At 48.5% G+C, this 142,172-nt stretch overlaps 1 pseudogene; it reads left to right on the forward strand.

Moving 5' to 3' along the window:
• The first annotated feature begins 37,057 nt into the window (after positions 1-37,057).
• Positions 37,058-99,122, forward strand: LOC142076128 (adenylate cyclase type 10-like; annotated as a pseudogene).
• Positions 99,123-142,172: the final 43,050 nt, after the last annotated feature.

Below are 142,172 nucleotides of genomic sequence, written 5' to 3' on the forward strand. Positions count from 1 at the left end.
GGGGCTCAAAGCTTCATTTTTAAGGTCCACAGCTTTGATTCTAGACTTCAGGATTGCCTTTTTAAGGCCCAAACCCTCATTTTGATGGTCCAAACCCCTCTTTTGGGGCTCAAAGCTTCATTTTTAGGGTCCACAGCTTTGAGTCCAGAGTTCAGAATTGCCTTTTTATGGCCCAAACCCTCATTTTTAGGGTCCAAACCCATCTTTTGGGGCTCAAAGCTTCATTTTTAGGGTCCACAGCTTTCAGTCTAGACTTCAGAATTGCCTTTTTATGGCCCAAACCCTCATTTTTAGGGTCCAAACCCCTCTTTTGGGGCTCAAAGCTTCATTTTTAGGGTCCACAGCTTTGAGTCTAGAGTTCAGAATTGCCTTTTTATGGCCCAAACCCTCATTTTGAGGGTGTAAATCCCTCTTTTGCGGGTCAAAGCTTCATTTTTAGGGTCCACAGCTTTCAGTCTAGAGTTCAAAACTGCCTTTTCATGGCCCAAACCCTCATTTTTAGTGTCCAAACCCCTCTTTTGGGGCTCCAAGCTTCATTTTTAGGGTCCACAGCTTTGATTCTAGACTTCAGAATTGCCTTTTTTATGGCCCAAACCCTCATTTTTAGGGTCCAAACCCCTCTTTTGGGGCTCAAAGCTTCATTTTTAGGGTCCACAGCTTTTTATTCTAGAGTTCAGAATTGCCTTTTTAAGGACAAACCCTCATTTTTAGGGTGTAAACCCCTCTTTTGGGGCTCAAAGCTTCATTTTTAGCATACACACCTTTGATTTTAGAGTTCAAAACTGCCTTTTTACGGCCAAAACCCTCATTTTTGTGGTGTAAACCCCTCTTTTGGGGCTCAAAGCTCCACTTGTAGGGTCCACAGCTTTGAGTCTGGAGTTCAGAATTGCATTTTTTGGCCCAAACCCTCATTTTTAGGGTCCAAACCCCTCTTTTGGGGCTCAAAGCTTCATTTTTACGGTCCACAGCTTGGATTCTAGACTTCAGAATTGCCTTTTTATGGCCCAAACCCTCATTTTTAGGGTCCAAAGCCTCCGCTTCAGTTTACAAAATCTCATTTTTAGAGTCCAAAGCTGCATTTTTAGTTTTTGAAGTCCGATTTTCAGGCTCCAAAGGCTCGGTTTTAGGATCCAGCCAGTTCTTTTTAGGGTCCAAGCCATATACTGAGTTTCTAAACCCTCATTTTTAGGGTCCAAACCCCTCTTTTGGGGCTCAAAGCTTCATTTTTAGGCTCCATAGCTTTGATTCTAGACTTCAGAATTGCCTTTTTATGGCCCAAACGCTCATTTTTAGGGTCCAAACCGCTCTTTTGGGGCCCCAAGCTTCATTTTTAGGCTCCACAGCTTTGATTCTAGAGTTCAGAACTGCCTTTTTATGGCCCAAACCCTCATTTTTAGGGTCCAAACCCCTCTTTTGCGGCTCAAAGCTTCATTTTTAGGGTACACAGCTTTGATTTTAATGTTCAAAACTGCCTTTTTAAGGCCCAAACCCTCATTTTGATGGTCCAAACTCCTCTTTTGTGGCTCCAAGCTTCATTTTTAGGGTCCACAGCTTTGAGTCTCCAGTTCAGAATTGCCTTTTTATGGCCCAAACCCTCATTTTTAGGGTCCAAAGGCTCTATTTCAGTTTACAAAATCTCATTTTTAGAGTCCAAAGCTGCATTTTTAGTTTTTGAAGTCCGATTTTCAGGCTCCAAAGGCTCGGTTTTAGGATCCAGCCAGTTCTTTTTAGGGTCCAAGCCATATACTGAGTTTCTAAACCCTCATTTTTAGGGTCCAAACCCCGCTTTTGGGGCTCAAAGCTTCATTTTTAGGCTCCACAGCTTTGATTCTAGACTTCAAAGTTGCCTTTTTATGGCCCAAACCCTCATTTTTAGGGTCCAAACCAGTCTTTTGGGGCTCCAAGCTTCATATTTAGGGTCCACAGCTTTGAGTCCAGAGTTCAGAATTGCCTTTTTATGGCCCAAAACCTCATTTTTAGGGTCCAAACCCCTCTTTTGGGGCTCAAAGCTTCGTTTTTAGGGTGTACAACTTTGATTCTAGAGTTCAAAATTGCCTTTTTATGGCCCAAACGCTCATTTTTAGGGTCCAAACCACTCTTTTGGGGCTCCAAGCTTCATTTTTAGGGTCCACAGCTTTGAGTCTGGAGTTCAGAATTGCCTTTTTTTGGCCCAAACCCTCACTTTTAGGGTCCAAACCCCTCTTTTGGGGCTCAAAGCTTCATTTTTAGGCTCCACAGCTTTGAGTCCAGAGCTCAGAATTGCCTTTTTATGGCCCAAACATTCATTTTTAGGGTCCAAAGCCTCCGCTTCAGTTTACAAAATCTCATTTTTAGAGTCCAAAGCTGCATTTTTAGTTTTTGAAGTCCGATTTTCAGGCTCCAAAGGCTCGGTTTTAGGATCCAGCCAGTTCTTTTTAGGGTCCAAGCCATATACTGAGTTTCTAAACGCACAATTTTATGGTGTAAACGCCACTTTTGGGGCTCAAAGCTTCATTTTTAGGGTCCACAGCTTGGATTCTAGACTTCAGAATTGCCTTTTTATGGCCCAAACCCTCATTTTTAGGGTCCAAAGCCTCCGCTTCAGTTTACAAAATCTCATTTTTAGAGTCCAAAGCTGCATTTTTAGTTTCTAAAGTCCGATTTTCAGGCTCCAAAGGCTCGGTTTTAGGATCCAGCCAGGTGTTTTTAGGGTCCAAGCCATATACTGAGTTTCTAAACCCTCATTTTTATGGTGTAAACGCCACTTTTGGGGCTCAAAGCTTCATTTTTAGGGTCCACAGCTTTGAGTCTAGAGTTCAAAACTGCCTTTTCATGGCCCAAACCCTCATTTTGAGGGTGTAAATCCCTCTTTTGCGGCTCAAAGCTTCATTTTTAGGGTCCACAGCTTTCAGTCTAGAGTTCAAAACTGCCTTTTCATGGCCCAAACCCTCATTTTTAAGGTCCAAAGGCTCCATTTCAGTTTACAAAATCTCATTTTTAGAGTCCAAAGCTGCATTTTTAGTTTCTAAAGTCTGATTTTCAGGCTCCAAAGGCTCGGTTTTAGGATCCAGCCAGTTCTTTTTAGGGTCCAAGCCATATACTGAGTTTCTAAACCCTCATTTTTATGGTGTAAACCCACTTTTGGGGCTCAAAGCTTCATTTTTAGGGTCCACAGCTTTGATTCTAGAGTTCCGAATTGCCTTTTTATGGCCCAAACCCTCATTTTTAGGGTCCAAACCCCTCTTCTGGGGCTCAAAGCTTCATTTTTAGCATACACAGCTTTGATTTTAGAGTTCAAAACTGCCTTTTTACGGCCAAAACCTTCATTTTTGTGGTGTAAACCCCTCTTTTGGGGCTCAAAGCTCCACTTGTAGGGTCCACAGCTTGAGTCTGGAGTTCAGAATTGCCTTTTTTTGGCCCAAACCCTCACTTTTAGGGTCCAAACCCCTCTTTTGGGGCTCAAAGCTTCATTTTTAGGCTCCACAGCTTTGAGTCCAGAGCTCAGAATTGCCTTTTTATGGCCCAAACATTCATTTTTAGGGTCCAAAGCCTCCGCTTCAGTTTACAAAATCTCATTTTTAGAGTCCAAAGCTGCATTTTTAGTTTTTGAAGTCCGATTTTCAGGCTCCAAAGGCTCGGTTTTAGGATCCAGCCAGTTCTTTTTAGGGTCCAAGCCATATACTGAGTTTCTAAACGCACAATTTTATGGTGTAAACGCCACTTTTGGGGCTCAAAGCTTCATTTTTAGGGTCCACAGCTTTGATTCTAGACTTCAGAATTGCCTTTTTATGGCCCAAACCCTCATTTTTAGGGTCCAAAGCCTCCGCTTCAGTTTACAAAATCTCATTTTTAGAGTCCAAAGCTGCATTTTTAGTTTTTGAAGTCCGATTTTCAGGCTCCAAAGGCTCGGTTTTAGGATCCAGCCAGTTCTTTTTAGGGTCCAAGCCATATACTGAGTTTCTAAACCCTCATTTTTATGGTGTAAACGCCACTTTTGGGGCTCAAAGCTTCATTTTTAGGGTCCACAGCTTTGAGTCTAGAGTTCAAAACTGCCTTTTCATGGCCCAAACCCTCATTTTGAGGGTGTAAATCCCTCTTTTGCGGCTCAAAGCTTCATTTTTAGGGTCCACAGCTTTCAGTCTAGAGTTCAAAACTGCCTTTTCATGGCCCAAACCCTCATTTTTAAGGTCCAAAGGCTCCATTTCAGTTTACAAAATCTCATTTTTAGAGTCCAAAGCTGCACTTTTAGTTTCTAAAGTCCGATTTTCAGGCTCCAAAGGCTCGGTTTTAGGATCCAGCCAGTTCTTTTTAGGGTCCAAGCCATATACTGAGTTTCTAAACCCTCATTTTTATGGTGTAAACCCACTTTTGGGGCTCAAAGCTTCATTTTTAGCGTACACAGCTTTGATTTTAGAGTTCAAAACTGCCTTTTTACGGCCAAACCCCTCATTTTTGTGGTGTAAACCCCTCTTTTGGGGCTCAAAGCTCCACTTGTAGGCTCCACAGCTTTGAGTCTGGAGTTCAGAATTGCCTTTTTTTGGCCCAAACCCTCACTTTTAGGGTCCAAACCCCTCTTTTGGGGCTCAAAGCTTCATTTTTAGGCTCCACAGCTTTGAGTCCAGAGTTCAGAATTGCCTTTTTATGGCCCAAACATTCATTTTTAGGGTCCAAAGCCTCCGCTTCAGTTTACAAAATCTCATTTTTAGAGTCCAAAGCTGCATTTTTAGTTTCTAAAGTCCGATTTTCAGGCTCCAAAGGCTCGGTTTTAGGTTCCAGCCAGGTGTTTTTAGGGTCCAAGCCATATACTGAGTTTCTAAACCCTCAATTTTATGGTCCATAAAATTTGGGGTTCAAAGCTCTATGTTTAGGGTCCACAGCTTTGATTCTAGAGTTCAGAATTGCCTTTTTATGGCCCAAAAGCTCATTTTTAAGGTCCAAAAGCTGCATTTCAGTTTGCAAAATCTCATTTTTAGAGTCCAAAGCTGCACTTTTAGTTTCTAAAGTCCGATTTTCAGGCTCCAAAGGCTCGGTTTTAGGATCCAGCCAGTTCTTTTTAGGGTCCAAGCCATATACTGAGTTTCTAAACGCACAATTTTATGGTGTAAACGCCACTTTTGGGGCTCAAAGCTTCAATTTTAGGGTCCACAGCTTTGATTTTAAAGTTCAAAACTGCCTTTTTACAGCCAAAACCCTCATTTTTGTGGTGTAAACCCCTCTTTTGGGGCTCAAAGCTCCACTTGTAGGGTCCACAGCTTTGAGTCCAGAGTTCAGAATTGCCTTTTTATGGCCCAAACCCTCATTTTTAGGGTCCAAACCCCTCTTTTGGGGTCCAAAGCTTCATTTTTAGGGTCCACAGCATTGAGTCTAGAGTTCAGAATTGCCTTTTTATGGCCCAAACCCTCATTTTTAGGGTCCAAACCCCTCTTTTGGGGCTCCAAGCTTCATTTTTAGGCTCCACAGCTTTGATTCTAGACTTCAAAATTGCCTTTTTATGGCCCAAACGCTCATTTTTAGGGTCCAAACCACTCTTTTGGGGCTCCAAGCTTCATTTTTAGGGTCCACAGCTTTGAGTCTGGAATTCAGAATTGCCTTTTTAAGGCCCAAACCCGCATTTTTAGGGTGTAAACCCCTCTTTTGGGGCTCAAAGCTTCATTTTTAGGGTCCACAGCTTTGAGTCTAGAGTTCAAAACTGCCTTTTCATGGCCAAAACCCTCATTTTCAGGGTCCAAACACCTCTTTTGGGGCTCATAGCTTCATTTTTAGCGTACACAGCTTTGATTTTAGAGTTCAAAACTGTCTTTTTACGGCCAAAACCCTCATTTTTGTGGTGTAAACCCCTCTTTTGGGGCTCAAAGCTCCACTTTTAGGGTCCACAGCTTTGAGTCTGGAGTTCAGAATTGCCTTTTTTTGGCCCAAACCCTCATTTTTAGGGTCCAAAGCCTCTGCTTCAGTTTACAAAATCTCATTTTTAGAGTCCAAAGCTGCATTTTTACTTTTTGAAGTCCGATTTTCAGGCTCCAAAGGCTCGGTTTTAGGATCCAGCCAGTTCTTTTTAGGGTCCAAGCCATATACTGAGTTTCTAAACCCTCAATTTTATGGTCCATACCGCTCTTTTGGGGTTCACAGCTCCACTTTTAGGGTCCACAGCTTTGATTCTAGAGTTCAGAATTGCCTTTTTATGGCCCAAACCCTCATTTTTAGGGTCCAAACCCCTCTTTTGGGGCTCAAAGCTTCATTTTTAAGGTCCACAGCTTTGATTCTAGACTTCAGGATTGCCTTTTTAAGGCCCAAACCCTCATTTTGATGGTCCAAACCCCTCTTTTGTGGCTCCAAGCTTCATTTTTAGGGTCCACAGCTTTGAGTCTAGAGTTCCGAATTGCCTTTTTATGGCCCAAACCCTCATTTTTAGGGTCCAAAGGCTCTATTTCAGTTTACAAAATCTCATTTTTAGAGTCCAAAGCTGCATTTTTAGTTTCTAAAGTCCGATTTTCAGGCTCCAAAGGCTCGGTTTTAGGATCCAGCCAGTTCTTTTTAGGGTCCAAGCCATATACTGAGTTTCTAAATCCTCAATTTTAGGGTCCAAACCCCTCTTTTGGGGCTCCAAGCTTCATTTTTAGGGTCCACAGCTTTCAGTCTAGAGTTCAAAACTGCCTTTTCATGGCCCAAACCCTCATTTTTAAGGTCCAAAGGCTCCATTTCAGTTTACAAAATCTCATTTTTAGAGTCCAAAGCTGCACTTTTAGTTTCTAAAGTCCGATTTTCAGGCTCCAAAGGCTCGGTTTTAGGATCCAGCCAGTTCTTTTTAGGGTCCAAGCCATATACTGAGTTTCTAAACCCTCATTTTTATGGTGTAAACCCACTTTTGGGGCTCAAAGCTTCATTTTTAGCGTACACAGCTTTGATTTTAGAGTTCAAAACTGCCTTTTTACGGCCAAACCCCTCATTTTTGTGGTGTAAACCCCTCTTTTGGGGCTCAAAGCTCCACTTGTAGGCTCCACAGCTTTGAGTCTGGAGTTCAGAATTGCCTTTTTTTGGCCCAAACCCTCACTTTTAGGGTCCAAACCCCTCTTTTGGGGCTCAAAGCTTCATTTTTAGGCTCCACAGCTTTGAGTCCAGAGTTCAGAATTGCCTTTTTATGGCCCAAACATTCATTTTTAGGGTCCAAAGCCTCCGCTTCAGTTTACAAAATCTCATTTTTAGAGTCCAAAGCTGCATTTTTAGTTTCTAAAGTCCGATTTTCAGGCTCCAAAGGCTCGGTTTTAGGTTCCAGCCAGGTGTTTTTAGGGTCCAAGCCATATACTGAGTTTCTAAACCCTCAATTTTATGGTCCATAAAATTTGGGGTTCAAAGCTCTATGTTTAGGGTCCACAGCTTTGATTCTAGAGTTCAGAATTGCCTTTTTATGGCCCAAAAGCTCATTTTTAAGGTCCAAAAGCTGCATTTCAGTTTGCAAAATCTCATTTTTAGAGTCCAAAGCTGCACTTTTAGTTTCTAAAGTCCGATTTTCAGGCTCCAAAGGCTCGGTTTTAGGATCCAGCCAGTTCTTTTTAGGGTCCAAGCCATATACTGAGTTTCTAAACGCACAATTTTATGGTGTAAACGCCACTTTTGGGGCTCAAAGCTTCAATTTTAGGGTCCACAGCTTTGATTTTAAAGTTCAAAACTGCCTTTTTACAGCCAAAACCCTCATTTTTGTGGTGTAAACCCCTCTTTTGGGGCTCAAAGCTCCACTTGTAGGGTCCACAGCTTTGAGTCCAGAGTTCAGAATTGCCTTTTTATGGCCCAAACCCTCATTTTTAGGGTCCAAACCCCTCTTTTGGGGTCCAAAGCTTCATTTTTAGGGTCCACAGCATTGAGTCTAGAGTTCAGAATTGCCTTTTTATGGCCCAAACCCTCATTTTTAGGGTCCAAACCCCTCTTTTGGGGCTCCAAGCTTCATTTTTAGGCTCCACAGCTTTGATTCTAGACTTCAAAATTGCCTTTTTATGGCCCAAACGCTCATTTTTAGGGTCCAAACCACTCTTTTGGGGCTCCAAGCTTCATTTTTAGGGTCCACAGCTTTGAGTCTGGAATTCAGAATTGCCTTTTTAAGGCCCAAACCCGCATTTTTAGGGTGTAAACCCCTCTTTTGGGGCTCAAAGCTTCATTTTTAGGGTCCACAGCTTTGAGTCTAGAGTTCAAAACTGCCTTTTCATGGCCAAAACCCTCATTTTCAGGGTCCAAACACCTCTTTTGGGGCTCATAGCTTCATTTTTAGCGTACACAGCTTTGATTTTAGAGTTCAAAACTGTCTTTTTACGGCCAAAACCCTCATTTTTGTGGTGTAAACCCCTCTTTTGGGGCTCAAAGCTCCACTTTTAGGGTCCACAGCTTTGAGTCTGGAGTTCAGAATTGCCTTTTTTTGGCCCAAACCCTCATTTTTAGGGTCCAAAGCCTCTGCTTCAGTTTACAAAATCTCATTTTTAGAGTCCAAAGCTGCATTTTTACTTTTTGAAGTCCGATTTTCAGGCTCCAAAGGCTCGGTTTTAGGATCCAGCCAGTTCTTTTTAGGGTCCAAGCCATATACTGAGTTTCTAAACCCTCAATTTTATGGTCCATACCGCTCTTTTGGGGTTCACAGCTCCACTTTTAGGGTCCACAGCTTTGATTCTAGAGTTCAGAATTGCCTTTTTATGGCCCAAACCCTCATTTTTAGGGTCCAAACCCCTCTTTTGGGGCTCAAAGCTTCATTTTTAAGGTCCACAGCTTTGATTCTAGACTTCAGGATTGCCTTTTTAAGGCCCAAACCCTCATTTTGATGGTCCAAACCCCTCTTTTGTGGCTCCAAGCTTCATTTTTAGGGTCCACAGCTTTGAGTCTAGAGTTCCGAATTGCCTTTTTATGGCCCAAACCCTCATTTTTAGGGTCCAAAGGCTCTATTTCAGTTTACAAAATCTCATTTTTAGAGTCCAAAGCTGCATTTTTAGTTTCTAAAGTCCGATTTTCAGGCTCCAAAGGCTCGGTTTTAGGATCCAGCCAGTTCTTTTTAGGGTCCAAGCCATATACTGAGTTTCTAAATCCTCAATTTTAGGGTCCAAACCCCTCTTTTGGGGCTCCAAGCTTCATTTTTAGGGTCCACAGCTTTCAGTCTAGAGTTCAAAACTGCCTTTTCATGGCCCAAACCCTCATTTTTAAGGTCCAAAGGCTCCATTTCAGTTTACAAAATCTCATTTTTAGAGTCCAAAGCTGCATTTTTAGTTTCTAAAGTCTGATTTTCAGGGTCCAAAGGCTCGGTTTTAGGATCCAGCCAGTTCTTTTTAGGGTCCAAGCCATATACTGAGTTTCTAAACCCTCATTTTTAGGGTCCAAACCCCTCTTTTGGGGCTCAAAGCTTCATTTTTAGGGTCCACAGGTTTGATTCTAGAGTTCAGAATTGCCTTTTTATGGCCCAAACCCTCATTTTTAGGGTCCAAACCCCTCTTTTGGGGCTCAAAGCTTAATTTTTAGGGTCCACAGTTTTCATTCTAGACTTCAGAATTGCCTTTTTATGGCCCAAACCCTCATTTTTAGGGTCCAAACCCCTCTTTTGGGGCTCCAAGCTTCATTTTTAGGCTCCACAGCTTTGATTCTAGACTTCAGAATTACCTTTTTATGGCCCAAAACCTCATTTTTAGGGTCCAAACCCCTCTTTTGGGGCTCAAAGCTTCATTTTTAGGGTCCACAGCTTTGAGTCTAGAGTTCAGAATTGCCTTTTTAAGGCCCAAACCCGCATTTTTAGGGTGTAAACCCCTCTTTTGGGGCTCAAAGCTTCATTTTTAGGGTCCACAGCTTTGAGTCTAGAGTTCAATACTGCCTTTTCATGGCCCAAACCCTCATTTTTAGTGTCCAAACCCCTCTTTTGGGGCTCATAGCTTCATTTTTAGCGTACACAGCTTTGATTTTAGAGTTCAAAACTGCCTTTTTACGGCCAAAACCCTCATTTTTGTGGTGTAAACCCCTCTTTTGGGGCTCAAAGCTCCACTTTTAGGGTCCACAGCTTTGAGTCTCCAGTTCAGAATTGCCTTTTTTTGGCCCAAACCCTCATTTTTAGGGTCCAAAGCCTCCGCTTCAGTTTACAAAATCTCATTTTTAGAGTCCAAAGCTGCATTTTTAGTTTTTGAAGTCCGATTTTCAGGCTCCAAAGGCTCGGTTTTAGGATCCAGCCAGTTCTTTTTAGGGTCCAAGCCATATACTGAGTTTCTAAACCCTCATTTTTAGGGTCCAAACCCCTCTTTTGGGGCTCAAAGCTTCATTTTTAGGCTCCACAGCTTTGATTCTAGACTTCAGAATTGCCTTTTTATGGCCCAAACGCTCATTTTTAGGGTCCAAACCGCTCTTTTGGGGCCCCAAGCTTCATTTTTAGGCTCCACAGCTTTGATTCTACAGTTCAGAACTGCCTTTTTATGGCCCAAACCCGCATTTTTAGGGTCCAAACCCCTCTTTTGCGGCTCAAAGCTTCATTTTTAGGGTACACAGCTTTGATTTTAATGTTCAAAACTGCCTTTTTAAGGCCCAAACCCTCATTTTGATGGTCCAAACTCCTCTTTTGTGGCTCCAAGCTTCATTTTTAGGGTCCACAGCTTTGAGTCTAGAGTTCCGAATTGCCTTTTTATGGCCCAAACCCGCATTTTTAGGTTCCAAAGCCTCCGCTTCAGTTTACAAAATCTCATTTTTAGAGTCCAAAGCTGCATTTTTAGTTTCTAAAGTCCGATTTTCAGGCTCCAAAGGCTCGGTTTTAGGATCCAGCCAGTTCTTTTTAGGGTCCAAGCCATATACTGAGTTTTTAAATCCTCAATTTTAGGCTCCAAACCCCACTTTTGGGGCTCAAAGCTTCATTTTTAGGGTCCACAGCTTTGATTCTAGAGTTCCGAATTGCCTTTTTATGGCCCAAACCCTCATTTTTGTGGAGTAAACCCGTCTTTTGGGGCTCAAAGCTCCACTCTTAGGATCCACAGCTTTGATTCCAGACTTCAGAATTGCCTTTTCATGGCCCAAACCCTCATTTTTAAGGTCCAAAGCCTCCATTTCAGTTTACAAAATCTCATTTTTAGAGTCCAAAGCTGCATTTTTAGTTTCTAAAGTCTGATTTTCAGGGTCCAAAGGCTCGGTTTTAGGATCCAGCCAGTTCTTTTTAGGGTCCAAGCCATATACTGAGTTTCTAAACCCTCACTTTTAGGGTCCGAAGCCCTCTTTTGGGGCTCAAAGCTTCATTTTTAAGGTCCACAGCTTTGATTCTAGACTTCAGGATTGCCTTTTTAAGGCCCAAACCCTCATTTTGATGGTCCAAACCCCTCTTTTGGGGCTCAAAGCTTCATTTTTAGGGTCCACAGCTTTGAGTCCAGAGTTCAGAATTGCCTTTTTATGGCCCAAACCCTCATTTTTAGGGTCCAAACCCATCTTTTGGGGCTCAAAGCTTCATTTTTAGGGTCCACAGCTTTGAGTCTAGACTTCAGAATTGCCTTTTTATGGCCCAAACCCTCATTTTGAGGGTGTAAATCCCTCTTTTGCGGGTCAAAGCTTCATTTTTAGGGTCCACAGCTTTCAGTCTAGAGTTCAAAACTGCCTTTTCATGGCCCAAACCCTCATTTTTAGTGTCCAAACCCCTCTTTTGGGGCTCCAAGCTTCATTTTTAGGGTCCACAGCTTTGATTCTAGACTTCAGAATTGCCTTTTTTATGGCCCAAACCCTCATTTTTAGGGTCCAAACCCCTCTTTTGGGGCTCAAAGCTTCATTTTTAGGGTCCACAGCTTTTTATTCTAGAGTTCAGAATTGCCTTTTTAAGGACAAACCCTCATTTTTAGGGTGTAAACCCCTCTTTTGGGGCTCAAAGCTTCATTTTTAGCATACACACCTTTGATTTTAGAGTTCAAAACTGCCTTTTTACGGCCAAAACCCTCATTTTTGTGGTGTAAACCCCTCTTTTGGGGCTCAAAGCTCCACTTGTAGGGTCCACAGCTTTGAGTCTGGAGTTCAGAATTGCATTTTTTGGCCCAAACCCTCATTTTTAGGGTCCAAACCCCTCTTTTGGGGCTCAAAGCTTCATTTTTACGGTCCACAGCTTGGATTCTAGACTTCAGAATTGCCTTTTTATGGCCCAAACCCTCATTTTTAGGGTCCAAAGCCTCCGCTTCAGTTTACAAAATCTCATTTTTAGAGTCCAAAGCTGCATTTTTAGTTTCTAAAGTCCGATTTTCAGGCTCCAAAGGCTCGGTTTTAGGATCCAGCCAGTTCTTTTTAGGGTCCAAGCCATATACTGAGTTTCTAAATCCTCAATTTTAGGCTCCAAACCCCACTTTTGGGGCTCAAAGCTTCATTTTTAGGGTCCACAGCTTTGAGTCTAGAGTTCAGAATTGCCTTTTTTGCCCCAAACCCTCATTTTTAGTGTCCAAACCCCTCTTTTGGGGCTCAAAGCTTCATTTTTAGCATACACAGCTGTGATTTTAGAGTTCAAAACTGCCTTTTTACAGCCAAAACCCTCATTTTTGTGGAGTAAACCCGTCTTTTGGGGCTCAAAGCTCCACTCTTAGGATCCACAGCTTTGATTCCAGACTTCAGAATTGCCTTTTCATGGCCCAAACCCTCATTTTTAAGGTCCAAAGCCTCCATTTCAGTTTACAAAATCTCATTTTTAGAGTCCAAAGCTGCATTTTTAGTTTCTAAAGTCTGATTTTCAGGGTCCAAAGGCTCGGTTTTAGGATCCAGCCAGTTCTTTTTAGGGTCCAAGCCATATACTGAGTTTCTAAACCCTCACTTTTAGGGTCCGAAGCCCTCTTTTGGGGCTCAAAGCTTCATTTTTAAGGTCCACAGCTTTGATTCTAGACTTCAGGATTGCCTTTTTAAGGCCCAAACCCTCATTTTGATGGTCCAAACCCCTCTTTTGGGGCTCAAAGCTTCATTTTTAGGGTCCACAGCTTTGAGTCCAGAGTTCAGAATTGCCTTTTTATGGCCCAAACCCTCATTTTTAGGGTCCAAACCCATCTTTTGGGGCTCAAAGCTTCATTTTTAGGGTCCACAGCTTTCAGTCTAGACTTCAGAATTGCCTTTTTATGGCCCAAACCCTCATTTTTAGGGTCCAAACCCCTCTTTTGGGGCTCAAAGCTTCATTTTTAGGGTCCACAGCTTTGAGTCTAGAGTTCAGAATTGCCTTTTTATGGCCCAAACCCTCATTTTGAGGGTGTAAATCCCTCTTTTGCGGGTCAAAGCTTCATTTTTAGGGTCCACAGCTTTCAGTCTAGAGTTCAAAACTGCCTTTTCATGGCCCAAACCCTCATTTTTAGTGTCCAAACCCCTCTTTTGGGGCTCCAAGCTTCATTTTTAGGGTCCACAGCTTTGATTCTAGACTTCAGAATTGCCTTTTTTATGGCCCAAACCCTCATTTTTAGGGTCCAAACCCCTCTTTTGGGGCTCAAAGCTTCATTTTTAGGGTCCACAGCTTTTTATTCTAGAGTTCAGAATTGCCTTTTTAAGGACAAACCCTCATTTTTAGGGTGTAAACCCCTCTTTTGGGGCTCAAAGCTTCATTTTTAGCATACACACCTTTGATTTTAGAGTTCAAAACTACCTTTTTACGGCCAAAACCCTCATTTTTGTGGTGTAAACCCCTCTTTTGGGGCTCAAAGCTCCACTTGTAGGGTCCACAGCTTTGAGTCTGGAGTTCAGAATTGCATTTTTTGGCCCAAACCCTCATTTTTAGGGTCCAAACCCCTCTTTTGGGGCTCAAAGCTTCATTTTTACGGTCCACAGCTTGGATTCTAGACTTCAGAATTGCCTTTTTATGGCCCAAACCCTCATTTTTAGGGTCCAAAGCCTCCGCTTCAGTTTACAAAATCTCATTTTTAGAGTCCAAAGCTGCATTTTTAGTTTTTGAAGTCCGATTTTCAGGCTCCAAAGGCTCGGTTTTAGGATCCAGCCAGTTCTTTTTAGGGTCCAAGCCATATACTGAGTTTCTAAACCCTCATTTTTAGGGTCCAAACCCCTCTTTTGGGGCTCCAAGCTTCATTTTTAGGCTCCATAGCTTTGATTCTAGACTTCAGAATTGCCTTTTTATGGCCCAAACGCTCATTTTTAGGGTCCAAACCGCTCTTTTGGGGCCCCAAGCTTCATTTTTAGGCTCCACAGCTTTGATTCTAGAGTTCAGAACTGCCTTTTTATGGCCCAAACCCTCATTTTTAGGGTCCAAACCCCTCTTTTGCGGCTCAAAGCTTCATTTTTAGGGTACACAGCTTTGATTTTAATGTTCAAAACTGCCTTTTTAAGGCCCAAACCCTCATTTTGATGGTCCAAACTCCTCTTTTGTGGCTCCAAGCTTCATTTTTAGGGTCCACAGCTTTGAGTCTCCAGTTCAGAATTGCCTTTTTATGGCCCAAACCCTCATTTTTAGGGTCCAAAGGCTCTATTTCAGTTTACAAAATCTCATTTTTAGAGTCCAAAGCTGCATTTTTAGTTTTTGAAGTCCGATTTTCAGGCTCCAAAGGCTCGGTTTTAGGATCCAGCCAGTTCTTTTTAGGGTCCAAGCCATATACTGAGTTTCTAAACCCTCATTTTTAGGGTCCAAACCCCGCTTTTGGGGCTCAAAGCTTCATTTTTAGGCTCCACAGCTTTGATTCTAGACTTCAAAGTTGCCTTTTTATGGCCCAAACCCTCATTTTTAGGGTCCAAACCAGTCTTTTGGGGCTCCAAGCTTCATATTTAGGGTCCACAGCTTTGAGTCCAGAGTTCAGAATTGCCTTTTTATGGCCCAAAACCTCATTTTTAGGGTCCAAACCCCTCTTTTGGGGCTCAAAGCTTCGTTTTTAGGGTGTACAACTTTGATTCTAGAGTTCAAAATTGCCTTTTCATGGCCCAAACCCTCATTTTTATGGCCAGCGGGTCACAAGCCCAGCTCCCTGCCTGCTACCACCGCAGGCATCCACATCCCTCTGTGCCCCGATACGAAGTTGAGCCCAGAGTTGGTGAATCCCTGGGTTTGCTGCCGTTACGACCCAGACGATTGTGCTGCTGCTCTCTCTTTACTGCTGTGCTGTTACTCAGCAAGAAAGGGTCGACCCCTGAAGCTGTCCCTGGGGCGTCTCTCATCGCACCCCCAAGCTGTCCCCTGGCGGGGCCGCCCCAAGGCCTTGCAGGAGGATCAGGGCACTGGGCTCGGGGGGCGGGGGGCGGTTTCAGTTCCTCCGGGGGCTGGAGGGCGCGGGGCCGTTCCGCGACAGCCGGCTGGCGGAGTGGGACAGCCATGGGGGCCGGGCTGGGGGCGGGCGGGCCGGGCGGCTGTCCGGGCTGGCGGGGGCCGGTCCTCCAGGGCTCCGTGGCAGGCGGGCCGCTGTTCCAGCCACGGACGGGGGCTGCTGGTGCCGCGTCTGGCTCTCGGGGGCGCTGGGACGCGCGGGACGGCTGCCAGGCCGCGCTCCCGAAGCTGCGGAGAGGCGCCTGCGGCGAGAAGAGGCTGCTGAGGCCCTGCCGTGGCTGCGGTGCCGGGCGGGTGGGAGGGTGCGGGGCAGCGCTCGGGGAGCCGCTGGGGGAGCCGCTCCGGGAGCCATGGCCCTTCCTGAGGGCCGTCTCTGCGCAGGCCCAGTGTCCCGGCTGGCTGGGGAGCAGTTGCGGGGGGGGTGCGCGCAGGGCAGCTCTGTGAGGAGAGGCCCGGGCTGCCCCTGCCGCCCGGCAACAGCCACGCCATTGGCCACGGCTGAGCCAATCAGCGGAGCCGGAGGAGGCCTGTCAGTCACAGCTGGCCTGGGGCGGGGCCGGAGGGGGCAGAGGCCGAGGGGCCTGAGGAGAAATGGGTGAGAGACGGGCGGGGGGCAGCCGGGGCTGGGGGCCAGGGCCAGGGCCAGGGCCAGGGCCAGGCCAATCCAATCCAATCCAATCCAATCCAGTCCAGTCCAGTCCAGTCCAATCCAGTCACCATGCCAGGACCACGGGTAGGAGAGCTGCAGGCGCTGGAGCAGGTATCTCCCAGCGAGGACAGGCCTGGGGGGAGGGAGCTGGAGACCTCACCACCCATGGGCCCCGCCTTGGCCCAGTTCAGCAGCCCTGGGCCCGAGTGCTCAGCCCCAGGGACAGCCCGACAACCAGGGTCAGAGCGGCTCCCGCTGCTGTCCCGAGAGTCACCAGCCCAAGCCCTGACAGCTGGTGTTTCATGTCCGCAGGCCAGGGGAAGGTAGAGTGGCCTCCTCTCCGACGGGAGGCTCCAAGCTTTGGAGCAGGCATGCTCTGGTGGGACAGACCAGGTGCCTTTGCTGTCCCCAGGCCTTCCTGTGGGTCTCGTGCTCATGGACGACCCCATCTCTGTTGAGAGCCTTTCATAAATGGGGATTTCCAGACGTGTGAGGTGTTTCTCTGTCCTGGTAGAGCACGCACCAGGGCTTTGTTGTCAGAGAAGCAAGTGGGGAGCGCTCCTGGTAGGATGCAGATCCCTTGGCAGGTGCTTATTCTCCTCTCTCGGCCCCAGGGTCTGGTACGTGCCTCTCCCCCCACCCAAACTGTGCTGCCGGCTCTTGGGAAATGAGGGTGCGGAGGGTGGATGGTTTTACCACAGCTGGGAGGTTCCAGTCAACCTGTCAGGGATTTTTTTCTTCCTGGTTCTTGCAGTAACAAGTTTTTTCTAAAAAAATACGTATGTTCTCCAAGGAAAGCTCTGATTGGTGTCTGTGTGGATTGTGTCTGTCCTCCGCCAGGCGCACAGTAGCTTTCAGAGGAGGAATGGGACTATTCCAGGGCAAAGTGAGCAATGGGGATCCCAAGCCTGTTTTGTTTAAGGCAGTCGGGTGCAAATGTGCACTTAGAGCTGTCTGCATTGCTTACCCTTTTGATTGCAGTGCTCCCTCTCATTCTCCCTAATACTCACTTCTACTACTCGGCTCCATCAGGTTTAAATTTCTGTAAATTGATGCTACACTTTGCACCTGTTTCTACCTGATTCTTCACAAATTTGAAAATTCCCTGTTCAGGTCTGTCTACTTTCTTCTCCCCCCTGTCCCGCAGAACCGTATTTGACGGCAGGGGCTGCAGAGTCTGTGTTTCCTCCCTGTGGTGAGGAAAATATGGACATGAAAAAGAAGTAGATACTGATTCTGAAAAGACCCCTTTCATAGAACCATACAATCATAGAATAGTTTGGGTTGGAAGGGACCTTTAAAGGTCATCAAGTCCTTCCCCCCTGCTGTGGGCAGGGACATCTTCAACCAGATCAGGTTGCTCAGAGCCCCGTCCAACCTGACCTTGAACGCCCCCAGGGCTGGGGCATCTACCACCTCTCTGGGCAACCTGTGCCAGTGTGTCACCACTTTGCAACTTTCTTTGGGCTCATTTTCACTTTCAGTTGCTTGTTGTGGGTTCTTACATGATGTGAGTTACTCTGAGTCTTAGCAATCCCTTGTTTGCATCCCTGTGCATCAGAAACTCTCTTTGGGCATTGCTTATGTCAGACAAGTGACGGTAGCCCTTTCTGAAGAACAGCTCATGGGTGAGTTAGTTCCTAGGCCGTAACAGAAAGGCTTCTGTTTGCATCTCCAAGAACTCAGGAGCATGCATACGGGGGCTGAGCACTGTCCTTTGCTTCTGTCCTGGGGCTCCCCAGTGCTGGCAGGCCCCACAGGGCTCCAGGGCCAAGCAAATGCCGGGTTACCAGGGGCTCCTGGGGCTCTGGGCAGCTTCGGGCATCTCCGAAGCTGAGGGGCAGCTCTCCCTTTGCTTCTGCAGATGCAGTTGTTTGCTACCCCCTTCGTAGTCAAAACTGTTTCTCTTCATGGCACACGAACTGGACAGAGGCCACTTTCCTGTTAGTCTGGGAGGACTGCAGGCAGACGAGGAAGTCACAGCATGCACACAGGTACGAGGAAAGTGAAAAGCAGCCCCGTCGAGGTTTTTCTGCTGTTTCAGATCTGAACTCAGACATTTGCGTGCATCCCAGCACCAAAGTGAGGTTTTTTTCCCTCCAGGCCGCACAGCTTTTCACCAGCAAAAGTGAGTTGGGCTGAGCTGGCCTTCGGGATAACTCGGCTCCTTTCTTTTTTAATTTTGTGCCTACACGTTCCCTTTTTCCCATCAATTTCTTTCTTTCTCCCCACCCCCACCCCCCAGTTCCGTCCTCTTTCCAAGGTAATTATGATTTGACTTTCTGGACAGATCATCGAGTAGGTAGACACAGCATGTCAGTATAGGCTGGTTTATAGCTCCAGAGCTGTGGGCTAAGGTATTCTACCTTGAAAGGCTAGATGGAGATGGGCTATGGGTAGAGTTACTGTTTGCCAGTTATTATTTCTTTTGGGGTCCTGTGACAGGATGGTAAGGTCGTCAGCCTGCAGCTCTGCAGCAGTTCAAACTGCCGCTGAGGGAGTTTTGATGGCGGATGCTGTTCTGTGTGTTTCATGTTCAAGAATCATTTCACTGAGCTGGAATTATTTCTATGGGATTAGGTGATGGAGATCTTCTTGCACCGGTCTTCCGTTTCTGGAGCGTGTCCTGACAGCCTTTGTCCTCCAGAGCTTTCCCGTCTGTTCCCGAGAGGAGTGACGGCCACGACATGGAACGACTCCTGTGAGTAATGGCTTCACCAGTAGGCTTGGATTTAGTGAATCCCCATGGACAAAGAGATGTAGCAGGTGCTCCATCCACAAATTTTGATGTGCTGACACTCTAGAGTGAATCTGGAGGTGTTTCCTCCTCCTCCTCCTTCTCCTCCTCCTTCTCCTCCTCTTCCTGCTTCTCCTCCTCCTCCTCTGGTTCTTCATCATCGTCGTCCTCCTCCTGTTCTTCCTCCTCCTCCTTCTCCGTTCTTCTTTGTCTTATTCTTCCTCCTCCTCCTCCTCCCGTTCCTCCTACTCTTGTTTTTCCCTCCTCCTCCTGTTCCCGTTCCTCCTCCTCCTGCTCTTCTTCATCCTCCTTTTCCCCCTCATCCTCCTTCTCTTCCTTCTCCTCCTCCTCCCCTTGTTCTCCCTCTGCCTCCTGTGCTTCTGCCTCCTTCTTCTTCCTCCTGCTGTTTTTCCTCTTCGTTTCTCCTCGTCCTCCTCCTCCTTTTTTCTCCTCCTTTTTTCTTCCTCCTCATCCTTTTCTTTATTCTCCTCCTCGTCCTTATCCCGTTCTTCCTCCACCTCCTCCACTTTCTCTCTTCCTACTCCTTTTCCTCCTCCTGTTCTTCCTGTTCTTCCTCCTCTTCCTTCTCTTCCTGTTACTCTGTTACTCTCTTTACCCTCCTGTTCTTTATCCTCATCTTCCTCTTCCTTCTGCTCTTTTTCCACCTTCTCCTCTTCTTCTACTTCCTCCTCTTCCTTCCCCTTCTCCTTCCTTCTCCTCTGCCTCCTGTTCTTCACCCTCTTCCTCCCCCTCTTCCTCCTCCTCTTCATCTTCTCCTACCTCATATTCCTTTTTTCTTTCTTCTCCTCCTCATCCTGTTCTTCCTCCTGTTCTTCCTTCTCCTCCTCCTCCTATTCTTCTTCATTTTCTTCCTCTTATTCCTCCTCCTCCTCTTCTTCTTTCTCTTCCTCCTCATCCTCCTGTCCCCCCTCCTCCTTTTTTCCTTCTCTTTCTTCTCCTCCTCTTCCTCTTCCTCGTCTTATTCCTGTTCCTTTTCCTGTTTCTTCTCCTCCTGTCCCTCCTCCACCTCCTCTTCTTCCTCCTCTTGCTCATTTCTCGTCTTTCTCCTCCTCCTCGTCCTGTTTTTTCTTCCTCCTTATCCTCGTCTTCCTTCTCGTGTTCCTCCTTCTCCTCCTGCTCCTCCTTCACTTTTTCCTCCAGCTTCTCCTCATCCATTTCTTTTTGTTTCTCCTCATCATAAATACCATACCATACGATACCATACCATGCAATACATACCATACAATACAATACATACAATAAATATATACTATACAAAATATACAATACGTACAATAAAATACGTAAAAAACATACCACACCATGCACTACAGACAATAGAATAAATACAATACATACAGAACAATAGACACAATGCAGTACAAGACAATCTATACAATACATAAAATACAATACAAACCAAAATAAAATACCGTCGTGGTTTAACCCCAGCCGGCAACTAAGCACCACACATCTGCTCGCTCGCTCCCCCTCGGTGGGATGGGGGAGAGAATCAGAAGGGTAAAAGTGAGAAAACTCCGGGGCTGAGATAAAGACAGTTTAACAGGGAGAGCAAAAACCGCGCACAAGCAAAGCAAATCAAGGAATTCATTCCCTACTTCCCACCGGCAGGCAGGTGCTCAGCCATCCCCAGGAAAGCAGGGCTCCGTCACGCCTAACGGTGACTTGGGAAGACAAACGCCATCACTCCGAACGCCCCCCCCTCCTTCTTCTTCCCCCAGCCTTATATGCTGAGCGTGACGTCATGTGGTGCGGAACATCCCTGTGGCCAGCTGGGGTCAGCTGTCCCGGCTGTGTCCCCTCCCAGCTCCTGGGGCACCCCCAGCCTGCTCGCTGGTGGGGCGGGGGGAGGAGCAGAAGAGGCTGTGGCCGTGTGTAAGCCCTGCTCAGCAGGGACGAAACAGCGCTGTGTTATCCACACCGTTTCCAGCACAACTCCAAAACACAGCCCCGTACAGGCTACTGTGGAGAAAATTAACTCTATCCAGGCCAAACCAGCACAAATACAAACCAAACCAAAATACAATACATACAACACAAAACCTACAATACACTAAATACCGTACCATACAATATCATACATACAATCCAGTAAATACCTTGCAATACAATACATGCCGTACAATACAACAGCATGCCATGCAATACCATACAATACCATGCCATACATTACAGTACTGTACAGTACAATGCCATACAATACAATACTATTTAATACCATACCCCACCATAGCTACCATACCTGCAATACAATACATACCATACAATACATGCCATACAATAAATACCATACAATACACTCATACACTGTATACAACACAGTACAAAACAAAATACAGACTGTCCTGGCTTCAGCTGGGATAGAGTTAAATTTCTTCCTAGGGCTGTGTTTTGGAAGGATGAGAAGGATGTTGAGAACACTGATGAGTTCAGTTGTTGCTAAGTACCCTGCCCAGGACAGCTCTCCTACCACCACGCAGAGGATGGGAGGGAGCATCATCAGGACAGCTGGCCAGCTGGCCAACGAGGTATTCCATACCATTCCATGACGTCATGCTCAGTATAGGAACGGTAGGCGTGATCCAGGAAGTAGCGATCGCTACTTGGCTGTCGGTCAGCGCGGGTGGTGAGCAATTGCGTTGTGCATCACTCATTTTGTATATTCTATCATTATCATTCTTATTTTCCCTTTTCTGTTCCATTAAACTGTCTTTACCTCAACCCACGAGTTTTTCTCACTCTTGCCCTTCCGATTCTCTCCCGTCCCACTGCGGGGGGGGAGTGAGCGAGCGGCTGCGCGGTATTTGGCTGCCTGCCAGGTTAAACCACGACAAGTACAAACCAAAACCCAATCCAAACCAAAATCCAATCCAATACGTGCCATACAACACGTACCATACAACGCATACCATACCATATTATACAGAATACTACACGTACAATACAGCACCTAAAATACAACACAAGGCAGCACAATACAATTCATAAAATACAATAAATCACATACCATACACTGCATGCAAGAAATTCAAGACATGCATTGGAAACACCATACAATTCAATACATACAATATATACAATACAATACATACAATACAATATGATACATACGATGCAATACGATACGATACGTTAGATACGATACAATATGATACATGCAATACCATACAACGCATACATACCTTCCCATACAATACATACCATACATAAAATACAAGACATACAAGACATACAATATATACAATATACACAATACAAAAAATACCATACAACACAGTAAAACACAACGCACACAATACATACAAAACAATGCAAGACACAATACATAAAGTACAATACATACCACATCATACATACAAAACCATACAATACAAACCATACAATACAATCCATACAATACAAACAATACATAAACTACAATATAAAATACATTACAATACAAAATACATTACAAACCATACAATACATACAATAAAATAAACACAATATATACAATACAATACAAACTACATTGGAATGCATACAATACTATAAATACCATACCATACAATACATAAAATACAGGACATAAAAGACTGCATATGAAACACAATACAAAATACAATACATGCAATGCAAAGCAGAGAATGCAATAGAAAATACAATACATAAAATACAATACAAAATGCAATACAAAATCCCAAATACAATTCAAAATACAATACAAAAAACAATACAATAAAAAGAATACAATATATACAATACAAACAATGCGATATATACAATACGATACATACAAGACGATAAATAACGCACCAGACAATACATACAATACACAATACAATACCAACTACGGTACGATACAAAACAAGCTACAAAACAAGTATAATACAATCCATCCAATACAATGCGTATCATACAGAATTGAATGCAAAATACAATGTAAAATACAATCCATCCAATAAATACATAAAATACAATGCAAACAATACAAAATAAAAAAAACAAGTCAAAATACAAAATAAAATACAATGCGATACATACAATACAATACATACAATTTCATAAGTACCATCACCTACAACACGATATAAAAGGACAATAAATAGCAGACAACGGAATAACAAATACAATAAAAAAAACCTGCAATACATACCACACCATACATATCATACCATACAATACAAAATGCAATACAGTGCAAAATACAAAAGAAAAATACTATATGATACACACAATACAATACAAAATACAGGACCTTGCAAAATACATTACAATACTGACAATAAAATACATACAATACAATACATTCCATAAAATACATACAATACACAATACATTACAACACCAACTACATTAATATACAGATAATAAAATATAATACAAGACATAAAATATAATACAATACCTACAATACAATACTACATTACAATAGAAAATATAATACACACAATACAATACATATACTACGATACGATACATAAAATAAATACCAGACCGTACAATAAAATACAAACAATCCACAATACAAAAGAAACCGTAGTACAACAGAATAAATACATTACATTTATAAAACCACAATACATACAATACAATAAATAAATAAATACCGTACATTACAATTCCACACAGACAATAGAACACAGAGAATACCTAACAAACAATACCATGCAATACCATACCATCCCATCCCATACCATCCCATACCATGCCATGCCATGCCATGCCATGCCATGCCATACAATATACCATGCAATACCATACAATACCACACCCTACCACAGCTACAATACAACACATACCGTACAACACATACCATACAACACAATACAAAGTACAACACGTATAATACAACACATAGAATACAACACAATACAATACGACAAAATATAATACAAGATAATACATAAATACATAAAATACAATAAATACCATACCATACACTACACACATTAAAGCAAAACTATACGTACAATACATACAATACAATACATACCATACAATGACACAATGCCATACATACAATACCATACAAAACATACCTTACGCTACAATACTTACCATACATGAAATACAATACATACAATGCATAAAATATAACAAATACATTCCCATACAATTCAACACATACGATACAATACATACAATAAATACCATACCATACAATAAAGCACAACACATACAATACATACAAGAAAACACAAGACAAAATAGAATATATACAATAGGATACATACCACACAATACTAGGAAAGCATACAGTACGGACCATAAAATACAATACAAAAACCATTACAATACCAAATACATTACAAACCGTACAAGACGATACATCACGATACATACAATACAATAAATACCATACTAGACAATACGTAAAACCCATACATAAAACAAACTACATACAATACAAAGTACAATGGAAAAAAAAACCAATATCAAATACCGAATACAGAACACTCCAAAAAATGCAATAAATACAATAAAATGCAAACAATACAATACCTACAGTACAATACAATACAAAGTACAATATAATACAAAATACAGTACAAAATCCAAAATACAGTGTGATACGTACAGTACGATACATAAGATACATATATGATAAATACAATCCCGTACAATACCATACATCCAATACAATAAATACCATGCCATACAAGACATACAATACACAATGCAATACAAAATACAATACACAATGCAAAATACAAGACCTAAAATACAATACAAAATACAGTAGCATACCTACAATACAAAATAAATAGGATACAATAGGATACAATAGAATACGATACAATAAAATAGGATAGGATACATACAATACGATACACACAATAAAATAAGTACCATTCCATACCATACCATACAGACAATACACAATACAATACAAAATACAATACACAATACAAAAGAAACTACAGTACAGGAGAAAATACAGTACGATACAATACATACAGAACAATACATACAATACAATACTATACCCTACCATACCCACCATACCCACAATACCTACCATACAATACATACCATGCAATACACTACATACTCTATAGTAAAAAACCAAAATACCATACAAACCAAAATACAAGAGAATTCATACAATACAATAAATACCATACCATACAATGGAACAAAACCCATACGATACATACAATACAATACATACAATACAATACAAAATAAATAGAATACATACCACACGTTACAATACGTAAAATGCAATACAAAGTACATTACAATACAAAATATATGACAGTACATACAGTACATAATACATACAATACATAAACCACAATACAATGCAATACAATGCAATAGAAAATACAATACATACCATACAGTACAAAATACAGTACACTGCATACCATACAGACAATCGAGACACAATGCACAATAAATTGCAATACAAGACACAACAGGACACAAAATACAAGAGACAATTACTTCTCTGGGATTAGGTGATGGGATCTTCTTGCACTGGTCTTCTGTTTCTAGAGCGCGTCCTGACAGCCTTTGTCCTCCAGAGCTTTCCCGTCTGTTCCCGAGAGGAGTGACGGCCACGACGTGGAACGACTCCTGTGAGTAATGGCTTCACCAGTGTCGCGAATGAGTGGTGTAGGGGCCGCTTAAAGAATCACCATCAAAGGTATTAGCAAAAAGTGGTTTTAATAGGAATTTATTATTAGTGTGACTTAACAGAGGTCGATGGCAAGTTTCACTTTATCACTTACTGCATGGATGAAACATACAAAGGAAAAGCTGAGTTAGAATCGAGCTAGAATGATTTATAGAGAGACCGAAGACATAAAAGAGTACGGGAGACCCTCCCGTTGAGTCACGAGGTTCAGAGAACAACCCCTTGCTTTCTAAACTCCTGGTGGAGCTTAGGTACGGCTGGATCCACTCCTGGTCCCAGACTTGGTCAACGGATTATGTCTAAGGGATTAGATGTGTCTAGCAGCAGTCTAAGGCTCATTCACAGTTTTAAGGTGGATCACAAGGTTTTACCAACACTTAATCATTGACTAATTTAACATTTACAAAGCGATTTAATAGAATTTACTACAATCACAACAGTGACTTAATTACAGATTATACTTACTATTGGTTACCTAAATCAATTCACACACACACACAGAGACACAAATATATATCAATGTACAAAAGGTATACCTGTTAAAAATTCCCCTCGACTCCAGTGAAATATTCATGTCAAACGTCTCGGCATTTCTCAACAGGCGAGGGGTTGAGCCTCGAGGAGTGTTTCAGCCCAGGTCCCGTCGTCAGCTTTTGGCGACGGTCCTCCGAATATCGCAAACTCAAGAGTTCGCGAGCTCTGAGAGGCTCCCACTCAGAGGGCGATGCTGGTCACAGCCCGCTGCGGTCCAGGAGAGCTCGAAGGGTCTCACGTAGGACTGCTGTTTATAGGTTCGCAAGATGATTGGCTTTAGTCATCCGTAAACTTCCATCCTGGCCACAATCCAAGGTGGTGGTTACTAGAATTCTCAAGATTCCAGTACCGATGGTACCGTTCCACTCGAGCTACGATTCAGATAAGGATGTCCGGGGATGATGAATTATCCCCACTTTCGTTCCCCACCTTGGCCAGGCAGCAGGAGTTCCTGGTGCGGTCAGTGCTGTTCCCCACCTCAGCCATGCAAGAGTTCCAGGTACGGTCAAGGGACGCTTCACCGCCCAACTCATTACCCAAAGGCCAAGGCCTAACGGGAGTTCCTGAGGTCACAGAGCGGCCCAGGAGAGGTGGGGGGAATGCACCGCCACAGCTGGCTGGGCATCAGTTGGTCGGTGGTGAGCGGTTTAGGCTTTTTGCATCATGTACTTTTCTTGGTTCTGCTTTTCTTTGTTGTTTTTTTTTCCCCCTTTTTATTCAACTGTCTTTATCTCAACTTATAAGTTTTTGCACTTTTACCGTTCCGATTCTCTCCCCAACCCACTGCGGGTTGGGAAGCGATTGAGCGGCTGTGTGGTGCTTAGCTGCCTACCACAGTTAAACCCAACATGGGGCTCAAAGGGTTTGGAGTAACAAAAGATTTGACCGGAGCATATTAGAGCATATAATTCTTACATCTGTTTAACAGTTGCTGGTTGTGTGGTTGCCTTATCTGTTCCCGACATTGGTTTATCTGATCCATGCCATGCTCCCTTTTTTGCTGTGCTGTGTAGCACTTGGTGGTTTTCTACCTGGGAGAATTATGATAGAAGCAGTGGCCTTGACCCTAACTTGGTTGTGGGCCCTGCATTGATGCCTTTCCTGTATTTTGGGAACCATCGCATGGAGACAATTAACAATTACACTTTTTCCTTTTTCTCCCCCGAGAGCCAATCGGTGGAAGAAACACAGAATGGCACCTTCCCCTTTTTCTCCTGTGGGGTAGATGTTTTCTCTCTTGTTACAAGAACTCTTCAGGATCTTGAACGTCCTTGGGTAACCAAAATACCCCTATTGGTACTTCTCAAGAATACTGTTTCTGCTTTTTCAAAGGTTAGCCAACTATTTAGAAATAGCAAAACAGGGATTTGACCCAAGGCAGTGTGGTTATGGGTGGCAAGGCATCTGGGGCCCTTCCTGCCACCCTTGCCTGTTTAAACAGGTTTCTCCTCCCCTTTAGCTGGGGAAGGATAGGGAGCAGCAGTACGGCTGACCGTACGTGGGGGGTGAGGAACAAGGGCAAGAGAGAGGGCCAGGGTTTTAGAGGGTCTCTGGTTTTAATGTGACCTAAACTCAGAAGCGTCTTCAATCATGAGTCTGCACCAGGGCCTGCGAGAGAGCTGCAGCCATCGCTGAGGGAGCAACAGGTAGCCCTCGGTGCAAGCCGGTGGCCAGAGCACTGCCTGCGCTGGGCAACTCCGCGCTCACCTTCCCTTAAGGAGCAGCCAGCCCTTGCTGCTCCTCACAGGAGAGACTCTTCCCAAGGCAGAGGCCAAGTCAGAGGGGCACTGAGGGGGCTGTGCAGACCACCGTCCCCCCAGCGTCACCGTCTCCCTGGCACCCCAACTCATCCAGCCCTTCCTTTGACTGGACAGGGAGAAGAAGAGCTTTGGCCTCTGCAGGACCTGGTGGCGCTGGCTGGTAGCTCTCCTCCCCTTCACAGTCCTGCTCTTGGCAGTGCTCGCGCTTCTCTGGTAGCGCGCTGCCTGGCCCACGGCGACAGCTGATGGGAGCGCGGAGCCCGGTGGAGGAGGGTTCCCAGGGTTCCCAGCCCGGGGAGGCTTCCTTGCCCCGTGAGAGGTTGCACAGCTCTCGTGCCAGTCCCAGGAGGCCCAGCACCTCCTGCTGACTCGCTGCAAATGGCCCCTGCTCCTCTGCATCGCCCTGGGAGAGTGGCGGCACTTGGGCACAGCGCTTCGGCACAACCGAGAACGCGGTCGTGCAGCTGCGGGAGGCTTGATTGCTGCTCCGCTGCGGCCTCTCTGATGGCCTCCGCTCTGCCACGCTGGATATTCCCACTCGGAATATCTCTGTTCTGTCTCTTTAAATGCAGTCGAACTGAACATCAAAGGTCTTTTCGGTCCGCCAGGGCCCGTTTGGAACAGGCTACAATAAGCACCGTGTTCAGCAAAGCCCCATTCTGCTGTAAGAGGGTCGTGGGGGTGCACTGGTCCCAATGATTGATATGCTTTTAATTCCTGAATTAGAGTTTTGACTGCCTCTTCATGCTCTGAATTCCATTCCCATGGTTTTCCCTTTCATAAAAGTGAGTATAGCGGGTGAGCAATGATAGAAAATCCAGGTACGTGTTTTCTCCACCATCCTAAAGTACCCACAAGCTGTTGTAATTCTTCCCTAGATTGGGGCATCTGTAATTGTTCTGTTTTACTTCACGTGTCTGGTGGAATTGTTGCAGTACCTGCAATCCACCAAGTACCTAAAAATTTTACTTCTCTACTTGGTCCCTGACATTTCTCGGCGGGGGGTTTCAATTTCTGCTTTATGTAGCGCTTGCCGTACTGCTGTTGCTGCTTCCCCTACCTCTTCAGAGGAATCTCCGCCGATTAGGATATCATCTATAGATGGGTACAGTTTCACATTCTGGGGGAGCGAGGCTGTTTGTAAAAGCTCAGCAAGCGCAGCGTGAGCGATTGTGGGTGAACGTTTATAGCCCTGTGGGAGTCTGTTAAAGGTGTATTGTATCCCCTCCCCAGTAAAAGCAAATTTCTCTTTATCCTTTTCCTGCAAGGGGACCACGAAGAACATATCCTTTACATCTAATGCTGCCATCCATGGGTGTGCGGCCGCTTGCAGCGTGGCTGTTAAAGTTGCAATATTAGGTACGGCAGCCGTTAGCGGAGCTGTGTTGGCATTTAAGCGCCGATAACCAATTGTTAGTCGCCACCTCCCGTCTGCTTTTCGGATGGGCCAAACCGGTGAATTATATGGGGAGTGGGTTCTGGAGATAATGTGCCGTTTTTCCAAATCTGCTGTTACTTCAGAGATTCCAGCTCGTGCTGCAGCAGAGATCGGATACTGCGGGACGTTGGTGATTTTTGAATCAGGGAATGCAGGAGCTGCGCGGAGTACGCGCACTGTCATTTCCCGATTTTTATCAGGGTTTGGGTCGACATTTGAACCGAAGGACCACACGCTGCCGTCCGGCAGACACCAGGTTCGACCGTTCAAAACATCGAATCCTAAAATATTTTCATTGTGATCTTCAACTGCAAAGCCAGTAGATGAGATACGCTTCTCGCCCGGGAGCCGTAAATTAACTTTTGCAGTTGGCACATAACACTTGCTCCGTTCACTCCAGTGATTTTAACTCTTTGCCGTCCGGGTCGTACATCCAGCTTCTCGGCATCTTGTTGTGTTAATATTGAAATTTGTGCTCCTGTATCTATTAAAAATTTTACTAATTGTTGCCGAGGACCAACTGGAATTAAAATATACTTTGCTTTAATGATGGGTCTAGCCTCATATTCAGAGGAATCTGAGGGGAACAAGGGGTCATCATTGCCCTCATCATAGTCATCAGGATCACCACAAATATGACCATCCCATTCCTCAGGGGATACATTTAATTTCCTAATCTGTACAATGTCAGGGGGATTGGGAGCCCGCAGAAGCATCCTCTCGATCTTTTCTTCCAGCTTTTGTGATTTCTCCTTTTCTTCCTGTAACTGTTTTTGCAGCTGCTCCATTTTCAAGGACAGTATTAATTCAGCTTCCTTTCTGCCTTCTATTTCTTCTTTCAGGTCCTGCTCCCTTCTATTGTTATTCTTTCTGTATTGATAAGCAGCTTCCAAACAGGTGCCTAACATTTTGCAAATAATTCCTTTTCCATCTTTTATATAGCCCCTAGCTACTTTTAGTTGTTTTTCCACAGCTTCCCAATCATGCCAATTATTACGAGCCCATTCTGAGAATTTGGGACTTGGATTTATTCCATGTTTTTGTAAGTAATCAGTGAGGCTACTTGCCATCCTGCCGACTACGCCAATTAGTCGTGAATGAGTGGTTTAGAGGCCGCTTAAAGAATCACCAGCAAAGATATTGGCAGAAAGTGATTTTAATAGAGATTTATAAAGGTGCGACCTAACAGAATTCGATGGCAAGGGTCACTCTATTACTTATTACAACGATGAAACATATAAAGGAAAATCATCTAAGGGTTTATATCTCAGGGACTATATGTATTCGGCAGCACAGTTTAGCAACACTTAATTAGCAACTAATCATTTACAAACTTTAGTAACGCTTAATCATTAACTAATTCAATATTTGCAAAGTGTGTTAGTAAGTCTACTACAATCACAACTTAATTACAGATTATGCTTACTACCAGTTCACACACACAGGGAAATATATATCTATCTTAAAAAAAATATATATATACAGAAGGTATACCTGTTAAAAATTCCCCTCGATGTCAGTGAAGAAATATTCACGTCGAATGTCTAGGCATTCCCTCTCAACGGGCGGAAGGGTTGAGCTTCGAAGGGGACTCAGCCCAGGACCCAGCGGTCCTCCGAATATCGCAGGCCCGAAAGGTCGCGAGCTCTGAGAGGCTCCCACTCCGAGGGAGATGCTGGGTGCAGCCGCTGCGGTGCAGGAGAGCTCAAAGGGCCTCACTTAGGACCACCCTTTATAGGTTCACAAGATGGTTGGCTTCAGTCCTCCGTAAATTTCCATCCTGGCCGCAGTCCCAGGTGGTAATTACTAAAAAATTCTCCAGGTTTTGGTGTTGTTCCACTGGACACCTGGGCCAGGCAGTGGGAGGACGTTCCCAGCCTCAGCTACGCAGAGTTTCTGATGCGGTCAAGGAGCGCTCAGCCGCCAGACTTCAATACACCAAGGCCGAGGTTTCATGGGAATTTCTGAGATCAACAAGCGGCCCAGGGAAGAAAAGGGGGGGTGTGAATGCACCACCACAATCCACCCCGTGACTAAAGTCAATCCATCTTGATGACAGAGTGGCGGTGTGGTCGCCTCTTGCCTCTGTGCCTATAAACAGATCAATGCCATATTCCAATTGTAGTTTGAGGGAAATTTTTCGTTGGTATACTTAATTATTAACATACTTAACTCTTAAGGTTTTATTAAGTACAATTAAGCAATGTTATATATGCGAGGAGGTTTTGGTATTGGTGCCATTTGTTTAGTTATTTTCCACACTTTAACACATAGAAGAATGTTCAACAATAAGCACAGCACAATAGAAATTAGTAAAATTGTCATGGGATGTAAAACCCAATTCAAAGTTCCCGTTACTGTTGGTGACCATCCAAATAAAACATCCCACCAGTGATGTTCTCCATCCTTCTTCACCTTTTCTAGGACATGATGTATCCTCTCTGCATCATGATGGACGATAATCAGAGCTCTTTGTCCGTGCTGTTTCGAATCTGGTTTAGCAATTGATTCAAGTCATCGTGTTGTCACAGTTTTCGTACTAATGTAAGATTCATTCCAATGCGGGTAGGCAGTAGATCTTGATAAGACGCATAGCTTGATTGTAGCAACTGATGGGTTGTAACAGGAGCTGAATAGTTGAAGTCGCATCCCACAATCTTAGTAAAATTACAAATACAGATATTTGAGTGGTTAGATGTTTCCCCAGGGGTGTTGTCTGTAAATATAGAATCACAAAGCGTTCTCATGCAAACACATCCATTTCCAACATATATAAGTACAGTTTCAGGAGTTTCATCAGGATGTATTTCAAAATGACAAACATTTTGTCTAGCGTCAAGACAAATGTCTTGAGCCTTCATTGTCTTGCTTGCACAAAAAAATCCCTGTTGTTCTTGCACAACACGTGCATCAACATCAATAATTTGCCATTTATTCCCATTTTGTTGGGCCCATTCTCCATGTTCTAACGGGTAGAGTCCCGTTCCATTGTGATTTAATCCCAGCGCAATGATTGGGTATATGATATATACCGAAGCATTGCGTATTGTCAAAACAAAAGCTGTGACTTTGCTGTCAGTGGGGTCATAAGTCAAATGGACTAGACGCCACCAAGATTGAAATTCTTTTTCAAATTTAGTTGCATTATCCCAAACTACCTTTTGGATTTCAGTGGGCAAGGTGCCCTCGTCACCTTCCCTTATAATTGCTGCCACGGGAGATTGTATCCATAATTGAGCCTGGATGCAGCTAAGAGCTAGAGAAACGTTATTTTGAATTATGCCAAATGCGTTTGTGATTAGTTGGTGGTCCTCTTCATTAATTCTTTCCCATTTAAGCAATATATTAGCTAAAAGCCATTGACTAATTCCTAATGCTGTCAAAGAAGATCGTAATGGGTGTTCCAATTTATGTAAATCACTTGTTGCCGAATTATTTTGTTTGCTAAAACTTCAGCATCCACGCTGTTCAATATTCCTAGTCCCGTTCCCAGAATGCCAGTCACATCTCTCCTTGATCGTTTTGGAGAGGTGAGGGTTCGCCCATGCACCCACGCTAACCATCCTGTTATTCAGGAATGGTGAGCAAGCAGGTTAATTGTAGAGATATCAACTTGCGTTGATAGCTCCACTCGTTTGAGAGACCACGAGGGATTAAATAGCACTTGCTGTTGTCCTATGTTCTTGATTATCTAGGGACCAATGTTATAAATGTGAGGAGACAGTTTGGTAGGAGGCTGAGTTGGTGAATGTGGTTGTGCGGTATCAATCCTGAATTGAAAACCTAAGCTGGAATGAGAGTTAGGGTTTGTCCAAAGACACATTACGAGTACTGAATGGGATATAGTAAAAGTATACCAGCGTTCGTGTTTAGAAGGACAGGTATGTATGTTGTCTTTTCCTTCAACGTTGCTTACAACAACGTGTAAGGTTGCTGTCATACATTTAGTGTGATTTTCAATTCGGCATCCTATCGAAATGGTGTCTCCTTTGGTTCCCTTTAAGGATGGAATGTGTTGATTTTCATTTTCAGCTGTAATAATCCATTCCTGCCTATGAAAGGTGATGTTATTGTGTAGTGCTGTTGCAGATAAATTTAGATCAGGTGTAGGTATGTTAAAAAGTATGTATGCATCAACCCACGGCCACCCCGTCGTACACAAATTCCAAATTTTGCGCTCGCTAATCATAAAATCAAACAATAGTTCTACACCACGATTACTCCAGAAGCAAAATGTGAGTACAGGTTGCGTGAAAGTGAAATTGTACCAACAATTTGGTTCTGGTGGTTTACAGCAAGATTTCTCATTGTCTTTACGCTTAGAAAAATCAGTGTAATCTATTTTTATTTCAGTGGGGTTTTTTGTGGGTAGATCCATGGATTGCACGGCACCCTCTTTTTATTTCTTCCCCTGGTGTGCTTGAAGTGATGATATTTGATGAACGTTGTTATTTTTGTGAGATATCTTAACTTCTTTCCAGTGTAGTGTCTCCCATCTCCATTCATCTTTTGGATCTGCCTCGTTCCCATGTACAACTAAAAGAGCAAGGCTCAGGTTTGTCTTGTCTGTCGGTAGGGTTCCCACACGTCCAGTGTAATTTAGTGGTGCATGGTCCCAGGGATCTTGTGTCTCAACTAGAAGGGTTATCCTTATCTCAACTAAAAGGAAAAACAAAATTGGGTTGGGGAGATGCTGCTGCTGTTGTTGTTGCCATCGGTATAGGTTCATCTTCTCCTGTTGAAGAAGAAGAAAGACGACGTTTCGGTGGGGAAGGCCGAACAGGTTACCCCTTTTAGAAAGAAGGAAAAATCCATCTAGTACCAATTCTGTGTTTTGCACCACTGCTATCAGTAGCTTCCCAAGCAAGTGGGCCACGGGGTTTAGTTAAAGTCACAGGCACAGTTCCAATTTGTGGTAAATTTACCATAACAGGTTGCCCTGGCTGTAATGTTAGCAGACGGCTTCTTTCATCAGCAGGGGGAATATTAGGCTCAGCTTTTACAAAGAATGCTCAGTTTGTTGCCCCCCTGGAATGCACCACCCCCACGGCATCGGAGTCGACACAGAGAACTTTTGCTCTATTTTGTGCTGCTAGAACAACTGCCCTTAATTCTCCTACTTGTGCACTACCTTCACCTTCTTCGATAATTTGTTGATGTTTAATGCAGCAGCCTTGGGTTGCCATTTGCCATCTATTCTCCTTGCTGAGGCATCAGTAAGCCAAATATCTTCTGCTGGTGTTCCCTCGGTAAAGGGAGGCGCATTTAAAATAGGTGAGGGTTTAAAAGGTTGTTGTAATGCTAATGGGTCTGCATTTATAGGCATCTGTAATTTGGAAAGTTTAGTGTGTCCTTCAGTTAATCTTATTTCCTCTGCAATTCCTGTCAAGTATGCATACCATTTCCTAACTGTAGGCTTTTGTGCAAGTCCTTCTGGGGGTGCAGTCCCCTTCAGAACTGCTTCTAATAATTAATGGACCTCGCTGCACGAGCCTCCCTTCGGCACTGGGCGCCTCCGGGTCAGTGGCTCAGCGGCAAGGAGGGGACCTGGGTCACGGTGGCGGGCGATGACATAGGGAGGATGTCACTGTGAGCTGATTGTGTCGCTTGAGGACAGCTGACGGGCGATTGTGACCACCCCGCGAGGGCAGAGGGCCAGTCGTCCCGCGCAGAGGCCCCGGGCTCACTGCAACTCGCGCTGTGCGGCGAGGTCCTCGTCCTCCTCCCAGCTGGGCACGGCCATCTTCTCCTGAGGCACCCCACGTGCCACAGGGCGCTGGCGATGGCTTCCATCTGGGAGAGGCAATATTACTACTCCGACCTGGAGAAAGCAGCAGCTTTCCTCCCCACCCTCCTTGCTGAGGACTGCCCCAAGACCGACATTCAGTCTGTCCACGGAGTGCTGCTCTTCGCGGATATTTCAGGTGGGGCGAGCAGGGAGGAGCAACCACGGGCAGGAGCCATTTTGGGGCACACCGGGCCCTTTGGAGCCCTGTCCCTACCCCTCAGCCAGAGTGGCCATCTTGTCACTGCTGAGGTCTTTTGCTGGGATGCCCAAAGAGAGCGGGATGGCTTATCTTGGGCAGTCAACCGCTGCTGCCACCGGCGCTGAGCCGGGGCACGGGAAGGTGTGACCTACAGGCTCTCGCGCCGGGCAGCGTGGAACTGGCTGCCGGGTCCTTTGGCCCACACGGGCATCTCCTGATTTCTGGGTGTCCCTGTTCCAGGTTTCACTGCTTTGACAGAGAAGTTCATCCAGATGAGCGGCCTGGACAGAGGCACTGATGAGCTGGCGCAAACCCTCAACTCCTACTTGGGTGACATTTTGGAGGGTAAGAGCCTCCCTGGCATCGGGCCGTGAGGCTGCTCGTGGAGGGTGGAGGCAGACATGCCAGGCAGCCTGCTCCTGCCTCCTTGGAAGGGCTGGGGCTTTCTGTGGCCCGGAGGAACAGCGAGAGCAGCCAGGGTCTCCTGGCGAGCCAGGACCAGCGCAGGTCCTTTCTGTGGCCAAGGAGGCACCCGCTTTCTCAGCAGGCACCTCTGTGCCGCTGGCGCGAACAGCAGGCGCGGTGACGCCTTGGGGCCCGGAGCAGGCTGAGGGCACCCAGCAAGTGCCAGCGTGCGAGTGACCTGAGGGTGCTGGCACTGACGTGTGGGCGTGCGTGTGACCCCCACGAGCCCCCTTTCACAGGGGATGTCTTGACCCTTCCGAGCTGACCGCCAGCACATTGTGGCCACCCCTTTGGCAGCACTTGTGGAGCAAAGCAAGAGAGTCCTCAAAGATGATGAAGGGTCTGGAGCATCTCTCCTATGAGGACAGGCTGGGAGAGCTGGGACTCTTTGCTCCAGAGAAGAGACGGCTCAGGGGGGATCTTCGTAATGTGTCTAAAACCTGAAGGGAGGGTGCAAAGAGCCACTCTTGCCAGTGGTGCCCAGCGTCAGGACCAGAGGCCACGCCACGGGCAGGCACTGAAACACGGGAGGTTCCCTCTGTATGTCAGGAAGCACTTTTTGACCGCGAGGGTGACTGAGCCCTGGCACAGGTTGTGGAGTCTCCCTCCTTAGAGCTATTCAAAAACGATCTCGCCACCGTCCTGGGCAGCTGGCTCTGTGCGGCCCTGCTTAAGCAGCGGGGTTGGACCAGATGGACCCCAGAGGTCCCTTCCAGCTTCCACTTTTCCGAGCTTTGGTGGCGTCTCGAGGCCCCGCGACCCTGCCTGCTGTGCGGGTACCAGGGCTGTGGCCACTGTGAGCCTGGGAGACAGGCCGGAGTGGGGCTTTCCTGAGCTGTGCCCCAGAGCGCACCCTCGCCCGGGTGCTCCTCTCCGGGCAGAGGGGCTTGCTCTGTGGCTTCTGGAAGAAGGTGTCCACATGACTCTTCTTTTCCTTCCCTCTGTCCACAGAGATACTGGTGTTTGGAGGAGACATCTTGAAGTTTGCCGGTATGTACTTAGGACGACGATGCCCACGGGTCCTGATCTGCAGCACTGAACTGTTGTGGCGGCCATTTGCTCTGCTCTCCTTCCCAAGGGGCTCCGTGCAGCACCTTCAGCCAGCTTTCTGGCCAGGCACGCACCCCCCCCCGCAGCGCCCATTCTCCAGACTTCTCTTCCCCCCCGGGCCTGCCTGCGGTTTGGCTTTGGCTCCCCTCGCTCTGCCCCCGCTCGTAGGGCCCTGGGCTGGGGGTGGGGGCAAGGAAGCACCGAGAGGAAGAGACCCCCTCGGGAGCGCCGCCGAAGGTGTGTGTCGGGGTGGTGGTGAGGGGCAGGGAGGTCCTGGTGATGGCGGAGCTCGGGCTGCCAGGCTGCGAGGGGAGGGGTCGTCCCTGGTGCGCTGCAGCTGCAGAGGAGCGCTCGGGGCGGGGGGTGCCACCGCTGCCGGCTGGCTGCTGCTGCGGCTGGCCCGGGAGAGGAGAGGTGTCCCGGTGCCCAGGGTGTGGTGCTCCAGCAGGATGCCCTCCCACAAGCCCATCTTCCTCAGCACGGCGGCCGGTTTCTGCTGCCCCTGCCACTGAGCATAGGTCGGGGAGAGTCAGGGCTCAGCAGAGCCTGTACCTTCCCCTCGCTTTCCCCAGGGGATGCTGTGCTGGTGCTGTGGAGAGCCCCCCCCCAGGAGATGGCTAAGACCATCCGCCTGGTGCTGCAATGTAGCCGGCAGATCCAGAAGAAACACGGGAGTCATGAGACGAACGTGCGTCAGAACATCCAGCTGAAGATAGGTACGGGTGCTGTGCCAGGCGCAGAGCCGTGGCACTCTCCCGTGCCACAGGGTGCTTCTCACCGGCAGGGAATGCGGGGATCCCTACTGGGGCTGGTGCCAAAGGAAAGCATCTCCTGCAAGCATTCAGGGGGCCAGCTGTGGTCGGAGCGGGGATGGGAGACCAGGACTGCTGGGTTTGCACGCGTTTGCAGATGCAGAGGAAGCTTCAAGGCAGAGCGGGTGTCAGATCAAGTATTAGGGTCTTGGAATGTCCGTTTTAGCAGAGACCTCTGCAGGAGGGAGCTACCCTTTCATTTTTTTCAGGTCGGGGCAGCTTTGCCCCCTTTCCCCTGCTGGATTCTCCCCTCCTTGCACAAAGAGCAAAGGGGAACGGCTTTGCAGACGGCTGTGGGAAGGGCTTTGGCAGGCTGTTGTGTTTTCTCAAGCAGAGAGCTACAACCTGCCTGCACGTAAACGGAGCAGGCGGTGATCAAGCCTGCTGGTTTGCTGGGCTTCTGGGGCAGGCAGGGCTTCTGACGCCCGGCACTCTCAACACATTCTATTTCTAGACACCCGTTTCAGGGACCCGTGTCAGTGCGCTCCCGAGTCGGACGGAGGGTGCCCTCCCCCTCCATAACGCCCATCTCCCCGCTGGGCTTCAGATTAGCTTCTGAACAGCTGAGATGCCAGGGGCTGCGGAGCTCAAAACGTTCCCTGTGTCAGTTCTGCTTCTCCCTCTCTCACCAGGGATCTCTGCAGGGCCCATGGACCTCCTGATTGTCAGACAGAGGACGTGGCAGTACTTCTTGATCTCTGGCCCGGCCCTGGATGAAGTTTGTGAGGCCCAAGAGCTTGCAACGGCAGGCGAAGTTATCCTCTCGGCCGCCGCCTGGGAGCAATGTGAGCAGCAGAGTCTCAGGACCAGGAGATGTGAAGGCAAAAGAGCTAGGAAGGTGGGTGGATGGGATGGCGTCTAGAGCCATTCTGAAGACCCCGACCTGGGCATGAAGGAGGGAGGTGTCAGAAGGCTGAGGAGCTGAATGTGGAGGGAGTTGTAGCTGTGAAAGCGGGCAGGCAGCTGAAGCTCTTGTCCTTCCACCTCAGGGGTACCTGTGGGCTGGGCTTGCTGGGTTTGAGGGGTCGGGAGGCACTGGAAGGGTTCTGGCCCCACCAGCAATGTCCTCTGTGGGTCCCGGAGCTGTTGTTGACAGCTGGGGGATGCTTGGGGGATGCCTGCCCAGCTCCGGTGCTTCTGAGGAAGCACTGCTGTCCCATCCAGCCAGGAGGGCTTGTTCTCCCCTCTTCTGGGCAGTGACAGTGGGGGGCAGGCTCTGTCCCCTGGGGCTCCTGGGGAGGCCAGTGGCAGCGCTTTCATTCCCTGTGTCTTCAGGTTACGGACATGGATTGGATGCCTTGGTCAGAATCCCAAGACGTTTTACGCAGGCTTGTCCAATACCCAATGGAGCACCGCTTGGAAGGGGAAGGTGAGTGCCAGCTTCACCTTCTTCTGTGACTGCCTGGGAAGGTGCGGCCCGGCTGCTTCAGGGGCCAGAGAGGAACCACTTCTGCCCTCTTCCCCCTTTCCGTCAGCGCTCACGCTTTTGGCCCTCCTGTGCATCGGCTGGGGCAGTCACTGCTGCTGCCTCCTCCTGCAGGGGACAGTTCTGCCCCGAGCATCTGGAGGTGGCAACGTGAGCAAACGAGAAGGCTCTTTCTCCTCCCTGCTTTCCACCGCCTCGTAGTCCCATCCTCCCAGCGACCACCTGCACTTTCTCTCCTCAGGTGCCATGAGGCCTCCTCTTATGCCCCATGACCCTGATGCGGAGGAGGAGATTAGGAAGTACATACCAGAAGCTGCTCTCAGGAAGGTATGGCCAGGCCACCGCTGCCGGGGGCTGCGTTTTTGGAGGGCAGCAGCGGTGCACTGCAGAGATGGAGTTCTCACGAGAACAGACAAACAAAAGAAAATGCACCCTGAGACGACAACGCGGGGAAACTGAGCCAAGGGGCACCGGTGCTGCACCATTGCGTGCGTTGTCCTCAGAGAGAGGCGGGTGGCGGGAGGCGGGCGTCTGTCTCTCTGTCTTTGCCGTGGCTACGGTTCTGGATGTGCTGCGGACATGACGGTGGGATAAAGGGGAGATTCCAGTGAAGTCCCTAGGGCGCTCCTGAGGGTCGCCCCTCATGTCCGTACCTGTATCTGCCTGCCGCAGGCCGGGCAGCCTGCCGGCCATCTGCACCCAGAGGAGGATTTACCCCTTCCTCCTCGTACCTGCTATTGCCGGTACGCCTGCTCTCCCTCGGGATGGGGGGTGGGCAGTAAGCCCCCGGGAGAGCTGGGCGGTGAAGCCGTCCTGCTCTTGTCTTCCAGCTTGATGACAGAGTGCCGCTGGACTTCTTCTCTGAGCTACGGCCGGTCACCAGCCTCTTCGTCCAACTGCGGCTGGCTGCAGGAAGCAGCAAAGAGGATTTCTGCGTAATCCTCCGCAATGCCAGCAGGATGATGCTAGAAATCCTCCGTCCGCACAACGGCGAAATCAACAAAGTCCTCCTGTTTGATAAAGTGAGTGTGAGGGAGCAATCGTCTCCCCCTACCCCGAGAGGGTGGGCGGTGAGCAAGAGGGAGAGACCCTACTTAGGCGTCGTAGCAAGATGTGCTGCATCTGTCCTTGGCAGGGCTGCACGTTCCTCTGCGTGTTTGGGCTCACCGGAGAAAAGCTGCCCTACGAGAGCGTTCACGCCTTGCAGTGCGCTAGTCAGATCTCCTACGCGTGCCCCATGATGCTCAGGGAAATACAGTGAGTGTGTGGTGGGGGGGCGGGTGCACGCTGCCTGGGACGGTGCAAGGGGGCTTACCAGAAAGAGACGTGCCTTCTAGCTTGCCCGCCCTCGTCCCTGGCAGGAAGGAGGCAGTGCCCTGAGAAGTGGCAGGTGACCCCTGGGCTTAGCCCACGGCAGCCAGGCGGACTCCCTCCAAGCACACCCTGCTAGCCACCGTGCTGGAGCGAGCCCTCGCAAGGGCAAGAGGCTCCTTGGTGCCAGAGGGAAAAGGCCCTTCTGGGCGACTGGCCCATGAACTGAAGCCACCTCATCTCAAGTTGCTGTCATCGCAGGCGGTGACATCATGGGGGCCTTCTTCCCTCTCTCTTTTCTCACAAGAAGGCTGGGGCCTTCTGCAGGTCGCAGCTCAGGGAACGTGGCCTCAGGGGAAGAGTCCAAAACTTCCTGCACGCGCTCTACCCCTGTCCTTTGTCCTTTGCAACCCGGGCATGTCGCACCCCTGAGCTCTCCACGTCCCCGAGGCCCGCGCTGGCGGGGCAGGACGGCAGGCGGCCCAGGCTAGCGCCGCGGGGAGGGGCAGGAAGGGATGGAGCCGGGCGGGCAGGACTGTGCCTGGGACGCTGCTGAAGCCACACCGTTTCCCTGTGTGCCAGGGCAGTGTCTGTTGCCGTTACCAGCGGGACGGTGTTCTGCGGAGTCCTTGGCCACCCTTTGCGGCACGAATACACAGGTAGGAGGCACACGTCTGCGGCGCGGGAGGCTGGCGTGGGCCCGCTTACGCACAGCAGCCTGGAAGAGGAAGGCGGGCTGGGAGAGGGCTTGCCCAGCAGCCGGTCGGGAATGGCCCAGGCGGCGCCGGTCCTGGCCCAGGGCGGGAGAATGGGCTCCGCGGCCGGTTGTTCCCCTGGGTTCTGCTGACCCCGCCGTGGCGTTGGCCTGTGCCGGAGGCGAGGCGGCCGTTGGCTGGGAAGGGCGTCGCGGGGCGGGTGGCACAGGTACATCAACGCGTGCTCTCTCTCTCTCCCTGGCAGTCATTGGCCAGAAGGTGAATTTGGCAGCCCGGATGATGGTGAACTACCCTGGGCTGGTGTCCTGTGATGCAGTGACGTACGCCGCCTCTCGGCTGCCCCCTCACTACTTCAAGAAGCTGGAGGACAAGGAGATGAAAGGCCTTGAACACCCTGGCACTGTCTATGAATACCTGGGGATCACCAAGGAGGAGTGAGTGTCCTCTGAGAGGGCTGGATGAGGAGACGGTGGCACCAAGGGTGCAGCCTTGGCCAGCAAAGAGGAGTTCTGCAGAGAGAGACCGGGCTGGTCTCCCTTCCGTGGGGCTGAGAGGGTCAGAAGCCCTGGCGTGGGAGGCTTTTTGCCTCTCTCCCCTGCTGTCTTCTGCTGCTGAGGGAGCGGGAGCAGCCACAGGGATGGGGAAGGTTTGTCTGTCTTGGCAGACACAACCTGGCCTTGCAGGCTCTGTCCAAATGGCTTTCAACTGGGCTTTCCGTGCCGTGCTTGCTCCACCACGTGCCCTGGTAATGCTGACCTAAGGAGGTTTTTGTCCCAGCGGCTTCCGAGCAGGAAGCTTTGGGCCAGTCCGGTCCCCATGGGGAATGTGGACCATCGGGACACTCTTCCTCGTGTCTTCCTGCTGAAATCTCAGCTCTTCCTCTGGGCCAGGATTTAACCTTCTCTTTGGATGACGGTTTGAATGTTAACATCGCCGTCTCTTTGAAACTACAGGAAGACTTGAGCCACAGGTGTCAGGTGCTTGGCATCCCAACTCGTTCAGTGACACAAGCCCTCCTTTCCAAGGCACTTGCTTTTCTTGGCCAGCGTGGTGAAGCTGTCTGCTAGCCAAGAGCACACCCTGCCTTCTTTCATGTCTCCAATTTCTCTGGGTTTGGCCTCTGGGGATGGATTCTTGATACGTCCTCCTGTCCCACCATGGCCGTTGGGCTTCTCTATGCTGTCCTAATGTGCAGCTTGAACTTTGGCTGGGGGAGCGTGCAGGGGATAAGATGCTGCTCGAAAGAAAAGCAGGTACCCGAGGAGCACATCCTGCCCCTCCACGTCAGGCTGCTTCTCTGTGTCCCCTGGCTTCTCACCAGCTAATTGACTTGTGTTTTCTTTTCCCCTGCTTCTAGCATATTTGGCATGGCTCTTACCACGGAGAGGTCAGAGGAACTCCCCTTGCTGGGTAGGTGGAGAACGCCTTGCTCTTCTGAACCCCAGTTTCTTCCCCGTGGTAACTTTTAGTGCCACGCTGGGAAGGGAGAAGCTTTTGCCAGGGATGGTGTTGCCTGCAGCGGCCCTAAGGAAGTGCCGCCTGTCTTGGCCTCTACTTGGTTGGTATCTGTGGAGTGGAAAGCAGGGTGAGGCGCCTGGTGCTCCCTGCCGTGCTCCAGACCTCGTACAAAGGTTCCTTTCAACTATGGAGCTGCTCACACCCCGGGGGCTAAGCTGATCCCCGTCTTTGGGGTCAGGAAAGAGATTTCCTTCTGCCAGACTGACGGAGAGTTTTGGTGGTGGGTTCTCCCCCTCGTACTCCTCGGAGTTCCTTTCTTGGCAGCGTCTGCGAGTAGACATGGAAATGTCAGGACACACGGGATGCCTTTAATCGCTCGGTGTCTTGCCGGATGTTTTGGGCCCTGCTATGGCTTAAGCCCAGTAGGCAGCTCAGCCCCACAGAGCCGCTCGCTCCCCACAGTGGGATGGGGAAGAGAATTGGAAGGGCAAAAGGGAGAACACTGGTGGGCTGCGATACAGACAGCTTAATAGGGAAAGCAAAAGCTGCGCACGCGCGCAAGGCAAAATCAGGCATTCATTCACTGCTTCCCTTCGGCAGGAAGGTGTCTAGCCACTTCCAGGAAAGCAGGGCTTCATCGTGCGTAACGGTGACTTGGGAAGACAAGCTCCATAACTCCGAATGTCCCCCTTCCTCCTCCTTTCCCCCAGCTTTTCTTGCTGAGCACAGCATCACATGGCATGGAATAGGCCTTTGGGCAGTTGGGTCAGCTGTCGCGGCTGCGCCGCCTCCAAGCTTCTTACGCACCCCCAGCCTGCTCGCTGGCGGGGCGGCGTGAGGAATGGAAAAGGCCTTGACGCCGTGCGAGCACTCTTCAGCAACAACTCGAACATCGTTGTGTTATCAACGCCGATGTTGGGTCACAAATCCAAAACACAGCACCGTAGGAGCTGTTACTGAAGAAGGTTAACTTTAGCCCAGCCAAAACCAGTACAGGTTTGAAGATGCCGCCTTAGCTACTGGGAAGTGCTCTGCGGCTCACGGTACAGCGAGGGGTCTGTTTGGGACATAGCTGCCTGCAGCGACTCAAATCACCCCTTCCAGTCTCGCGCCGGATCGGCGCGGGGAGTCGCGTGGGGCCGGCTGAATCTCTGTGCTTACGGGAGGGGAGCGGGGCAGGGAAGAGGGCACGGGAGCGGCGCTGTGGGGCAGGCGGGCAGGCGGGTCTGCTGCCGCGCTGAGGAAGGCAGAGGGGCAAAAGCCGGGATGAGAGGGCGGGAAGGAGGCCTGGGTGTAGGCAGGCTGGCGGGTGCGGTGGCGGGGAGGGAAGCTGCGGTGGAGGGTGCCAGCTGAAGGGACGGCTCTTTGCTTTTCAGCACACCCCAGCAGCTCCTTTTCTTGTTTGTCTTCCCAGGTCGGGAGAAGGAGATTGACCTCTTTCGCAGCTGCTTGGAAGCCTATAAGGAGTTAGGACAAAGGCACATCCTGGCATTTGAGGGCAGGCTGGGCTCCGGCAGGAGCCACTTACTTACTGAACTGGCCCATTTAGGCCAGGAAGCTGGCTACAGGTACAGGTTTTTGACCCGTAGCTTTGGGACACTGCCCCTGCCCATCCCCTGACAGCCATGGAACACTCCAGCCCCTCTGCCAGTGCGCCCGGCCCTTGGACTGCAGCCTCCCGAAAAAGCCTCCTGGAGACACTCCCTAGGAGCTCCTGTGTGCTCGGCTCCCGCCTCTGCCTCTTCGGGGAGTTGGAAGTGGCTTCTTGAGCCATGGCCTTTCCTCCTTCACCTCTGGGCCAGGCACAGATAGAAGGAAAGAGCCCAAGCTCAGTGCTTTTCAGCTGGCTCCAGACCCAACAGACAGCAGGGTGGCCCGTCCCAGAAGCCCTGCTTGCCCTCTGCCTGTGTCCCAGCGGGAGGACTGGGGCAGAAAAGCCTTCCTGTGGCCTGGGAGGCAGACTGCTGAGGTCTGGAGCCCAAAGGCAAGCTCACCCCTTGCTCCACCCTTGCCTCTTAGCCCCGTGAGTTCCTCTGCAGGGGGCACGTAGCGAGACCTGGGGCCGACAGGGGGTCTGGGCCCAGCTCTCCCAGTGGCTTGGCAGCAACTGCCCCTCTGTGCCCTTTCTCGTACGGGGAGTGAAAAGCTTGGGCTTCTCTGGGAAGCACTTTGGGATGGGTGGCTGAAGAGCCCCGCGCAAGGGCACCTCCACCCTTTGGTCTTAGAAGGCATGGGCCGTTGGGGAGCTCAGTCCCTTTTGCTTTTGCACGGCAGGGTGGTTGCCATGAAACTGGTCGAGGTCAACATGAGGCAGTCCTTCTCTGCCCTCCGTACCCTGATGGCCAGGGCTCTGGGCCTCCACGACTGTGAATCGAGCAGCGCCAGGCAGAGCGTGCTGCAGGAAAAGCTCCAAGGGACCATCGAAGAGAGCAGCTATTGCCACCTCAATGACATTTTCCTCGTCGAGGTAAGAGAGAGGCCTCTCTGGCCCTGGAGGAGGCCGCCTCCTGAGCTCTTCGGGGTCCGACGTTGTGTGGGCGCGCTGCTGGGCGTGCCTTAGCTCAGGGGGGGAATCGCAGGGGTCACGGCACACGTTTCCCACTCCCGGGCCCGGTGGTGAGATCATGTCCCGCACTTCAGCCGGCAGCGCCCGGTGCCTTGCTCAGCACCCTGGCAGTGCGTTGGAGAGAGGCTGGTGCTGCCCTGGTGCTGGGGTCACTGCTGCGTGAGTGGTCTGCTCCAGCCAGCCCGAGATGCCCACAGCCGGAGAACCAGCTCTTCAGCCCACCCCAAAGCCCCAGCTCTGCCAAAGACCCTCAGCAGAGGGCCTCTGCTTGAGGCTCCGGGCGAAGTCCCCACTGGGGCTCCCCGTGTTGGGGAGAGGTGGGGTGCTGAGGCCAGCAGCGGCGGTTTGCTCTGCACTCTTGCTTGGTGGGTAAGCGTGCCTAGCCCCGGAGTGACGTTTCTCCCTGACTCTGCTTTTCTGGCCAGTTTCCCGTTTCGGACAAGGTTCGCAAGATGCATGAAACGGAAAGAAAAAATGAATTGCACGCGACTTGGACGAAAGTGCTAGAGAAGGTGAGCATTTCTCCTTCCTTCCTCCTGGGTCGCAGAAGGACAACAACCCTGCCGGCTGCGGGCTCTGCGCCACAGCAGTGTGAGCGGGTGGGAGGACCACGTGCCTGGGTCATCGCGCTTCAGGGCCCGAGAAACCCCCCACCTCCCCCCGCAGCCCCACAAACACACCCCGTAACTTTCCTCCTGTAAAGCCTGCCCTGCAGGAGAAACAGTCTTCTGCATTCCCTCGGCCAAGCTCCCTCCTCCTGCAGGGCAAGCGATGTTAGGTGCGACCTGAAAGTCTCAAGGGAATTAAGTGTCAGTAAGCTGCTGAGCAGGGAAGTGGTTGAGGAGAGACTTCAGAGAATCCTCTGGAGAGAGAGGCTAAACCTCCCCTGGAAGACGCTTGAGAATCCACCGGATTCCCCTCAGAACAACCTGCTTTTTTCAGACCATTGGAGGAGAATTTGGCATAGTTGTCATCGGCAATGCCCATTTCATCGACCTTGCCTCCTGGAGTATCATGTCACCCGTGCTCCGAAACATCTCCCTCTTCATGGTCATAAGCTTAGCTCCGGGCTACGCGAGAACAGAGAACTTCCGCAAAGCTGCAGCAGACAACACAACACCCCAGAAAATCACCTATCTTCGTCTGGCTGAGCTGAAACCCTCAGCCGTGGTGCAGAAAGTCTGCAAGAACCTCGGAGTGGTCAGCATCTCCAGGGATCTGGCGAGGTAAGTTGGAGCCAGGGGAGCTCTTCCTGAGGGCTCGAACCTCTGCAGACCGTGGAAGGGAATCAACCCCCCAGGAGAGGGAGCGCAGGGCCTCCAGAAGCAGCACTGACTCTAGCGAGTGCCTGACGGGGGTTGCTTGTTGTGCCTGGCCCTGGCAGGCGGGAGCTGAGAGCGGGCGACTCCCCAGACACAGAGCGCGGGGCTGTTGCAGAGGGAGGAAGGGAGGCAGGGAGGAAGAGTCCCGAGCCCCAGCGTGGCCGGGCTGTGAAAAGGCCTCGGTCTAGGTGGCCAGGCTGTGGGGGAGATTCCCTGGGGCAGAGGTCCGCCCTGCTGCCAGAGAGGATCTAAGCTCCTGCAGAGAGGAAAGGCCGGGCTCGCTGCTCGGTGCTTTGGGCGTTGTCCGCAATTCTTTTCCCATGGACTTCAGCGAAGGCTGGAGGTGCAGGGGGGCCCAAAAGCCCAAGCCAGCGGGAGGACCGTCCCTTTCAAAAGTGAGGTGTAGCTGGCTGCTGGCTCCCCTGTTAGGCGCGAGTGACTCACCACCCACCCGAACTGTGTTTCACCTTACTTCCCTTCTGCTGGTCACTGCTGGGTCTGCTCCTGTCCAGGTTCCTGATCCAAAGGAGCTCGGGGAACCCATATTACTGCGAGGAGCTGCTGCGCTGCCTTCGCAGCAACGACATGCTCCTGTTCCGCACCCGGAGGCAGGGTGAAAAAGCAGAGGACAACTGGGAGAGCCTGATCAGTAAGCACCTTTACGGATGACGAGCGAGTTGTTGTGGCGCATTCTCCGCAGCACAGTCTTGCCCCGTCGTTCCCCCACGGATCTGGGCAGAGTCAGATCCTGCAGCAGGGCAGAACTTGGTCTGGCGGAGGTGTGGGCTCCTGCGTGCCTTGCTGTTGGGACAGCCAAAGCAGGGGCTAGTGAGTTCTGGTGGCTTGGAGGGGCCTAAATTCTTGGGGCAGGGGCTGGGGGGCTAAGACAGGGGAAATTGTTCTGGAGCACATGTTTCTGCTGTTTCTTAGGCGTCCTAGTGGGCATGTAATTTGCCTTGGCCAAATGCCAGCTCGCTTGAGAACAAACCCCAGCTTGAGGTGGGGGACAGGCCCGGGAAACTTGAATCCAAACCCATAAATCCCCACAAGGATGCTGGTAATAGAAGAAAACGGTGGTAATGCCGCCGAGAGGGCAATGCCAGCCAGAGTGCTGTGGCCTTGGGAACAGCCAGGACTGACGCTCCGTTTTGCATCATCGCCGGCAATTTCCCTGGCTGCGAGGCAGCGCTGTTGAAGGCAGCGATGCTGCTGCTTTCTGTCCCGGGGCGTTCAGTCGCGGAAGCTTTGACTGAGGGACTGTTTGGGAAAGCTGGTCTGAAGGCAGAACATCTTTGGGAGGGCTATGCAAAGAAACTGTTTTGCTCTGCTTCATGACCACGTTCAGCACAGGCAGGTCAGCGCGCCCGCACTGGGCCACGTAAGGTGGGACTTGTCCCATCTCAGGTGAATTTTGAGATGTTTGCAAGCTGCAAGTCCCTTTGCAAATTGCCTTATTCGTGCTCTCCTGCTCCACCCAGCTTCTGCAGTCGAGGCGTCGTCCCTCCCAGCACCCTCGAGCTCCAGCGCGGGGACCGACGGCAGGGTCTGCATCATCAGACCAGACGTGAACCTGGAGAACACCGTGCTGCCCGGCACCTTGAAAGGTGAGGGGCCGAGCGCCGCTCTGCCCGCTCTGCCCGGGGGGCTGCAGAGTCGCCCTCTCAGCCCGGGGGCTCTGCTGGAAACCAGAAACAGGCCTGGGGTTGCGGGCAGCCGTTTTCCCCTCCTGGGTGTGCACCAGCTGTGAGCCTGCTGGCTGCTTTCCAGCAGCAGGTAGGAGAGAAAAGGTTATTGGTGCAAGACTAACACGGCTCCCTTTTCTCACAGAAACAAATCCTTTGCTGGGAAAAATCTTTGACTTGCCTCTGACTCAGCTTTGAATGTGGCTTCTACCTCGCTATTCTCTTTTTAAGTTCCCCAGCTAACGCTGGTCTCAAGGCACTTGACCCAAATCAAATCCATTTTTTTTCTGTGGATTGGCACAGAAATCCCCCCGTAGCCAGGGGAGCTGGGTGGGGAGCTGTCAAGGAGCGTCCCTCCTCTCTAGCCGTAGCCATTTGTATGAACCTTGGAGAAACGTCACGCTAAAGCATTCCCGCTATTAAGTTGCTTTGTCCAAAAACAAGCCCAGAGGAAAACCAAAAGAAAGGAATAGTATCGTCTGGGCAAGTTAAGACAACCGTTGTGGGGAGCTCCCAGTCCACCTCTGAGGTGGGGAAAGTTCTCTGTTCTCTGCGTGCACTGTTGGGCAGAAACCTACTCCAGGTCTGGCCGGGTGCAGCACGGGATGCCTGTACCTGCTGGATCCTGCCCTCCTCTGCCTCGGTGGGGGAGCATTTGTTTGAGCATCTCGCTTTTCCCCAGGCCTCGTGGCCTGCGATTCCAACAGGAGCGGAGCCGTTTTGAAGACGCCTACCCTGGGCTGCGATTGCCCAGCAGGCGCAGTCCCGAGGAGAGGAGGCCAAAGTCTACCCCGTTTCACGTGTTGAAACTTTGCAGCCTCAGCCTGGGGAACAGGCAAGAGGGAGACGTGTTGCTTCTTTTTGACAGAGGTTGTGCTGGCTCAGCTCGACCGGACAAAGCCACTGAAGCAGATGATTTTGAAGTTCGCAGCTGTCATCGGGCCGGTGTTTACCACCCAGATGCTGTCGCACATCCTTCCTGCTGACGTCAGGCACAAGATGAATTGCTTGTTGGACATGCTGGTGAGCGACAACATCCTTAAGTGGCTGAAAAACACAGAGCTGCCAGAAGATGCCCAAGAGGGGCCAGCCATCTGCCCGCAGGCAGAGCACGGTAAGGGGTAGCAGTGAGGTGAGCCAGGGAGCTCCCGGCTGTGTCCCGGCGGGGCTCCCCGGGGCATGGTGCGCTTCCCCCCCGTGATGGGCGGGTGGAGCTCGGGCAGGCACGGCTGTTCGGCGTGGGCTGTTCAAAGGTCTCACAGGTCGATCTCAAAGCACACCAGCTTTGCGCCGGAGGGAAGGTCCCACCAGCTGGCCCAAGGGCCTCCGCTCCCCTGCCTCCAAGCACTGCTCGTGGCGCAGGCATGAGAGGGCGTGTGGAATCCCTGACGTCCTCTCCCGGCCGCCTGCTGCGTCCAGATGAAAGATGCCCTCCAGAGTGCCCTGGGGCCTTCGACAGGCCTTTACTCAGCTTTGATTCCCCTGTGGCAGAGGGGAAAGCTCAGGAGGCTGGGGACTGCCCTGCCAAGAGCGGGGAGAAGGCGCTGGCTGGGGCTTGCTTCGGCTGGCGGCAACACCCCCAGCTCCTGCCCGGAGCGTAGCTGAGCGCTGTGTCCCCGGGGCTGTCCTAGCGTCAGCAAAGCAAGCCGGGCCCTTTCGCCCCGCGCCGCAAGGCTCGGCGTGCAGCAGCGCTGGTTCGCTGCCCAGGCTGCGCACCAAGGCAGGACTTTCGCGCCCCGGTTGGGACGGCCCCGAGCCCTGGCCCCAGCTCGGGCTGATGCAAAGGCCCTTTGCCTTGCAGGCATGGAGAGCCCCTGTCTGAGCAGGAAGGCCGTGCAGCAGCAGTGCAGCGTCCTGGCCTTCCGCGTCCCACTGCTGCGGGAGGTTGCCTACGAGCTGTGGCCCGCGAGACAGCGGGGCACCTTGCACCGCAAGTGTGCCGCCTTCCTGGAGCAGCACGCACACAAATGCCAGAGCTGCGGCCAAGGGGACTTTGTGGCCTTCCACCGCTTCGCCGTCACCAGCACCCAGGACGGAGGGAGCTGTCGGAGCCCTGCTGAGCAGGGCGACTCGTGCAGCTGGGAGGCCTTGGTGTTGGCAGGAGAACAGCTGAAGAGGAATAGGATCCGCGACACCGAGGGTATGCTGTGCACCGTGCTCCGCAGCCCGGGCCCTCCAGGAGCCCAGGGGCGTGTGCTGGGGATCGGGTGGGAGTAGATCTGCTAGGGACCAGCCCGGGAGGTGAGGACGACCACGGCAGACTTTCCTCTGTGTGTCGGGACCCTTGCAAGGATTCTTGCAAGCCCGCTGGGAGAGGGAGAGCAGCTCTGCCCCTGGGGTAGGCGAGGAGGTGTCTAACCCCCTGTTCTCTTCCCAGATGCTGCAGATCCTCTGCAGGCTTTCACGGAGGAGGATTTTGGGTGAGCAGACAAAGTTTTGATTATTTTTGAAGCCAGTGAGCTCAGGGTCTCCAGAGGAGACAAAGGAAGTGCCGGCATTTGGCTGCTGGTTGTGACTCTAGCTTAGGGAAGAGGCTTTCCGTGGGGTGGGAGCTGGGAGGAGATGGCCATGGAGATGAGAAAGTGCCTGAGGAAGCCCGTGGGCTCAGAGCGATCGCCACACTACACTGGAACAGCCCTGGCTTTCCAGTTCCTGCAGAGTAGCGCTGCAAAATCTGCAGGGGAAAAGCTGCCAGAGGGACTCGGCTGGTTTGCCCGTGGGAGGTGACAGAAAGCCCAGCTTGTGTTTTTCTCCCTACCTACAAAGCACCTGTAAGAGTCACGCCTGCCTGCAGCCTCGTGCTCTGCTTTGAACAAAGGGCTTTTGGTGCCGTCTCTGTGGGGAGAAAGACCAGCAGAGGTGATGCCCGTGTGTTCTTTGCTCTCTTCCTCCCCGGGAACTCTCCTCTGAGCAGTGCGGCAGAGAGCGAACAGGCAGCTGAGCTGCCCAGCAAGACCGATGGGAAGAGCAGCAGCGCATGCTCCTGTGAATGCGAAGCCATCGTGGAATCGGTGCTCGTGCCTTTGGCTCGCCACTACAAGGCGATGGGCGATACTGCCAGAGCCTTTTACTACCTCCTGGAGTGTGCGGCTGCCTACCTGCACGTCTCCAACATCTACATGGTGAGGTGCCCCGCTTGCCAGCACCCACTGTGCACGGAGTCCTGCCTGGCTCCGGGCAGGACAACTTCCCCGTTGCAGTCGGGCGTGCCTTGGAAGGGACGGGGGTCAGACCCTGACTTTTTCCTCCGGTTCGCCTCTTCTGCGGCAAGAGACGCAGGGCGCTGTGCCCTTGGCACGAGGGGCATTAGCAGGGAGGCGGTCTGAAGGATCACTGGTGCTGTGCTCTGAGCCAGCGTGGCTGTGTTTGGGCGGGCATCACCAGGGGGAGAAACAGGCCCTCTTAAGAGCGATGCCGGAGGCAACGAGGGAGGACAGGGCTGGCCGTGGGCTCCGCACCCACGCTCACCTGCTCTCTGTGTGCTTGCGCAAAGGCCCTCATGAAGCTGAATGAAGCGGAGGTTCTGAGGAACTCAGTAGCGGAGAGAGCGAAGGTGATAGCCCGCTTCGAAGAGGCCACCTTCTTCAGCCTCAAAGGGGAGGTAAAGAGACGGGGAGGTCTGGAAGGATCTCCTTGGGGACGGAGCTGGATGCCTGCCCCAGTTGCAGGGGATATCCCCGGCACCTCCAGCCACTGGCAGATTCCTGCAGTCTCTTGGGCAACTCGGCCATGTCGGGATGTTTCCCTTTTCCTCTGCAGGCCTCCTGGCGTATGGGACGCGTGAAGCTGGCAAAGAAAATGATCAGGAAGGCTTTGAGCCTGCTCAAAAGGCACTTCCCCCGGACCATCCTCGGAGCCTTTGTCAAGTCTCAGGTGGAAAAGTTGCCGTGTGCCGCGTACGTTGCCAGAAGAGCATCCTCCCTGCCGCAGGAGGCCCGGTAAGAAGCAGAACTGAGAACCCAGGGGAGGAAGAGCCATCTCCTCCCTGGTCCCAGGCACCCAGGCCCAGACCTGCCTAGACTTGAGGCCACACCTAACCTGGCGCATGGGCCTTAGCAGGACCGAGGCACCAAGGAGCGATGCGCGGGTAGAACAGGGACCGGCAGAGCCCCACGCTCCCTCCCTCCCTGCGCAGTCGCGGGAACAAAGCACGCCTTTGGGTAAAAAGCAGCTTGCAGCCGGGGATGCGTCTGCCGGCGCGCGTTGGCAGTGGCAGGGGGTTGGTGGTGGCTGGGAAGAGAGAGCTGTGAACAGGGAGCAGAGGCTGAAGAGGGGCAGGGGGTCTGGAGGCAGGAGCAGGACGTGGGGACGGAGCAGTAGGTGGAGGTGAGGAGTGAGGATGAGGAAGCTCAGAGAGTGATCCCCCTTTTCCTGCCGGTTCCCAGCTGTGCTTGGCCCCCCCGGCGCTGTAGTGCCAACACGCCCTCTCCAGCGGTCGGCTTCCCCCGGCGGCACTTCTTTGTCTGCCCCCTTCCGCTCCGGCAGCCCTCCCTCCATCAGCTCCCTTTCCTCCCAGGAGGTGTAACTGGCTTGTCCCCCGCCCCGCTTCCCCCGTCCCTGTCCCATTTAGCACTGTGCAGCGGGTGCCCCTGGGCCCAGCAGTTTCTCTTGTGCGGCAGGAGGAAGAGGCTAGCCCGGCTGCTGCGGCAGAGCTGCTGCCTTTCCTTACTGGAGCACCTCTTCAGCCTGGAGGGAACGCCCAGCGGACCAACGTTCTCCCGCCTGGCAGCGCGCATGAAGGCCAACACGGACAGGGCAGCGGACTCCTACTGGGCAGCAGACTCCCGCCACAGATCCGCTTAGCTTCATTGCCACCCTGTTCCGTCTCATTAAACGTCTCCTTTATGACGACCTTTGTTGTCGTTCTGAGATACGCTGTCCTATCGTTTCCGTGGAGGGCTACTGGTGCTCCCTCAGCGATGGCTGCAGCTCTCTCGCAGGCCCTGGTGCAGACTCACGACTGAAGACGCTTCTGAGTTTAGGTCACATTAAAACCAGAGACCCTCTAAAACCCTGGCCCTCTCTCTTGCCCTTGTTCCTCACCCCCCACGTACGGTCAGCCGTACTGCTGCTCCCTATCCTTCCCCAGCTAAAGGGGAGGAGAAACCTGTTCAAGAAGGCAAGGGTGGCAGGAAAAGCCCCAGCTGCCGAGGGGACTTTGGACAGGTATTTCCAAAGGTTTTGCCTTGTCTGAACCCGTTGGGGGACTTGAAACAACACACCCTTCTGCCCCGCATTGCCCGCAAGTCAGCGTCTGCCGCAAAACTCTACGAGCACCGCAGACACTGGGGAAGAAACGTGGGGCCACAGCACGCAGGTAGGTCATAGGTCCGCTCCTCCTGCCCTTCCAGCTGGCAGCACTCCTCCCAGCGGCAGAATTCCTTAGGCTCATCCCCTCCGGCTGCCTACCAGCGGCTTTGGTGTGAGAAGGGTTTGCATCTGGAAGTTATTATCTTCTGCGCTTCACGCTGAGGCACCTGTAAGATCGTGGCAGGCTTCCAAATCGCGGGCATAGCTACAGAAGAGGGGCAGGAGCTCACCGGCGAATTGCAGCTCCGTTAGGGAACTGCAGAATGGCAGGGGCTTCACTCCAGGAGCTTCCAGTCACCTGCAGGAGCTCTGCCTGTGCAGCTTTGCCTCTGGCACCCTCCTTAGCACAGAAGTTCGGTGGCCGAGCTCACAGCTGTGCCAGGCCTTCTGGTCCAAAAGCTTCCGTTTCTTCACACAGGCGTTAAGCAGGACCGGGGTCCCTCCGGCCGCACGTAATGGCCTCCCCGCTGCCAGCTGGGACCGTCCCTATGTGTGGCACCTACTGCAGTGGCCAGTTGTGCCTTCAGCCATCCCCGAGGTGGGCGGATAAAGCTAACCCACTCCAAAAGTCAGCCCAAAAGGGGACCGATAAAGTCACAGAGTCTCACTTCAGAGATGACCTGGAGGTGCCTGGATTCTCGGTACCCAGCTGTGCTCCAGAGCGGCCAGCTGCACGTTTCAAGGATGCTTCTGGTCCCCAGGCTCCCAGGAACGTTCTTCTGCTCAGCCATTTCCCCTTCGGAGCAGTCACCCTCAGGCTGCTCACACCTGCCTGTTCCTGCCCTACCAGCACCCCAACCGCGTGGCATCACAAGCACCTGCACAGCAGAAGCAGAGCCCAAATCCTCCTCTTCACAGCCCAAATATTGTTGGAGCCAAGCCTCATTTTTAGGGTACGAACCCTCATAAGTTCCAACCCCCCGCTTTTAAGGGCCAAACACTCATTTCAAGGGCCCAGAGCCTCATTCTTAAGGACCAAAGTCTGATTATGAAGGTCAAAGCCTCATTTTTAGCATCCAAAGCCTTATTTATAGGGTCCAAACCTGTCTTTTATTACCAATAGCCTTTTTTTAGGACACACGCTTCCAGTTTTAGCGTCTAAACCCTCACTATTATGGCAGAAAACCTCATCTTAGGCTCCAAAGCCTCATTTTTATGGTCCAAAGGCTCCGTTTCAGTTTACAAAGTCTCATTTTTAGAGTCCAAAGCTGCATTTTTAGTTTCTAAAGTCTGATTTTCAGGCTCTAAAGGCTCATTTTTGGGATCCAGCCAGTTCTTTTTAGGGTCCAAGCCATATACTGAGTTTCCAAACCCTCATTTTATGGTCCACAGCTTTGATTCTAGAGTTCAGAATTGCCTTTTTATGGTCTAAACCCTCATTTTTAGGGTCCAAACCCCTCTTTTGGGGCTCCAAGCTTCATTTTTAGGGTTCACAGCTTTGATTCTAGATTTCAGAATTTCCTTTTTATGGTCTAAAACCTCATTTTTAGGGTCCAAACCCCTCTTTTGGGGCTCAAAGCTCCAATTTTATGGTCCACAGCTTTGATTCTAGAGTTTAGAATGGACTTTTTGTAGCCCACACCCTCATTTTTAGGGTCCAAACCCCTCTTTTGGGGCTCCAAGCTTCATTTTTAGGGTCCACAGCTTTGATTCTAGACTTCAGAATTGCCTTTTTAATGGCCCAAACCCTCATTTTGATGGTCCAAACCCCTCTTATAGGGCTCAAAGCTTCATTTTTAGGGTCTACAGCTTGGATTCTAGAGTTCAGAACTGCCTTTTTATGGCCCAAACATTCATTTTTAGGGTCCAAAGGCTCCATTTCAGTTTACAAAATCTCATTTTGAGAGTCCAAAGCTGCATTTTGAGTTTCTGAAGTCTGATTTTCAGGATCCAAAGGCTCGGTTTTAGGATCCAGCCAGTTGTTTTTAGGGTCCAAGCCATATACTGAGTTTCTAAACCCTCATTTTTAGGGTCAAAACCGCTCTTTTGGGACTCAAAGCTTCATTTTTAGGCTCCACAGCCTTGATTCTAGAGTTCAGAATTGCCTTTTTATGGCCCAAACCCTCATTTTTAGGGTCCAAACCCCTCTTTTGGGGCTCAAAGCTTCATTTTTAGGGTCCACAGCTTTGACTCTAGAGTTCAGAACTGCCTTTTTATGGCCCAAACCCTCATTTTTAAGGTCCAAAGGCTCCATTTCAGTTTACAAAATCTCATTTTTAGAGTCCAAAGCTGCATTTTGAGTTTCTGAAGTCTGATTTTCAGGCTCCAAAGGCTCGGTTTTAGCATCCAGCCAGTTCTTTTTAGGGTCCAAGCCATATACTGAGTTTCCAAACCCTCATTTTTAGGGTCCAAATCGCTCTTTTGGGGCTCAAAGCTTCATTTTTAGGGTCCACAGCTTTGATTCTAGAGTTCAGAATTGCCTTTATGGCCCAAACCCTCATTTTTAGGGTCCAAACCCCTCTTCTGGGGCTCAAAGATTCATTTTTAGGGTCCACAGCTTTCATTTTAGAGTTCAAAATGGCCTTTTCACGGCCAAACCCCTCATTTTTAGGGTGTAAACCCCTCTTCTGGGGCTCGAAGCTCCACTTTTAGGGTCCACAGCTTTGACTCTAGAGTTCAGAATTGCCTTTTTATGGCCCAAACCCTCATTTTTAAGGTCCAAAGGCTCCGCTTCAGTTTACAAAATCTCATTTTGAGAGTCCCAAGCTGCATTTTTAGTTTCTAAAGTCTGATTTTCAGGCTCCAAAGGCTCGGTTTTAGGATCCAGCCAGTTGTTTTTAGGGTCCAAGCCATATACTGAGTTTCCAAATCCTCATTTTTATGGTGTAAACCCCTCTTTTGGGGCTCAAAGCTTCATTTTTAGGGTCCACAGCTTTGATTTTAGAGTTCAAAACGGCCTTTTCACGGCCAAAACCCTCATTTTTAGGGTGTAAACCCCTCTTTTGGGGCTCAAAGCTTCATTTTTAGGGTCCACAGCTTTGACTCTAGAGTTCAGAATTGCCTTTTTATGGCCCAAACCATCATTTTTAAGGTCCAAAGGCTCCATTTCAGTTTACAAAATCTCATTTTGAGAGTCCAAAGCTGCATTTTTAGCGTCTAAAGTCTGATTTTCAGGCTCCAAAGGCTCGGTTTTAGGATCCAGCCAGTTGTTTTTTGGGTCCAAGCCATATACTGAGTTTCTAAACCCTCATTTTTATCATCAAGGATGCTTCTGGTCCCCAGGCTCCCAGGAACGTTCTTCTGCTCAGCCATTTCCCCTTCGGAGCAGTCACCCTTTTTTAGGGTCCAAACATTTTTAGGGTCACATTTTTAGGGTCCAAACCGCTCTTTTGGGACTCAAAGCTTCATGTTTAGGGTCCACACCTTTGATTCTAGAGTTCAGAACTGCCTTTTTGTGGCCCAAACCCTCATTTTTAGTGTCCAAACCGCTCTTTTGGGGCTCCAAGCTTCATTTTTAGGGTTCACAGCTTTGATTCTAGACTTCAGAATTGCCTTTTTAATGGCCCAAACCCTCATTTTGATAGTCGAAACCCCTCTTTTCGGCCTCCAATCTTCATTTTTAGGGTCCAGAGCTTTGAGTCTAGACTTCAGAATTGCCTTTTTATGGCCCAAACCCTCATTTTTAGGGTCCAAAGGCTCCGCTTCAGTTTACAAAATCTCATTTTGAGAGTCCAAAACTGCATTTTTAGTTTCTAAAGTCTGATTTTCAGGCTCCAAAGGCTCGGTTTTAGGATCCAGCCAGTTCTTTTTAGGGTCCAAGCCATATACTGAGTTTCTAAACCCTCATTTTTAGGGTCCAAACCGCTCTTTTGGGGCTCAAAGCTTCATTTTTAGGGTCCACAGCTTGGATTCTAGACTTCAGAATTGCCTTTTTATGGCCCAAACCCTCATTTTTTGGGTCCAAACCCCTCTTTTGGGGCTCAGAGCTTCATTTTTAGGGTCCACAGCTTTGATTCTAGACTTCAGAATTGCATTTTATGGCCCAAACCCTCATTTTTAGGGTCCAAACCCCTCTTTTGGGGCTCAAAGCTTCATTTTTAGGGTTCACAGCTTTGATTCTAGAGTTCAAAATTGCATTTTTAAGGCCCAAACCCTCATTTTGATGGTCCAAACCCCTCTTTTGGGGCTCAAAGCTTCATTTTTAGGGTCCACAGCTTTGACTCTAGACTTCAGAATTGCCTTTTTATGGCCCAAACCCTCATTTTTGTGGTGTAAACCCCTCTTTTGGGGCTCAAAGCTCCAGTTTTAGCGTCCACAGCTTTGAGTCTGGAGTTCAGAATTGCCTTTTTATGGCCCAAACCCTCATTTTGAGGGTCCAAACCCCTCTTTTGGGGCTCAAAGCTTCATTTTTAGGGTCCACAGCTTTGATTCTAGACTTCAGAGTTGCCTTTTTTATGGCCCAACCCTCATTTTTAGGGTCCAAACTGCTCCTTTGGGGCACAAAGCTTCATTTTTAGGGTCCACAGCTTTGATTCTAGACTTCAAAATTGCCTTTTTATGGCCCAAACCCTCATTTTTAGGGTCCAAACCCCACTTTGGGGCTCAAAGCTTCATTTTTAGGGTCCACAGCTTGGATTCTAGAGTTCAGAATTGCCTTTTTATGGCCCAAACCCTCATTTTGATGGTCTAAACTCCTCTTTTGCGGCTCAAAGCTTCATTTTTAGGGTCCACAGCTTGGATTCTAGAGTTCAGAATTGCCTTTTTAATGGCCCAAAGGCTCATTTTTAGGGTCCAAACCCCTCTTTTGGGCCTCTAATCTTCATTTTTAGGGTCCAGAGCTTTGAGTCTAGAGTTCAGAATTGCCTTTTTATGGCCCAAACCCTCATTTTTAAGGTCCAAAGGCTCCATTTCAGTTTACAAAATCTCATTTTGAGAGTCCAAAGCTGCATTTTTAGTTTCTAAAGTCTGATTTTCAGGCTCCAAAGGCTCGGTTTTAGGATCCAGCCAGTTCTTTTTAGGGTCCAAGCCATATACTGAGTTTCTAAACCCTCATTTTTAGGGTCCAAACCGCTCTTTTGGGGCTCAGAGCTTCATTTTTAGGGTCCACAGCTTGGATTCTAGACTTCAGAATTGCCTTTTTATGGCCCAAACCCTCATTTTTAGGGTCCAAACCCCTCTTTTGGGCCTCCAATCTTCATTTTTAGGGTCCACAGCTTTGATTCTAGACTTCAGAATTGCCTTTTTATGGCCCAAACCCTCATTTTTAGGGTCCAAACCCCTCTTTTGGGGCTCAAAGCTTCATTTTTAGGGTTCACAGCTTTGATTCTAGACTTCAGAATTGCATTTTTAAGGCCCAAACCCTCATTTTGATGGTCCAAACCCCACTTTTGGGCCTCAAACTTCATTTTTAGGGTCCACAGCTTTGACTCTAGACTTCAGAATTGCCTTTTTATGGCCCAAACCCTCATTTTTTGGGTGTAAACCCCTCTTTTGGGGCTCGAAGCTTCATTTTTAGGGTACACAGCTTTGATTTTAGAGTTCAAAACTGCCTTTTCACGGCCAAAACCCTCATTTTTGTGGTGTAAACCCCTCTTTTGGGGCTCAAAGCTCCAGTTTTAGCGTCCACAGCTTTGACTCTAGACTGCAGAATTGCCTTTTTATGGCCCAAACCCTCATTTTTGTGGTGTAAACCCCTCTTTTGGGGCTCAAAGCTTCATTTTTAGGGTCCACAGCTTTGATTTTAGACTTCAGAGTTGCCTTTTTTATGGCCCAACCCTCATTTTTAGGGTCCAAACTGCTCCTTTGGGGCACAAAGCTTCATTTTTAGGCTCCACAGCTTGGATTCTAGAGTTCAGAATTGCCTTTTTATGGCCCAAACCCTCATTTTTAGGGTCCAAACCCCTCTTTTGGGGCTCAGAGCTTCATTTTTAGGGTCCACAGCTTTGACTCTAGACTTCAGAATTGCCTTTTTATGGCCCAAACCCTCATTTTTTGGGTGTAAACCCTTCTTTTGGGGCTCGAAGCTTCATTTTTAGGGTACACAGCTTTGATTTTTGAGTTCAAAACTGCCTTTTCAAGGCCACAACCCTCACTTTTGTGGTGTAAACCCCTCTTTTGGGGCTCAAAGCTTCATTTTTAGGGTCCACAGCTTTGAGTCTGGAGTTCAGAATTGCCTTTTTATGGCCCAAACCCTCATTTTTAGGGTCCAAACCCCACTTTTGGGGCTCAAAGCTTCATTTTTAGGGTCCACAGCGTTGAGTCTAGAGTTCAGAATTGCCTTTTTATGGCCCAAACCCTCATTTTTAAGGTCCAAATGCTCCGCTTCAGTTTACAAAATCTCATTTTGAGAGTCCAAAGCTGCATTTTTAGTTTCTAAAGTCTGATTTTCAGGCTCCAAAAGCTCGGTTTTAGGATCCAGCCAGTTGTTTTTAGGGTCCAAGCCATATACTGAGTTTCTAAACCCTCATTTTTATGGTCCAAACCGCTCTTTTGGGGCTCAAAGCTTCATTTTTAGGGTCCACAGCTTGGATTCTAGACTGCAGAATTGCCTTTTTATGGCCCAAACCCTCATTTTTAGGGTCCAAACCCCTCTTTTGGGGCTCAAAGCTTCATTTTTAGGGTCCACAGCTTTGACTCTAGACTTCAGAATTGCCTTTTTATGGCCCAAACCCTCATTTTTTGGGTGTAAACCCCCCTTTTGGGGCGCGAAGCTTCATTTTTAGGGTACACAGCTTTGATTTTAGAGTTCAAAACTGCCTTTTCACGGCCAAAACCCTCACTTTTGTGGTGTAAACCCCTCTTTTGGGGCTCAAAGCTCCAGTTTTAGCGTCCACAGCTTTGATTCTAGACTGCAGAATTGCCTTTTTATGGCCCAAGCCCTCATTTTTGTGGTGTAAACCCCAGTTTTGGGGCTCAAAGCTCCAGTTTTAGCGTCCACAGCTTTGACTCTAGACTGCAGAATTGCCTTTTTATGGCCCAAACCCTCATTTTTAGGGTCCAAACCCCTCTTTTGGGGCTCCAAGCTTCATTTTTAGGGTCCACAGCTTTGATTCTAGACTTCAGAGTTGCCTTTTTTATGGCCCAACCCTCATTTTTAGGGTCCAAACTGCTCCTTTGGGGCACAAAGCTTCATTTTTAGGCTCCACAGCTTGGATTCTAGAGTTCAAAACTGCCTTTTCACGGCCAAAACCCTCATTTTTAGGGTCCAAACCCCACTTTTGGGGCTCAAAGCTTCCTTTTTAGGGTCCATAGCGTTGAGTCTAGAGTTCAGAATTGCCTTTTTATGGCCCAAACCCTCATTTTTAGGATCCAAACCCCTCTTTCGGGGCTCCAAGCTTCATTTTTAGGCTCCACAGCTTGGATTCTAGAGTTCAGAATTGCCTTTTTATGGCCCAAACCTTCATTTTGAGGGTCTAAACTCCTCTTTTGCGGCTCAAAGCTTCATTTTTAGGGTCCACAGCTTGGATTCTAGAGTTCAGAATTGCCTTTTTATGGCCCAAACCCTCATTTTTAAGGTCCAAAGGCTCCGCTTCAGTTTACAAAATCTCATTTTGAGAGTCCAAAGCTGCATTTTTAGTTTCTAAAGTCTGATTTTCAGGCTCTAAAGGCTCGGTTTTAGGATCCAGCCAGTTCTTTTTAGGGTCCAAGCCATATACTGAGCTTCAAAACCCTCATTTTTAGGGTCCAAACCGCTCTTTTGGGGCTCAAAGCTTCATTTTTAGGGTCCACAGCTTGGATTCTAGACTTCAGAATTGCCTTTTTATGGCCCAAACCCTCATTTTTAGGGTCCAAACCCCTCTTTTGGGGCTCAGAGCTTCATTTTTAGGGTCCACAGCTTTGATTCTAGACTTCAGATTTGCCTTTTTATGGCCCAAACCCTCATTTTTAGGGTCCAAACCCCTCTTTTGGGGCTCAAAGCTTCATTTTTAGGGTTCACAGCTTTGATTCTAGAGTTCAAAATTGCATTTTTAAGGCCCAAACCCTCATTTTGATGGTCCAAACCCCTCTTTTGGGGCTCAAAGCTTCATTTTTAGGGTCCACAGCTTTGACTCTAGACTGCAGAATTGCCTTTTTATGGCCCAAACCCTCATTTTTAGGGTCCAAACCCCTCTTTTGGGGCTCAAAGCTTCATTTTTAGGGTTCACAGCTTTGATTCTAGAGTTCAAAATTGCATTTTTAAGGCCCAAACCCTCATTTTGATGGTCCAAACCCCTCTTTTGGGGCTCAAAGCTTCATTTTTAGGGTCCACAGCTTTGACTCTAGACTGCAGAATTGCCTTTTTATGGCCCAAGCCCTCATTTTTGTGGTGTAAACCCCAGTTTTGGGGCTCAAAGCTCCAGTTTTAGCGTCCACAGCTTTGACTCTAGACTGCAGAATTGCCTTTTTATGGCCCAAACCCTCATTTTTAGGGTCCAAACCCCTCTTTTGGGGCTCAAAGCTTCATTTTTAGGGTCCACAGCTTTGATTCTAGACTTCAGAGTTGCCTTTTTATGGCCCAACCCTCATTTTTAGGGTCCAAACTGCTCCTTTGGGGCACAAAGCTTCATTTTTAGGCTCCACAGCTTGGATTCTAGAGTTCAGAATTGCCTTTTTATGGCCCAAACCCTCATTTTTAGGGTCCAAACCCCACTTTGGGGCTCAAAGCTTCATTTTTAGGGTCCACAGCGTTGAGTCTAGAGTTCAGAATTGCCTTTTTACGGCCCAAACCCTCATTTTTGTGGTGTAAACCCCTCTTTTGGGGCTCAAAGCTCCACTTTTAGGGTCCACAGCTTTGATTCTAGAGAGTTCAGAATTGCCTTTTTATGGCCCAAACCCTCATTTTTATGGCCAGTGGGTCACATGCCCAGCTCCCTTCCTGCTACCGCTGCAGGCATCCACATCCCTCTGTGCCCCGATACGAAGTTGAGCCCAGAGTTGGTGAATCCCTGGGTTTGCTGCCGTTAGGACCCAGACGATTGTGCTGCTGCTCTCTATTTAGTGCTGTGCTGTTACTCAGCAAGAAAGGGTCGACCCCTGAAGCTGTCCCTGGGGCGTCTCTCATCGCACCCCCAAGCTGTCCCCTGGCGGGGCCGCCCCAAGGCCTTGCAGGAGGATCAGGGCACTGGGCTCGGGGGGCGGGGGGCGGTTTCAGTTCCTCCGGGGGCTGGAGGGCGCGGGGCCGTTCCGCGACAGCCGGCTGGCGGAGTGGGACAGCCATGGGGGCCGGGCTGGGGGCGGGCGGGCCGGGCGGCTGTCCGGGCTGGCGGGGGCCGGTCCTCCAGGGCTCCGTGGCAGGCGGGCCGCTGTTCCAGGCACGGACGGGGGCTGCTGGTGCCGGGTCTGGCTCTCGGGGGCGCTGGGACGCGCGCGACGGCTGCCAGGCCGCGCTGCCGAAGCTGCGGAGAGGCGCCTGCGGCGAGAAGAGGCTGCTGAGGCCCTGCCGTGGCTGCGGTGCCGGGCGGGTGGGAGGGTGCGGGGCAGCGCTAGGGGAGCCGCTGGGGGAGCCGCTCCGGGAGCCATGGCCCTTCCTGAGGGCCGTCTCTGCGCAGGCCCAGTGTCCCGGCTGGCTGGGGAGCAGTTGCGGGGGGGGTGCGCGCAGGGCAGCTCTGTGAGGAGAGGCCCGGGCTGCCCCTGCCGCCCGGCAACAGCCACGCCATTGGCCACGGCTGAGCCAATCAGCGGAGCCGGAGGAGGCCTGTCAGTCACAGCTGGCCTGGGGCGGGGCCGGAGGGGGCAGAGGCCGAGGGGCCTGAGGAGAAATGGGTGAGAGACGGGCGGGGGGCAGCCGGGGCTGGGGGCCAGGGCCAGGGCCATGCCAGGACAACGGGTAGGAGAGCTGCAGGCGCTGGAGCAGGTATCTCCCAGCGAGGACAGGCCTGGGGGGAGGGAGCTGGAGACCTCACCACCCATGGGCCCCGCCTTGGCCCAGTTCAGCAGCCCTGGGCCCGAGTGCTCAGCCCCAGGGACAGCCCGACAACCAGGGTCAGAGCGGCTCCCGCTGCTGCCCTGAGAGTCACCAGCCCAAGCCCTGACAGCTGGTGTTTCATGTCCGCAGGCCAGGGGAAGGTAGAGTGGCCTCCTCTCCGACGGGAGGCTCCAAGCTTTGGAGCAGGCATGCTCTGGTGGGACAGACCAGGTGCCTTTGCTGTCCCCAGGCCTTCCTGTGGGTCTCGTGCTCATGGACGACCCCATCTCTGTTGAGAGCCTTTCATAAATGGGGATTTCCAGACGTGGAAGGTGTTTCTCTGTCCTGGTAGAGCACGCACTTAGAGCTGTCTGCATTGCTTACCCTTTTGATTGCAGTGCTCCCCTCTCATTCTCCCTAATGCTCACTTCTACTACTCGGCTCCATCAGGTTTAAATTTCTGTAAATTGATGCTACACTTTGCACCTGTTTCTACCTGATTCTTCACAAATTTGAAAATTCCCTGTTCAGGTCTGTCTACTTTCTTCTCCCCCCTGTCCCGCAGAACCGTATTTGACTGCAGGGGCTGCAGAGTCTGTGTTTCCTCCCTGTGGTGAGGAAAATATGGACATGAAAAAGAAGTAGATACTGATTCTGAAAAGACCCCGTTCATAGAACCATACAATCATAGAATAGTTTGGGTTGGAAGGGACCTTTAAAGGTCATCAAGTCCTTCCCCCCTGCTGTGGGCAGGGACATCTTCAACCAGATCAGGTTGCTCAGAGCCCCGTCCAACCTGACCTTGAACGCCCCCAGGGCTGGGGCATCTACCACCTCTCTGGGCAACCTGTGCCAGTGTGTCACCACTTTGCAACTTTCTTTGGGCTCATTTTCACTTTCAGTTGCCTGTTGTGGGTTCTTACATGATGTGAGTTACTCTGAGTCTTAGCAATCCCTTGTTTGCATCCCTGTGCATCAGAAACTCTCTTTGGGCATTGCTTATGTCAGACAAGTTATGGTAGCCCTTTCTGAAGAACAGCTCATGGGTGAGTTAGTTCCTAGGCCGTAACAGAAAGGCTTCTGTTTGCATCTCCAAGAACTCAGGAGCATGCATACGGGGGCTGAGCACTGTCCTTTGCTTCTGTCCTGGGGCTCCCCAGTGCTGGCAGGCCCCACAGGGCTTCAGGGCCAAGCAAATGCCGGGTTACCAGGGGCTCCTGGGGCTCTGGGCAGCTTCGGGCATCTCTGAAGCTGAGGGGCAGCTCTCCCTTTGCTTCTGCAGATGCAGTTGTTTGCTACCCCCTTCATAGTCAAAACTGTTTCTCTTCACGGCACACGAACTGGACAGAGGCCCCTTCCCTGTTAGTCTGGGAGGACTGCAGGCAGACGAGGAAGTCACAGCATGCACACAGGTACGAGGAAAGTGAAAAGCAGCCCTGTCGAGGTTTTTCTGCTGTTTCAGATCTGAACTCAGACATTTGCGTGCATCCCAGCACCAAAGTGAGGTTTTTTTCCCTCCAGGCCGCACAGCTTTTCACCAGCAAAAGTGAGTTGGGCTGAGCTGGCCTTCGGGATAACTCGGCTCCTTTCTTTTTTAATTTTGTGCCTACACGTTCCCTTTTTCCCATCAATTTCTTTCTTTCTCCCCACCCCCACCCCCCAGTTCCGTCCTCTTTCCAAGGTAATTATGATTTGACTTTCTGGACAGATCATCGAGTAGGTAGACACAGCATGTCAGTATAGGCTGGTTTATAGCTCCAGAGCTGTGGGCTAAGGTATTCTACCTTGAAAGGCTAGCTGGAGATGGGCTATGGGTAGAGTTACTGTTTGCCAGTTATTATTTCTTTTGGGGTCCTGTGACAGGATGGTAAGGTCGTCAGCCTGCAGCTCTGCAGCAGTTCAAACTGCCGCTGAAGGAGTTTTGATGGCGGATGCTGTTCTGTGTGTTTCATGTTCAAGAATCATTTCACTGAGCTGGAATTATTTCTATGGGATTAGGTGATGGAGATCTTCTTGCACCGGTCTTCCGTTTCTGGAGCGTGTCCTGACAGCCTTTGTCATCCAGAGCTTTCCCGTCTGTTCCCGAGAGGAGTGACGGCCACGACGTGGAACGACTCCTGTGAGTAATGGCTTCACCAGTAGGCTTGGATTTAGTGAATCCCCATGGACAAAGAGATGTAGCAGGTGCTCCATCCACAAATTTTGATGTGCTGACACTCTAGAGTGAATCTGGAGGTGTTTCCTCCTCCTCCTTCTCCTCCTCCTTCTCCTCCTCTTCCTGCTTCTCCTCCTCCTCCTCTGGTTCTTCATCATCGTCGTCCTCCTCCTGTTCTTCCTCCTCCTCCTTCTCCGTTCTTCTTTGTCTTATTCTTCCTCCTCCTCCTCCTCCTGTTCCCGTTCCTCCTCCTCCTGCTCTTCTTCGTCCTCCTTTTCCCCCTCGTCCTCCTTCTCTTCCTTCTCCTCCTCCTCCTCCTCTTGTTCCTCCTACTTTTGTTTTTCCTCCTCCTTTTGTTTTTCCTCCTCCTCCTGTTCCCGTTCCTCCTCCTCCCTCTTCCTCCTCCTCCTGCTCTTCTTCGTCCTCCTTTTCCCCCTCGTCCTCCTTCTCTTCCTTCTCCTCCTCCTCCCCTTGTTCTCCCTCTGCCTCCTGTGCTTCCGCCTCCTTTTCTTCCTCCTCGTGTTTTTCCTCTTCGTTTCTCCTTGTCCTCCTCCTCCTTTTTTCTCCTCCTTTTTTCTTCCTCCTCATCCTTTTCTTTATTCTCCTCCTCGTCCTTATCCCGTTCTTCCTCCTCTTCCTCCACCTCCTCCACTTTCTCTCTTCCTCCTCCTTTTCCTCCTCCTGTTCTTCCTGTTCTTCCTCCTCTTCCTTCTCTTCCTGTTACTCTGTTACTCTCTTTACCCTCCTGTTCTTTATCCTCATCTTCCTCTTCCTTCTGCTCTTTTTCCACCTTCTCCTCTTCTTCTACTTCTTCCTCTTCCTTCCCCTTCTCCTTCCTTCTCCTCTGCCTCCTGTTCTTCACCCTCTTCCTCCCCCTCTTCCTCCTCCTCTTCATCTTCTCCTACCTCATATTCCTCTTTTTCTTTCTCCTCCTCCTGTTCTTCCTCCTGTTCTTCCTTCTCCTCCTCCTCCTATTCTTCTTCATTTTCTTCCTCTTATTCCTCCTCCTCTTCCTCTTCTTTCTCTTCCTCCTCATCCTCCTGTCCCCCCTCCTCCTTTTTTCCTTCTCTTTCTTCTCCTCCTCTTCCTCTTCCTCGTCTTATTCCTGTTCCTTTTCCTGTTTCTTCTCCTCCTGTTCCTCCTCCACTTCCTCTTCTTCCTCCTCTTGCTCATTTCTCATCTTTCTCCTCCTCCTCGTCCTGCTCCTTTTCTTCCTCCTTATCCTCGTCTTCCTTCTCATGTTCCTCCTTCTCCTCCTGCTCCTCCTTCGCTTTTTCCTCCAGCTTCTCCTCATCCATTTCTTTTTGTTTCTCCTCATCATAAATACCATACCATACGATACCATACCATGCAATACATACCATACAATACAATACATACAATAAATATATCCTATACAAAATATACAATACGTCCAATAAAATACGTAAAAAACATACCACACCATGCACTACAGACAATAGAATAAATACAATACATACAGAACAATAGAGACAATGCAGTACAAGACAATCTATACAATACATAAAATACAATACAAACCAAAATAAAATACCATCGTGGTTTAACCCCAGCCGGCAACTAAGCACCACACATCTGCTCGCTCGCTCCCCCTCGGTGGGATGGGGGAGAGAATCAGAAGGGTAAAAGTGAGAAAACTCCTGGGCTGAGATAAAGACAGTTTAACAGGGAAAGCAAAAACCGCGCACAAGCAAAGCAAATCAAGGAATTCATTCCCCACTTCCCACCGGCAGGCAGGTGCTCAGCCATCCCCAGGGAAGCAGGGCTCCGTCACGCCTAACGGTGACTTGGGAAGACAAACGCCATCACTCCGAACGTCCCCCCCTCCTCCTTCTTCCCCCAGCCTTATATGCTGAGCGTGACGTCATGTGGTGCGGAACATCCCTGTGGCCAGCTGGGGTCAGCTGTCCCGGCTGTGTCCCCTCCCAGCTCCTGGGGCACCCCCAGCCTGCTCGCTGGTGGGGCGGGGGGAGGAGCAGAAGAGGCCGTGGCCGTGTGTAAGCCCTGCTCAGCAGGGACGAAACAGCGCCGTGTTATCCACACCGTTTCCAGCACAACTCCAAAACACAGCCCCGTACAGGCTACTGTGGAGAAAATTAACTCTATCCAGGCCAAACCAGCACAAATACAAACCAAACCAAAATACAATACATACAACACAAAACATACAATACAATAAATACCATACCATACAATATCATACATACAATCCAGTAAATACCTTGCAATACAATACATGCCGTACAATACAACAGCATGCCATGCAATACCATACAATACCATGCCATACATTACAATACTGTACAGTACAATGCCATACAATACAATACTATTTAATACCATACCCCACCATAGCTACCATACCTGCAATACAATACATACCATACAATACATGCCATACAATAAATACCATACAATACACTACATACACTGTATACAACACAGTACAAAACAAAATACAGACTGTCCTGGCTTCAGCTGGGACAGAGTTAAATTTCTTCCTAGTGCTGTGTTTTGGATTTAGTATGAGAAGGATGTTGAGAACACTGATGAGTTCAGTTGTTGCTAAGTACCCTGCCCAGGACAGCTCTCCTACCACCACGCAGAGGATGGGAGGGAGCATCATCAGGACAGCTGGCCAGCTGGCCAACGAGGTATTCCATACCATTCCATGACGTCATGCTCAGTATAGGAACGGTAGGCGTGATCCAGGAAGTAGCGATCGCTACTTGGCTGTCGGTCAGCGCGGGTGGTGAGCAATTGCATTGTGCATCACTCATTTTGTATATTCTATCATTATCATTCTTATTTTCCCTTTTCTGTTCCATTAAACTGTCTTTACCTCAACCCACGAGTTTTTCTCACTCTTGCCCTTCCGATTCTCTCCCGTCCCACTGCGGGGGGGGAGTGAGCGAGCGGCTGCGCGGTATTTGGCTGCCTGCCAGCTTAAACCACGACAAGTACAAACCAAAACCCAATCCAAACCAAAATCCAATCCAATACGTGCCATACAACACATACCATACAACGCATACCATACCATATTATACAGAATACTACACGTACAATACAGCACCTAAAATACAACACAAGACAGCACAATACAATTCATAAAATACAATAAATCACATACCATACACTGCATGCAAGAAATTCAAGACATGCATTGGAAACACCATACAATTCAATACATACAATATATACAATACAATACATACAATACAATATGATACATACGATGCAATACGATACGATACGTTAGATACGATACAATATGATACATGCAATACCATACAACGCATACATACCTTTCCATACAATACATACCATACATAAAATACAAGACATACAAGACATACAATATATACAATATATACAATACAAAAAATACCATACAACACAGTAAAACACAACGCACACAATACATACAAAACAATGCAAGACACAATACATAAAGTACAATACATACCACATCATACATACAAAACCATACAATACAAACCATACAATACAATCCATACAATACAAACAATACATAAACTACAATATAAAATACATTACAATACAAAATACATTACAAACCATACAATACATACAATAAAATAAACACAATATATACAATACAATACAAACTACATTGGAATGCATACAATACTATAAATACCATACCATACAATACATAAAATACAGGACATAAAAGACTGCATATGAAACACAATACAAAATACAATACATGCAATGCAAAGCAGAGAATGCAATAGAAAATACAATACATAAAATACAATACAAAATGCAATACAAAATCCCAAATACAATTCAAAATACAATACAAAAAACAATACAATAAAAAGAATACAATATATACAATACAAACAATGCGATATATACAATACGATACATACAAGACGATAAATAACGCACCAGACAATACATACAATACACAATACAATACCAACTACAGTATGATACAAAACAAGCTACAAAACAAGTATAATACAATCCATCCAATACAATGCGTATCATACAAAATTGAATGCAAAATACAATGTAAAATACAATCCATCCAATAAATACATAAAATACAATGCAAACAATACAAAATACAAAATACAAGTCAAAATACAAAATACAATACAATGCGATACATACAATACAATACATACAATTTCGTAAGGACCATCACCTACAACACGATATAAAAGGACAATAAATAGCAGACAACAGAATAACAAATACAATAAAAAAAAAATGCAATACATACCACACCATACATATCATACCATACAATACAAAATGCAATACAGTGCAAAATACAAAAGAAAAATACAATATGATACACACAATACAATACAAAATACAGGACCTTGCAAAATACATTACAACACTGACAATAAAATACATACAATAAAATACATTCCATAAAATACATACAATACACAATACATTACAACACCAACTACATTAATATACAGATAATAAAATATAATACAAGACATAAAATATAATACAATACCTACAATACAATATTACATTACAATAGAAAATATAATACACACAATACAATACATATACTACGATACGATACATAAAATAAATACCAGACCGTACAATAAAATACAAACAATCCACAATACAAAAGAAACCGTAGTACAACAGAATAAATACATTACATTTATAAAACCACAATACATACAATACAATAAATACCGTACATTACAATTCCACACAGACAATAGAACACAGAGAATACCTAACAAACAATACCATGCAATACCATACCATCCCATACCATACCATGCCATGCCATGCCATGCCATGCCATGCCATACAATATACCATGCAATACCATACAATACCACACCCTACCACAGCTACAATACAACACATACCGTACAACACATACCATACAACACAACACAAAGTACAACACGTATAATACAACACATAGAATACAACACAATACAATACGACAAAATATAATACAAGATAATACATAAATACATAAAATACAATAAATACCATACCATACACTACACACATTAAAGTAAAACTATACGTACAATACATACAATACAATACATACCATACAATGACACAATGCCATACGTACAATACCATACAAAACATACCTTACCCTACAATACTTACCATACATGAAATACAACACATACAATGCATAAAATATAACAAATACATTCCCATACAATTCAACACATACGTTACAATACATACAATAAATACCATACCATACAATAAAACACAACACATACAATACATACAAGAAAACACAAGACAAAATAGAATATATACAATAGGATACATACCACACAATACTAGGAAAGCATACAGTACGGACCATAAAATACAATACAAAAACCATTACAATACCAAATACATTACAAACCGTACAATACGATACATCACGATACATACAATACAATAAATACCATACTAGACAATACGTAAAACCCATACATAAAACAAACTACATACAATACAAAGTACAATGGAAAAAAAAACCAATATCAAATACCGAATACAGAACACTCCAAAAAATGCAATAAATACAATAAAATGCAAACAATACAATACCTACAGTACAATACAATACAAAGTACAATATAATACAAAATACAGTACAAAATCCAAAATACAGTGTGATACATACAGTACGATACATCAGATACATATATGATAAATACAATCCCGTACAATACCATACATCCAATACAATAAATACCATGCCATACAAGACATACAATACACAATGCAATACAAAATACAATACACAATGCAAAATACAAGACCTACAATACAATACAAAATACAGTAGCATACCTACAATACAAAATAAATAGGATACAATAGGATACAATAGGATACGATACAATAAAATAGGATAGGATACATACAATACGATACACACAATAAAATAAATACCATTCCATACCATACCATACAGACAATACACAATACAATACAAAATACAATACACAGTACAAAAGAAACTACAGTACAGGAAAAAATACAGTACGATACAATACATACAATGCACTACCTACAGAACAATACATACAATACAATACTATACCCTACCATACCCACCATACCCACAATACCTACCATACAATACCTACCATACAATACATACCATGCAATACACTACATACTCTATAGTAAAAAAACAAAATACCATACAAACCAAAATACAAGAGAATTCATACAATACAATAAATACCATACCATACAGTGGAACAAAACACATACGATACATACAATACAATACATACAATACAATACAAAATAAATAGAATACATACCACACGTTACAATACGTAAAATGCAATACAAAATACATTACAATACAAAATATATGACAGTACATACAGTACATAATACATACAATACATAAACCACAATACAATGCAATACAATGCAATAGAAAATACAATACATACCATACAGTACAAAATACAGTACACTGCATACCATACAGACAACAGAGACACAATGCACAATAAATTGCAATACAAGACACAACAGGACACAAAATACAAGAGACAATTACTTCTCTGGGATTAGGTGATGGGATCTTCTTGCACTGATCTTCTGTTTCTAGAGCGCGTCCTGACAGCCTTTGTCCTCCAGAGCTTTCCCGTCTGTTCCCGAGAGGAGTGACGGCCACGACGTGGAACGACTCCGGTGAGTAATGGCTTCACCAGTGTCGCGAATGAGTGGTTTAGGGGCCGCTTAAAGAATCACCATCAAAGGTATTAGCAAAAAGTGGTTTTAATAGGAATTTATTATTAGCGTGACTTAACAGAGGTCGATGGCAAGGTTCACTTTATCACTTACTGCATGGATGAAACATACAAAGGAAAAGCTGAGTTAGAATCGAGCTAGAATGATTTATAGAGAGACCGAAGACATAAAAGAGTACGGGAGACCCTCCCGTTGAGTCACGAGGTTCAGAGAACAACCCCTTGCTTTCTAAACTCCTGGTGGAGCTTAGGTACGGCTGGATCCACTCCTGGTCCCAGACTTGGTCAACGGATTATGTCTAAGGGATTAGATGTGTCTAGCAGCAGTCTAAGGCTCATTCACAGTTTTAAGGTGGATCACAAGATTTTAGCAACACTTAATCATTGACTAATTTAACATTTACAAAGCGATTTAATAGCATTTACTACAGTCACAACAGTGACTTAATTACAGATTATACTTACTATTGGTTACCTAAATCAATTCACACACACACAGAGAGACACAAATATATATCAATGTACAAAAGGTATACCTGTTAAAAATTCCCCTCGAGTCCAGTGAAATATTCATGTCGAATGTCTCGGCGTTTCTCAACAGGCGAGGGGTTGAGCCTCGAGGAGTGTTTCAGCCCAGGTCCCGTCGTCAGCTTTTGGCGACGGTCCTCCGAATATCGCAAACTCAAGAGTTCGCGAGCTCTGAGAGGCTCCCACTCAGAGGGCAATGCTGGTCACAGCCCGCTGCGGTCCAGGAGAGCTCGAAGGGTCTCACGTAGGACTGCTGTTTATAGGTTCGCAAGATGATTGGCTTTAGTCATCCATAAACTTCCATCCTGGCCACAACCCAAGGTGGTGGTTACCAGAATTCTCAAGATTCCAGTACCAATGGTACTGTTCCACTCGAGCTACGATTCAGATAAGGATGTCCGGGGATGATGAATTATCCCCGCTCTCGTTCCCCACCTTGGCCAGGCAGCAGGAGTTCCTGGTGCGGTCAGTGCTGTTCCCCACCTCAGCCATGCAAGAGTTCCAGGTACGGTCAAGGGACACTTCACCGCCCAACTCATTACCCAAAGGCCAAGGCCTAACGGGAGTTCCTGAGGTCACAGAGCGGCCCAGGAGAGGTGGGGGAAATGCACCGCCACAGCTGGCTGGGCATCAGTTGGTCGGTGGTGAGCGGTTTAGGTTTTTTGCATCACGTACTTTTCTTGGTTCTGCTTTTCTTTGTTGTTTTTTTTTCCCCCTTTTTATTAAACTGTCTTTATCTCAACTTAAAAGTTTTTGCACTTTTACCGTTCCGATTCTCTCCCCAACCCACTGCGGGTTGGGAAGCGATTGAGCGGCTGTGTGGTGCTTAGCTGCCTACCACAGTTAAACCCAACATGGGGCTCAAAGGGTTTGGAGTAACAAAAGATTTGACCAGAGCATATTAGAGCATATAATTCTTACATCTGTTTAACAGTTGCTGGTTGTGTGGTTGCCTTATCTGTTCCCGACATTGGTTTATCTGATCCATGCCATGCTCCGTTTTTTGCTGTGCTGTGTAGCACTTGGTGGTTTTCTACCTGGGAGAATTATGATAGAAGCAGTGGCCTTGACCCTAACTTGGTTGTGGGCCCTGCATTGATGCCTTTCCTGTATTTTGGGAACCATCGCATGGAGACAATTAACAATTACACTTTTTCCTTTTTCTCCCCCGAGAGCCAATCGGTGGAAGAAACACAGAATGGCACCTTCCCCTTTTTCTCCTGTGGGGTAGATGTTTTCTCTCTTGTTACAATAACTCTTCAGGATCTTGAACGTCCTTGGGTAACCAAAATACCCCTATTGGTACTTCTCAAGAATACTGTTTCTGCTTTTTCAAAGGTTAGCCAACTATTTAGAAATAGCAAAACAGGGATTTGACCCAAGGCAGTGTGGTTATGGGTGGCAAGGCATCTGGGGCCCTTCCTGCCACCCTTGCCTGTTTAAACAGGTTTCTCCTCCCCTTTAGCTGGGGAAGGATAGGGAGCAGCAGTACGGCTGACCGTACGTGGGGGGTGAGGAACAAGGGCAAGAGAGAGGGCCAGGGTTTTAGAGGGTCTCTGGTTTTAATGTGACCTAAACTCAGAAGCGTCTTCAATCGTGAGTCTGCACCGGGGCCTGCGAGAGAGCTGCAGCCATCGCTGAGGGAGCAACAGGTAGCCCTCGGTGTGAGCCGGTGGCCAGAGCACTGCCTGCGCTGGGCAACTCCGCGCTCACCTTCCCTTAAGGAGCAGCCAGCCCTTGCTGCTCCTCACAGGAGAGACTCTTCCCAAGGCAGAGGCCAAGTCAGAGGGGCACTGAGGGGGCTGTGCAGACCACTGTCCCCCCCCAGCGTCACCGTCACCGGCACCCCAACTCATCCAGCCCTTCCTTTGACTGGACAGGGAGAAGAAGAGCTTTGGCCTCTGCAGGACCTGGTGGCGCTGGCTGGTAGCTCTCCTCCCCTTCACAGTCCTGCTCTTGGCAGTGCTCGCGCTTCTCTGGTAGCGCGCTGCCTGGCCCACGGCGACAGCTGATGGGAGCGCGGAGCCCGGTGGAGGAGGGTTCCCAGGGTTCCCAGCCCGGGGAGGCTTCCTTGCCCCGTGAGAGGTTGCACAGCTCTCGTGCCAGTCCCAGGAGGCCCAGCACCTCCTGCTGACTCGCTGCAAATGGCCCCTGCTCCTCTGCATCGCCCTGGGAGAGTGGCGGCACTTGGGCACAGCGCTTCGGCACAACCGAGAACGCGGTCGTGCAGCTGCGGGAGGCTTGATTGCTGCTCCGCTACGGCCTCTCTGATGGCCTCCGCTCTGCCACGCTGGATATTCCCACTCGGAATATCTCTGTTCTGTCTCTTTAAATGCAGTCGAACTGAACATCAAAGGTCTTTTCGGTCCGCCAGGGCCCGTTTGGAACAGGCTACAATAAGCACCGTGTTCAGCAAAGCCCCATTCTGCTGTAAGAGGGTCGTGGGGGTGCACTGGTCCCAATGATTGATATGCTTTTAATTCCTGAATTAGAGTTTTGACTGCCTCTTCATGCTCTGAATTCCATTCCCATGGTTTTCCCTTTCATAAAAGTGAGTATAGCGGGTGAGCAATGATAGAAAATCCAGGTACGTGTTTTCTCCACCATCCTAAAGTACCCACAAGCTGTTGTAATTCTTCCCTAGATTGGGGCATCTGTAATTGTTCTGTTTTACTTCGGGTGTCTGGTGGAGTTGTTGCACTACCTGCAATCCACCAAGTACCTAAAAATTTTACTTCTCTACTTGGTCCCTGACATTTCTCGGCGGGGGGTTTCAATTTCTGCTTTAGGTAGCGCTTGCCGTACTGCTGTTGCTGCTTCCCCTACCTCTTCAGAGGAATCTCCGCCGATTAGGATATCATCTATAGATGGGTACAGTTTCACATTCTGGGGGAGCAAGGCTGTTTGTAAAAGCTCAGCAAGCGCAGCGTGAGCGATTGTGGGTGAACGTTTATAGCCCTGTGGGAGTCTGTTAAAGGTGTATTGTATCCCCTCCCCAGTAAAAGCAAATTTCTCTTTATCCTTTTCCTGCAAGGGGACCACGAAGAACATATCCTTTACATCTAATGCTGCCATCCATGGGTGTGCGGCCGCTTGCAGCGTGGCTGTTAAAGTTGCAATATTAGGTACGGCAGCCGTTAGCGGAGCTGTGTTGGCATTTAAGCGCCGATAACCAATTGTTAGTCGCCACCTCCCGTCTGCTTTTCAGACGGGCCAAACTGGTGAATTATATGGGGAGTGGGTTCTGGAGATAATGTGCCCTTTTTCCAAATCTGCTGTTACTTCAGAGATTCCGGCTCGTGCTGCAGCAGAGATCGGATACTGCGGGACGTTGGTGATTTTTGAATCAGGGAATGCAGGAGCTGCGCAGAGTACGCGCACTGTCATTTCCCGATTTTTATCAGGGTTTGGGTCGACATTTGAACCGAAGGACCACACGCTGCCGTCCGGCAGACGCCAGGTTCGACCGTTCAAAACATTGAATCCTAAAATATTTTCATTGTGATCTTCAACTGCAAAGCCAGTAGATGAGATACGCTTCTCGCCCGGGAGCCGTAAATTAACTTTTGCAGTTGGCACATAACACTTGCTCCGTTCACTCCCGTGATTTTAACTCTTTGCCGTCCGGGTCATACACCCAGCTTCTCGGCATCTTGTTGTGTTAATATTGAAATTTGTGCTCCTGTATCTATTAAAAATTTTACTAATTGTTGCCGAGGACCAACTGGAATTAAAATATACTTTGCTTTAATGATGGGTCTAGCCTCATATTCAGAGGAATCTGAGGGGAACAAGGGGTCATCATTGCCCTCATCATAGTCATCAGGATCACCACAAATATGACCATCCCATTCCTCAGGGGATACATTTAGTTTCCTAATCTGTACAATGTCAGGGGGATTGGGAGCCCGCAGAAGCATCCTCTCGATCTTTTCTTCCAACTTTTGTGATTTCTCCTTTTCTTCCTGTAACTGTTTTTGCAGCTGCTCGATTTTCAAGGACAGTATTAATTCAGCTTCCTTTCTGCCTTCTATTTCTTCTTTCAGGTCCTGCTCCCTTCTATTGTTATTCTTTCTGTATTGATAAGCAGCTTCCAAACAGGTGCCTAACATTTTGCAAATAATTCCTTTTCCATCTTTTATATAGCCCCTAGCTACTTTTAGTTGTTTTTCCACAGCTTCCCAATCATGCCAATTATTACGAGCCCATTCTTCTGAGAATTTGGGACTTGGATTTATTCCATGTTTTTGTAAGTAATCAGTGATGCTACTTGCCATCCTGCCGACTACGCCAATTAGTTGCGAATGAGTGGTTTAGAGGCCGCTTAAAGAATCACCATCAAAGATATTGGCAGAAAGTGATTTTAATAGAGATTTATAAAGATGCGACCTAACAGAATTCGATGGCAAGGGTCACTCTATTACTTATTACAACGATGAAACATATAAAGGAAAATCATCTAAGGGTTTATATCTCAGGGACTATATGTATTCGGCAGCATAGTTTAGCAACACTTAATTTAGCAACTAATCATTTACAAACTTTAGTAACGCTTAATCATTAACTAATTCAATATTTGCAAAGTGTGTTAGTAAGTCTACTACAATCACAACTTAATTACAGATTATGCTTACTACCAGTTCACACACACAGGGAAATATATATCTATCTTAAAAAAAAAATATATATACAGAAGGTATACCTGTTAAAAATTCCCCTCGATGTCAGTGAAGAAATATTCACGTCGAATGTCTAGGCATTCCCTCTCAACGGGCGGAAGGGTTGAGCTTCGAAGGGGACTCACCCAGGACCCAGCGGTCCTCCGAATATCGCAGGCCCGAAAGGTCGCGAGCTCTGAGAGGCTCCCACTCCGAGGGAGATGCTGGGTGCAGCCGCTGCGGTGCAGGAGAGCTCAAAGGGCCTCACTTAGGACCACCCTTTATAGGTTCACAAGATGGTTGGCTTTAGTCCTCCCTAAATTTCCATCCTGGCCGCAGTCCCAGGTGGTAATTACTAAAAAATTCTCCAGGTTTCGGTGTTGTTCCACTGGACACCTGGGCCAGGCAGTGGGAGGACGTTCCCAGCCTCAGCTACGCAGAGTTTCTGATACGGTCAAGGAGCGCTCAGCCGCCAGACTTCAATACACCAAGGCCGAGGTTTCATGGGAATTTCTGAGATCAACAAGCGGCCCAGGGAAGAAAAGGGGGGGTGTGAATGCACCACCACAATCCACCCCGTGACTAAAGTCAATCCATCTTGATGACAGAGTGGCGGTGTGGTCGCCTCTTGCCTCTGTGCCTATAAACAGATCAATGCCATATTCCAATTGTAGTTTGAGGGAAATTTTTCGTTGGTATACTTAATTATTAATATACTTAACTCTTAAGGTTTTATTAAGTACAATTAAGCAATGTTATATATGCGAGGAGGTTTTGGTATTGGTGCCATTTGTTTAGTTATTTTCCACACTTTAACACATAGAAGAATGTTCAACAATAAGCACAGCACAATAGAAATTAGTAAAATTGTCATGGGATGTAAAACCCAATTCAAAGTTCCCGTTACTGTTGGTGACCATCCAAATAAAACATCCCACCAGTGATGTTCTCCATCCTTCTTCACCTTTTCTAGGACATGATGTATCCTCTCTGCATCATGATGGACGATAATCAGAGCTCTTTGTCCGTGTTGTTTCGAATCTGGTTTAGCAATTGATTCAAGTCATCGTGTTGTCACAGTTTTCGTACTAATGTAAGATTCATTCCAATGCGGGTAGGCAGTAGATCTTGATAAGACGCATAGCTTGATTGTAGCAACTGGTGGGTTGTAACAGGAGCTGAATAGTTGAAGTCGCATCCCACAATCTTAGTAAAATTACAAATACAGATATTTGAGTGGTTAGATGTTTCCCCAGGGGTGTTGTCTGTAAATATAGAATCACAAAGCGTTCTCATGCAAACACATCCATTTCCAACATATATAAGTACAGTTTCAGGAGTTTCATCAGGATGTATTTCAAAATGACAAACATTTTGTCTAGCGTCAAGACAAATGTCTTGAGCCTTCATTGTCTTGCTTGCACAAATAAATCCCTGTTGTTCTTGCACAACACGTGCATCAACATCAATAATTTGCCATTTATTCCCATTTTGTTGGGCCCATACTCCATGTTCTAACGGGTAGAGTCCCGTTCCATTGTGATTTAATCCCAGCGCAATGATTGGGTATATGATATATACCGAAGCATTGCGTATTGTCAAAACAAAAGCTGTGACTTTGCTGTCAGTGGGGTCATAAGTCAAATGGACTAGACGCAACCAAGATTGAAATTCTTTTTCAAATTTAGTTGCATTATCCCAAACTACCTTTTGGATTTCAGTGGGCAAGGTGCCCTCGTCACCTTCCCTTATAATTGCTGCCACGGGAGATTGTATCCATAATTGAGCCTGGATGCAGCTAAGAGCTAGAGAAACGTTATTTTGAATTATGCCAAATGCGTTTGTGATTAGTTGGTGGTCCTCTTCATTAATTCTTTCCCATTTAAGCAATATATTAGCTAAAAGCCATTGACTAATTCCTAATGCTGTCAAAGAAGATCGTAATGGGTGTTCCAATTTATGTAAATCACTTGTTGCCAAATTATTTTTGTTTGCTAAAACTTCAGCATCCACGCTGTTCAATATTCCTAGTCCCGTTCCCAGAATGCCAGTCACATCTCTCCTTGATCGTTTTGGAGAGGTGAGGGTTCGCCCATGCACCCACGCTAACCATCCTGTTATTCAGGAATGGTGAGCAAGCAGGTTAATTGTAGAGATATCAACTTGCGTTGATAGCTCCACTCGTTTGAGAGACCACGAGGGATTAAATAGCACTTGCTGTTGTCCTATGTTCTTGATTATCTAGGGACCAATGTTATAAATGTGAGGAGACAGTTTGGTAGGAGGCTGAGTTGGTGAATGTGGTTGTGCGGTATCAATCCTGAATTGAAAACCTAAGCTGGAATGAGAGTTAGGGTTTGTCCAAAGACACATTACGAGTACTGAATGGGATATAGTAAAAGTATACAAGCATTCGTGTTTAGAAGGACAGGTATGTATGTTGCCTTTTCCTTCAACGTTGCTTACAACAACGTGTAAGGTTGCTGTCATACATTTAGTGTGATTTTCAATTCGGCATCCTATCGAAATGGTGTCTCCTTTGGTTCCCTTTAAGGATGGAATGTGTTGATTTTCATTTTCAGCTGTAATAATCCATTCCTGCCTATGAAAGGTGATGTTATTGTGTAGTGCTGTTGCAGATAAATTTAGATCAGGTGTAGGTATGTTAAAAAGTATGTATGCATCAACCCACGGCCACCCCGTCGTACACAAATTCCAAATTTTGCGCTCGCTAATCATAAAATCAAACAATAGTTCTACACCACGATTACTCCAGAAGCAAAATGTGAGTACAGGTTGCGTGAAAGTGAAATTGTACCAACAATTTGGTTCTGGTGGTTTACAGCAAGATTTCTCATTGTCTTTACGCTTAGAAAAATCAGTGTAATCTATTTTTATTTCAGTGGGGTTTTTTGTGGGTAGATCCATGGATTGCACGGCACCCTCTTTTTATTTCTTCCCCTGGTGTGCTTGAAGTGATGATATTTGATGAACGTTGTTATTTTTGTGAGATATCTTAACTTCTTTCCAGTGTAGTGTCTCCCATCTCCATTCATCTTTTGGATATGCCTCGTTCCCATGTACAACTAAAAGAGCAAGGCTCAGGTTTGTCTTGTCTGTTGGTAGGGTTCCCACACGTCCAGTGTAATTTAGTGGTGCATGGTCCCAGGGATCTTGTGTCTCAACTAGAAGGGTTATCCTTATCTCGACTAAAAGGAAAAACAAAATTGGGTTGGGGAGATGCTGCTGCTGTTGTTGTTGCCATCGGTATAGGTTCATCTTCTCCTGTTGAAGAAAAAGAAAGACGACGTTTCGGTGGGGAAGGCCGAACAGGTTACCCCTTTTAGAAAGAAGGAAAAATCCATCTAGTACCGATTCTGTGTTTTGCACCACTGCTACCAGTAGCTTCCCAAGCAAGTGGGCCACGGGGTTTAGTTAAAGTCACAGGCACAGTTCCAATTTGTGGTAAATTTACCATAACAGGTTGCCCTGGCTGTAATGTTAGCAGACGGCTTCTTTCATCAGCAGGGGGAATATTAGGCTCAGCTTTTACAAAGAATGCTCAGTTTGTTGCCCCCCTGGAATGCACCACCCCCACGGCACAGGAGTCGACACAGATAACTTTTGCTCTATTTTGTGCTGCTAGAACAACTGCCCTTAATTCTCCTACTTGTGCACTACCTTCACCTTCTTCGATAATTTGTTGATGTTTAATGCAGCAGCCTTGGGTTGCCATTTGCCATCTATTCTCCTTGCTGAGGCATCAGTAAGCCAAATATCTTCTGATGGTGTTCCCTCGGTAAAGGGAGGCGCATTTAAAATAGGTGAGGGTTTAAAAGGTTGTTGTAATGCTAATGGGTCTGCATTTATAGGCATCTGTAATTTGGAAAGTTTAGTGTGTCCTTCAGTTAATCTTATTTCCTCTGCAATTCCTGTCAAATATGCATACCATTTCCTAACTGTAGGCTTTTGTGCAAGTCCTTCTGGGGGTGCCGTCCCCTTCAGAACTGCTTCTAATAATTAATGGACCTCGCTGCACGAGCCTCCCTTCGGCACTGGGCGCCTCCGGGTCAGTGGCTCAGCGGCAAGGAGGGGACCGGGGTCACGGTGGCGGGCGATGACATAGGGAGGATGTCACTGTGAGCTGATTGTGTCGCTTGAGGACAGCTGACGGGCGATTGTGACCACCCCGCGAGGGCAGAGGGCCAGTCGTCCCGCGCAGAGGCCCCGGGCTCACTGCGACTCGCGCTGTGCGGCGAGGTCCTCGTCCTCCTCCCAGCTGGGCACGGCCATCTTCTCCTGAGGCACCCCACGTGCCACAGGGCGCTGGCGATGGCTTCCATCTGGGAGAGGCAATATTACTACTCCGACCTGGAGAAAGCAGCAGCTTTCCTCCCCACCCTCCTTGCTGAGGACTGCCCCAAGACCGACATTCAGTCTGTCCACGGAGTGCTGCTCTTCGCGGATATTTCAGGTGGGGCGAGCAGGGAGGAGCAACCACGGGCAGGAGCCATTTTGGGGCACACTGGGCCCTTTGGAGCCCTGTCCCTACCCCTCAGCCAGAGTGGCCATCTTGTCACTGCTGAGGTCTTTTGCTGGGATGCCCAAAGAGAGCGGGATGGCTTATCTTGGGCAGTCAACCGCTGCTGCCACCGGCGCTGAGCCGGGGCACGGGAAGGTGTGACCTACAGGCTCTCGCGCCGGGCAGCGTGGAACTGGCTGCCGGGTCCTTTGGCCCACACGGGCATCTCCTGATTTCTGGGTGTCCCTGTTCCAGGTTTCACTGCTTTGACAGAGAAGTTCATCCAGATGAGCGGCCTGGACAGAGGCACCGATGAGCTGGCGCAAACCCTCAACTCCTACTTGGGTGACATTTTGGAGGGTAAGAGCCGCCCTGGCATCGGGCCGTGAGGCTGCTCGTGGAGGGTGGAGGCAGACATGCCAGGCAGCCTGCTCCTGCCTCCTTGGAAGGGCTGGGGCTTTCTGTGGCCCGGAGGAACAGCGAGAGCAGCCAGGGTCTCCTGGCGAGCCAGGACCAGCGCAGGTCCTTTCTGTGGCCAAGGAGGCACCCGCTTTCTCAGCAGGCACCTCTGTGCCGCTGGCGCGAACAGCAGGCGCGGTGACGCCTTGGGGCCCGGAGCAGGCTGAGGGCACCCAGCAAGTGCCAGCGTGCGAGTGACCTGAGGGTGCTGGCACTGACGTGTGGGCGTGCGTGTGACCCCCACGAGCCCCCTTTCACAGGGGATGTCTTGACCCTTCCGAGCTGACCGCCAGCACATTGTGGCCACCCCTTTGGCAGCACTTGTGGAGCAAAGCAAGAGAGTCCTCAAAGATGATGAAGGGTCTGGAGCATCTCTCCTATGAGGACAGGCTGGGAGAGCTGGGACTGTTTGCTCCAGAGAAGAGACGGCTCAGGGGGGATCTTCGTAATGTGTCTAAAACCTGAAGGGAGGGTGCAAAGAGCCACTCTTGCCAGTGGTGCCCAGCACCAGGACCAGAGGCCACGCCACGGGCAGGCACTGAAACACGGGAGGTTCCCTCTGTATGTCAGGAAGCACTTTTTGACCGCGAGGGTGACTGAGCCCTGGCACAGGTTGTGGAGTCTCCCTCCTTAGAGCTATTCAAAAACGATCTCGCCACCGTCCTGGGCAGCTGGCTCTGTGCGGCCCTGCTTAAGCAGCGGGGTTGGACCAGATGGACCCCAGAGGTCCCTTCCAGCTTCCACTTTTCCGAGCTTTGGTGGCGTCTCGAGGCCCCGCGACCCTGCCTGCTGTGCGGCTACCAGGGCTGTGGCCACTGTGAGCCTGGGAGACAGGCTGGAGTGGGGCTTTCCTGAGCTGTGCCCCAGAGCGCACCCTCGCCCGGGTGCTCCTCTCCGGGCAGAGGGGCTTGCTCTGTGGCTTCTGGAAGAAGGTGTCCACATGACTCTTCTTTTCCTTCCCTCTGTCCACAGAGATACTGGTGTTTGGAGGAGACATCTTGAAGTTTGCCGGTATGTACTTAGGACGACGATGCCCACGGGTCCTGATCTGCAGCACTGAACTGTTGTGGCGGCCATTTGCTCTGCTCTCCTTCCCAAGGGGCTCCGTGCAGCACCTTCAGCCAGCTTTCTGGCCAGGCACGCACCCCCCCCCGCAGCGCCCTTTCTCCAGGCTTCTCTTCCCCCCCGGGCCTGCCTGCGGTTTGGCTTTGGCTCCCCTCGCTCTGCCCCCGCTCGTAGGGCCCTGGGCTGGGGGTGGGGGCAAGGAAGCACCGAGAGGAAGAGACCCCCTCGGGAGCGCCGCCGAAGGTGTGTGTCGGGGTGGTGGTGAGGGGCAGGGAGGTCCTGGTGATGGCGGAGCTCGGGCTGCCAGGCTGCGAGGGGAGGGGTCGTCCCTGGTGCGCTGCAGCTGCAGAGGAGCGCTCGGGGCGGGGGGTGCCACCGCTGCCGGCTGGCTGCTGCTGCGGCTGGCCCGGGAGAGGAGAGGTGTCCCGGTGCCCAGGGTGTGGTGCTCCAGCAGGATGCCCTCCCACAAGCCCATCTTCCTCAGCACGTCGGCCGGTTTCTGCTGTCCCTGCCACTGAGCATAGGTCGGGGAGAGTCAGGGCTCAGCAGAGCCTGTACCTTCCCCTCGCTTTCCCCAGGGGATGCTGTGCTGGTGCTGTGGAGAGCCCCCCCCCAGGAGATGGCTAAGACCATCCGCCTGGTGCTGCAATGTAGCCGGCAGATCCAGAAGAAACACGGGAGTCATGAGACGAACGTGCGTCAGAACATCCAGCTGAAGATAGGTACGGGTGCTGTGCCAGGCGCAGAGCCGTGGCACTCTCCCGTGCCACAGGGTGCTTCTCACCGGCAGGGAATGCGGGGATCCCTACTGGGGCTGGTGCCAAAGGAAAGCATCTCCTGCAAGCATTCAGGGGGCCAGCTGTGGTCGGAGCGGGGATGGGAGACCAGGACTGCTGGGTTTGCACGCGTTTGCAGATGCAGAGGAAGCTTCAAGGCAGAGCGGGTGTCAGATCAAGTATTAGGGTCTTGGAATGTCCGTTTTAGCAGAGACCTCTGCAGGAGGGAGCTACCCTTTCATTTTTTTCAGGTGGGGGCAGCTTTGCCCCCTTTCCCCTGCTGGATTCTCCCCTGCCTTGCACAAAGAGCAAAGGGGAACGGCTTTGCAGACGGCTGTGGGAAGGGCTTTGGCAGGCTCTTGTGTTTTCTCAAGCAGAGAGCTACAACCTGCCTGCACGTAAACGGAGCAGGCGGTGATCAAGCCTGCTGGTTTGCTGGGCTTCTGGGGCAGGCAGGGCTTCTGACGCCCGGCACTCTCAACACATTCTATTTCTAGACACCCGTTTCAGGGACCCGTGTCAGTGCGCTCCCGAGTCGGACGGAGGGTGCCCTCCCCCTCCATAACGCCCATCTCCCCGCTGGGCTTCAGATTAGCTTCTGAACAGCTGAGATGCCGGGGGCTGCGGAGCTCAAAATGTTCCCTGTGTCAGTTCTGCTTCTCCCTCTCTCACCAGGGATCTCTGCAGGGCCCATGGACCTCCTGATTGTCAGACAGAGGACGTGGCAGTACTTCTTGATCTCTGGCCCGGCCCTGGATGAGGTTTGTGAGGCCCAAGAGCTTGCAACGGCAGGCGAAGTTATCCTCTCGGCCGCCGCCTGGGAGCAATGTGAGCAGCAGAGTCTCAGGACCAGGAGATGTGAAGGCAAAAGAGCTAGGAAGGTGGGTGGATGGGATGGCGTCTAGAGCCATTCTGAAGACCCCGACCTGGGCATGAAGGAGGGAGGTGTCAGAAGGCTGAGGAGCTGAATGTGGAGGGAGTTGTAGCTGTGAAAGCGGGCAGGCAGCTGAAGCTCTTGTCCTTCCACCTCAGGGGTACCTGTGGGCTGGGCTTGCTGGGTTTGAGGGGTCGGGAGGCGCTGGAAGGGTTCTGGCCCCACCAGCAATGTCCTCTGTGGGTCCCGGAGCTGTTGTTGACAGCTGGGGGATGCTTGGGGGATGCCTGCCCAGCTCCGGTGCTTCTGAGGAAGCACTGCTGTCCCATCCAGCCAGGAGGGCTTGTTCTCCCCTCTTCTGGGCAGTGACAGTGGGGGGCAGGCTCTGTCCCCTGGGGCTCCTGGGGAGGCCAGTGGCAGCGCTTTCATTCCCTGTGTCTTCAGGTTACGGACATGGATTGGATGCCTTGGTCAGAATCCCAAGACGTTTTACGCAGGCTTGTCCAATACCCAATGGAGCACCGCTTGGAAGGGGAAGGTGAGTGCCAGCTTCACCTTCTTCTGTGACTGCCTGGGAAGGTGCGGCCCGGCTGCTTCAGGGGCCAGAGAGGAACCACTTCTGCCCTCTTCCCCCTTTCCGTCAGCGCTCACGCTTTTGGCCCTCCTGTGCATCGGCTGGGGCAGTCACTGCTGCTGCCTCCTCCTGCAGGGGACAGTTCTGCCCCGAGCATCTGGAGGTGGCAACGTGAGCAAACGAGAAGGCTCTTTCTCCTCCCTGCTTTCCACCGCCTCGTAGTCCCATCCTCCCAGCGACCACCTGCACTTTCTCTCCTCAGGTGCCATGAGGCCTCCTCTTATGCCCCATGACCCCGATGCGGAGGAGGAGATTAGGAAGTACATACCAGAAGCTGCTCTCAGGAAGGTATGGCCAGGCCACCACTGCCGGGGGCTGCGTTTTTGGAGGGCAGCAGCGGTGCACTGCAGAGATGGAGTTCTCACGAGAACAGACAAACAAAAGAAAATGCACCCTGAGACGACAACGCGGGGAAACTGAGCCAAGGGGCACCGGTGCTGCACCATTGCGTGCGTTGTCCTCAGAGAGAGACGGGTGGCGGGAGGCGGGCGTCTGTCTCTCTGTCTTTGCCGTGGGTGTGGTTCTGGATGTGCTGCGGACATGACGGTGGGATAAAGGGGAGATTCCAGTGAAGTCCCTAGGGTGCTCCTGAGGGTCACCCCTCATGTCCGTACCTGTATCTGCCTGCCGCAGGCCGGGCAGCCTGCCGGCCATCTGCACCCAGAGGAGGATTTACCCCTTCCTCCTCATACCTGCTATTGCCGGTACGCCTGCTCTCCCTCGGGATGGGGGGTGGGCAGTAAGCCCCCGGGAGAGCTGGGCGGTGAAGCCGTCCTGCTCTTGTCTTCCAGCTTGATGACAGAGTGCCGCTGGACTTCTTCTCTGAGCTACGGCCGGTCACCAGCCTCTTCGTCCAACTGCGGCTGGCTGCAGGAAGCAGCAAAGAGGATTTCTGCGTAATCCTCCGCAATGCCAGCAGGATGATGCTAGAAATCCTCCGTCCGCACAACGGCGAAATCAACAAAGTCCTCCTGTTTGATAAAGTGAGTGTGAGGGAGCAATCGTCTCCCCCTACCCCGAGAGGGTGGGCGGTGAGCAAGAGGGAGAGACCCTACTTAGGCGTCGTAGCAAGATGTGCTGCATCTGTCCTTGGCAGGGCTGCACGTTCCTCTGCGTGTTTGGGCTCACCGGAGAAAAGCTGCCCTACGAGAGCGTTCACGCCTTGCAGTGCGCTAGTCAGATCTCCTACGCGTGCCCCATGATGCTCAGGGAAATACAGTGAGTGTGTGGTGGGGGGGCGGGTGCACGCTGCCTGGGACGGTGCAAGGGGGCTTACCAGAAGGAGACGTGCCTTCTAGCTTGCCCGCCCTCGTCCCTGGCAGGAAGGAGGCAGTGCCCTGAGAAGTGGCAGGTGACCCCTGGGCTTAGCCCATGGCAGCCAGGCGGACTCCCTCCAAGCACACCCTGCTAGCCACCGTGCTGGAGCGAGCCCTCGCAAGGGCGAGAGGCTCCTTGGTGCCAGAGGGAAAAGGCCCTTCTGGGCGACTGGCCCATGAACTGAAGCCACCTCATCTCAAGTTGCTGTCATCGCAGGCGGTGACATCATGGGGGCCTTCTTCCCTCTCTCTTTTCTCACAAGAAGGCTGGGGCCTTCTGCAGGTCGCAGCTCAGGGAACGTGGCCTCAGGGGAAGAGTCCAAAACTTCCTGCACGCGCTCTACCCCTGTCCTTTGTCCTTTGCAACCCGGGCATGTCGCACCCCTGAGCTCTCCACGTCCCCGAGGCCCGCGCTGGCGGGGCAGGACGGCAGGCGGCCCAGGCTAGCGCCGCGGGGAGGGGCAGGAAGGGATGGAGCCGGGCGGGCAGGACTGTGCCTGGGACGCTGCTGAAGCCACACCGTTTCCCTGTGTGCCAGGGCAGTGTCTGTTGCCGTTACCAGCGGGACGGTGTTCTGCGGAGTCCTTGGCCACCCTTTGCGGCACGAATACACAGGTAGGAGGCACACGTCTGCAGCGCGGGAGGCTGGCATGGGCCCGCTTACGCACAGCAGCCTGGAAGAGGAAGGCGGGCTGGGAGAGGGCTTGCCCAGCAGCCGGTCGGGAATGGCCCAGGCGGCGCCGGTCCTGGCCCAGGGCGGGAGAATGGGCTCCGCGGCCGGTTGTTCCCCTGGGTTCTGCTGACCCCGCCGTGGCGTTGGCCTGTGCCGGAGGCGAGGCGGCCGTTGGCTGGGAAGGGCGTCGCGGGGCGGGTGGCACAGGTACATCAACGCGTGCTCTCTCTCTCTCCCTGGCAGTCATTGGCCAGAAGGTGAATTTGGCAGCCCGGATGATGGTGAACTACCCTGGGCTGGTGTCCTGTGATGCAGTGACGTACGCCGCCTCTCGGCTGCCCCCTCACTACTTCAAGAAGCTGGAGGACAAGGAGATGAAAGGCCTTGAACACCCTGGCACTGTCTATGAATACCTGGGGATCACCAAGGAGGAGTGAGTGTCCTCTGAGAGGGCTGGATGAGGGGACGGTGGCACCAAGGGTGCAGCCTTGGCCAGCAAAGAGGAGTTCTGCAGAGAGAGACCGGGCTGGTCTCCCTTCCGTGGGGCTGAGAGGGTCAGAAGCCCTGGCGTGGGAGGCTTTTTGCCTCTCTCCCCTGCTGTCTCCTGCTGCTGAGAGAGCGGGAGTAGCCACAGGGATGGGGACGGTTTGTCTGTCTTGGCAGACACAACCTGGCCTTGCAGGCTCTGTCCAAATGGCTTTCAACTGGGCTTTCCGTGCCGTGCTTGCTCCACCACGTGCCCTGGTAATGCTGACCTAAGGAGGTTTTTGTCCCAGCGGCTTCCGAGCAGGAAGCTTTGGGCCAGTCCGGTTCCCATGGGGAATGTGGACCATCGGGACACTCTTCCTCGTGTCTTCCTGCTGAAATCTCAGCTCTTCCTCTGGGCCAGGATTTAACCTTCTCTTTGGATGACGGTTTGAATGTTAACATCGCCGTCTCTTTGAAACTACAGGAAGACTTGAGCCACAGGTGTCAGGTGCTTGGCATCCCAACTCGTTCAGTGACACAAGTCCTCCTTTCCAAGGCACTTGCTTTTCTTGGCCAGCGTGGTGAAGCTGTCTGCTAGCCAAGAGCACACCCTGCCTTCTTTCATGTCTCCAATTTCTCTGGGTTTGGCCTCTGGGGATGGATTCTTGATACGTCCTCCTGTCCCACCATGGCCGTTGGGCTTCTCTATGCTGTCCTAATGTGCAGCTTGAACTTTGGCTGGGGGAGCGTGCAGGGGATAAGATGCTGCTCGAAAGAAAAGCAGGTACCCGAGGAGCACATCCTGCCCCTCCACGTCAGGCTGCTTCTCTGTGTCCCCTGGCTTCTCACCAGCTAATTGACTTGTGTTTTCTTTTCCCCTGCTTCTAGCATATTTGGCATGGCTCTTACCACGGAGAGGTCAGAGGAACTCCCCTTGCTGGGTAGGTGGAGAACGCCTTGCTCTTCTGAACCCCAGTTTCTTCCCCGTGGTAACTTTTAGTGCCACGCTGGGAAGGGAGAAGCTTTTGCCAGGGATGGTGTTGCCTGCAGCGGCCCTAAGGAAGTGCCGCCTGTCTTGGCCTCTACTTGGTTGGTATCTGTGGAGTGGAAAGCAGGGTGAGGCGCCTGGTGCTCCCTGCCGTGCTCCAGACCTCGTACAAAGGTTCCTTTCAACTATGGAGCTGCTCACACCCCGGGGGCTAAGCTGATCCCCGTCTTTGGGGTCAGGAAAGAGATTTCCTTCTGCCAGACTGACGGAGAGTTTTGGTGGTGGGTTCTCCCCCTCGTACTCCTCGGAGTTCCTTTCTTGGCAGCGTCTGCGAGTAGACATGGAAATGTCAGGACACACGGGATGCCTTTAATCGCTCGGTGTCTTGCCGGATGTTTTGGGCCCTGCTATGGCTTAAGCCCAGTAGGCAGCTCAGCCCCACAGAGCCGCTCGCTCCCCACAGTGGGATGGGGAAGAGAATTGGAAGGGCAAAAGGGAGAACACTGGTGGGCTGCGATACAGACAGCTTAATAGGGAAAGCAAAAGCTGCGCACGCGCGCAAGGCAAAATCAGGCATTCATTCACTGCTTCCCTTCGGCAGGAAGGTGTCTAGCCACTTCCAGGAAAGCAGGGCTTCATCGTGCGTAACGGTGACTTGGGAAGACAAGCTCCATAACTCCGAATGTCCCCCTTCCTCCTCCTTTCCCCCAGCTTTTCTTGCTGAGCACAGCATCACATGGCATGGAATAGGCCTTTGGGCAGTTGGGTCAGCTGTCGCGGCTGCGCTGCCTCCAAGCTTCTTACGCACCCCCAGCCTGCTCGCTGGCGGGGCGGCGTGAGGAATGGAAAAGGCCTTGACGCCGTGCAAGCACTCTTCAGCAACAACTCGAACATCGTTGTGTTATCAACGCCGATGTTGGGTCACAAATCCAAAACACAGCACCGTAGGAGCTGTTACTGAAGAAGGTTAACTTTAGCCCAGCCAAAACCAGTACAGGTTTGAAGATGCCGCCTTAGCTACTGGGAAGTGCTCTGCGGCTCACGGTACAGCGAGGGGTCTGTTTGGGACATAGCTGCCTGCAGCGACTCAAATCACCCCTTCCAGTCTCGCGCCGGATCGCCGCGGGGAGTCGCGTGGGGCCGGCTGAATCTCCGTGCTTACGGGAGGGGAGCGGGGCAGGGAAGAGGGCACGGGAGCGGCGCTGTGGGGCAGGCGGGCAGGCGGGTCTGCTGCCGCGCGAGGAAGGCAGAGGGGCAAAAGCCGGGATGAGAGGGCGGGAAGGAGGCCTGGGTGTAGGCAGGCTGGCGGGTGCGGTGGCGGGGAGGGAAGCTGCGGTGGAGGGTGCCAGCTGAAGGGACGGCTCTTTGCTTTTCAGCACACCCCAGCAGCTCCTTTTCTTGTTTGTCTTCCCAGGTCGGGAGAAGGAGATTGACCTCTTTCGCAGCTGCTTGGAAGCCTATAAGGAGTTAGGACAAAGGCACATCCTGGCATTTGAGGGCAGGCTGGGCTCCGGCAGGAGCCACTTACTTACTGAACTGGCCCATTTAGGCCAGGAAGCTGGCTACAGGTACAGGTTTTTGACCCGTAGCTTTGGGACACTGCCCCTGCCCATCCCCTGACAGCCATGGAACACTCCAGCCCCTCTGCCAGTGCGCCTGGCCCTTGGACTGCAGCCTCCCGAAAAAGCCTCCTGGAGACACTCCCTAGGAGCTCCTGTGTGCTCGGCTCCCGCCTCTGCCTCTTCGGGGAGTTGGAAGTGGCTTCTTGAGCCATGGCCTTTCCTCCTTCACCTCTGGGCCAGGCACAGATAGAAGGAAAGAGCCCAAGCTCAGTGCTTTTCAGCTGGCTCCAGACCCAACAGACAGCAGGGTGGCCCGTCCCAGAAGCCCTGCTTGCCCTCTGCCTGTGTCCCAGCGGGAGGACTGGGGCAGAAAAGCCTTCCTGTGGCCTGGGAGGCAGACTGCTGAGGTCTGGAGCCCAAAGGCAAGCTCACCCCTTGCTCCACCCTTGCCTCTTAGCCCCGTGAGTTCCTCTGCAGGGGGCACGTAGCGAGACCTGGGGCCGACAGGGGGTCTGGGCCCAGCTCTCCCAGTGGCTTGGCAGCAACTGCCCCTCTGTGCCCTTTCTCGTACGGGGAGTGAAAAGCTTGGGCTTCTCTGGGAAGCACTTTGGGATGGGTGGCTGAAGAGCCCCGCGCAAGGGCACCTCCACCCTTTGGTCTTAGAAGGCATGGGCCGTTGGGGAGCTCAGTCCCTTTTGCTTTTGCACGGCAGGGTGGTTGCCATGAAACTGGTCGAGGTCAACATGAGGCAGTCCTTCTCTGCCCTCCGTACCCTGATGGCCAGGGCTCTGGGCCTCCACGACTGTGAATCGAGCAGCGCCAGGCAGAGCGTGCTGCAGGAAAAGCTCCAAGGGACCATCGAAGAGAGCAGCTATTGCCACCTCAATGACATTTTCCTTGTCGAGGTAAGAGAGAGGCCTCTCTGGCCCTGGAGGAGGCCGCCTCCTGAGCTCTTCGGGGTCCGACGTTGTGTGGGCGCGCTGCTGGGCGTGCCTTAGCTCAGGGGGGGAATCGCAGGGGTCACGGCACACGTTTCCCACTCCCGGGCCCGGTGGTGAGATCATGTCCCGCACTTCAGCCGGCAGCGCCCGGTGCCTTGCTCAGCACCCTGGAAGTGCGTTGGAGAGAGGCTGGTGCTGCCCTGGTGCTGGGGTCACTGCTGCGTGAGTGGTCTGCTCCAGCCAGCCCGAGATGCCCACAGCCGGAGAACCAGCTCTTCAGCCCACCCCAAAGCCCCAGCTCTGCCAAAGACCCTCAGCAGAGGGCCTCTGCTTGAGGCTCCGGGCGAAGTCCCCACTGGGGCTCCCCGTGTTGGGGAGAGGTGGGGTGCTGAGGCCAGCAGCGGCGGTTTGCTCTGCACTCTTGCTTGGTGGGTAAGCGTGCCTAGCCCCGGAGTGACGTTTCTCCCTGACTCTGCTTTTCTGGCCAGTTTCCCGTTTCGGACAAGGTTCGCAAGATGCATGAAACGGAAAGAAAAAATGAATTGCACGCGACTTGGACGAAAGTGCTAGAGAAGGTGAGCATTTCTCCTTCCTTCCTCCTGGGTCGCAGAAGGACAACAACCCTGCCGGCTGCGGGCTCTGCGCCACAGCAGTGTGAGCGGGTGGGAGGACCACGTGCCTGGGTCATCGCGCTTCAGGGCCCGAGAAACCCCCCACCTCCCCCCGCAGCCCCACAAACACACCCCGTAACTTTCCTCCTGTAAAGCCTGCCCTGCAGGAGAAACAGTCTTCTGCATTCCCTCGGCCAAGCTCCCTCCTCCTGCAGGGCAAGCGATGTTAGGTGCGACCTGAAAGTCTCAAGGGAATTAAGTGACAGTAAGCTGCTGAGCAGGGAAGTGGTTGAGGAGAGACTTCAGGGAATCCTCTGGAGAGAGAGGCTAAACCTCCCCTGGAAGACGCTTGAGAATCCACCGGATTCCCCTCAGAACAACCTGCTTTTTTCAGACCATTGGAGGAGAATTTGGCATAGTTGTCATCGGCAATGCCCATTTCATCGACCTTGCCTCCTGGAGTATCATGTCACCCGTGCTCCGAAACATCTCCCTCTTCATGGTCATAAGCTTAGCTCCGGGCTACGCGAGAACAGAGAACTTCCGCAAAGCTGCAGCAGACAACACAACACCCCAGAAAATCACCTATCTTCGTCTGGCTGAGCTGAAACCCTCAGCCCTGGTGCAGAAAGTCTGCAAGAACCTCGGAGTGGTCAGCATCTCCAGGGATCTGGCGAGGTAAGTTGGAGCCAGGGGAGCTCTTCCTGAGGGCTCGAACCTCTGCAGACCGTGGAAGGGAATCAACCCCCCAGGAGAGGGGGCGCAGGGCCTCCAGAAGCAGCACTGACTCTAGCGAGTGCCTGACGGGGGTTGCTTGTTGTGCCTGGCCCTGGCAGGCGGGAGCTGAGAGCGGGCGACTCCCCAGACACAGAGCGCGGGGCTGTTGCAGAGGGAGGAAGGGAGGCAGGGAGGAAGAGTCCCGAGCCCCAGCGTGGCCGGGCTGTGAAAAGGCCTCGGTCTAGGTGGCCAGGCTGTGGGGGAGATTCCCTGGGGCAGAGGTCCGCCCTGCTGCCAGAGAGGATCTAAGCTCCTGCGGAGAGGAAAGGCCGGGCTCGCTGCTCGGTGCTTTGGGCGTTGTCCGCAATTCTTTTCCCATGGACTTCAGCGAAGGCTGGAGGTGCAGGGGGGCCCAAAAGCCCAAGCCAGCGGGAGGACCGTCCCTTTCAAAAGTGAGGTGTAGCTGGCTGCTGGCTCCCCTGTTAGGCGCGAGTGACTCACCACCCACCCGAACTGTGTTTCACCTTACTTCCCTTCTGCTGGTCACTGCTGGGTCTGCTCCTGTCCAGGTTCCTGATCCAAAGGAGCTCGGGGAACCCATATTACTGCGAGGAGCTGCTGCGCTGCCTTCGCAGCAACGACATGCTCCTGTTCCGCACCCGGAGGCAGGGTGAAAAAGCAGAGGACAACTGGGAGAGCCTGATCAGTAAGCACCTTTACGGCTGACGAGCGAGTTGTTGTGGCGCATTCTCCGCAGCACAGTCTTGCCCCGTCGTTCCCCCACGGATCTGGGCAGAGTCAGATCCTGCAGCAGGGCAGAACTTGGTCTGGCGGAGGTGTGGGCTCCTGCGTGCCTTGCTGTTGGGACAGCCAAAGCAGGGGCTAGCGAGTTCTGGTGGCTTGGAGGGGCCTAAATTCTCGGGGCAGGGGCTGGGGGGCTAAAACAGGGGAAATTGTTCTGGAGCACATGTTTCTGCTGTTTCTTAGGCGTCCTAGTGGGCATGTCATTTGCCTTGGCCAAATGCCAGCTCGCTTGAGAACAAACCCCAGCTTGAGGTGGGGGACAGGCCCGGGAAACTTGAATCCAAACCCATAAATCCCCACAAGGATGCTGGTAATAGAAGAAAACGGTGGTAATGCCGCCGAGAGGGCAATGCCAGCCAGAGTGCTGTGGCCTTGGGAACAGCCAGGACTGACGCTCCGTTTTGCATCATCGCCGGCAATTTCCCTGGCTGCGAGGCAGCGCTGTTGAAGGCAGCGATGCTGCTGCTTTCTGTCCCGGGGCGTTCAGTCGCGGAAGCTTTGACTGAGGGACTGTTTGGGAAAGCTGGTCTGAAGGCAGAACATCTTTGGGAGGGCTATGCAAAGAAACTGTTTTGCTCTGCTTCATGACCACGTTCAGCACAGGCAGGTCAGCGCGCCCGCACTGGGCCACGTAAGGTGGGACTTGTCCCATCTCAGGTGAATTTTGAGATGTTTGCAAGCTGCAAGTCCCTTTGCAAATTGCCTTATTCGTGCTCTCCTGCTCCACCCAGCTTCTGCAGTCGAGGCGTCGTCCCTCCCAGCACCCTCGAGCTCCAGCGCGGGGACCGACGGCAGGGTCTGCATCATCAGACCAGACGTCAACCTGGAGAACACCGTGCTGCCCGGCACCTTGAAAGGTGAGGGGCCGAGCACCGCTCTGCCCGCTCTGCCCGGGGGGCTGCAGAGTCGCCCTCTCAGCCCGGGGGCTCTGCTGGGAACCAGAAACAGGCCTGGGGTTGCGGGCAGCCGTTTTCCCCTCCTGGGTGTGCACCAGCTGTGAGCCTGCTGGCTGCTTTCCAGCAGCAGGTAGGAGAGAAAAGGTTATTGGTGCAAGACTAACACGGCTCCCTTTTCTCACAGAAACAAATCCTTTGCTGGGAAAAATCTGTGACTTGCCTCTGACTCAGCTTTGAATGTGGCTTCTACCTCGCTATTCTCTTTTTAAGTTCCCCAGCTAACGCTGGTCTCAAGGCACTTGACCCAAATCAAATCCATTTTTTTTCTGTGGATTGGCACAGAAATCCCCCCGTAGCCAGGGGAGCTGGGTGGGGGAGCTGTCAAGGAGCGTCCCTCCTCTCTAGCCGTAGCCATTTGTATGAACCTTGGAGAAACGTCATGCTAAAGCATTCCCGCTATTAAGTTGCTTTGTCCAAAAACAAGCCCAGAAGAAAACCAAAAGAAAGGAATAGTATCGTCTGGGCAAGTTAAGACAACCGTTGTGGGGAGCTCCCAGTCCACCTCTGAGGTGGGGAAAGTTCTCCGTTCTCTGCGTGCACTGTTGGGCAGAAACCTACTCCAGGTCTGGCCGGGCGCAGCACGGGATGCCTGTACCTGCTGGATCCTGCCCTCCTCTGCCTCGGTGGGGGAGCATTTGTTTGAGCATCTCGCTTTTCCCCAGGCCTCGTGGCCTGCGATTCCAACAGGAGCGGAGCCGTTTTGAAGACGCCTACCCTGGGCTGCGACTGCCCAGCAGGCGCAGTCCCGAGGAGAGGAGGCCAAAGTCTACCCCGTTTCACGTGTTGAAACTTTGCAGCCTCAGCCTGGGGAACAGGCAAGAGGGAGACGTGTTGCTTCTTTTTGACAGAGGTTGTGCTGGCTCAGCTCGACCGGACAAAGCCACTGAAGCAGATGATTTTGAAGTTCGCAGCTGTCATCGGGCCGGTGTTTACCACCCAGATGCTGTCGCACATCCTTCCCGCTGACGTCAGGCACAAGATGAATTGCTTGTTGGACATGCTGGTGAGCGACAACATCCTTAAGTGGCTGAAAGACACAGAGCTGCCAGAAGATGCCCAAGAGGGGCCAGCCATCTGCCCGCAGGCAGAGCACGGTAAGGGGTAGCAGTGAGGTGAGCCAGGGAGCTCCCGGCTGTGTCCCGGCGGGGCTCCCCGGGGCATGGTGCGCTTCCCCCCCGTGATGGGCGGGTGGAGCTCGGGCAGGCACGGCTGTTCGGCGTGGGCTGTTCAAAGGTCTTACAGGTCGATCTCAAAGCACACCAGCTGGCCCAAGGGCCTCCGCTCCCCTGCCTCCAAGCACTGCTCGTGGCGCAGGCATGAGAGGGCGTGTGGAATCCCTGACGTCCTCTCCCGGCCGCCTGCAGCGTCCAGATGAAAGATGCCCTCCAGAGTGCCCTGGGGCCTTCGACAGGCCTTTACTCAGCTTTGATTCCCCTGTGGCAGAGGGGGGGGAATCTGGGGGGATTGCCCTGGGGACTGCCCTGCCAAGAGCGGGGAGAAGGCGCTGGCTGGGGCTTGCTTCGGCTGGCGGCAACACCCCCAGCTCCTGCCCGGAGCGTAGCTGAGCGCTGTGTCCCCGGGGCTGTCCTAGCGTCAGCAAAGCAAGCCGGGCCCTTTCGCCCCGCGCCGCAAGGCTCGGCGTGCAGCAGCGCTGGTTCGCTGCCCAGGCTGCGCACCAAGGCAGGACTTTCGCACCCCGGTTGGGACGGCCCCGAGCCCTGGCCCCAGCTCGGGCTGATGCAAAGGCCCTTTGCCTTGCAGGCATGGAGAGCCCCTGTCTGAGCAGGAAGGCCGTGCAGCAGCAGTGCAGCGTCCTGGCCTTCCGCGTCCCACTGCTGCGGGAGGTTGCCTACGAGCTGTGGCCCGCGAGACAGCGGGGCACCTTGCACCGCAAGTGTGCCGCCTTCCTGGAGCAGCACGCACACAAATGCCAGAGCTGCGGCCAAGGGGACTTTGTGGCCTTCCACCGCTTCGCCGTCACCAGCACCCAGGACGGAGGGAGCTGTCGGAGCCCTGCTGAGCAGGGCGACTCGTGCAGCTGGGAGGCCTTGGTGTTGGCAGGAGAACAGCTGAAGAGGAATAGGATCCGCGACACCGAGGGTATGCTGTGCACCGTGCTCCGCAGCCCGGGCCCTCCAGGAGCCCAGGGGCGTGTGCTGGGGATCGGGTGGGAGTAGATCTGCTAGGGACCAGCCCAGGAGGTGAGGACGACCACGGCAGACTTTCCTCTGTGTGTCGGGACCCTTGCAAGGATTCTTGCAAGCCCGCTGGGAGAGGGAGAGCAGCTCTGCCCCTGGGGTAGGCGAGGAGGTGTCTAACCCCCTGTTCTCTTCCCAGATGCTGCAGATCCTCTGCAGGCTTTCACGGAGGAGGATTTTGGGTGAGCAGACAAAGTTTTGATTATTTTTGAAGCCAGTGAGCTCAGGGTCTCCAGAGGAGACAAAGGAAGTGCCGGCATTTGGCTGCTGGTTGTGACTCTAGCTTAGGGAAGAGGCTTTCCGTGGGGTGGGAGCTGGGAGGAGATGGCCATGGAGATGAGAAAGTGCCTGAGGAAGCCCGTGGGCTCAGAGCGATCGCCACACTACACTGGAACAGCCCTGGCTTTCCAGTTCCTGCAGAGTAGCGCTGCAAAATCTGCAGGGCAAAAGCCGCCAGAGGGACTCGGCTGGTTTGCCCGTGGGAGGTGACAGAAAGCCCAGCTTGTGTTTTTCTCCCTACCTACAAAGCACCTGTAAGAGTCACGCCTGCCTGCGGCCTCGTGCTCTGCTTTGAACAAAGGGCTTTTGGTGCCGTCTCTGTGGGGAGAAAGACCAGCAGAGGTGATGCCCGTGTGTTCTTTGCTCTCTTCCTCCCCGGGAACTCTCCTCTGAGCAGCGCGGCAGAGAGCGAACAGGCAGCTGAGCTGCCCAGCAAGACCGACGGGAAGAGCAGCAGCGCGTGCTCCTGTGAATGCGAAGCCATCGTGGAATCGGTGCTCGTGCCTTTGGCTCGCCACTACAAGGCGATGGGCGATACTGCCAGAGCCTTTTACTACCTCCTGGAGTGTGCGGCTGCCTACCTGCACGTCTCCAACATCTACATGGTGAGGTGCCCCGCTTGCCAGCACCCACTGTGCACGGAGTCCTGCCTGGCTCCGGGCAGGACAACTTCCCCGTTGCAGTCGGGCGTGCCTTGGAAGGGACGGGGGTCAGACCCTGACTTTTTCCTCCGGTTCGCCTCTTCTGCGGCAAGAGACGCAGGGCGCTGTGCCCTTGGCACGAGGGGCATTAGCAGGGAGGCGGTCTGAAGGATCACTGGTGCTGTGCTCTGAGCCAGCGTGGCTGTGTTTGGGCGGGCATCACCAGGGGGAGAAACAGGCCCTCTTAAGAGCGATGCCGGAGGCAACGAGGGAGGACAGGGCTGGCCGTGGGCTCCGCACCCACGCTCACCTGCTCTCTGTGTGCTTGCGCAAAGGCCCTCATGAAGCTGAATGAAGCGGAGGTTCTGAGGAACTCAGTAGCGGAGAGAGCGAAGGTGATAGCCCGCTTCGAAGAGGCCACCTTCTTCAGCCTCAAAGGGGAGGTAAAGAGACGGGGAGGTCTGGAAGGATCTCCTTGGGGACGGAGCTGGATGCCTGCCCCAGTTGCAGGGGATATCCCCGGCACCTCCAGCCACTGGCAGATTCCTGCAGTCTCTTGGGCAACTCGGCCATGTCGGGATGTTTCCCTTTTCCTCTGCAGGCCTCCTGGCGTATGGGACGTGTGAAGCTGGCAAAGAAAATGATCAGGAAGGCTTTGAGCCTGCTCAAAAGGCAGTTCCCCCGGACCATCCTCGGAGCCTTTGTCAAGTCTCAGGTGGAAAAGTTGCCGTGTGCCGCGTACGTTGCCAGAAGAGCATCCTCCCTGCCGCAGGAGGCCCGGTAAGAAGCAGAACTGAGAACCCAGGGGAGGAAGAGCCATCTCCTCCCTGGTCCCAGGCACCCAGGCCCAGCCCTGCCTAGACTTGAGGCCACACCTAACCTGGCGCATGGGCCTTAGCAGGACCGAGGCACCAAGGAGCGATGCGCGGGTAGAACAGGGACCGGCAGAGCCCCACGCTCCCTCCCTCCCTGCGCAGTCGCGGGAACAAAGCACGCCTTTGGGTAAAAAGCAGCTTGCAGCCGGGGATGCGTCTGCCGGCGCGCGTTGGCAGTGGCAGGGGGTTGGTGGTGGCTGGGAAGAGAGAGCTGTGAACAGGGAGCAGAGGCTGAAGAGGGGCAGGGGGTCTGGAGGCAGGAGCAGGACGTGGGGACGGAGCAGTAGGTGGAGGTGAGGAGTGAGGATGAGGAAGCTCAGAGAGTGATCCCCCTTTTCCTGCCGGTTCCCAGCTTTGCTTGGCCCCCCCGGCGCTGTAGTGCCAACACGCCCTCTCCAGCGGTCGGCTTCCCCCGGCGGCACTTCTTTGTCTGCCCCCTTCCGCTCCGGCAGCCCTCCCTCCATCAGCTCCCTTTCCTCCCAGGAGGTGTAACTGGCTTGTCCCCCGCCCCGCTTCCCCCGTCCCTGTCCCATTTAGCACTGTGCAGCGGGTGCCCCTGGGCCCAGCAGTTTCTCTTGTGCGGCAGGAGGAAGAGGCTAGCCCGGCTGCTGCGGCAGAGCTGCTGCCTTTCCTTACTGGAGCACCTCTTCAGCCTGGAGGGAACGCCCAGCGGACCAACGTTCTCCCGCCTGGCAGCGCGCATGAAGGCCAACACGGACAGGGCAGCGGACTCATACTGGGCAGCAGACTCCCGCCACAGATCCGCTTAGCTTCATTGCCACCCTGTTCCGTCTCATTAAACGTCTCCTTTATGACGACCTTTGTTGTCATTCTGAGATACGCTGTCCTATCGTTTCCGTGGAGGGCTACTGGTGCTCCCTCAGCGATGGCTGCAGCTCTCTCGCAGGCCCTGGTGCAGACTCACGACTGAAGACGCTTCTGAGTTTAGGTCACATTAAAACCAGAGACCCTCTAAAACCCTGGCCCTCTCTCTTGCCCTTGTTCCTCACCCCCCACGTACGGTCAGCCGTACTGCTGCTCCCTATCCTTCCCCAGCTAAAGGGGAGGAGAAACCTGTTCAAGAAGGCAAGGGTGGCAGGAAGAGCCCCAGCTGCCGAGGGGACTTTGGACAGGTATCTCCAAAGGTTTTGCCTTGTCTGAACCCGTTGGGGGACTTGAAACAACACACCCTTCTGCCCCGCATTGCCCGCAAGTCAGCGTCTGCCGCAAAACTCTACGAACAATTACGGTGCATAAGCAGCACCGCAGACACTGGGGAAGAAACGTGGGGCCACAGCACGCAGGTAGGTCATAGGTCCGCTCCTCCTGCCCTTCCAGCTGGCAGCACTCCTCCCAGCGGCAGAATTCCTTAGGCTCATCCCCTCCGGCTGCCTACCAGCGGCTTTGGCGTGAGAAGGGTTTGCATCTGGAAGTTATTATCTTCTGCGCTTCACGCTGAGGCACCTGTAAGATCGTGGCAGGCTTCCAAATCGCGGGCATAGCTACAGAAGAGGGGCAGGAGCTCAACGGCGAATTGCAGCTCCGTTAGGGAACTGCAGAATGGCAGGGGCTTCATTCGAGGAGCTTCCAGTCACCTGCAGGAGCTCACCGGCGAATTGCAGCTCCGTTAGGGAACTGCAGAATGGCAGGGGCTTCACTCGAGGAGCTTCCAGTCACCTGCAGGAGCTCACCGGCGAATTGCAGCTCCGTTAGGGAACTGCAGAATGGCAGGGGCTTCACTCGAGGAGCTTCCAGTCACCTGCAGGAGCTCACCGGCGAATTGCAGCTCCGTTAGGGAACTGCAGAATGGCAGGGGCTTCACTCCAGGAGCTTCCAGTCACCTGCAGGAGCTCTGCCTGTGCAGCTTTGCCCCTGGCACCCTCCTTAGCACAGAAGTTCGGTGGCCGAGCTCACAGCTGTGCCAGGCCTTCTGGTCCAAAAGCTTCCGTTTCTTCACACAGGCGTTAAGCAGGACCGGGGTCCCTCCGGCCGCACGTCATGGCCTCCCCGCTGCCAGCTGGGACCGTCCCTATGTGTGGCACCTACTGCAGTGGCCAGTTGTGCCTTCAGCCATCCCCGAGGTGGGCGGATAAAGCTAACCCACTCCAAAAGTCAGCCCAAAAGGGGACCGATAAAGTCACAGAGTCTCACTTCAGAGATGACCTGGAGGTGCCTGGATTCTCGGTACCCAGCTGTGCTCCAGAGCGGCCAGCTGCACGTTTCAAGGATGCTTCTGGTCCCCAGGCTCCCAGGAACGTTCTTCTGCTCAGCCATTTCCCCTTCGGAGCAGTCACCCTCAGGCTGCTCACACCTGCCTGTTCCTGCCCTACCAGCACCCCAACCGCGTGGCATCACAAGCACCTGCACAGCAGAAGCAGAGCCCAAATCCTCCTCTTCACAGCCCAAATATTGTTGGAGCCAAGCCTCATTTTTAGGGTACGAACCCTCATAAGTTCCAACCCCCCCCTTTTAAGGGCCAAACACTCATTTCAAGGGCCCAGAGCCTCATTCTTAAGGACCAAAGTCTGATTATGAAGGTCAAAGCCTCATTTTTAGCCTCCAAAGCCTTATTTATAGGGTCCAAACCTGTCTTTTATTACCAATAGCCTTTTTTTAGGACACAGGCTTCCAATTTTAGCGTCTAAACCCTCACTATTATGGCAGAAAACCTCATCTTAGGCTCCAAAGCCTCATTTTATGGTCCAAAAGCTCCATTTCAGTTTAAAAAATCTCATTTTTAGAGTCCAAAGCTGCATTTTTAGTTTCTGAAGTCCGATTTTCAGGCTCCAAAGGCTCGGATTTAGGATGCAGCCAGTTGTTTTTAGGGTCCAAGCCATATACTGAGTTTCCAAACCCTCATTTTTAGGGTCCAAACCGTTCTTTTGGGGCTCAAAGCTTCAATTTTAGGGTCCACAGCTTGGATTCTAGAGTTCAGAATTGCCTTTTTATGGCCCAAACCCTCATTTTTAGGGTCCAAACCCCTCTTTTGGGGCTCAAAGCTTCATTTTTAGGGTTCACAGCTTTGATTCTAGACTTCAAAATTGCCTTTTTATGGCCCAAACCCTCATTTTTGTGGTGTAAACCCCTCTTTTGGGGCTCAAAGCTCCAGTTTTAGCGTCCACAGCTTTGAGTCTGGAGTTCAGAATTGCCTTTTTATGGCCCAAACCCTCATTTTTAGGGTCCAAACCCCTCTTTTGGGGCTCAAAGCTTCATTTTTAGGCTCCACAGCTTGGAGTCTAGAGTTCAGAATTGCCTTTTTATGGCCCAAACCCTCATTTTATGGTCCAAACCCCTCTTTTGGGGCTCAAAGCTTCATTTTTAGGGTCCACAGCTTTGATTCTAGACTTCAAAATTGCCTTTTCATGGACCAAACCCTCATTTTTAGGGTCCAAACCCCTCTTTTGGGGCTCAAAGCTTCATTTTTAGGGTCCACAGCGTTGAGTCTAGAGTTCAGAATTGCCTTTTTATGGCCCAAACCCTCATTTTTAGGGTCCAAACCCCTCTTTTGGGGCTCCAAGCTTCATTTTTAGGCTCCACAGCTTGGATTCTAGAGTTCAGAATTGCCTTTTTATGGCCCAAACCTTCATTTTGATGGTCTAAACTCCTCTTTTGGGGCTCAAAGCTTCATTTTTAGGGTCCACAGCTTGGATTCTAGACTTCAGAATTGCCTTTTTATGGCCCAAACCCTCATTTTTAGGGTGTAAACCCTCCTTTCGGGGCTCAAAGCTTCATTTTTAGGGTCCACAGCTTTGCTTTTAGAGTTCAAAACTGCCTTTTCATGGCCAAAACCCTCATTTTTGTGGTGTAAACCCCTATTTTTGGGGCTCAAAGCTCCACTTTTAGCGTCCAAATCTTTGAGTCTAGAGTTCAGAATTGCCTTTTTATGGCCCAAACCCTCATTTTGAGGGTCCAAACCCCTGTTTTGGGGCTCAAAGCTTCATTTTTAGGGTCCACAGCTTTGATTCTAGACTTCAGAATTGCCTTTTTAATGGCCCAAACCCTCATTTTTAGGGTCCAAACCCCTCTTTTGGGCCTCCAATCTTCATTTTTAGGGTCCACAGCTTTGATTCTAGAGTTCAAAATTGCATTTTTAAGGCCCAAACCCTCATTTTGATGGTCCAAACCCCTCTTTTGGGGCTCAAACTTCATTTTTAGGGTCCACAGCTTTGATTCTAGACTTTAGAATTGCCTTTTTATGGCCCAAACCCTCATTTTTTGGGTGTAAACCCCTCTTTTGGGGCTCGAAGCTTCATTTTTAGGGTACACAGCTTTGATTTTATACTTCAAAACTGCCTTTTCACGGCCAAAACCCTCATTTTTGTGGTGTAAACCCGTCTTTTGGGGCTCAAAGCTCCAGTTTTAGCGTCCACAGCTTTGACTCTAGACTGCAGAATTGCCTTTTTATGGCCCAAACCCTCATTTTTAGGGTCCAAACCCCTGTTTTGGAGCTCCAAGCTTCATTTTTAGGGTCCACAGTTTTGATTCTAGACTTCAGAGTTGCCTTTTTTATGGCCCAACCCTCATTTTTAGGGTCCAAACTGCTCCTTTGGGGCACAAAGCTTCATTTTTAGGCTCCACAGCTTGGATTCTAGAGTTCAGAATTGCCTTTTTATGGCCCAAACCCTCATTTTTAGGGTCCAAACCCCACTTTGGGGCTCAAAGCTTCATTTTTAGGGTCCACAGCTTGGATTCTAGACTTCAGAATTGCCTTTTTATGGCCCAAACCCTCATTTTTAGGGTCCAAACCCCTCTTTTGGGGCTCAAAGCTCCAATTTTAGCGTCCACAGCTTTGAGTCTGGAGTTCAGAATTGCCTTTTTATGGCCCAAACCCTAATTTTGAGGGTCCAAACCCCTGTTTTGGGGCTCAAAGCTTCATTTTTAGGGTCCACAGCTTGGATTCTAGAGTTCAGAATTGCCTTTTTATGGCCCAAACCCTCATTTTTAGGGTGTAAACCCTTCTTTCGGGGCTCAAAGCTTCATTTTTAGGGTCCACAGCTTTGATTTTAGAGTTCAAAACTGCCTTTTCATGGCCAAAACCCTCATTTTTGTGGTGTAAACCCCTCTTTTTGGGGCTCAAAGCTCCACTTTTAGCGTCCACAGCTTTGAGTCTGGAGTTCAGAATTGCCTTTTTATGGCCCAAACCCTCATTTTGAGGGTCCAAACCCCTGTTTTGGGGCTCAAAGCTTCATTTTTAGGGTCCACAGCTTTGATTCTAGAGTTCAAAATTGCATTTTTAAGGCCCAAACCCTCATTTTGATGGTCCAAACCCCTCTTTTGGGGCTCCAAGTTTCATTTTTAGGGTCCACAGCTTTGACTGTAGACTCCGGAATTGCCTTTTTATGGTCCAAACCCTCATTTTTTGGGTGTAAACCCCTCTTTTGGGTCTCAAAGCTCCATTTTTATGGTACACAGCTTTGATTTTAGAGTTCAAAACTGCCTTTTCACAGCCAAAACCCTCATTTTTGTGGTGTAAACGCCTCTTTTGGGGCTCAAAGCTCCAGTTTTAGCGTCCACAGCTTTGAGTCTGGAGTTCAGAATTGCCTTTTTATGGCCCAAACCCTCATTTTTAGGGTCCAAACCCCTGTTTTGGGGCTCAAAGCTTCATTTTTAGGGTCCACAGCGTTGAGTCTAGAGTTCAGAGTTGCCTTTTTTATGGCCCAACCCTCATTTTTAGGGTCCAAACCCCTCTTTTGGGGCTCCAAGCTTCATTTTTAGGCTCCACAGCTTGGATTCTAGAGTTCAGAATTGCCTTTTTATGGCCCAAACCTTCATTTTGATGGTCTAAACTCCTCTTTTGGGGCTCAAAGTTTCATTTTTAGGGTCCACAGCTTTGATTTTAGAGTTCAAAACTGCCTTTTTATGGCCCAAACCCTCATTTTATGGTCCAAACCCCTCTTTTTGGGGCTCAAAGCTTCATTTTTAGCGTCCACAGCTTTGAGTCTGGAGTTCAGAATTGCCTTTTTATGGCCCAAACCCTCATTTTGAGGGTCCAAACCCCTGTTTTGGGGCTCAAAGCTTCATTTTTAGGGTCCACAGCTTTGATTCTAGACTTCAGAATTGCCTTTTTAATGGCCCAAACCCTCATTTTTAGGGTCCAAACCCCTCTTTTGGGCCTCCAATCTTCATTTTCGGGGTCCAGACCTTTGAGTCTAGAGTTCAGAATTGCCTTTTTATGGCCCAAATCCTCATTTTTAAGGTCCAAAGGCTCCGCTTCAGTTTACGAAATCTCATTTTGAGAGTCCAAAGCTGCATTTTTAGTTTCTAAAGTCTGATTTTCAGGCTCCAAAGGCTCGGTTTTAGGATCCAGCCAGTTCTTTTTAGGGTCCAAGCCATATACTGAGTTTCTAAACCCTCATTTTTAGGGTCCAAACCGCTCTTTTGGGGCTCAAAGCTTCATTTTTAGGGTCCACAGCTTTGATTCTAGACTTCAGAATTGCCTTTTTATGGCCCAAACCCTCATTTTTAGGGTCCAAACCCCTCTTTTGGGGGTCAAAGCTTCATTTTTAGGGTCCACAGCTTTGATTCTAGAGTTCAAAATTGCATTTTTAAGGCCCAAACCCTCATTTTGATGGTCCAAACCCCTCTTTTGGGGCTCAGAGCTTCATTTTTAGGGTCCACAGCTTTGATTTTAGAGTTCAAAACTGCCTTTTCATGGCCAAAACCCTCATTTTTGTGGTGTAAACCCCTCTTTTTGGGGCTCAAAGCTCCACTTTTAGCGTCCACAGCTTTGAGTCTGGAGTTCAGAATTGCCTTTTTATGGCCCAAACCCTCATTTTGAGGGTCCAAACCCCTGTTTTGGGGCTCAAAGCTTCATTTTTAGGCTCCACAGCTTTGATTCTAGAGTTCAGAACTGCCTTTTTATGGCCCAAACCCTCATTTTTGTGGTGTAAACCCCTCTTTTGGGGCTCAAAGCTTCATTTTTAGGGTACACAGCTTTGATTTTAGAGTTCAAAACTGCCTTTTCACGGCCAAAACCCTCATTTTTGTGGTGTAAACGCCTCTTTTGGGGCTCAAAGCTCCAGTTTTAGCATACACAGCTTTGAGTCTGGAGTTCAGAATTGCCTTTTTATGGCCCAAGCCCTCATTTTTAGGGTCCAAACCCCTGTTTTGGGGCTCCAAGCTTCATTTTTAGGCTCCACAGCTTGGATTCTAGAGTTCAGAATTGCCTTTTTATGGCCCAAACCTTCATTTTGATGGTCTAAACTCCTCTTTTGGGGCTCAAAGTTTCATTTTTAGGGTCCACAGCTTGGATTCTAGAGTTCAGAATTGCCTTTTTATGGCCCAAACCCTCATTTTTAGGGTGTAAACCCTTCTTTCAGGGCTCAAAGCTTCATTTTTAGGGTCCACAGCTTTGATTTTAGAGTTCAAAACTGCCTTTTCATGGCCAAAACCCTCATTTTTGTGGTGTAAACCCCTCTTTTTGGGGCTCAAAGCTTCATTTTTAGCGTCCACAGCTTTGAGTCTGGAGTTCAGAATTGCCTTTTTATGGCCCAAACCCTCATTTTGAGGGTCCAAACCCCTGTTTTGGGGCTCAAAGCTTCATTTTTAGGGTCCACAGCTTTGATTCTAGACTTCAGAATTGCCTTTTTAATGGCCCAAACCCTCATTTTTAGGGTCCAAACCCCTCTTTTGGGCCTCCAATCTTCATTTTCCGGGTCCAGACCTTTGAGTCTAGAGTTCAGAATTGCCTTTTTATGGCCCAAACCCTCATTTTTAAGGTCCAAAGGCTCCGCTTCAGTTTACGAAATCTCATTTTGAGAGTCCAAAGCTGCATTTTTAGTTTCTAAAGTCTGATTTTCAGGCTCCAAAGGCTCGGTTTTAGGATCCAGCCAGTTCTTTTTAGGGTCCAAGCCATATACTGAGTTTCTAAACCCTCATTTTTAGGGTCCAAACCGCTCTTTTGGGGCTCAAAGCTTCATTTTTAGGACAGCTTGGATTCTAGACTTCAGAATTGCCTTTTTATGGCCCAAACCCTCATTTTGATGGTCCAAACCTCTCTTTTGGGGCACAAAGCTTCATTTTTAGGCTCCACAGCTTTGATTCTAGACTTCAGAATTGCCTTTTTATGGCCCAAACCCTCATTTTTAGGGTCCAAACCCCTCTTTTGGGGCTCAAAGCTTCATTTTTAGGGTCCACAGCTTGGATTCTAGAGTTCAGAATTGCCTTTTTATGGCCCAAACCCTCATTTTTAGGGTGTAAACCCTTCTTTCGGGGCTCAAAGCTTCATTTTTAGGGTCCACAGCTTTGATTTTAGAGTTCAAAACTGCCTTTTCATGGCCAAAACCCTCATTTTTGAGGTGTAAACCCCTCTTTTTGGGGCTCAAAGCTCACTTTTAGCCTCCACAGCTTTGAGTCTGGAGTTCAGAATTGCCTTTTTATGGCCCAAACCCTCATTTTGAGGGTCCAAACCCCTGTTTTGGGGCTCAAAGCTTCATTTTTAGGCTCCACAGCTTTGATTCTAGAGTTCAGAACTGCCTTTTTATGGCCCAAACCCTCATTTTTGTGGTGTAAACCCCTCTTTTGGGGCTCAAAGCTTCATTTTTAGGGTACACAGCTTTGATTTTAGAGTTCAAAACTGCCTTTTCACGGCCAAAACCCTCATTTTTGTGGTGTAAACGCCTCTTTTGGGGCTCAAAGCTCCAGTTTTAGCGTCCACAGCTTTGAGTCTGGAGTTCAGAATTGCCTTTTTACGGCCCAAACCCTCATTTTGAGGGTCCAAACCCCTGTTTTGGGGCTCAAAGCTTCATTTTTAGGGTCCACAGCTTTGATTCTAGACTTCAGAGTTGCCTTTTTTATGGCCCAACCCTCATTTTTAGGGTCCAAACCCCTCTTTTGGGGCTCCAAGCTTCATTTTTAGGCTCCACAGCTTGGATTCTAGACTTCAGAATTGCCTTTTTATGGCCCAAACCCTCATTTTTAGGGTGTAAACCCTTCTTTCGGGGCTCAAAGCTTCATTTTTAGGGTCCACAGCTTTGCTTTTAGAGTTCAAAACTGCCTTTTCATGGCCAAAACCCTCATTTTTGTGGTGTAAACCCCTATTTTTGGGGCTCAAAGCTCCACTTTTAGCGTCCAAATCTTTGAGTCTAGAGTTCAGAATTGCCTTTTTATGGCCCAAACCCTCATTTTGAGGGTCCAAACCCCTGTTTTGGGGCTCAAAGCTTCATTTTTAGGGTCCACAGCTTTGATTCTAGACTTCAGAATTGCCTTTTTAATGGCCCAAACCCTCATTTTTAGGGTCCAAACCCCTCTTTTGGGCCTCCAATCTTCATTTTTAGGGTCCAGAGCTTTGAGTCTAGACTTCAGAATTGCCTTTTTATGGCCCAAACCCTCATTTTTAAGGTCCAAAGGCTCCGCTTCAGTTTACAAAATCTCATTTTGAGAGTCCAAAGCTGCATTTTTAGTTTCTAAAGTCTGATTTTCAGGCTCCAAAGGCTCGGTTTTAGGATCCAGCCAGTTCTTTTTAGGGTCCAAGCCATATACTGAGTTTCTAAACCCTCATTTTTAGGGTCCAAACCGCTCTTTTGGGGCTCAAAGCTTCATTTTTAGGGTCCACAGCTTTGATTCTAGAGTTCAGAATTGCCTTTTTATGGCCCAAACCCTCATTTTTAGGGTCCAAACCCCTCTTTTGGGGCTCAAAGCTTCATTTTTAGGCTCCACAGCTTGGAGTCTAGAGTTCAGAATTGCCTTTTTATGGCCCAAACCCTCATTTTATGGTCCAAACCCCTCTTTTGGGGCTCAAAGCTTCATTTTTAGGGTCCACAGCTTTGTTTCTAGACTTCAAAATTGCCTTTTAATGGCCCAAACCCTCATTTTTAGGGTCCAAACCCCTCTTTTGGGCCTCCAATCTTCATTTTTAGGGTCCACAGCGTTGAGTCTAGAGTTCAGAATTGCCTTTTTATGGCCCAAACCCTCATTTTTAGGGTCCAAACCCCTCTTTTGGGGCTCCAAGCTTCATTTTTAGGCTCCACAGCTTGGATTCTAGAGTTCAGAATTGCCTTTTTATGGCCCAAACCTTCATTTTGATGGTCTAAACTCCTCTTTTGGGGCTCAAAGCTTCATTTTTAGGGTCCACAGCTTGGATTCTAGACTTCAGAATTGCCTTTTTATGGCCCAAACCCTCATTTTTAGGGTGTAAACCCTCCTTTCGGGGCTCAAAGCTTCATTTTTAGGGTCCACAGCTTTGCTTTTAGAGTTCAAAACTGCCTTTTCATGGCCAAAACCCTCATTTTTGTTGTGTAAACCCCTATTTTTGGGGCTCAAAGCTCCACTTTTAGCGTCCAAATCTTTGAGTCTAGAGTTCAGAATTGCCTTTTTATGGCCCAAACCCTCATTTTGAGGGTCCAAACCCCTGTTTTGGGGCTCAAAGCTTCATTTTTAGGGTCCACAGCTTTGATTCTAGACTTCAGAATTGCCTTTTTAATGGCCCAAACCCTCATTTTTAGGGTCCAAACCCCTCTTTTGGGCCTCCAATCTTCATTTTTAGGGTCCACAGCTTTGATTCTAGAGTTCAAAATTGAATTTTTAAGGCCCAAACCCTCATTTTGATGGTCCAAACCCCTCTTTTGGGGCTCAAACTTCATTTTTAGGGTCCACAGCTTTGATTCTAGACTTTAGAATTGCCTTTTTATGGCCCAAACCCTCATTTTTTGGGTGTAAACCCCTCTTTTGGGGCTCGAAGCTTCATTTTTAGGGTACACAGCTTTGATTTTAGAGTTCAAAACTGCCTTTTCACGGCCAAAACCCTCATTTTTGTGGTGTAAACCCCTCTTTTGGGGCTCAAAGCTCCAGTTTTAGCGTCCACAGCTTTGACTCTAGACTGCAGAATTGCCTTTTTATGGCCCAAACCCTCATTTTTAGGGTCCAAACCCCTGTTTTGGAGCTCCAAGCTTCATTTTTAGGGTCCACAGTTTTGATTCTAGACTTCAGAGTTGCCTTTTTTATGGCCCAACCCTCATTTTTAGGGTCCAAACTGCTCCTTTGGGGCACAAAGCTTCATTTTTAGGCTCGACAGCTTGGATTCTAGAGTTCAGAATTGCCTTTTTATGGCCCAAACCCTCATTTTTAGGGTCCAAACCCCACTTTGGGGCTCAAAGCTTCATTTTTAGGGTCCACAGCTTGGATTCTAGACTTCAGAATTGCCTTTTTATGGCCCAAACCCTCATTTTTAGGGTCCAAACCCCTCTTTTGGGGCTCAAAGCTCCAATTTTAGCGTCCACAGCTTTGAGTCTGGAGTTCAGAATTGCCTTTTTATGGCCCAAACCCTAATTTTGAGGGTCCAAACCCCTGTTTTGGGGCTCAAAGCTTCATTTTTAGGGTCCACAGCTTGGATTCTAGAGTTCAGAATTGCCTTTTTATGGCCCAAACCCTCATTTTTAGGGTGTAAACCCTTCTTTCGGGGCTCAAAGCTTCATTTTTAGGGTCCACAGCTTTGATTTTAGAGTTCAAAACTGCCTTTTCATGGCCAAAACCCTCATTTTTGTGGTGTAAACCCCTCTTTTTGGGGCTCAAAGCTCCACTTTTAGCGTCCACAGCTTTGAGTCTGGAGTTCAGAATTGCCTTTTTATGGCCCAAACCCTCATTTTGAGGGTCCAAACCCCTGTTTTGGGGCTCAAAGCTTCATTTTTAGGGTCGACAGCTTTGAGTCTAGACTTCAGAATTGCCTTTTTTATGGCCCAACCCTCATTTTTAGGGTCCAAACCCCTCTTTTGGGGCTCCAAGCTTCATTTTTAGGCTCCACAGCTTGGATTCTAGACTTCAGAATTGCCTTTTTATGGCCCAAACCTTCATTTTGATGGTCTAAACTCCTCTTTTGGGGCTCAAAGTTTCATTTTTAGGGTCCACAGCTTTGATTTTAGAGTTCAAAACTGCCTTTTTATGGCCCAAACCCTCATTTTTGTGGTGTAAACCCCTCTTTTTGGGGCTCAAAGCTTCATTTTTAGCGTCCACAGCTTTGAGTCTGGAGTTCAGAATTGCCTTTTTATGGCCCAAACCCTCATTTTGAGGGTCCAAACCCCTGTTTTGGGGCTCAAAGCTTCATTTTTAGGGTCCACAGCTTTGATTCTAGACTTCAGAATTGCCTTTTTAATGGCCCAAACCCTCATTTTTAGGGTCCAAATCCCTCTTTTGGGCCTCCAATCTTCATTTTTGGGGTCCAGACCTTTGAGTCTAGACTTCAGAATTGCCTTTTTATGGCCCAAACCCTCATTTTTAAGGTCCAAAGGCTCCGCTTCAGTTTACGAAATCTCATTTTGAGAGTCCAAAGCTGCATTTTTAGTTTCTAAAGTCTGATTTTCAGGGTCCAAAGGCTCGGTTTTAGGATCCAGCCAGTTCTTTTTAGGGTCCAAGCCATATACTGAGTTTCTAAACCCTCATTTTTAGGGTCCAAACCGCTCTTTTGGGGCTCAAAGCTTCATTTTTAGGGTCCACAGCTTTGATTCTAGACTTCAGAATTGCCTTTTTATGGCCCAAACCCTCATTTTTAGGGTCCAAACCCCTCTTTTGGGGGTCAAAGCTTCATTTTTAGGGTCCACAGCTTTGATTCTAGAGTTCAAAATTGCATTTTTAAGGCCCAAACCCTCATTTTGATGGTCCAAACCCCTCTTTTGGGGCTCAGAGCTTCATTTTTAGGGTCCACAGCTTTGATTTTAGAGTTCAAAACTGCCTTTTCATGGCCAAAACCCTCATTTTTGTGGTGTAAACCCCTCTTTTTGGGGCTCAAAGCTCCAGTTTTAGCGTCCACAGCTTTGAGTCTGGAGTTCAGAATTGCCTTTTTATGGCCCAAACCCTCATTTTTAGGGTCCAAACCCCTGTTTTGGGGCTCAAAGCTTCATTTTTAGGCTCCACAGCTTTGATTCTAGAGTTCAGAACTGCCTTTTTATGGCCCAAACCCTCATTTTTGTGGTGTAAACCCCTCTTTTGGGGCTCAAAGCTTCATTTTTAGGGTACACAGCTTTGATTTTAGAGTTCAAAACTGCCTTTTCACGGCCAAAACCCTCATTTTTGTGGTGTAAACGCCTCTTTTGGGGCTCAAAGCTCCAGTTTTAGCATACACAGCTTTGAGTCTGGAGTTCAGAATTGCCTTTTTATGGCCCAAGCCCTCATTTTTAGGGTCCAAACCCCTGTTTTGGGGCTCCAAGCTTCATTTTTAGGCTCCACAGCTTGGATTCTAGAGTTCAGAATTGCCTTTTTATGGCCCAAACCTTCATTTTGATGGTCTAAACTCCTCTTTTGGGGCTCAAAGTTTCATTTTTAGGGTCCACAGCTTGGATTCTAGAGTTCAGAATTGCCTTTTTATGGCCCAAACCCTCATTTTTAGGGTGTAAACCCTTCTTTCGGGGCTCAAAGCTTCATTTTTAGGGTCCACAGCTTTGATTTTAGAGTTCAAAACTGCCTTTTCACGGCCAAAACCCTCATTTTTGTGGTGTAAACGCCTCTTTTGGGGCTCAAAGCTCCAGTTTTAGCATACACAGCTTTGAGTCTGGAGTTCAGAATTGCCTTTTTATGGCCCAAGCCCTCATTTTTAGGGTCCAAACCCCTGTTTTGGGGCTCCAAGCTTCATTTTTAGGCTCCACAGCTTGGATTCTAGAGTTCAGAATTGCCTTTTTATGGCCCAAACCTTCATTTTGATGGTCTAAACTCCTCTTTTGGGGCTCAAAGCTTCATTTTTAGGGTCCACAGCTTTGAGTCTAGACTTCAGAATTGCCTTTTTAAGGCCCAAACCCTCATTTTGATGGTCCAAACCCCTCTTTTGGGGCTCCAAGTTTCATTTTTAGGCTCCACAGCTTGGATTCTAGAGTTCAGAATTGCCTTTTTATGGCCCAAACCTTCATTTTGATGGTCTAAACTCCTCTTTTGGGGCTCAAAGTTTCATTTTTAGGGTCCACAGCTTTGATTTTAGAGTTCAAAACTGCCTTTTTATGGCCCAAACCCTCATTTTTGTGGTGTAAACCCCTCTTTTTGGGGCTCAAAGCTTCATTTTTAGCGTCCACAGCTTTGAGTCTGGAGTTCAGAATTGCCTTTTTATGGCCCAAACCCTCATTTTGAGGGTCCAAACCCCTGTTTTGGGGCTCAAAGCTTCATTTTTAGGGTCCACAGCTTTGATTCTAGACTTCAGAATTGCCTTTTTAATGGCCCAAACCCTCATTTTGAGGGTCCAAACCCCTCTTTTGGGCCTCCAATCTTCATTTTCGGGGTCCAGACCTTTGAGTCTAGACTTCAGAATTGCCTTTTTATGGCCCAAACCCTCATTTTTAAGGTCCAAAGGCTCCGCTTCAGTTTACGAAATCTCATTTTGAGAGTCCAAAGCTGCATTTTTAGTTTCTAAAGTCTGATTTTCAGGGTCCAAAGGCTCGGTTTTAGGATCCAGCCAGTTCTTTTTAGGGTCCAAGCCATATACTGAGTTTCTAAACCCTCATTTTTAGGGTCCAAACCGCTCTTTTGGGGCTCAAAGCTTCATTTTTAGGGTCCACAGCTTTGATTCTAGACTTCAGAATTGCCTTTTTATGGCCCAAACCCTCATTTTTAGGGTCCAAACCCCTCTTTTGGGGGTCAAAGCTTCATTTTTAGGGTCCACAGCTTTGATTCTAGAGTTCAAAATTGCATTTTTAAGGCCCAAACCCTCATTTTGATGGTCCAAACCCCTCTTTTGGGGCTCAGAGCTTCATTTTTAGGGTCCACAGCTTTGATTTTAGAGTTCAAAACTGCCTTTTCATGGCCAAAACCCTCATTTTTGTGGTGTAAACCCCTCTTTTTGGGGCTCAAAGCTCCAGTTTTAGCGTCCACAGCTTTGAGTCTGGAGTTCAGAATTGCCTTTTTATGGCCCAAACCCTCATTTTGAGGGTCCAAACCCCTGTTTTGGGGCTCAAAGCTTCATTTTTAGGCTCCACAGCTTTGATTCTAGAGTTCAGAACTGCCTTTTTATGGCCCAAACCCTCATTTTTGTGGTGTAAACCCCTCTTTTGGGGCTCAAAGCTTCATTTTTAGGGTACACAGCTTTGATTTTAGAGTTCAAAACTGCCTTTTCACGGCCAAAACCCTCATTTTTGTGGTGTAAACGCCTCTTTTGGGGCTCAAAGCTCCAGTTTTAGCATACACAGCTTTGAGTCTGGAGTTCAGAATTGCCTTTTTATGGCCCAAGCCCTCATTTTTAGGGTCCAAACCCCTGTTTTGGGGCTCCAAGCTTCATTTTTAGGCTCCACAGCTTGGATTCTAGAGTTCAGAATTGCCTTTTTATGGCCCAAACCTTCATTTTGATGGTCTAAACTCCTCTTTTGGGGCTCAAAGTTTCATTTTTAGGGTCCACAGCTTGGATTCTAGAGTTCAGAATTGCCTTTTTATGGCCCAAACCCTCATTTTTAGGGTGTAAACCCTTCTTTCAGGGCTCAAAGCTTCATTTTTAGGGTCCACAGCTTTGATTTTAGAGTTCAAAACTGCCTTTTCATGGCCAAAACCCTCATTTTTGTGGTGTAAACCCCTCTTTTTGGGGCTCAAAGCTTCATTTTTAGCGTCCACAGCTTTGAGTCTGGAGTTCAGAATTGCCTTTTTATGGCCCAAACCCTCATTTTGAGGGTCCAAACCCCTCTTTTGGGGCTCAAAGCTTCATTTTTAGGGTCCACAGCTTTGATTCTAGACTTCAGAATTGCCTTTTTAATGACCCAAACCCTCATTTTTAGGGTCCAAACCCCTCTTTTGGGCCTCCAATCTTCATTTTTGGGGTCCAGACCTTTGAGTCTAGACTTCAGAATTGCCTTTTTATGGCCCAAACCCTCATTTTTAAGGTCCAAAGGCTCCGCTTCAGTTTACGAAATCTCATTTTGAGAGTCCAAAGCTGCATTTTTAGTTTCTAAAGTCTGATTTTCAGGCTCCAAAGGCTCGGTTTTAGGATCCAGCCAGTTCTTTTTAGGGTCCAAGCCATATACTGAGTTTCTAAACCCTCATTTTTAGGGTCCAAACCGCTCTTTTGGGGCTCAAAGCTTCATTTTTAGGACAGCTTGGATTCTAGACTTCAGAATTGCCTTTTTATGGCCCAAACCCTCATTTTGATGGTCCAAACCCCTCTTTTGGGGGTCAAAGCTTCATTTTTAGGGTCCACAGCTTTGATTCTAGACTTCAGAATTGCCTTTTTATGGCCCAAACCCTCATTTTTAGGGTCCAAACCCCTCTTTTGGGGCTCAAAGCTTCATTTTTAGGGTCCACAGCTTGGATTCTAGAGTTCAGAATTGCCTTTTTATGGCCCAAACCCTCATTTTTAGGGTGTAAACCCTTCTTTCGGGGCTCAAAGCTTCATTTTTAGGGTCCACAGCTTTGATTTTAGAGTTCAAAACTGCCTTTTCATGGCCAAAACCCTCATTTTTGAGGTGTAAACCCCTCTTTTTGGGGCTCAAAGCTCCACTTTTAGCGTCCACAGCTTTGAGTCTGGAGTTCAGAATTGCCTTTTTATGGCCCAAACCCTCATTTTGAGGGTCCAAACCCCTGTTTTGGGGCTCAAAGCTTCATTTTTAGGGTCCACAGCTTTGACTCTAGACTCCGGAATTGCCTTTTTATGGTCCAAACCCTCATTTTTTGGGTGTAAACCCCTCTTTTGGGTCTCAAAGCTCCATTTTTATGGTACACAGCTTTGATTTTAGAGTTCAAAACTGCCTTTTCACGGCCAAAACCCTCATTTTTGTGGTGTAAACGCCTCTTTTGGGGCTCAAAGCTCCAGTTTTAGCGTCCACAGCTTTGAGTCTGGAGTTCAGAATTGCCTTTTTATGGCCCAAACCCTCATTTTTAGGGTCCAAACCCCTGTTTTGGGGCTCAAAGCTTCATTTTTAGGGTCCACAGCGTTGAGTCTAGAGTTCAGAGTTGCCTTTTTTATGGCCCAACCCTCATTTTTAGGGTCCAAACCCCTCTTTTGGGGCTCCAAGCTTCATTTTTAGGCTCCACAGCTTGGATTCTAGAGTTCAGAATTGCCTTTTTATGGCCCAAACCTTCATTTTGATGGACTAAACTCCTCTTTTGGGGCTCAAAGTTTCATTTTTAGGGTCCACAGCTTTGATTTTAGAGTTCAAAACTGCCTTTTTATGGCCCAAACCCTCATTTTTGTGGTGTAAACCCCTCTTTTTGGGGCTCAAAGCTTCATTTTTAGCGTCCACAGCTTTGAGTCTGGAGTTCAGAATTGCCTTTTTATGGCCCAAACCCTCATTTTGAGGGTCCAAACCCCTGTTTTGGGGCTCAAAACTTCATTTTTAGGGTCCACAGCTTTGATTCTAGACTTCAGAATTGCCTTTTTAATGGCCCAAACCCTCATTTTTAGGGTCCAAACCCCTCTTTTGGGCCTCCAATCTTCATTTTCGGGGTCCAGACCTTTGAGTCTAGAGTTCAGAATTGCCTTTTTATGGCCCAAACCCTCATTTTTAAGGTCCAAAGGCTCCGCTTCAGTTTACGAAATCTCATTTTGAGAGTCCAAAGCTGCATTTTTAGTTTCTAAAGTCTGATTTTCAGGCTCCAAAGGCTCGGTTTTAGGATCCAGCCAGTTCTTTTTAGGGTCCAAGCCATATACTGAGTTTCTAAACCCTCATTTTTAGGGTCCAAACCGCTCTTTTGGGGCTCAAAGCTTCATTTTTAGGGTCCACAGCTTTGATTCTAGACTTCAGAATTGCCTTTTTATGGCCCAAACCCTCATTTTTAGGGTCCAAACCCCTCTTTTGGGGGTCAAAGCTTCATTTTTAGGGTCCACAGCTTTGATTCTAGAGTTCAAAATTGCATTTTTAAGGCCCAAACCCTCATTTTGATGGTCCAAACCCCTCTTTTGGGGCTCAGAGCTTCATTTTTAGGGTCCACAGCTTTGATTTTAGAGTTCAAAACTGCCTTTTCATGGCCAAAACCCTCATTTTTGTGGTGTAAACCCCTCTTTTTGGGGCTCAAAGCTCCACTTTTAGCGTCCACAGCTTTGAGTCTGGAGTTCAGAATTGCCTTTTTATGGCCCAAACCCTCATTTTGAGGGTCCAAACCCCTGTTTTGGGGCTCAAAGCTTCATTTTTAGGCTCCACAGCTTTGATTCTAGAGTTCAGAACTGCCTTTTTATGGCCCAAACCCTCATTTTTGTGGTGTAAACCCCTCTTTTGGGGCTCAAAGCTTCATTTTTAGGGTACACAGCTTTGATTTTAGAGTTCAAAACTGCCTTTTCACGGCCAAAACCCTCATTTTTGTGGTGTAAACGCCTCTTTTGGGGCTCAAAGCTCCAGTTTTAGCGTCCACAGCTTTGAGTCTGGAGTTCAGAATTGCCTTTTTATGGCCCAAACCCTCATTTTTAGGGTCCAAACCCCTGTTTTGGGGCTCCAAGCTTCATTTTTAGGCTCCACAGCTTGGATTCTAGAGTTCAGAATTGCCTTTTTATGGCCCAAACCTTCATTTTGATGGTCTAAACTCCTCTTTTGGGGCTCAAAGTTTCATTTTTAGGGTCCACAGCTTGGATTCTAGAGTTCAGAATTGCCTTTTTATGGCCCAAACCCTCATTTTTAGGGTGTAAACCCTTCTTTCAGGGCTCAAAGCTTCATTTTTAGGGTCCACAGCTTTGATTTTAGAGTTCAAAACTGCCTTTTCATGGCCAAAACCCTCATTTTTGTGGTGTAAACCCCTCTTTTTGGGGCTCAAAGCTTCATTTTTAGCGTCCACAGCTTTGAGTCTGGAGTTCAGAATTGCCTTTTTATGGCCCAAACCCTCATTTTGAGGGTCCAAACCCCTGTTTTGGGGCTCAAAGCTTCATTTTTAGGGTCCACAGCTTTGATTCTAGACTTCAGAATTGCCTTTTTAATGGCCCAAACCCTCATTTTTAGGGTCCAAACCCCTCTTTTGGGCCTCCAATCTTCATTTTTGGGGTCCAGACCTTTGAGTCTAGACTTCAGAATTGCCTTTTTATGGCCCAAACCCTCATTTTTAAGGTCCAAAGGCTCCGCTTCAGTTTACGAAATCTCATTTTGAGAGTCCAAAGCTGCATTTTTAGTTTCTAAAGTCTGATTTTCAGGCTCCAAAGGCTCGGTTTTAGGATCCAGCCAGTTCTTTTTAGGGTCCAAGCCATATACTGAGTTTCTAAACCCTCATTTTTAGGGTCCAAACCCCTCTTTTGGGGGTCAAAGCTTCATTTTTAGGGTCCACAGCTTTGATTCTAGACTTCAGAATTGCCTTTTTATGGCCCAAACCCTCATTTTTAGGGTCCAAACCCCTCTTTTGGGGCTCAAAGCTTCATTTTTAGGGTCCACAGCTTGGATTCTAGAGTTCAGAATTGCCTTTTTATGGCCCAAACCCTCATTTTTAGGGTGTAAACCCTTCTTTCGGGGCTCAAAGCTTCATTTTTAGGGTCCACAGCTTTGATTTTAATGTTCAAAACTGCCTTTTCATGGCAAAAACCCTCATTTTTGAGGTGTAAACCCCTCTTTTTGGGGCTCAAAGCTCCACTTTTAGCGTCCACAGCTTTGAGTCTGGAGTTCAGAATTGCCTTTTTATGGCCCAAACCCTCATTTTGAGGGTCCAAACCCCTGTTTTGGGGCTCAAAGCTTCATTTTTAGGGTCCACAGCTTGGATTCTAGAGTTCAGAACTGCCTTTTTATGGCCCAAACCCTCATTTTTGTGGTGTAAACCCCTCTTTTGGGGCTCAAAGCTTCATTTTTAGGGTACACAGCTTTGATTTTAGAGTTTAAAACTGCCTTTTCACGGCCAAAACCCTCATTTTTGTGGTGTAAACGCCTCTTTTGGGGCTCAAAGCTCCAGTTTTAGCGTCCACAGCTTTGAGTCTGGAGTTCAGAATTGCCTTTTTATGGCCCAAACCCTCATTTTTAGGGTCCAAACCCCTGTTTTGGGGCTCAAAGCTTCATTTTTAGGGTCCACAGCGTTGAGTCTAGAGTTCAGAGTTGCCTTTTTTATGGCCCAACCCTCATTTTTAGGGTCCAAACCCCTCTTTTGGGGCTCCAAGCTTCATTTTTAGGCTCCACAGCTTGGATTCTAGAGTTCAGAATTGCCTTTTTATGGCCCAAACCTTCATTTTGATGGTCTAAACTCCTCTTTTGGGGCTCAAAGTTTCATTTTTAGGGTCCACAGCTTTGCTTTTAGAGTTCAAAACTGCCTTTTTATGGCCCAAACCCTCATTTTTGTGGTGTAAACCCCTCTTTTTGGGGCTCAAAGCTTCCTTTTTAGCGTCCACAGCTTTGAGTCTGGAGTTCAGAATTGCCTTTTTATGGCCCAAACCCTCATTTTGAGGGTCCAAACCCCTGTTTTGGGGCTCAAAGCTTCATTTTTAGGGTCCACAGCTTGGATTCTAGACTTCAGAATTGCCTTTTTATGGCCCAAACCCTCATTTTTAGGGTGTAAACCCTCCTTTCGGGGCTCAAAGCTTCATTTTTAGGGTCCACAGCTTTGCTTTTAGAGTTCAAAACTGCCTTTTCATGGCCAAAACCCTCATTTTTGTGGTGTAAACCCCTATTTTTGGGGCTCAAAGCTCCACTTTTAGCGTCCAAATCTTTGAGTCTAGAGTTCAGAATTGCCTTTTTATGGCCCAAACCCTCATTTTGAGGGTCCAAACCCCTGTTTTGGGGCTCAAAGCTTCATTTTTAGGGTCCACAGCTTTGATTCTAGACTTCAGAATTGCCTTTTTAATGGCCCAAACCCTCATTTTTAGGGTCCAAACCCCTCTTTTGGGCCTCCAATCTTCATTTTTAGGGTCCAGAGCTTTGAGTCTAGAGTTCAGAATTGCCTTTTTATGGCCCAAACCCTCATTTTTAAGGTCCAAAGGCTCCGCTTCAGTTTACAAAATCTCATTTTGAGAGTCCAAAGCTGCATTTTTAGTTTCTAAATTCTGATTTTCAGGCTCCAAAGGCTCGGTTTTAGGATCCAGCCAGTTCTTTTTAGGGTCCAAGCCATATACTGAGTTTCTAAACCCTCATTTTTAGGGTCCAAACCGCTCTTTTGGGGCTCAAAGCTTCATTTTTAGGGTCCACAGCTTTGAGTCTAGAGTTCAGAATTGCCTTTTTATGGCCCAAACCCTCATTTTTAGGGTCCAAACCCCTCTTTTGGGGCTCAAAGCTTCATTTTTAGGGTTCACAGCTTTGATTCTAGACTTCAGAATTGCCTTTTTATGGCCCAAACCCTCATTTTTGTGGTGTAAACCCCTCTTTTGGGGCTCAAAGCTCCAGTTTTAGCGTCCACAGCTTTGAGTCTGGAGTTCAGAATTGCCTTTTTATGGCCCAAACCCTCATTTTTAGGGTCCAAACCCCTCTTTTGGGGCTCAAAGCTTCATTTTTAGGCTCCACAGCTTGGAGTCTAGAGTTCAGAATTGCCTTTTTATGGCCCAAACCCTCATTTTATGGTCCAAACCCCTCTTTTGGGGCTCAAAGCTTCATTTTTAGGGTCCACAGCTTTGATTCTAGACTTCAAAATTGCCTTTTCATGGACCAAACCCTCATTTTTAGGGTCCAAACCCCTCTTTTGGGGCTCAAAGCTTCATTTTTAGGGTCCACAGCGTTGAGTCTAGAGTTCAGAATTGCCTTTTTATGGCCCAAACCCTCATTTTTAGGGTCCAAACCCCTCTTTTGGGGCTCCAAGCTTCATTTTTAGGCTCCACAGCTTGGATTCTAGAGTTCAGAATTGCCTTTTTATGGCCCAAACCTTCATTTTGATGGTCTAAACTCCTCTTTTGGGGCTCAAAGCTTCATTTTTAGGGTCCACAGCTTGGATTCTAGACTTCAGAATTGCCTTTTTATGGCCCAAACCCTCATTTTTAGGGTGTAAACCCTCCTTTCGGGGCTCAAAGCTTCATTTTTAGGGTCCACAGCTTTGCTTTTAGAGTTCAAAACTGCCTTTTCATGGCCAAAACCCTCATTTTTGTGGTGTAAACCCCTATTTTTGGGGCTCAAAGCTCCACTTTTAGCGTCCAAATCTTTGAGTCTAGAGTTCAGAATTGCCTTTTTATGGCCCAAACCCTCATTTTGAGGGTCCAAACCCCTGTTTTGGGGCTCAAAGCTTCATTTTTAGGGTCCACAGCTTTGATTCTAGACTTCAGAATTGCCTTTTTAATGGCCCAAACCCTCATTTTTAGGGTCCAAACCCCTCTTTTGGGCCTCCAATCTTCATTTTTAGGGTCCACAGCTTTGATTCTAGAGTTCAAAATTGCATTTTTAAGGCCCAAACCCTCATTTTGATGGTCCAAACCCCTCTTTTGGGGCTCAAACTTCATTTTTAGGGTCCACAGCTTTGATTCTAGACTTCAAAATTGCCTTTTTATGGCCCAAACCCTCATTTTTTGGGTGTAAACCCCTCTTTTGGGGCTCGAAGCTTCATTTTTAGGGTACACAGCTTTGATTTTAGAGTTCAAAACTGCCTTTTCACGGCCAAAACCCTCATTTTTGTGGTGTAAACCCCTCTTTTGGGGCTCAAAGCTCCAGTTTTAGCGTCCACAGCTTTGACTCTAGACTGCAGAATTGCCTTTTTTATGGCCCAAACCCTCATTTTTAGGGTCCAAACTGCTCCTTTGGGGCACAAAGCTTCATTTTTAGGCTCCACAGCTTGGATTCTAGAGTTCAGAATTGCCTTTTTATGGCCCAAACCCTCATTTTTAGGGTCCAAACCCCACTTTGGGGCTCAAAGCTTCATTTTTAGGGTCCACAGCTTGGATTCTAGACTTCAGAATTGCCTTTTTATGGCCCAAACCCTCATTTTTAGGGTCCAAACCCCTCTTTTGGGGCTCCAAGCTTCATTTTTAGGGTCCACAGCTTTGAGTCTAGAGTTCAGAATTGCCTTTTTATGGCCCAAACCCTAATTTTGAGGGTCCAAACCCCTGTTTTGGGGCTCAAAGCTTCATTTTTAGGGTCCACAGCTTGGATTCTAGAGTTCAGAATTGCCTTTTTATGGCCCAAACCCTCATTTTTAGGGTGTAAACCCTTCTTTCGGGGCTCAAAGCTTCATTTTTAGGGTCCACAGCTTTGATTTTAGAGTTCAAAACTGCCTTTTCATGGCCAAAACCCTCATTTTTGTGGTGTAAACCCCTCTTTTTGGGGCTCAAAGCTCCACTTTTAGCGTCCACAGCTTTGAGTCTGGAGTTCAGAATTGCCTTTTTATGGCCCAAACCCTCATTTTGAGGGTCCAAACCCCTGTTTTGGGGCTCAAAGCTTCATTTTTAGGGTCCACAGCTTTGATTCTAGACTTCAGAATTGCCTTTTTAAGGCCCAAACCCTCATTTTATGGTCCAAACCCCTCTTTTGGGGCTCAAAGCTTCATTTTTAGGGTCCACAGCTTTGACTGTAGACTCCGGAATTGCCTTTTTATGGTCCAAACCCTCATTTTTTGGGTGTAAACCCCTCTTTTGGGTCTCAAAGCTCCATTTTTATGGTACACAGCTTTGATTTTAGAGTTCAAAACTGCCTTTTCACGGCCAAAACCCTCATTTTTGTGGTGTAAACGCCTCTTTTGGGGCTCAAAGCTCCAGTTTTAGCGTCCACAGCTTTGAGTCTGGAGTTCAGAATTGCCTTTTTATGGCCCAACCCTCATTTTTAGGGTCCAAACCCCTCTTTTGGGGCTCCAAGCTTCATTTTTAGGCTCCACAGCTTGGATTCTAGAGTTCAGAATTGCCTTTTTATGGCCCAAACCTTCATTTTGATGGTCTAAACTCCTCTTTTGGGGCTCAAAGTTTCATTTTTAGGGTCCACAGCTTTGATTTTAGAGTTCAAAACTGCCTTTTTATGGCCCAAACCCTCATTTTTGTGGTGTAAACCCCTCTTTTTGGGGCTCAAAGCTTCATTTTTAGCGTCCACAGCTTTGAGTCTGGAGTTCAGAATTGCCTTTTTATGGCCCAAACCCTCATTTTGAGGGTCCAAACCCCTGTTTTGGGGCTCAAAGCTTCATTTTTAGGGTCCACAGCTTTGATTCTAGACTTCAGAATTGCCTTTTTAATGGCCCAAACCCTCATTTTGAGGGTCCAAACCCCTCTTTTGGGCCTCCAATCTTCATTTTCGGGGTCCAGACCTTTGAGTCTAGAGTTCAGAATTGCCTTTTTATGGCCCAAACTCTCATTTTTAAGGTCCAAAGGCTCCGCTTCAGTTTACGAAATCTCATTTTGAGAGTCCAAAGCTGCATTTTTAGTTTCTAAAGTCTGATTTTCAGGCTCCAAAGGCTCGGTTTTAGGATCCAGCCAGTTCTTTTTAGGGTCCAAGCCATATACTGAGTTTCTAAACCCTCATTTTTAGGGTCCAAACCGCTCTTTTGGGGCTCAAAGCTTCATTTTTAGGACAGCTTGGATTCTAGACTTCAGAATTGCCTTTTTATGGCCCAAACCCTCATTTTGATGGTCCAAACCCCTCTTTTGGGGGTCAAAGCTTCATTTTTAGGGTCCACAGCTTTGATTCTAGACTTCAGAATTGCCTTTTTATGGCCCAAACCCTCATTTTTAGGGTCCAAACCCCTCTTTTGGGGCTCAAAGCTTCATTTTTAGGGTCCACAGCTTGGATTCTAGAGTTCAGAATTGCCTTTTTATGGCCCAAACCCTCATTTTTAGGGTGTAAACCCTTCTTTCGGGGCTCAAAGCTTCATTTTTAGGGTCCACAGCTTTGATTTTAGAGTTCAAAACTGCCTTTTCATGGCCAAAACCCTCATTTTTGAGGTGTAAACCCCTCTTTTTGGGGCTCAAAGCTCCACTTTTAGCGTCCACAGCTTTGAGTCTGGAGTTCAGAATTGCCTTTTTATGGCCCAAACCCTCATTTTGAGGGTCCAAACCCCTGTTTTGGGGCTCAAAGCTTCATTTTTAGGGTCCACAGCTTGGATTCTAGACTTCAGAACTGCCTTTTTATGGCCCAAACCCTCATTTTTGTGGTGTAAACCCCTCTTTTGGGGCTCAAAGCTTCATTTTTAGGGTACACAGCTTTGATTTTAGAGTTTAAAACTGCCTTTTCACGGCCAAAACCCTCATTTTTGTGGTGTAAACGCCTCTTTTGGGGCTCAAAGCTCCAGTTTTAGCGTCCACAGCTTTGAGTCTGGAGTTCAGAATTGCCTTTTTACGGCCCAAACCCTCATTTTGAGGGTCCAAACCCCTGTTTTGGGGCTCAAAGCTTCATTTTTAGGGTCCACAGCTTTGATTCTAGACTTCAGAGTTGCCTTTTTTATGGTCCAACCCTCATTTTTAGGGTCCAAACCCCTCTTTTGGGGCTCCAAGCTTCATTTTTAGGCTCCACAGCTTGGATTCTAGAGTTCAGAATTGCCTTTTTATGGCCCAAACCTTCATTTTGATGGTCTAAACTCCTCTTTTGGGGCTCAAAGTTTCATTTTTAGGGTCCACAGCTTTGATTTTAGAGTTCAAAACTGCCTTTTTATGGCCCAAACCCTCATTTTTGTGGTGTAAACCCCTCTTTTTGGGGCTCAAAGCTTCCTTTTTAGCGTCCACAGCTTTGAGTCTGGAGTTCAGAATTGCATTTTTATGGCCCAAACCCTCATTTTGAGGGTCCAAACCCCTGTTTTGGGGCTCAAAGCTTCATTTTTAGGGTCCACAGCTTGGATTCTAGACTTCAGAATTGCCTTTTTATGGCCCAAACCCTCATTTTTAGGGTGTAAACCCTCCTTTCGGGGCTCAAAGCTTCATTTTTAGGGTCCACAGCTTTGCTTTTAGAGTTCAAAACTGCCTTTTCATGGCCAAAACCCTCATTTTTGTGGTGTAAACCCCTATTTTTGGGGCTCAAAGCTCCACTTTTAGCGTCCAAATCTTTGAGTCTAGAGTTCAGAATTGCCTTTTTATGGCCCAAACCCTCATTTTGAGGGTCCAAACCCCTGTTTTGGGGCTCAAAGCTTCATTTTTAGGGTCCACAGCTTTGATTCTAGACTTCAGAATTGCCTTTTTAATGGCCCAAACCCTCATTTTTAGGGTCCAAACCCCTCTTTTGGGCCTCCAATCTTCATTTTTAGGGTCCAGAGCTTTGAGTCTAGAGTTCAGAATTGCCTTTTTATGGCCCAAACCCTCATTTTTAAGGTCCAAAGGCTCCGCTTCAGTTTACAAAATCTCATTTTGAGAGTCCAAAGCTGCATTTTTAGTTTCTAAAGTCTGATTTTCAGGCTCCAAAGGCTCGGTTTTAGGATCCAGCCAGTTCTTTTTAGGGTCCAAGCCATATACTGAGTTTCTAAACCCTCATTTTTAGGGTCCAAACCGCTCTTTTGGGGCTCAAAGCTTCATTTTTAGGGTCCACAGCTTTGATTCTAGAGTTCAGAATTGCCTTTTTATGGCCCAAACCCTCATTTTTAGGGTCCAAACCCCTCTTTTGGGGCTCAAAGCTTCATTTTTAGGGTTCACAGCTTTGATTCTAGACTTCAGAATTGCCTTTTTATGGCCCAAACCCTCATTTTTGTGGTGTAAACCCCTCTTTTGGGGCTCAAAGCTCCAGTTTTAGCGTCCACAGCTTTGAGTCTGGAGTTCAGAATTGCCTTTTTATGGCCCAAACCCTCATTTTTAGGGTCCAAACCCCTCTTTTGGGGCTCAAAGCTTCATTTTTAGGCTCCACAGCTTGGAGTCTAGAGTTCAGAATTGCCTTTTTATGGCCCAAACCCTCATTTTATGGTCCAAACCCCTCTTTTGGGGCTCAAAGCTTCATTTTTAGGGTCCACAGCTTTGATTCTAGACTTCAAAATTGCCTTTTCATGGACCAAACCCTCATTTTTAGGGTCCAAACCCCTCTTTTGGGGCTCAAAGCTTCATTTTTAGGGTCCACAGCGTTGAGTCTAGAGTTCAGAATTGCCTTTTTATGGCCCAAACCCTCATTTTTAGTGTCCAAACCCCTCTTTTGGGGCTCCAAGCTTCATTTTTAGGCTCCACAGCTTGGATTCTAGAGTTCAGAATTGCCTTTTTATGGCCCAAACCTTCATTTTGATGGTCTAAACTCCTCTTTTGGGGCTCAAAGCTTCATTTTTAGGGTCCACAGCTTGGATTCTAGACTTCAGAATTGCCTTTTTATGGCCCAAACCCTCATTTTTAGGGTGTAAACCCTCCTTTCGGGGCTCAAAGCTTCATTTTTAGGGTCCACAGCTTTGCTTTTAGAGTTCAAAACTGCCTTTTCATGGCCAAAACCCTCATTTTTGTGGTGTAAACCCCTATTTTTGGGGCTCAAAGCTCCACTTTTAGCGTCCAAATCTTTGAGTCTAGAGTTCAGAATTGCCTTTTTATGGCCCAAACCCTCATTTTGAGGGTCCAAACCCCTGTTTTGGGGCTCAAAGCTTCATTTTTAGGGTCTACAGCTTTGATTCTAGACTTCAGAATTGCCTTTTTAATGGCCCAAACCCTCATTTTTAGGGTCCAAACCCCTCTTTTGGGCCTCCAATCTTCATTTTTAGGGTCCACAGCTTTGATTCTAGAGTTCAAAATTGCATTTTTAAGGCCCAAACCCTCATTTTGATGGTCCAAACCCCTCTTTTGGGGCTCAAACTTCATTTTTAGGGTCCACAGCTTTGATTCTAGACTTTAGAATTGCCTTTTTATGGCCCAAACCCTCATTTTTTGGGTGTAAACCCCTCTTTTGGGGCTCGAAGCTTCATTTTTAGGGTACACAGCTTTGATTTTAGAGTTCAAAACTGCCTTTTCACGGCCAAAACCCTCATTTTTGTGGTGTAAACCCCTCTTTTGGGGCTCAAAGCTCCAGTTTTAGCGTCCACAGCTTTGACTCTAGACTGCAGAATTGCCTTTTTATGGCCCAAACCCTCATTTTTAGGGTCCAAACCCCTGTTTTGGAGCTCCAAGCTTCATTTTTAGGGTCCACAGTTTTGATTCTAGACTTCAGAGTTGCCTTTTTTATGGCCCAACCCTCATTTTTAGGGTCCAAACTGCTCCTTTGGGGCACAAAGCTTCATTTTTAGGCTCCACAGCTTGGATTCTAGAGTTCAGAATTGCCTTTTTATGGCCCAAACCCTCATTTTTAGGGTCCAAACCCCACTTTGGGGCTCAAAGCTTCATTTTTAGGGTCCACAGCTTGGATTCTAGACTTCAGAATTGCCTTTTTATGGCCCAAACCCTCATTTTTAGGGTCCAAACCCCTCTTTTGGGGCTCAAAGCTCCAATTTTAGCGTCCACAGCTTTGAGTCTGGAGTTCAGAATTGCCTTTTTATGGCCCAAACCCTCATTTTGAGGGTCCAAACCCCTGTTTTGGGGCTCAAAGCTTCATTTTTAGGGTCCACAGCTTGGATTCTAGAGTTCAGAATTGCCTTTTTATGGCCCAAACCCTCATTTTTAGGGTGTAAACCCTTCTTTCGGGGCTCAAAGCTTCATTTTTAGGGTCCACAGCTTTGATTTTAGAGTTCAAAACTGCCTTTTCATGGCCAAAACCCTCATTTTTGTGGTGTAAACCCCTCTTTTTGGGGCTCAAAGCTCCACTTTTAGCGTCCACAGCTTTGAGTCTGGAGTTCAGAATTGCCTTTTTATGGCCCAAACCCTCATTTTGAGGGTCCAAACCCCTGTTTTGGGGCTCAAAGCTTCATTTTTAGGGTCCACAGCTTTGATTCTAGACTTCAGAATTGCCTTTTTAAGGCCCAAACCCTCATTTTGATGGTCCAAACCCCTCTTTTGGGGCTCCAAGTTTCATTTTTAGGGTCCACAGCTTTGACTGTAGACTCCGGAATTGCCTTTTTATGGTCCAAACCCTCATTTTTTGGGTGTAAACCCCTCTTTTGGGTCTCAAAGCTCCATTTTTATGGTACACAGCTTTGATTTTAGAGTTCAAAACTGCCTTTTCACGGCCAAAACCCTCATTTTTGTGGTGTAAACGCCTCTTTTGGGGCTCAAAGCTCCAGTTTTAGCGTCCACAGCTTTGAGTCTGGAGTTCAGAATTGCCTTTTTATGGCCCAAACCCTCATTTTTAGGGTCCAAACCCCTGTTTTGGGGCTCAAAGCTTCATTTTTAGGGTCCACAGCTTTGATTCTAGACTTCAGAGTTGCCTTTTTTATGGCCCAACCCTCATTTTTAGGGTCCAAACCCCTCTTTTGGGGCTCCAAGCTTCATTTTTAGGCTCCACAGCTTGGATTCTAGAGTTCAGAATTGCCTTTTTATGGCCCAAACCTTCATTTTGATGGTCTAAACTCCTCTTTTGGGGCTCAAAGTTTCATTTTTAGGGTCCACAGCTTTGATTTTAGAGTTCAAAACTGCCTTTTTATGGCCCAAACCCTCATTTTTGTGGTGTAAACCCCTCTTTTTGGGGCTCAAAGCTTCATTTTTAGCGTCCACAGCTTTGAGTCTGGAGTTCAGAATTGCCTTTTTATGGCCCAAACCCTCATTTTGAGGGTCCAAACCCCTGTTTTGGGGCTCAAAGCTTCATTTTTAGGGTCCACAGCTTTGATTCTAGACTTCAGAATTGCCTTTTTAATGGCCCAAACCCTCATTTTTAGGGTCCAAACCCCTCTTTTGGGCCTCCAATCTTCATTTTCGGGGTCCAGACCTTTGAGTCTAGACTTCAGAATTGCCTTTTTATGGCCCAAACCCTCATTTTTAAGGTCCAAAGGCTCCGCTTCAGTTTACAAAATCTCATTTTGAGAGTCCAAAGCTGCATTTTTAGTTTCTAAAGTCTGATTTTCAGGCTCCAAAGGCTCGGTTTTAGGATCCAGCCAGCTCTTTTTAGGGTCCAAGCCATATACTGAGTTTCTAAACCCTCATTTTTAGGGTCCAAACCGCTCTTTTGGGGCTCAAAGCTTCATTTTTAGGACAGCTTGGATTCTAGACTTCAGAATTGCCTTTTTATGGCCCAAACCCTCATTTTGATGGTCCAAACCCCTCTTTTGGGGGTCAAAGCTTCATTTTTAGGGTCCACAGCTTTGATTCTAGACTTCAGAATTGCCTTTTTATGGCCCAAACCCTCATTTTTAGGGTCCAAACCCCTCTTTTGGGGCTCAAAGCTTCATTTTTAGGGTCCACAGCTTGGATTCTAGAGTTCAGAATTGCCTTTTTATGGCCCAAACCCTCATTTTTAGGGTGTAAACCCTTCTTTCGGGGCTCAAAGCTTCATTTTTAGGGTCCACAGCTTTGATTTTAGAGTTCAAAACTGCCTTTTCATGGCCAAAACCCTCATTTTTGAGGTGTAAACCCCTCTTTTTGGGGCTCAAAGCTCCACTTTTAGCGTGCACAGCTTTGAGTCTGGAGTTCAGAATTGCCTTTTTATGGCCCAAACCCTCATTTTGAGGGTCCAAACCCCTGTTTTGGGGCTCAAAGCTTCATTTTTAGGGTCCACAGCTTGGATTCTAGACTTCAGAACTGCCTTTTTATGGCCCAAACCCTCATTTTTGTGGTGTAAACCCCTCTTTTGGGGCTCAAAGCTTCATTTTTAGGGTACACAGCTTTGATTTTAGAGTTCAAAACTGCCTTTTCACGGCCAAAACCCTCATTTTTGTGGTGTAAACGCCTCTTTTGGGGCTCAAAGCTCCAGTTTTAGCGTCCACAGCTTTGAGTCTGGAGTTCAGAATTGCCTTTTTACGGCCCAAACCCTCATTTTGAGGGTCCAAACCCCTGTTTTGGGGCTCAAAGCTTCATTTTTAGGGTCCACAGCTTTGATTCTAGACTTCAGAGTTGCCTTTTTTATGGCCCAACCCTCATTTTTAGGGTCCAAACCCCTCTTTTGGGGCTCCAAGCTTCATTTTTAGGCTCCACAGCTTGGATTCTAGAGTTCAGAATTGCCTTTTTATGGCCCAAACCTTCATTTTGATGGTCTAAACTCCTCTTTTGGGGCTCAAAGTTTCATTTTTAGGGTCCACAGCTTTGATTTGAGAGTTCAAAACTGCCTTTTTATGGCCCAAACCCTCATTTTTGTGGTGTAAACCCCTCTTTTTGGGGCTCAAAGCTTCATTTTTAGCGTCCACAGCTTTGAGTCTGGAGTTCAGAATTGCCTTTTTATGGCCCAAACCCTCATTTTGAGGGTCCAAACCCCTGTTTTGGGGCTCAAAGCTTCATTTTTAGGGTCCACAGCTTTGATTCTAGACTTCAGAATTGCCTTTTTAATGGCCCAAACCCTCATTTTTAGGGTCCAAACCCCTCTTTTGGGCCTCCAATCTTCATTTTTGGGGTCCAGACCTTTGAGTCTAGACTTCAGAATTGCCTTTTTATGGCCCAAACCCTCATTTTTAAGGTCCAAAGGCTCCGCTTCAGTTTACGAAATCTCATTTTGAGAGTCCAAAGCTGCATTTTTAGTTTCTAAAGTCTGATTTTCAGGCTCCAAAGGCTCGGTTTTAGGATCCAGCCAGTTCTTTTTAGGGTCCAAGCCATATACTGAGTTTCTAAACCCTCATTTTTAGGGTCCAAACCGCTCTTTTGGGGCTCAAAGCTTCATTTTTAGGACAGCTTGGATTCTAGACTTCAGAATTGCCTTTTTATGGCCCAAACCCTCATTTTGATGGTCCAAACCCCTCTTTTGGGGGTCAAAGCTTCATTTTTAGGGTCCACAGCTTTGATTCTAGAGTTCAAAATTGCATTTTTAAGGCCCAAACCCTCATTTTGATGGTCCAAACCCCTCTTTTGGGGCTCAGAGCTTCATTTTTAGGGTCCACAGCTTTGATTTTAGAGTTCAAAACTGCCTTTTCATGGCCAAAACCCTCATTTTTAGGGTGTAAACCCTTCTTTCGGGGCTCAAAGCTTCATTTTTAGGGTCCACAGCTTTGATTTTAGAGTTCAAAACTGCCTTTTCATGGCCAAAACCCTCATTTTTGAGCTGTAAACCCCTCTTTTTGGGGCTCAAAGCTCCACTTTTAGCGTCCACAGCTTTGAGTCTGGAGTTCAGAATTGCCTTTTTATGGCCCAAACCCTCATTTTTAGGGTCCAAACCCCTGTTTTGGGGCTCAAAGCTTCATTTTTAGGGTCCACAGCTTTGATTCTAGACTTCAGAATTGCCTTTTTAAGGCCCAAACCCTCATTTTATGGTCCAAACCCCTCTTTTGGGGCTCAAAGCTTCATTTTTAGGGTCCACAGCTTTGACTGTAGACTCCGGAATTGCCTTTTTATGGTCCAAACCCTCATTTTTTGGGTGTAAACCCCTCTTTTGGGTCTCAAAGCTCCATTTTTATGGTACACAGCTTTGATTTTAGAGTTCAAAACTGCCTTTTCACGGCCAAAACCCTCATTTTTGTGGTGTAAACGCCTCTTTTGGGGCTCAAAGCTCCAGTTTTAGCGTCCACAGCTTTGAGTCTGGAGTTCAGAATTGCCTTTTTATGGCCCAACCCTCATTTTTAGGGTCCAAACCCCTCTTTTGGGGCTCCAAGCTTCATTTTTAGGCTCCACAGCTTGGATTCTAGAGTTCAGAATTGCCTTTTTATGGCCCAAACCTTCATTTTGATGGTCTAAACTCCTCTTTTGGGGCTCAAAGTTTCATTTTTAGGGTCCACAGCTTTGATTTTAGAGTTCAAAACTGCCTTTTTATGGCCCAAACCCTCATTTTTGTGGTGTAAACCCCTCTTTTTGGGGCTCAAAGCTTCATTTTTAGCGTCCACAGCTTTGAGTCTGGAGTTCAGAATTGCCTTTTTATGGCCCAAACCCTCATTTTGAGGGTCCAAACCCCTGTTTTGGGGCTCAAAGCTTCATTTTTAGGGTCCACAGCTTTGATTCTAGACTTCAGAATTGCCTTTTTAATGGCCCAAACCCTCATTTTGAGGGTCCAAACCCCTCTTTTGGGCCTCCAATCTTCATTTTCGGGGTCCAGACCTTTGAGTCTAGAGTTCAGAATTGCCTTTTTATGGCCCAAACCCTCATTTTTAAGGTCCAAAGGCTCCGCTTCAGTTTACGAAATCTCATTTTGAGAGTCCAAAGCTGCATTTTTAGTTTCTAAAGTCTGATTTTCAGGCTCCAAAGGCTCGGTTTTAGGATCCAGCCAGTTCTTTTTAGGGTCCAAGCCATATACTGAGTTTCTAAACCCTCATTTTTAGGGTCCAAACCGCTCTTTTGGGGCTCAAAGCTTCATTTTTAGGACAGCTTGGATTCTAGACTTCAGAATTGCCTTTTTATGGCCCAAACCCTCATTTTGATGGTCCAAACCCCTCTTTTGGGGGTCAAAGCTTCATTTTTAGGGTCCACAGCTTTGATTCTAGACTTCAGAATTGCCTTTTTATGGCCCAAACCCTCATTTTTAGGGTCCAAACCCCTCTTTTGGGGCTCAAAGCTTCATTTTTAGGGTCCACAGCTTGGATTCTAGAGTTCAGAATTGCCTTTTTATGGCCCAAACCCTCATTTTTAGGGTGTAAACCCTTCTTTCGGGGCTCAAAGCTTCATTTTTAGGGTCCACAGCTTTGATTTTAGAGTTCAAAACTGCCTTTTCATGGCCAAAACCCTCATTTTTGAGGTGTAAACCCCTCTTTTTGGGGCTCAAAGCTCCACTTTTAGCGTCCACAGCTTTGAGTCTGGAGTTCAGAATTGCCTTTTTATGGCCCAAACCCTCATTTTGAGGGTCCAAACCCCTGTTTTGGGGCTCAAAGCTTCATTTTTAGGGTCCACAGCTTGGATTCTAGACTTCAGAACTGCCTTTTTATGGCCCAAACCCTCATTTTTGTGGTGTAAACCCCTCTTTTGGGGCTCAAAGCTTCATTTTTAGGGTACACAGCTTTGATTTTAGAGTTTAAAACTGCCTTTTCACGGCCAAAACCCTCATTTTTGTGGTGTAAACGCCTCTTTTGGGGCTCAAAGCTCCAGTTTTAGCGTCCACAGCTTTGAGTCTGGAGTTCAGAATTGCCTTTTTACGGCCCAAACCCTCATTTTGAGGGTCCAAACCCCTGTTTTGGGGCTCAAAGCTTCATTTTTAGGGTCCACAGCTTTGATTCTAGACTTCAGAGTTGCCTTTTTTATGGTCCAACCCTCATTTTTAGGGTCCAAACCCCTCTTTTGGGGCTCCAAGCTTCATTTTTAGGCTCCACAGCTTGGATTCTAGAGTTCAGAATTGCCTTTTTATGGCCCAAACCTTCATTTTGATGGTCTAAACTCCTCTTTTGGGGCTCAAAGTTTCATTTTTAGGGTCCACAGCTTTGATTTTAGAGTTCAAAACTGCCTTTTTATGGCCCAAACCCTCATTTTTGTGGTGTAAACCCCTCTTTTTGGGGCTCAAAGCTTCCTTTTTAGCGTCCACAGCTTTGAGTCTGGAGTTCAGAATTGCATTTTTATGGCCCAAACCCTCATTTTGAGGGTCCAAACCCCTGTTTTGGGGCTCAAAGCTTCATTTTTAGGGTCCACAGCTTGGATTCTAGACTTCAGAATTGCCTTTTTATGGCCCAAACCCTCATTTTTAGGGTGTAAACCCTCCTTTCGGGGCTCAAAGCTTCATTTTTAGGGTCCACAGCTTTGCTTTTAGAGTTCAAAACTGCCTTTTCATGGCCAAAACCCTCATTTTTGTGGTGTAAACCCCTATTTTTGGGGCTCAAAGCTCCACTTTTAGCGTCCAAATCTTTGAGTCTAGAGTTCAGAATTGCCTTTTTATGGCCCAAACCCTCATTTTGAGGGTCCAAACCCCTGTTTTGGGGCTCAAAGCTTCATTTTTAGGGTCCACAGCTTTGATTCTAGACTTCAGAATTGCCTTTTTAATGGCCCAAACCCTCATTTTTAGGGTCCAAACCCCTCTTTTGGGCCTCCAATCTTCATTTTTAGGGTCCAGAGCTTTGAGTCTAGAGTTCAGAATTGCCTTTTTATGGCCCAAACCCTCATTTTTAAGGTCCAAAGGCTCCGCTTCAGTTTACAAAATCTCATTTTGAGAGTCCAAAGCTGCATTTTTAGTTTCTAAAGTCTGATTTTCAGGCTCCAAAGGCTCGGTTTTAGGATCCAGCCAGTTCTTTTTAGGGTCCAAGCCATATACTGAGTTTCTAAACCCTCATTTTTAGGGTCCAAACCGCTCTTTTGGGGCTCAAAGCTTCATTTTTAGGGTCCACAGCTTTGATTCTAGAGTTCAGAATTGCCTTTTTATGGCCCAAACCCTCATTTTTAGGGTCCAAACCCCTCTTTTGGGGCTCAAAGCTTCATTTTTAGGGTTCACAGCTTTGATTCTAGACTTCAGAATTGCCTTTTTATGGCCCAAACCCTCATTTTTGTGGTGTAAACCCCTCTTTTGGGGCTCAAAGCTCCAGTTTTAGCGTCCACAGCTTTGAGTCTGGAGTTCAGAATTGCCTTTTTATGGCCCAAACCCTCATTTTTAGGGTCCAAACCCCTCTTTTGGGGCTCAAAGCTTCATTTTTAGGCTCCACAGCTTGGAGTCTAGAGTTCAGAATTGCCTTTTTATGGCCCAAACCCTCATTTTATGGTCCAAACCCCTCTTTTGGGGCTCAAAGCTTCATTTTTAGGGTCCACAGCTTTGATTCTAGACTTCAAAATTGCCTTTTCATGGACCAAACCCTCATTTTTAGGGTCCAAACCCCTCTTTTGGGGCTCAAAGCTTCATTTTTAGGGTCCACAGCGTTGAGTCTAGAGTTCAGAATTGCCTTTTTATGGCCCAAACCCTCATTTTTAGTGTCCAAACCCCTCTTTTGGGGCTCCAAGCTTCATTTTTAGGCTCCACAGCTTGGATTCTAGAGTTCAGAATTGCCTTTTTATGGCCCAAACCTTCATTTTGATGGTCTAAACTCCTCTTTTGGGGCTCAAAGCTTCATTTTTAGGGTCCACAGCTTGGATTCTAGACTTCAGAATTGCCTTTTTATGGCCCAAACCCTCATTTTTAGGGTGTAAACCCTCCTTTCGGGGCTCAAAGCTTCATTTTTAGGGTCCACAGCTTTGCTTTTAGAGTTCAAAACTGCCTTTTCATGGCCAAAACCCTCATTTTTGTGGTGTAAACCCCTATTTTTGGGGCTCAAAGCTCCACTTTTAGCGTCCAAATCTTTGAGTCTAGAGTTCAGAATTGCCTTTTTATGGCCCAAACCCTCATTTTGAGGGTCCAAACCCCTGTTTTGGGGCTCAAAGCTTCATTTTTAGGGTCTACAGCTTTGATTCTAGACTTCAGAATTGCCTTTTTAATGGCCCAAACCCTCATTTTTAGGGTCCAAACCCCTCTTTTGGGCCTCCAATCTTCATTTTTAGGGTCCACAGCTTTGATTCTAGAGTTCAAAATTGCATTTTTAAGGCCCAAACCCTCATTTTGATGGTCCAAACCCCTCTTTTGGGGCTCAAACTTCATTTTTAGGGTCCACAGCTTTGATTCTAGACTTTAGAATTGCCTTTTTATGGCCCAAACCCTCATTTTTTGGGTGTAAACCCCTCTTTTGGGGCTCGAAGCTTCATTTTTAGGGTACACAGCTTTGATTTTAGAGTTCAAAACTGCCTTTTCACGGCCAAAACCCTCATTTTTGTGGTGTAAACCCCTCTTTTGGGGCTCAAAGCTCCAGTTTTAGCGTCCACAGCTTTGACTCTAGACTGCAGAATTGCCTTTTTATGGCCCAAACCCTCATTTTTAGGGTCCAAACCCCTGTTTTGGAGCTCCAAGCTTCATTTTTAGGGTCCACAGTTTTGATTCTAGACTTCAGAGTTGCCTTTTTTATGGCCCAACCCTCATTTTTAGGGTCCAAACTGCTCCTTTGGGGCACAAAGCTTCATTTTTAGGCTCCACAGCTTGGATTCTAGAGTTCAGAATTGCCTTTTTATGGCCCAAACCCTCATTTTTAGGGTCCAAACCCCACTTTGGGGCTCAAAGCTTCATTTTTAGGGTCCACAGCTTGGATTCTAGACTTCAGAATTGCCTTTTTATGGCCCAAACCCTCATTTTTAGGGTCCAAACCCCTCTTTTGGGGCTCAAAGCTCCAATTTTAGCGTCCACAGCTTTGAGTCTGGAGTTCAGAATTGCCTTTTTATGGCCCAAACCCTCATTTTGAGGGTCCAAACCCCTGTTTTGGGGCTCAAAGCTTCATTTTTAGGGTCCACAGCTTGGATTCTAGAGTTCAGAATTGCCTTTTTATGGCCCAAACCCTCATTTTTAGGGTGTAAACCCTTCTTTCGGGGCTCAAAGCTTCATTTTTAGGGTCCACAGCTTTGATTTTAGAGTTCAAAACTGCCTTTTCATGGCCAAAACCCTCATTTTTGTGGTGTAAACCCCTCTTTTTGGGGCTCAAAGCTCCACTTTTAGCGTCCACAGCTTTGAGTCTGGAGTTCAGAATTGCCTTTTTATGGCCCAAACCCTCATTTTGAGGGTCCAAACCCCTGTTTTGGGGCTCAAAGCTTCATTTTTAGGGTCCACAGCTTTGATTCTAGACTTCAGAATTGCCTTTTTAAGGCCCAAACCCTCATTTTGATGGTCCAAACCCCTCTTTTGGGGCTCCAAGTTTCATTTTTAGGGTCCACAGCTTTGACTGTAGACTCCGGAATTGCCTTTTTATGGTCCAAACCCTCATTTTTTGGGTGTAAACCCCTCTTTTGGGTCTCAAAGCTCCATTTTTATGGTACACAGCTTTGATTTTAGAGTTCAAAACTGCCTTTTCACGGCCAAAACCCTCATTTTTGTGGTGTAAACGCCTCTTTTGGGGCTCAAAGCTCCAGTTTTAGCGTCCACAGCTTTGAGTCTGGAGTTCAGAATTGCCTTTTTATGGCCCAAACCCTCATTTTTAGGGTCCAAACCCCTGTTTTGGGGCTCAAAGCTTCATTTTTAGGGTCCACAGCTTTGATTCTAGACTTCAGAGTTGCCTTTTTTATGGCCCAACCCTCATTTTTAGGGTCCAAACCCCTCTTTTGGGGCTCCAAGCTTCATTTTTAGGCTCCACAGCTTGGATTCTAGAGTTCAGAATTGCCTTTTTATGGCCCAAACCTTCATTTTGATGGTCTAAACTCCTCTTTTGGGGCTCAAAGTTTCATTTTTAGGGTCCACAGCTTTGATTTTAGAGTTCAAAACTGCCTTTTTATGGCCCAAACCCTCATTTTTGTGGTGTAAACCCCTCTTTTTGGGGCTCAAAGCTTCATTTTTAGCGTCCACAGCTTTGAGTCTGGAGTTCAGAATTGCCTTTTTATGGCCCAAACCCTCATTTTGAGGGTCCAAACCCCTGTTTTGGGGCTCAAAGCTTCATTTTTAGGGTCCACAGCTTTGAGTCTGGAGTTCAGAATTGCCTTTTTAATGGCCCAAACCCTCATTTTGAGGGTCCAAACCCCTCTTTTGGGCCTCCAATCTTCATTTTCGGGGTCCAGACCTTTGAGTCTAGACTTCAGAATTGCCTTTTTATGGCCCAAACCCTCATTTTTAAGGTCCAAAGGCTCCGCTTCAGTTTACAAAATCTCATTTTGAGAGTCCAAAGCTGCATTTTTAGTTTCTAAAGTCTGATTTTCAGGCTCCAAAGGCTCGGTTTTAGGATCCAGCCAGCTCTTTTTAGGGTCCAAGCCATATACTGAGTTTCTAAACCCTCATTTTTAGGGTCCAAACCGCTCTTTTGGGGCTCAAAGCTTCATTTTTAGGACAGCTTGGATTCTAGACTTCAGAATTGCCTTTTTATGGCCCAAACCCTCATTTTGATGGTCCAAACCCCTCTTTTGGGGGTCAAAGCTTCATTTTTAGGGTCCACAGCTTTGATTCTAGACTTCAGAATTGCCTTTTTATGGCCCAAACCCTCATTTTTAGGGTCCAAACCCCTCTTTTGGGGCTCAAAGCTTCATTTTTAGGGTCCACAGCTTGGATTCTAGAGTTCAGAATTGCCTTTTTATGGCCCAAACCCTCATTTTTAGGGTGTAAACCCTTCTTTCGGGGCTCAAAGCTTCATTTTTAGGGTCCACAGCTTTGATTTTAGAGTTCAAAACTGCCTTTTCATGGCCAAAACCCTCATTTTTGAGGTGTAAACCCCTCTTTTTGGGGCTCAAAGCTCCACTTTTAGCGTGCACAGCTTTGAGTCTGGAGTTCAGAATTGCCTTTTTATGGCCCAAACCCTCATTTTGAGGGTCCAAACCCCTGTTTTGGGGCTCAAAGCTTCATTTTTAGGGTCCACAGCTTGGATTCTAGACTTCAGAACTGCCTTTTTATGGCCCAAACCCTCATTTTTGTGGTGTAAACCCCTCTTTTGGGGCTCAAAGCTTCATTTTTAGGGTACACAGCTTTGATTTTAGAGTTCAAAACTGCCTTTTCACGGCCAAAACCCTCATTTTTGTGGTGTAAACGCCTCTTTTGGGGCTCAAAGCTCCAGTTTTAGCGTCCACAGCTTTGAGTCTGGAGTTCAGAATTGCCTTTTTACGGCCCAAACCCTCATTTTGAGGGTCCAAACCCCTGTTTTGGGGCTCAAAGCTTCATTTTTAGGGTCCACAGCTTTGATTCTAGACTTCAGAGTTGCCTTTTTTATGGCCCAACCCTCATTTTTAGGGTCCAAACCCCTCTTTTGGGGCTCCAAGCTTCATTTTTAGGCTCCACAGCTTGGATTCTAGAGTTCAGAATTGCCTTTTTATGGCCCAAACCTTCATTTTGATGGTCTAAACTCCTCTTTTGGGGCTCAAAGTTTCATTTTTAGGGTCCACAGCTTTGATTTTAGAGTTCAAAACTGCCTTTTTATGGCCCAAACCCTCATTTTTGTGGTGTAAACCCCTCTTTTTGGGGCTCAAAGCTTCATTTTTAGCGTCCACAGCTTTGAGTCTGGAGTTCAGAATTGCCTTTTTATGGCCCAAACCCTCATTTTGAGGGTCCAAACCCCTGTTTTGGGGCTCAAAGCTTCATTTTTAGGGTCCACAGCTTTGATTCTAGACTTCAGAATTGCCTTTTTAATGGCCCAAACCCTCATTTTTAGGGTCCAAACCCCTCTTTTGGGCCTCCAATCTTCATTTTTGGGGTCCAGACCTTTGAGTCTAGACTTCAGAATTGCCTTTTTATGGCCCAAACCCTCATTTTTAAGGTCCAAAGGCTCCGCTTCAGTTTACGAAATCTCATTTTGAGAGTCCAAAGCTGCATTTTTAGTTTCTAAAGTCTGATTTTCAGGCTCCAAAGGCTCGGTTTTAGGATCCAGCCAGTTCTTTTTAGGGTCCAAGCCATATACTGAGTTTCTAAACCCTCATTTTTAGGGTCCAAACCGCTCTTTTGGGGCTCAAAGCTTCATTTTTAGGACAGCTTGGATTCTAGACTTCAGAATTGCCTTTTTATGGCCCAAACCCTCATTTTGATGGTCCAAACCCCTCTTTTGGGGGTCAAAGCTTCATTTTTAGGGTCCACAGCTTTGATTCTAGAGTTCAAAATTGCATTTTTAAGGCCCAAACCCTCATTTTGATGGTCCAAACCCCTCTTTTGGGGCTCAGAGCTTCATTTTTAGGGTCCACAGCTTTGATTTTAGAGTTCAAAACTGCCTTTTCATGGCCAAAACCCTCATTTTTAGGGTGTAAACCCTTCTTTCGGGGCTCAAAGCTTCATTTTTAGGGTCCACAGCTTTGATTTTAGAGTTCAAAACTGCCTTTTCATGGCCAAAACCCTCATTTTTGAGCTGTAAACCCCTCTTTTTGGGGCTCAAAGCTCCACTTTTAGCGTGCACAGCTTTGAGTCTGGAGTTCAGAATTGCCTTTTTATGGCCCAAACCCTCATTTTGAGGGTCCAAACCCCTGTTTTGGGGCTCAAAGCTTCATTTTTAGGGTCCACAGCTTGGATTCTAGACTTCAGAACTGCCTTTTTATGGCCCAAACCCTCATTTTTGTGGTGTAAACCCCTCTTTTGGGGCTCAAAGCTTCATTTTTAGGGTACACAGCTTTGATTTTAGAGTTCAAAACTGCCTTTTCACGGCCAAAACCCTCATTTTTGTGGTGTAAACGCCTCTTTTGGGGCTCAAAGCTCCAGTTTTAGCGTCCACAGCTTTGAGTCTGGAGTTCAGAATTGCCTTTTTACGGCCCAAACCCTCATTTTGAGGGTCCAAACCCCTGTTTTGGGGCTCAAAGCTTCATTTTTAGGGTCCACAGCTTGGATTCTAGAGTTCAGAGTTGCCTTTTTTATGGCCCAACCCTCATTTTTAGGGTCCAAACTGCTCCTTTGGGGCACAAAGCTTCATTTTTAGGCTCCACAGCTTGGATTCTAGAGTTCAGAATTGCCTTTTTATGGTCTAAACCTTCATTTTGATGGTCTAAACTCCTCTTTTGCGGCTCAAAGCTTCATTTTTAGGGTCCACAGCTTGGATTCTAGACTTCAGAATTGCCTTTTTATGGCCCAAACCCTCATTTTTAGGGTGTAAACCCTCCTTTCGGGGCTCAAACTTCATTTTTAGGGTCCACAGCTTTGATTCTAGACTTCAGAATTGCCTTTTTATGGCCCAAACCCTCATTTTTAGGGTCCAAACCCCTCTTTTGGGGCTCAAAGCTTCATTTTTAGGGTTCACAGCTTTGATTGTAGAGTTCAAAATTGCATTTTTAAGGCCCAAACCCTCATTTTTAGGGTCCAAACCCCTCTTTTGGGGCTCAAAGCTTCATTTTTAGGGTTCACAGCTTTGATTGTAGAGTTCAAAATTGCATTTTTAAGGCCCAAACCCTCATTTTGATGGTCCAAACCCCTCTTTTGGGGCTCAAACTTCATTTTTAGGGTCCACAGCTTTGATTCTAGACTTCAGAATTGCCTTTTTATGGCCCAAACCCTCATTTTTTGGGTGTAAACCCCTCTTTTGGGGCTCGAAGCTTCATTTTTAGGGTACACAGCTTTGATTTTATAGTTCAAAACTGCATTTTCACGGCCAAAACCCTCATTTTTGTGGTGTAAACCCCTCTTTTGGGGCTCAAAGCTCCAGTTTTAGCGTCCACAGCTTTGACTCTAGACTGCAGAATTGCCTTTTTATGGCCCAAACCCTCATTTTTAGGGTCCAAACCCCTGTTTTGGGGCTCAAAGCTTCATTTTTAGGGTCCACAGTTTTGATTCTAGACTTCAGAGTTGCCTTTTTTATGGCCCAACCCTCATTTTTAGGGTCCAAACTGCTCCTTTGGGGCACAAAGCTTCATTTTTAGGCTCCACAGCTTGGATTCTAGAGTTCAGAATTGCCTTTTTATGGCCCAAACGCTCATTTTTAGGGTCCAAACCCCTCTTTTGGGGCTCAAAGCTTCATTTTTTGTGGTCCTCAGTTTTCATTCTAGACTTCAGAATTGCCTTTTTATGGCCCAAACCCTCATTTTTAGGGTCCAAACCCCTCTTTTGGGGCTCCAAGCTTCATTTTTAGGGTCCACAGCTTTGAGTCTGGAATTCAGAATTGCCTTTTTATGGCCCAAACCCTCATTTTGATGGTCTAAACTCCTCTTTTGGGGCTCCAAGCTTCATTTTTAGGGTCCACAGCTTGGATTCTAGAGTTCAGAATTGCCTTTTTATGGCCCAAACCCTCATTTTTAGGGTGTAAACACTTCTTTCGGGGCTCAAAGCTTCATTTTTAGGGTCCACAGCTTTGATTTTAGAGTTCAAAACTGCCTTTTCATGGCCAAAACCCTCATTTTTGAGGTGTAAACCCCTCTTTTTGGGGCTCAAAGCTCCACTTTTAGCGTCCACAGCTTTGAGTCTGGAGTTCATAATTGCCTTTTTATGGCCCAAACCCTCATTTTGAGGGTCCAAACCCCTGTTTTGGGGCTCAAAGCTTCCTTTTTACGGTCCACAGCTTTGATTTTAGAGTTCAAAACTGCCTTTTCACGGCCAAAACCCTCATTTTTGTGGTGTAAACGCCTCTTTTGGGGCTCAAAGCTCCAGTTTTAGCGTCCACAGCTTTGAGTCTGGAGTTCAGAATTGCCTTTTTGTGGCCCAAACCCTCATTTTGAGGGTCCAAACCCCTGTTTTGGGGCTCAAAGCTTCATTTTTAGGGTCCACAGCTTTGATTCTAGACTTCAGAGTTGCCTTTTTTATGGCCCAACCCTCATTTTTAGGGTCCAAACTGCTCCTTTGGGGCACAAAGCTTCATTTTTAGGCTCCACAGCTTGGATTCTAGAGTTCAGAATTGCCTTTTTATGGCCCAAACCTTCATTTTGATGGTCTAAACTCCTCTTTTGCGGCTCAAAGCTTCATTTTTAGGGTCCACAGCTTGGATTCTAGAGTTCAGAATTGCCTTTTTATGGCCAAAACCCTCATTTCTGTGGTGTAAACCCCTCTTTTTGGGGCTCAAAGCTCCACTTTTAGCGTCCACAGCTTTGAGTCTGGAGTTCAGAATTGCCTTTTTATGGCCCAAACCCTCATTTTGAGGGTCCAAACCCCTGTTTTGGGGCTCAAAGCTTCATTTTTAGGGTCCACAGCTTTGAGTCTAGAGTTCAGAATTGCCTTTTTATGGCCCAAACCCTCATTTTTAAGGTCCAAAGGCTCCGTTTCAGTTTACAAAATCTCATTTTGAGAGTCCAAAGCTGCATTTTTAGTTTCTAAAGTCTGATTTTCAGGCTCCAAAGGCTCGGTTTTAGGATCCAGCCAGTTCTTTTTAGGGTCCAAGCCATATACTGAGTTTCTAAACCCTCATTTTTAGGGTCCAAACCCCTCTTTTGGGGCTCAGAGCTTCATTTTTAGGGTCCACAGCTTTGACTCTAGACTTCAGAATTGCCTTTTTATGGCCCAAACCCTCATTTTTTGGGTGTAAACCCCTCTTTTGGGGCTCAAAGCTTCATTTTTAGGGTACACAGCTTTGATTTTATAGTTCAAAACTGCCTTTTCACGGCCAAAACCCTCATTTTTGTGGTGTAAACCCCTCTTTTTGGGGCTCAAAGCTCCAGTTTTAGCGTCCACAGCTTTGAGTCTGGAGTTCAGAATTGCCTTTTTACGGCCCAAACCCTCATTTTGAGGGTCCAAACCCCTGTTTTGGGGCTCAAAGCTTCATTTTTAGGGTCCACAGCTTTGATTCTAGAGTTCAGAGTTGCCTTTTTTATGGCCCAACCCTCATTTTTAGGGTCCAAACTGCTCCTTTGGGGCACAAAGCTTCATTTTTAGGCTCCACAGCTTGGATTCTAGAGTTCAGAATTGCCT

Source organism: Calonectris borealis, unplaced genomic scaffold (genome assembly GCF_964195595.1).
Source record: "Calonectris borealis unplaced genomic scaffold, bCalBor7.hap1.2 HAP1_SCAFFOLD_33, whole genome shotgun sequence".
Taxonomy (NCBI): domain Eukaryota; kingdom Metazoa; phylum Chordata; class Aves; order Procellariiformes; family Procellariidae; genus Calonectris; species Calonectris borealis.